Below are 102687 nucleotides of genomic sequence, written 5' to 3' on the forward strand. Positions count from 1 at the left end.
TCTTGGCGCCCAATGTGGGGCCTGAGGGCATTAAGAGATAGAGGTGAAAAAGGAATAACAGTTCCTCGATAACTTTATTTTGTGTGCTGGATATTGGAACCTTGTTAGGCAGCACTATGTGGTCTAGTTTACCCTGGTTTGGGTGGCATGTAGCCGTGGCTATATTCTTCCCCTTTGCAGCTCCTTACTTGAATATGGGTCCTCTGACTAAGGCTACCATTGCTGTTATCCAGCTTGCGTTATGGGTCGAGAAGGTGAGGAATTCATGGGTTTTTAACTTCCTCCGGAATGTGGGCACATGGATAAACAGTTATCACACACTGAGCACATGTTTTTGGGGTTATGTTAACAATGGTACCTTCTGTGAAGAAATGACACCAGGGGAAGTTTTCTCCCAACCCCTCAACCAGTTCTTTGGGCCCACCCCATCAATTTTCGAAGGGTTTAAATTCCCTCTGAATACTAACCAGCTGCTGCTGATAGGCCTACTCTATTTAGCATTCAAGGATAAGTTGAGATTGGCTTGGATATCTACCCGGACACCAGCCCCAGAGACTAGAGATCCTGCCCCAGAACCTGACATGACCCCAGAGAGTAGAGTTCCTACCCCAGAGCCTGATCCTGCCCCAGAGCCTGACACGGCCCCAGACACTAGAGATCCTACCCCAGAGCCAGAGCCTGCCACAGCCCCAGACACTAGAGATCCCGCCCCACAGACTGATACTGCCCAACAGTCCACCTCAGAAATGGACTACCCAAACTGGGTGGGGGTACTGGCAAAAGGGATGCAGGAGATGTGCCAAGAGATGGGTCAGGTGCGCCAGGGGATATGCCAGGAGATGGGTCAGGTGCGCCAGGAGATATGCCAGGAGATGGGCCAGGTGCGCAAGGAGATGTGCCAGGAGATGGGCCAGGTGCGCCAGGAGATATGCCAATTGCTAAGGGAATACACCTCCTCAGCTAGTGAAAAACCCTCTCCCTGCCCCAAAGAGGGTGAGTCCGATGGTGCAGCAGTGGAACCCACGGATGTTACAACCGTCCAGGCTTCAGCTGAACCACAAGGACAACCACAGCTCGAGCAAGGGATCCAACAGCTAAGAGAGGTGGCAATATTAGAGGTACTCTTTGGGAAGGATGGACAGCATGATAATGACCCCGATAAGGTCAGGTGCACAGGACAGATGATGTGGAACCTGGCAAGGCTAGGGCCATCGCAATACACCACCTTCATTGCAACGATTGATGCTGACAATACCCGAGAAACAGTGGGCTCTGTTGCCAACAGGCTCAGGCATTATGACAGCATGATCAATGGCCCGCTGAAAGCTCATGTCTCTGCTGTGGTCCAGGACCTCAAAGAGGAGATGAAGGAGAAGATGGAGGAGATGAGGGAGGAGATGAGGAGGGTCAGTGTGGCACCAGTGCGAGTCACAGGCCCCCAAGTCAGAGCCTGTCGTCCCCCTGCTAGAGAGAGAGGGTACACCCCACGAGCTGAGCTGTGGTTTTTCCTGTGTGAGCATGGGGAAGACATGAGAAGGTGGGATGGGAAACCCACCTCTGCCCTGGCAGCGCGGGTGCGTGAACTCAAGGAGGGAGGCACTAACCGAGGGGGTTCCGCTAAGGTGAAGGTAGCCTCAGCCTCCCGTGACCGAGCTGCCAGGTATCACAGAAGGGAAGATGATATGTTGGATCCCCTTGAAGGTACCTCGAGCATGTACGCCCAGGGAAAGAATGATAACCAGGGCCAGAGGGGCCCTGCCTCTAGCCAGGAAGAGGCACGGGAGAACCGAGTTTTCTGGACGGTGTGGATCCGATGGCCTGGCACATCAGAGCCACAAAAATATGATGCATTGGTTGATACTGGGGCACAGTGTACTTTAATGCCATCGGGACATGTGGGGGCAGAACCTGTATCCATCGCTGGGGTGACCGGGGGATCACAGCAGTTGACCCTTTTGGAAGCTGAGGTGAGCCTGACTGGGAAGGAGTGGCAAAAGCATCCGATTGTGACCGGCCCAGAGGCCCCGTGTATTCTGGGCATAGACTTCCTCCGGAATGGCTACTACAAAGACCCAAAAGGACTCAGGTGGGCATTTGGGATTGCTGCTGTGGAGGCAGAGGGCATTAGGCAATTGAACACCCTGCCTGGACTATCTGAGAATCCTTCTGCAGTTGGGCTCCTGAAAGTGGAAGAGCAACGAGTGCCAATTGCCACCTCGACAGTGCACCGCCGGCAGTATCGGACAAATCGAGATGCTGTGATCCCCATCCACAAGATGATCCGCGAGCTGGAGAGTCAAGGGGTGGTCAACAAGACCCACTCACCCTTCAACAGCCCCATCTGGCCTGTGCGCAAGTCTGACGGGGAATGGAGATTGACTGTGGACTATCGTGCCCTGAATGAAGTGACTCCACCGTTGAGCGCTGCCGTGCCAGACATGTTGGAGCTCCAGTACGAGCTGGAGTCCAAAGCAGCAAAGTGGTACGCCACTATTGACATTGCCAATGCATTCTTCTCCATTCCTCTGGCAGCAGAGTGCAGGCCTCAGTTTGCCTTCACCTGGAGGGGTGTGCAGTACACCTGGAACCGACTGCCCCAGGGGTCGAAGCACAGTCCCACCATCTGTCATGGACTGATCCAGACTGCACTAGAAAAGAGTGAGGCTCCAGAACATCTGCAGTACATTGATGACATCATTGTGTGGGGGAACACCGCAACCGAAGTGTTTGAGAAAGGAGAGAGAATAATTCAAATTCTCCTGCAAGCTGGTTTTGCCATCAAGAAGAGCAAGGTCAAGGGACCTGCCCGAGAGATCCAGTTCCTGGGAGTAAAGTGGCAAGATGGACGACGTCAGATTCCCACTGAGGTCATCAATAAGATCACAGCAATGTCTCCGCCGACCAACAAGAAGGAAACACAAGCTTTCCTAGGTGCTATAGGTTTCTGGAGGATGCACATTCCCGAGTACAGCCAGATCGTAAGTCCTCTCTACCTGGTTACCCGCAAGAAGAATGATTTCCACTGGGGCCCTGAACAGCAGCAAGCCTTTGCCCAGATCAAACAGGAAATTGCTCACGCCGTAGCCCTTGGCCCAGTCAGGACAGGACCAGAGGTGAAGAACGTGCTCTACTCTGCAGCCGGGAACAATGGTCTGTCCTGGAGCCTCTGGCAGAAGGTGCCTGGTGAGACTCGGGGCCGACCACTGGGATTCTGGAGCCGAAGCTACAGAGGGTCTGAAGCCAACTACACTCCCACCGAGAAGGAAATCCTGGCAGCTTATGAAGGAGTCCAAGCTGCCTCAGAAGTAATCGGCACTGAGGCACAACTCCTCCTGGCACCCCGACTACCGGTGCTGGGGTGGATGTTCAAAGGAAAGGTTCCCTCCACGCATCACGCCACCGACGCTACTTGGAGCAAATGGATTGCCCTCATCACGCAGCGCGCCCGAATTGGAAACCCAAGTCGCCCTGGGATCTTGGAAATAATTACAAACTGGCCAGAAGGTGAGACTTTTGGGTTATCTTCTGAAGAAGAAGAGGAGCAGGTGACACGTGCCGAAGAAGCCCCACCATATAACGAGCTACCAGAGAGTGAAAGACAATACGCCCTCTTCACTGATGGTTCCTGCCGAATTGTAGGCGCTAGCCGGAAATGGAAAGCCACTGTATGGAGCCCCACACGACAAGTTGCACAGGCCACTGAAGGAGAAGGTGGATCGAGCCAATTTGCTGAGCTCAAAGCTGTCCAATTAGCTCTGGACATAGCTGAAAGAGAGAAGTGGCCAAAGCTCTACCTCTACACCGATTCATGGATGGTAGCCAATGCTCTGTGGGGTTGGCTGGAAAGGTGGAAGAAGGCAAACTGGCAGCGCAGAGGAAAACCAATCTGGGCTGCTGAAGAGTGGAAAGACATTGCCACTCGGGTAGAGAAGCTATCCGTGAAGGTCCGTCATGTAGATGCTCACATCCCCAAGAGCCGGGCTAATGAAGAACATCGTAACAACAAACAGGTAGATCAGGCTGCGAAAATAGAGGTGTCCCAGATAGACTTGGATTGGCAACATAAAGGAGAACTGTTCCTAGCTCGATGGGCCCATGATGCCTCAGGCCATCAGGGCAGAGATGCCACCTATAAGTGGGCACGAGATCGAGGGGTGGATCTAACCATGGACAGTATCTCCCAGGTGATCCATGACTGTGAGACATGCGCTGCGATCAAGCAGGCCAAGCGGGTGAAGCCTCTGTGGTATGGCGGGCGATGGTCCAAATACAAGTATGGGGAGGCCTGGCAGATTGATTACATCACACTGCCTCAAACCCGCCAAGGCAAGCGCTATGTGCTCACAATGGTAGAAGCCACCACTGGGTGGCTGGAGACCTACCCTGTGCCTCATGCTACTGCCCGGAACACCATCCTGGGCCTGGAAAAGCAAGTCCTTTGGAGGCATGGCACCCCTGAGAGAATCGAGTCTGACAATGGGACTCATTTCAAGAACAGCCTTATCAACACCTGGGCTAGAGAACATGGCATTGAGTGGGTGTACCACATCCCTTACCATGCACCAGCAGCTGGGAAGGTTGAGCGGTGTAATGGACTGCTTAAAACCACCTTGAAGGCACTGGGTGGGGGGACTTTCAAAAACTGGGAGATGCATTTAGCAAGAGCCACCTGGTTAGTTAACACTCGAGGTTCCACCAGCCGAGCAGGCCCTGCCCAATCCGAACCCCTACAAACAACAGATGGAGATAAGGTTCCAGTGGTGCACATGAGAGGTATGCTTGGAAAAACTGTTTGGGTAAAGTCTGCCTTGAGCAAAGACAAACCCATCCGTGGGGTTGTTTTTGCTCAGGGACCAGGTTGCACCTGGTGGGTGATGCAAAAGGATGGAGAGACCCGATGCTTACCTCAAGGGGACCTTGTTTTAGGGTGAACTACCCATGGCTCTGTACTTGTATCAATATCAGCATGTATATTTGTATATAATTTGGGTAATGCATAGATTTATATGGTTTAAAAAAAAAAAAAAAGGGTTAAGTTTCATGTAACATGTTAGTATGGGAAAAAATTCGGGGTGGATAATGTTGGGGTTTTAGTTTAGTCTTAGGTTTTCCTGTTAAAGGAATTTTCTCCCATATGCATGTTGCTAGGGGACAAATAGCTGTACTTAAGAAAGACAAAAAGGGGAGCGGGGCGGGCCTGGCTACTCTTTTGTCTACACCTGGGTGTGGGGACAGTTCGCTCTGAGCGTCCGGAGAGAGAAGCTGCAGAGAAAGGAGCTGCTGCTGCTTTCTTTTTGGCCGTTCTTTCTTCCTGCTGGAAGCAACGCCGGGACCCCAAAAGCCGCTTTTCCCTGCCCTGCTGGAGACCGAGCTGTGGCTGTCCTGCTCCGCTGCTGCTTCGAGTTTTCGCTACGCTGTAGCCCTGCTCACCCTGCCTGCCTGGGCCTCCGTGGTTTTTTCCCATCTGGATACATCTCGTCTGCCACCCGGGATTTGCGTTCGTCCCTGCCATTCCAGCCTGCTGTTCCTGAGAGCCCGGGATCAACTGCCCAGCGGTTTGTGAAGCCTTTGTTCCATCCCTTCCCGGGATCCCAGGGCACCAGAGCCGCGGGTTTCCCGAGCTCGCTCCGGAGCGCCCCCTGCAGCCGCGGGGGAACCATCGCACCTGCCCTGCTCACCGGGAGCCGCCAGCGCCCCTGCCGGCTGCGAGCGGAACTGCACCCGAGGGGAAACAGCCTGACAGCCGAGAAGGCTGGCACTGGGTTTGTGATTGCTGTTACTGCCATAGTTGTTGTTGTTCTGTTTGACTGGTTATATACATATATATATAGAGTAAAGAACTGTTATTCCTATTTCCCACATCTTTGCCTAAAGGCCCTTGATTTCAAAATATAATAACTTGGAGGGAAAAGGGGTTATATCTGCCACTTCAAGGGGGGCCTCTGCCTTCCTTAGCAGACACCTGTCTTTCAAAACCGAGACACAGTGGCCTCTGGGTGCGCCTACGAGCAAACGAAGCAGCAGCACAGTGGCCGAGACTCGGACGCGCGGCCATCCCGGTGTCCGGAGCGCTGTCAGGCAGTGTTGGGATCCTGGGGGCGGTTCTGGTCTCCACAAGTGTGGGATTGCAGCCCCTGCTGATGCCTAGAGAGGCCACCTAAAACCAGAGGCTAGAGCAGAATAAGGGAATAAAGGTAGGTATTTATTTGAAAGGCCTTCAAAGGTACACCCAGGGTAGCCAGAGGCTACTGCCAAGAGGGACCCCAAGATGGACAACAGGTCACGAGTTCTTCACACTTTTGTAAGTTTGGTTCATTTGCGGATGTGCCGGTTTGGCCAAATTTAGAAAGATATCCTCTGAGAGAAGGCACAACCACCCCTCCCCGAACCTGGTTCGGGAAAAAATTAAGTTTTCATCAAAGGAAAGTGAAGGAGATAAAAACTATTGATTTGGCAAACACACGGGAAAAGGAAAATAATGCTAAATAATAAAATCTCTCGCTGTGGAGAAAAAACCTGGGAAAGTGTTAGAGTCCTCCCTTTGGTCTCCTCGGAGCTGGGGCTTGGCCCAGGGCCAGGCCCTCTGTGCTCGGTGGCAAGTCCTCCTGATGTGTTCTGATATTGAAGCAGTCCAGCAGAAAAGGGAGAAAATCCAAAATTCCAGGGAATGAAAAAAAATTCAGCTCTCAGTCTCCCTTTGGAGGAAAAGAAGCTGAAGAACTGGCCAAAAGCTGACCAGGGAAGCAGCAAGCTGGGTGCCTCCTCCCTCCCCTGCTGCAGCTGGGAAAAAGAAAGTCCCTATCTCTGTGTGACCTTGAACAAGCTGCAAACTGCTTTGAAAAAGTTTTGCTCAGTTTTTCCTTCCCCCTCTCAGGCTCAGTTTAGAGGCATAGAAAGGCACAAAGTTAATTTCTAGGCATAGGGCAGGGATACGGGATACACATCACAAAGTCACCCCAAGACATTCCACCCCTTATCCCATATCATTGGCTCAATGCCCAAACGAATATATTTTAACTCTACACACACACATCGATACATATACATATATATATATATATATATATACAGCTATGTACGAACAGTGACAGTGACCCTCAGCAAGCAGGGGTACACAGGCATTTCACACTACAGGTGGTTTTCACCCAACAATCAGATCTCCCTGCGGTACACAATGCGTTGTTCCATCTTTCTGCATTACCCACCATGTGCAACCAGGTCCCTGAGCAAAGACAACCCCACGGATGGGTTGGTCTGTACTCGAGGCAGAATTTATCCACACGGGCTTTCCTAACAGACCTCTGACATGCACTACTGGGGCCTTATCTCCATCTGTTGTACGCAGGGATTCAGATTGGGCTGGACCTGCTCTATTGGTGGAACCTCGGGTGTTAACTAACCAGGTAGCCTTTGCCAGATTCTGTTCCCAATTTTTGAAAGTTCTCCCACCCAGTGCCTTCAAGGTGGTTTTCAACAATCCATGGCACCGTTCCACTTTGCCTGCAGCTGGTGCATGGTAAGGGATGTGGTACACCCACTCAATGCCATGTTCTCTAGCCCAGGTGTTGATAAGGCTGTTCTTAAAATGAGTCCTGTTGTTGGTCTCGATTCTCTCAGGGGTGCCATGCCTCCAAAGGACTTGCTTTTCCAGGCCCAGGATGGTGTTCCGGGCAGTAGCATGAGGCACAGGGTAGGTCTCCAGCCATCCAGTGGTGGCTTCTACCATTGTGAGCACACAGCGCTTGCCTTGGCGGGTTTGAGGCAGTGTGATGTAATCAATCTGCCAGGCCTCCCCATACTTGTATTTGGACCATCGCCCACCGTACCACAGGGGCTTCACCCGCTTGGCCTGCTTGATCGCAGCGCATGTCTCACAATCATGGATCACCTGGGAGATACTGTCCATGGTTAGATCCACCCCTCGATCTCGTGCCCACTTATAGGTGGCATCTCTGCCCTGATGGCCTGAGGCATCATGGGCCCATCGAGCTAGGAACAGTTCTCCTTTATGTTGCCAATCCAAGTCTATCTGGGACACCTCTATCTTTGCAGCCTGATCTACCTGCTTCTGGCTTTGGTGTTCCTCATTAGCCCTACTTGTGGAGACATGATGCCTCAGGTCATCAAGGCAGAGATGCCACCTATAGGTGGGCACGAGATCGAGGGGTGGATCTAACCATGCATAGTATCTGTGATAAAACAAACTGTCTCCCTGTGATCCATGAAAGGCGGCCACCAGAGGCCAAGGCCAGCCAGACCTGTTGGCCTTGGCAGCTTTTGTCTGGCAGCAGTCCTGGGATAGATGGAATTTTGGAGGCCAAATTGCAATTTTGGCCATGGGCAGCTGGGGGAGAAGGATGGTTCTGTTCCACAGGAAGGAAAGCACGGAGCCCAGCGTTCCAGGGCAGGTGAGAAGCAGCTCTCTCCATGCCAAGGTCAGCCGGAGCTGCCAGGCGGCCCCAGGAGCCCAAGGCAGCCAGAGCTGTTCCATGTTCCCTTGGTTCCGTGGGCCCAGCAGTGTCCCAATGGACTCCGTGATTCCATGAGGACCTGCAGGAGCACCATGGTCTCCATGGATCCACGAGGCCCCTCAGAATCACACCGGCCCCTTGGTCCATGGCCCTGGCCCACACGTTCCTTGTCTGTGTCACAGCCCCGGCTTTAGGATGGCCACCAGCCGGGACGTGTCCCAAGGAGGCCGTGCCAGCTTCTGTGGAAGACCCCGAGCCCTTCGCGCGGCGGCTGCGGTGGCAGCCGTGGGGGCTCCTGGTGCTGCCCCGAGCCCGCAGAGCAGGGGAGCGCTTGCTTATGGCTGGAGCCGATGCTAAAGTTCCTGTCGGGCTGCCTTAGACACTTGGGGCAAGGCATTCCTTCCAACCTGGGCCACTTGGAGTGGGCTGGGGACGGCCCCGGGGCAGGTGGCAGCGTGTGCAAGGGCCCTTTGTGACACGGTGCAGCATGGTCACCATGGGATGGAACGGGACAGGGTGTCCCAGGGCCCTTTGTGACACGTGCTGACATAGGGGCTGGCGGCGACGCAGCCACGCCACAGTGCTCGGAGCACGCGACGGGACAGGACGGGACAGAGCGGTGCCGTGAGGAGCCCCCGCACAGCGCACTTGTTCCTTGCCGACCCGGAGCTTTTCCGAAGCGTTATTCCTGCAGGTGACCTCGAGGCCAGACCACAGGACTTGGTGACCTGTGGCCTTCTCGAGGCTTCTCTTTTGCAGGTGCCCTCGAGGGCAGACCGTGGGACTTGGTGCCCCGGAGCTTTTCTGAGGTATCTCCCATCCCTGTGGCCGGTGCCCTCAAGGCCAGACCGTTGGCTTAGCTGACCACAATCCTTGACGAGGAGTCTCCTGTCCTTGTGGCAGGAGCCCTCAGAGACCAGGGTGCAGGACTTGCTGTCCTGTAGCCTTCCTGAGGTTTCTCTGCTGCTGGTGCCTTCAAGGCACAAGCGCAGGACTTGTTCACTCAGAGCTTTCCCAAGGAATCTCTCTTGAAGGTGCCCTCGAGGCCACACTGTGGCATGGCGGGCAGATTCCGTCGCCTGTTCAAAGTGCTCAGGAGGAAAAAAGGCCCTGGAGCTGCCCCAGCACAACAGCCCGAAGAGCTGGAGCAGTTCCAGCCACGGCAGGACGGTGAGTGACAGAGCTGGGCCACAGGGCTGATGGCAGCAGCCAGCTTGGCGCCATCCCATCCCATCCCATCCCATCCCATCCCATCCCATCCCATCCCCGGGGAACAGGCCTATGGATAGGCTGGAAGAGGAGCCAGGCCAGACCCCCCGCAGCAGCCGTGCTCCATCCCCTGGGCATCCCGGGGCTGTCCCTGCCTGGGGAGCGCAGGGCTGGGCTGCGTTCTCCGGCCTCTCCTGCAGCCCCTCAGCTCTGGCTGCGCTCGCTCTTTGCCAGATGCAGCCCTGGACCGGACACAAGAGCAGGACCGTGCCCACGGCCGCTTCCGGAGAACAGTGCAGGTACCTGCAGCCATCCCCACCTGGGCTGGGCCTGCTGTCGCTGCTCAGCCGAGCACCACGCCTGGAGCACCCCTTGGAACATCCCTCTCTTCCCTGTCCTTTGTTCTCCTGCAGATGTTCCGGAAGTTCATGTGCATTCGGCGTGGAAAGACCAGCACCACAGCAACTGAGGGCACAGCTGAGCCTGACTCTGGGCTGACCGAGCTCCAGGCAGAGCCTGATGTCAGCACAGATATCACTGCACCCTCAGAAGACTCTGACAGTCCAATGAATGATCACACAGCGAAGACTGACAGGGCAGTGACTGAGGACATGGCCATCACAAACACTGACACCGGAGAGACTCAGGGCATCCCAAATACTGACACTATGCCCATTCCCACTGGGATTCATGCTCCCAAACTGGATTTTTTTGAAGAGAGTGCTGCTTCTCCTCAGCAGCAGGTAAGCAGCCTGGGGCCAGGGCTGGAGACTCCAAGGATCGTGTGCCCCCTCAAGCCACGGCTGCTGGGCCCCCTCAGCCTTTGAGGCCAGCACAGTGCGGTGGGAAGGGAAGCACTTCTTGGGGGCAGCTGGGGAAGTTGCTCCCTTGGACAGTGCTCCAAGTCTTCCCCATGCCTCCTCCAGGTGCCAGCCATGGTGAGGAACATTCACCAGAGACTCGGGTCCCATGTCACTGTGGATGCCTGGCTGCAAATTGACATTCTGAGGCTGGCTGAAGAGCACCCCGCTGATGTGGTGCTGACCCTCCTGCGCTGTGCCCCATCGTGCGACAGGTACGGGGCCCAGCTGCCTTGAGAGCTCAGGGCTCACCAGCCCTTAGGGCCCATCGCCCTGTGCCGCCTGTCCAATGGGGTCTGCCAGACAGGTGGAGAGCTCCAGGACCCTCGGGCCCCTCTGTTTCCTGAGCCTGCTGCCATGCTCCCTCCCTGCCCCTCAGGGCACCGGGGCTCTGTCACCTGGGCCCCCACAGCTGCACAGGGCATGGTACTGTGACTGAGACGCCCCTGACTCAGAGCTCCGATCCTACAGAGCTGCTACAATGATGTGGAGAATCATAGGATCATTGGGACCAGCAGTGGAGAAGGTGTTGCCAACACTGCTCTGTGTGATGCAGGAATGGCCACTGCATAGCACGTCCACCTCTGATGGGGATGATACAGATGTCTTTGCCCTGGCTGTGAGTTTCTGGAACTGGCCTTTACTCACCCCGAGGTCACATCCTCACCAGCTCTCCATCCTTCCCCCACTGCATCTCCTTGCCTCAGGTGCTGGGCTGAAACCTGCCTGGGCTAGGGCAGGCTCAGGGGGCACCAGGCCCGGTGCTCCCCCTGCGTCTCCCCTCGGGCCCTGCCACATGGACAGCTCGGCACTGAGGGATGTTCCTGAGCTGTCTCGAGCTGCTTCTTTTGCAGGCAACTCTGGCGCTGTGGGTGATTGTCCAGGTGCCCGAGTGCCACGAGGCAATGATCCTTTATTCAGCCCGCCTGTTTGTGACTCTGCTCTTCCAAGTTGTCATCACCACACAGCAGGTGCCAGAGGAAGTTGATCACTTCTGGAGAGCATGCCAGGAGGAACACCGCCTTCCCACCAACCCCAACAGGTCCCAGTCCTCCTGTCCTTCCCATGCCCTCGTGGCCAGCGCCAGTGCCCCCAGTGTGACCTGGGCTTTGCTCTGTGCACAGGTTTGCAGTGCAGGCCATGAAGGCTCTGCTCTGTCGACTGCGCTGTGACAACGAGGTGGTGGCTATGGAGCGCAAGCGTGGCTGGGACACGCTGCTGTGTGCTGACACCCAGCACTATGCAGTGGGTCTGCTGGCCAGGTGAGACCCCCTTCTCCTCACTGCCCCCGGCACTTGTGCCCTGTGCCCGAGGTGCCCCACACAGTCCCTGTGGGGCCTCGTCACCGAGGGATGGCCAAGCGGACTGGAAAAGGCTGGAAGGGGAGGGTGCCCAGAAGGAGCTGCCTCCCAGAGCACCCAGATCCCCTTGCAACGTGGTGGGGAAGACCAGACCTGTGTGAGTCAGTCCTGGGAGAGGTTTGCCCCCTGCCTCAGGGTCTTGGTGCCTTTTTCCCCCTACCAGAGAGATGCGCCAGGTCTTGATCCCCTTCTGCTCCCGCATTGCATTCCACCTGCTCAAACCACTCAGCAGGGAGGAGCCATGCTGGGATCTGCCCTTCCTGGCTTTCCTTGTGGAGGTGAGCCTGACGGCCAGCGCTGCCTCGCTGAGCTGCCTCCCGCCTCTCTGCCCTCTCGTAGCCGCAGCTGCCTGGGACGGTGCCCGCGCCCTGCGCTGCTGCCTGGGCCCAGCCCTGGGCGGTTCCGGGCTCCTGCCGGCCGGCTCCCCTGTCACTGCCCTGTGCCTTTCAGCTCCTCGAGTGCCTGGACTTAAGTAAATATGGTGACAGCATCCTGGAGATCATGTCCAGGTACCTGCTGAGCGAGTGCAGGCAGAGATGTCGCCTGGCACTCAGAGGCCTCGTGGTGCTCAGCAAGGATCCCGCCATGGTGAGAAGGCGGCAGCGGCTGAAGCTGCGCTGGGGAAAGCAGTCACATGGGCTTGGCTGGGCTTCAGGAGCTGAGGCAGCTGCTCCCAGCTCTCCTGCCTCCCGGCTCAGCTGCCCCAGTGCTTCGGGACAGGCCTTTGGCCTCTGGGCCCTGCGGCAGCAGGGTGGGCTTGCAGGGCCAGGGTGGTGTAGGCAGTGCAGCCGTTCATGGCTTCACAGCACAGCCTTGTGTTCCACACAGGCCAGAAGAATGGGCAGCCTGTCTCAACGGCTTGTGGAGCTGCTGGGTGATGCAGATGGAGAGGTGGTCAGGATGTCCCTCTCTGTGTTCATGAATGTGCTGGAGAACAAAGACATCCTGGTATCCAGCACCACTGCCCCGAAACTGGCTGAGGCGCTCTTGCCACTCTTTGAAAATGTAAGGCTCTGTGCCCCCAGCCACTGACACTGGCTGCTGCCCAGACACTTTGTGCCCTGTGGATTTTTAGGCCGTTGCCCACATGGGCTGGAGAAGTTGCTGCTGATGTTTTTTCCTTTACTCCAGGACAACAGCAATGTGCAGATGCTCTCCATTCACCTCTTCTGCAAGGTGATGGAGTTGGTAGTGGACGAGGGAAAAAAGCCCCTTAAGACAATTGTGTGCCAGAGCCTACTCCCACTTTTATTCCACTGCCATGATGAGAACCGGAACGTGGCAGAGGTGAGGACTTGTGGGCTGATGTGTCCTCCTGGGAGGGGGCTCAGCTGCCTCCTGCCCTGGGGCCTCGCAGGCTGCAGCCTTCTCCTGGCCTTGGCACAGGGACGCGGGTCCTGTGCCCTGGGCTGTGGTGCCATCTCCGTGTCTCTGCTGCTCTCCAGGCTTCTCGGGAAACGCTGATTTGTGCGGCCAAGTTCCTGAAGAGGAGAAATCTTGGGCAGCTGGTGAAGAAGGAGCAGCTGTCGAAGTTTGCCGAGTGCCTGGTAAGGACCGCCTGGAAGCCTAAGCTGAGCCTGGAGAAGTCCCCTGCCCCTGGTGCCCAGTGCGTGGGGCTGGCAGCTGTGCTGCACCAGGGGCGCCAGCCTGCGCCCCACACGCTGCTCCCTTCCCCGGGCTCTTCTCCAGGCTCCTGTGGCCCCGAGCCGGGAGCCGATGGAGCCCCGGCCCCGCTGGGCTGTGGCGCGGGGCGGCACCGCGGCTCCCCGGGCAGCAGCCGGCCCTCGGCCCCCTCCAGAGCCCGGCGCCAGCGGCTGCTGGCCGGGCCTCGGGGCCGTGCGGGCAGGGGAGGCCAGGGCTGGGCGCAGAGAGCCCGGCCAAGGGGCTGAGCCCGCGCCAACCCTTCCCTCCTGGCGCTCTCTGCAGCTGGCAGAGGACAGGAGCCGAGCGGCCGAGCGCCTGCACCAGGCGCTGCCGTTCGCGGAGAGCCCGCAGGAGTCCCTGCGAGAGGCGGCCGTCAGGTTCATCGGTGAGCCACGAGCCCGGGGCCCCTCCCCGCCCCGCCGCAGCTCGGCCCCGGCCCCGGCTGCTGCCCCGGCAGCGGGATCCGGGCCCGGGGCCGTGGAGCCCCGCCTGCCCTCGGGGCCGCTGCCGCCCTCTCGCAGCCGTGCCCTCGGGCGTCAGGATGCGGCAAGGGCCCGGGCTGAGCCCTGCCGGGGCAGGAGAGCGGGTGGCCACGGGGCTGGCAGCGCCGCTGCGAGGGAGCTGTGCCGCGGGGCCGTGACCGCCTCTGTGCTCCCAGGGACTGCCAGGGTGTTCTTGAGGGGGCACAAGGAAGAGCTCCAGCTCCTCGGTGAGGGTGAGTGAGGGCAGCGGGCTGGCAGCGGGGGCTGGCGGGGGCGAGCTGCAATGCCTGGCTCGGGAGCTGCAATCCCTGCCCTGGCTGTGGGGGCTTTGCTCCGTGTGTGGACTCGGGGTGACGTGGGCGGAGCACAGAGAGGTTTCAGGGACACGGTGGGGAGGCTCATGGCCAGCACCTTCTGGCTGATCTCCTTGGCCCCTGCTGTCTTCTGGCCATGGCAGGAGCTGGGTGAGATGGCCCTGGCAGGAAGGTCTGCTTGGATTCCTGCAGATCCAGGCTCTGACCGTGGCTCTGTTCCTGTCTCTTCCAGCCCTTCAAGCCCTGAGGAGAGACGACAGCCCTTCCCAGACAAACATCATAGTTCAGGAAATACTCAACGAAAGAGCTGCAGAACTACGTTCATCTGCTGGCCCAGAACCAGTGTCCCTTTAAGACCTCCAGATATCCTGGAAGATGAGACCATCTGGAGACTAGAGTAGAGCAGCTGGAGCTCCAGGCACAGCTGATGCTGGTCACAGCTGAGCCTGTGGAAAGCTCCCATAGCTCCTGCCCTCTCCCTCCCTTTTGACAGCTCCATCCCTCCAGCCCTCAGACCCTGCCCATCCCCTTTTTTCCTCCCAGCTCATCCCTTCGCTTCGCTTCCTATTAATAAACAGTTTGGTTTCTTCACTTGAGCTGCATCTCTGTGGTGCTGAAGCGGCCCAAAACCTGAGCCCTGGGACACACAGGCCCCTCCTGCTGCTCTCTTCCGTGCTTTTACTGCAACCCTGGGGTATATCACCGTGTCCCGCAGCCGTAGGGAGGAGGAGAGAAGCTCCAGCAGGCAGGAATTGTGCAGCAAGATTGATTTATTTAATTATTTTACAAACTCTTTCATAGGCTTTTTTCTTCATAGTCTAATTGGACAAAGGATCAGCCACCCCTTGGGGTGATCGGCTAAAATCCTAAAACATCCATTGTCCAAATATTTTCTCCTGTACTATAAAAAAGACTTTTCAAGGGTGCAGGTGTTTGGTTGTGTACATAACTCTGCTGCCTCTTCTGTGAGAGAGAAAAGTCTCTCACGGGCTTAGAAAATAGCAAGAAAATCCTTGCTAGCAGCATTTTTGTATCCACACCGTGCCATGTTTTGTGCAGAGACACAGAGGAACGAGGGCAGCTCAGGCTGGAAAGGTCCCTGTCCTGAAGGTCCAGTTCCACAACACTGTGGAGTCAGAGGTCTTGCTGAGCACCCTGAAGGCCCTGGATTTTAGAACAGCCAACAGGAGTATGCTCCGGAGGCAGCTGTGAGGGATTCCGTGGCAAGCCTCCACGGAGGGCCAAGGAGCTTGGAATGCTGGAAGTTTTCAAGAGCAGCTTCCTGAAAGCCCAGCAGTGCTGCATCCCTGCACGGGATCAGGAAGAGGGCAGAACCAGAGAGCATCCGGGCTTAACAGTGGCCTCTGGGTGCGCCTACGAGCAAACGAAGCAGCAGCACAGTGGCCGAGACTCGGACGCGCGGCCATCCCGGTGTCCGGAGCGCTGTCAGGCAGTGTTGGGATCCTGGGGGCGGTTCTGGTCTCCACAAGTGTGGGATTGCAGCCCCTGCTGATGCCTAGAGAGGCCACCTAAAACCAGAGGCTAGAGCAGAATAAGGGAATAAAGGTAGGTAGGTATTTGAAAGGCCTTCAAAGGTACACCCAGGGTAGCCAGAGGCTACTGCCAAGAGGGACCCCAAGATGGACAACAGGTCACGAGTTCTTCACACTTTTGTAAGTTTGGTTCATTTGCGGATGTGCCGGTTTGGCCAAATTTAGAAAGATATCCTCTGAGAGAAGGCACAACCACCCCTCCCCGAACCTGGTTCGGGAAAAAATTAAGTTTTCATCAAAGGAAAGTGAAGGAGATAAAAACTATTGATTTGACAAACACACGGGAAAAGGAAAATAATGCTAAATAATAAAATCTCTCGCTGTGGAGAAAAAACCTGGGAAAGTGTTAGAGTCCTCCCTTTGGTCTCCTCGGAGCTGGGGCTTGGCCCAGGGCCAGGCCCTCTGTGCTCGGTGGCAAGTCCTCCTGATGTGTTCTGATATTGAAGCAGTCCAGCAGAAAAGGGAGAAAATCCAAAATTCCAGGGAATGAAAAAAAATTCAGCTCTCAGTCTCCCTTTGGAGAAAAAGAAGCTGAAGAACTGGCCAAAAGCTGACCAGGGAAGCAGCAAGCTGGGTGCCTCCTCCCTCCCCTGCTGCAGCTGGGAAAAAGAAAGTCCCTATCTCTGTGTGACCTTGAACAAGCTGCAAACTGCTTTGAAAAAGTTTTGCTCAGTTTTTCCTTCCCCCTCTCAGGCTCAGTTTAGAGGCATAGAAAGGCACAAAGTTAATTTCTAGGCATAGGGCAGGGATACGGGATACACATCACAAAGTCACCCCAAGACATTCCACCCCTTATCCCATATCATTGGCTCAATGCCCAAACGAATATATTTTAACTCTACACACACACATCGATACATATACATATATATATATATATATATATACAGCTATGTACGAACAGTGACAGTGACCCTCAGCAAGCAGGGGTACACAGGCATTTCACACTACAGGTGGTTTTCACCCAACAATCAGATCTCCCTGCGGTACACAATGCGTTGTTCCATCTTTCTGCATTACCCACCATGTGCAACCAGGTCCCTGAGCAAAGACAACCCCACGGATGGGTTGGTCTGTACTCGAGGCAGAATTTATCCACACGGGCTTTCCTAACAGACCTCTGACATGCACTACTGGGGCCTTATCTCCATCTGTTGTACGCAGGGATTCAGATTGGGCTGGACCTGCTCTATTGGTGGAACCTCGGGTGTTAACTAACCAGGTAGCCTTTGCCAGATTCTGTTCCCAATTTTTGAAAGTTCTCCCACCCAGTGCCTTCAAGGTGGTTTTCAACAATCCATGGCACCGTTCCACTTTGCCTGCAGCTGGTGCATGGTAAGGGATGTGGTACACCCACTCAATGCCATGTTCTCTAGCCCAGGTGTTGATAAGGCTGTTCTTAAAATGAGTCCTGTTGTTGGTCTCGATTCTCTCAGGGGTGCCATGCCTCCAAAGGACTTGCTTTTCCAGGCCCAGGATGGTGTTCCGGGCTGTAGCGTGAGGCACAGGGTAGGTCTCCAGCCACCCAGTGGTGGCTTCTACCATTGTGAGCACACAGCGCTTGCCTTGGCGGGTTTGAGGCAGTGTGATGTAATCAATCTGCCAGGCCTCCCCATACTTGTATTTGGACCATCGCCCACCGTACCACAGGGGCTTCACCCGCTTGGCCTGCTTGATCGCAGCGCATGTCTCACAATCATGGATCACCTGGGAGATACTGTCCATAGTTAGATCCACCCCTCGATCTCGTGCCCACCTATAGGTGGCATCTCTGCCCTGATGGCCTGAGGCATCATGGGCCCATCGAGCTAGGAACAACTCTCCTTTATGTTGCCAATCCAAGTCTATCTGGGACACCTCTATCTTTGCAGCCTGATCTACCTGCTTCTGGCTTTGGTGTTCCTCATTAGCCCTACTTGTGGGGACATGATGCCTCAGGTCATCAAGGCAGAGATGCCACCTATAGGTGGGCACGAGATCGAGGGGTGGATCTAACCATGCATAGTATCTGTGATAAAACAAACTGTCTCCCTGTGATCCATGAAAGGCGGCCACCAGAGGCCAAGGCCAGCCAGACCTGTTGGCCTTGGCAGCTTTTGTCTGGCAGCAATCCTGGGATAGATGGAATTTTGGAGGCCAAATTGCAATTTTGGCCATGGGCAGCTGGGGGAGAAGGATGGTTCTGTTCCACAGGAAGGAAAGCACGGAGCCCCAGCGTTCCAGGGCAGGTGAGAAGCAGCTCTCTCCATGCCAAGGTCAGCCGGAGCTGCCAGGCGGCCCCAGGAGCCCAAGGCAGCCAGAGCTGTTCCATGTTCCCTTGGTTCCGTGGGCCCAGCAGTGTCCCAATGGACTCCGTGATTCCATGAGGACCTGCAGGAGCACCATGGTCTCCATGGATCCACGAGGCCCCTCAGAATCACACCGGCCCCTTGGTCCATGGCCCTGGCCCACACGTTCCTTGTCTGTGTCACAGCCCCGGCTTTAGGATGGCCACCAGCCGGGACGTGTCCCAAGGAGGCCGTGCCAGCTTCTGTGGAAGACCCCGAGCCCTTCGCGCGGCGGCTGCGGTGGCAGCCGTGGGGGCTCTTGGTGCTGCCCCGAGCCCGCAGAGCAGGGGAGCGCTTGCTTATGGCTGGAGCCGATGCTAAAGTTCCTGTCGGGCTGCCTTAGACACTTGGGGCAAGGCATTCCTTCCAACCTGGGCCACTTGGAGTGGGCTGGGGACGGCCCCGGGGCAGGTGGCAGCGTGTGCAAGGGCCCTTTGTGACACGGTGCAGCGTGGTCACCGTGGGGTGGAACGGGACAGGGTGTCCCAGGGCCCTTTGTGACACGTGCTGACATAGGGGCTGGCGGCGACGCGGCCACGCCACAGTGCTCGGAGCACGCGACGGGACAGGACGGGACAGAGCGGTGCCGTGAGGAGCCCCCGCACAGCGCACTCGTTCCTTGCCGACCCGGAGCTTTTCCGAAGCGTTATTCCTGCAGGTGACCTCGAGGCCAGACCACAGGACTTGGTGACCTGTGGCCTTCTCGAGGCTTCTCTTTTGCAGGTGCCCTCGAGGGCAGACCGTGGGACTTGGTGCCCCGGAGCTTTTCCGAGGTATCTCCCATCCCTGTGGCCGGTGCCCTCAAGGCCAGACCGTTGGCTTAGCTGACCACAATCCTTGACGAGGAGTCTCCTGTCCTTGTGGCAGGAGCCCTCAGAGACCAGGGTGCAGGACTTGCTGTCCTGTAGCCTTCCTGAGGTTTCTCTGCTGCTGGTGCCTTCAAGGCACAAGCGCAGGACTTGTTCACTCAGAGCTTTCCCAAGGAATCTCTCTTGAAGGTGCCCTCGAGGCCACACTGTGGCATGGCGGGCAGATTCCGTCGCCTGTTCAAAGTGCTCAGGAGGAAAAAAGGCCCTGGAGCTGCCCCAGCACAACAGCCCGAAGAGCTGGAGCAGTTCCAGCCACGGCAGGACGGTGAGTGACAGAGCTGGGCCACAGGGCTGATGGCAGCAGCCAGCTTGGCGCCATCCCATCCCATCCCATCCCATCCCATCCCATCCCATCCCATCCCATCCCATCCCATCCCATCCCATCCCCGGGGAACAGGCCTATGGATAGGCTGGAAGAGGAGCCAGGCCAGACCCCCCGCAGCAGCCGTGCTCCATCCCCTGGGCATCCCGGGGCTGTCCCTGCCTGGGGAGCGCAGGGCTGGGCTGCGTTCTCCGGCCTCTCCTGCAGCCCCTCAGCTCTGGCTGCGCTCGCTCTTTGCCAGATGCAGCCCTGGACCGGACACAAGAGCAGGACCGTGCCCACGGCCGCTTCCGGAGAACAGTGCAGGTACCTGCAGCCATCCCCACCTGGGCTGGGCCTGCTGTCGCTGCTCAGCCGAGCACCACGCCTGGAGCACCCCTTGGAACATCCCTCTCTTCCCTGTCCTTTGTTCTCCTGCAGATGTTCCGGAAGTTCATGTGCATTCGGCGTGGAAAGACCAGCACCACAGCAACTGAGGGCACAGCTGAGCCTGACTCTGGGCTGACCGAGCTCCAGGCAGAGCCTGATGTCAGCACAGATATCACTGCACCCTCAGAAGACTCTGACAGTCCAATGAATGATCACACAGCGAAGACTGACAGGGCAGTGACTGAGGACATGGCCATCACAAACACTGACACCGGAGAGACTCAGGGCATCCCAAATACTGACACTATGCCCATTCCCACTGGGATTCATGCTCCCAAACTGGATTTTTTTGAAGAGAGTGCTGCTTCTCCTCAGCAGCAGGTAAGCAGCCTGGGGCCAGGGCTGGAGACTCCAAGGATCGTGTGCCCCCTCAAGCCACGGCTGCTGGGCCCCCTCAGCCTTTGAGGCCAGCACAGTGCGGTGGGAAGGGAAGCACTTCTTGGGGGCAGCTGGGGAAGTTGCTCCCTTGGACAGTGCTCCAAGTCTTCCCCATGCCTCCTCCAGGTGCCAGCCATGGTGAGGAACATTCACCAGAGACTCGGGTCCCATGTCACTGTGGATGCCTGGCTGCAAATTGACATTCTGAGGCTGGCTGAAGAGCACCCCGCTGATGTGGTGCTGACCCTCCTGCGCTGTGCCCCATCGTGCGACAGGTACGGGGCCCAGCTGCCTTGAGAGCTCAGGGCTCACCAGCCCTTAGGGCCCATCGCCCTGTGCCGCCTGTCCAATGGGGTCTGCCAGACAGGTGGAGAGCTCCAGGACCCTCGGGCCCCTCTGTTTCCTGAGCCTGCTGCCATGCTCCCTCCCTGCCCCTCAGGGCACCGGGGCTCTGTCACCTGGGCCCCCACAGCTGCACAGGGCATGGTACTGTGACTGAGACGCCCCTGACTCAGAGCTCCGATCCTACAGAGCTGCTACAATGATGTGGAGAATCATAGGATCATTGGGACCAGCAGTGGAGAAGGTGTTGCCAACGCTGCTCTGTGTGATGCAGGAATGGCCACTGCATAGCACGTCCACCTCTGATGGGGATGATACAGATGTCTTTGCCCTGGCTGTGAGTTTCTGGAACTGGCCTTTACTCACCCCGAGGTCACATCCTCACCAGCTCTCCATCCTTCCCCCACTGCATCTCCTTGCCTCAGGTGCTGGGCTGAAACCTGCCTGGGCTAGGGCAGGCTCAGGGGGCACCAGGCCCGGTGCTCCCCCTGCGTCTCCCCTCGGGCCCTGCCACATGGACAGCTCGGCACTGAGGGATGTTCCTGAGCTGTCTCGAGCTGCTTCTTTTGCAGGCAACTCTGGCGCTGTGGGTGATTGTCCAGGTGCCCGAGTGCCACGAGGCAATGATCCTTTATTCAGCCCGCCTGTTTGTGACTCTGCTCTTCCAAGTTGTCATCACCACACAGCAGGTGCCAGAGGAAGTTGATCACTTCTGGAGAGCATGCCAGGAGGAACACCGCCTTCCCACCAACCCCAACAGGTCCCAGTCCTCCTGTCCTTCCCATGCCCTCGTGGCCAGCGCCAGTGCCCCCAGTGTGACCTGGGCTTTGCTCTGTGCACAGGTTTGCAGTGCAGGCCATGAAGGCTCTGCTCTGTCGACTGCGCTGTGACAACGAGGTGGTGGCTATGGAGCGCAAGCGTGGCTGGGACACGCTGCTGTGTGCTGACACCCAGCACTATGCAGTGGGTCTGCTGGCCAGGTGAGACCCCCTTCTCCTCACTGCCCCCGGCACTTGTGCCCTGTGCCCGAGGTGCCCCACACAGTCCCTGTGGGGCCTCGTCACCGAGGGATGGCCAAGCGGACTGGAAAAGGCTGGAAGGGGAGGGTGCCCAGAAGGAGCTGCCTCCCAGAGCACCCAGATCCCCTTGCAACGTGGTGGGGAAGACCAGACCTGTGTGAGTCAGTCCTGGGAGAGGTTTGCCCCCTGCCTCAGGGTCTTGGTGCCTTTTCCCCCCTACCAGAGAGATGCGCCAGGTCTTGATCCCCTTCTGCTCCCGCATTGCATTCCACCTGCTCAAACCACTCAGCAGGGAGGAGCCATGCTGGGATCTGCCCTTCCTGGCTTTCCTTGTGGAGGTGAGCCTGACGGCCAGCGCTGCCTCGCTGAGCTGCCTCCCGCCTCTCTGCCCTCTCGTAGCCGCAGCTGCCTGGGACGGTGCCCGCGCCCTGCGCTGCTGCCTGGGCCCAGCCCTGGGCGGTTCCGGGCTCCTGCCGGCCGGCTCCCCTGTCACTGCCCTGTGCCTTTCAGCTCCTCGAGTGCCTGGACTTAAGTAAATATGGTGACAGCATCCTGGAGATCATGTCCAGGTACCTGCTGAGCGAGTGCAGGCAGAGATGTCGCCTGGCACTCAGAGGCCTCGTGGTGCTCAGCAAGGATCCCGCCATGGTGAGAAGGCGGCAGCGGCTGAAGCTGCGCTGGGGAAAGCAGTCACATGGGCTTGGCTGGGCTTCAGGAGCTGAGGCAGCTGCTCCCAGCTCTCCTGCCTCCCGGCTCAGCTGCCCCAGTGCTTCGGGACAGGCCTTTGGCCTCTGGGCCCTGCGGCAGCAGGGTGGGCTTGCAGGGCCAGGGTGGTGTAGGCAGTGCAGCCGTTCATGGCTTCACAGCACAGCCTTGTGTTCCACACAGGCCAGAAGAATGGGCAGCCTGTCTCAACGGCTTGTGGAGCTGCTGGGTGATGCAGATGGAGAGGTGGTCAGGATGTCCCTCTCTGTGTTCATGAATGTGCTGGAGAACAAAGACATCCTGGTATCCAGCACCACTGCCCCGAAACTGGCTGAGGCGCTCTTGCCACTCTTTGAAAATGTAAGGCTCTGTGCCCCCAGCCACTGACACTGGCTGCTGCCCAGACACTTTGTGCCCTGTGGATTTTTAGGCCGTTGCCCACATGGGCTGGAGAAGTTGCTGCTGATGTTTTTTCCTTTACTCCAGGACAACAGCAATGTGCAGATGCTCTCCATTCACCTCTTCTGCAAGGTGATGGAGTTGGTAGTGGACGAGGGAAAAAAGCCCCTTAAGACAATTGTGTGCCAGAGCCTACTCCCACTTTTATTCCACTGCCATGATGAGAACCGGAACGTGGCAGAGGTGAGGACTTGTGGGCTGATGTGTCCTCCTGGGAGGGGGCTCAGCTGCCTCCTGCCCTGGGGCCTCGCAGGCTGCAGCCTTCTCCTGGCCTTGGCACAGGGACGCGGGTCCTGTGCCCTGGGCTGTGGTGCCATCTCCGTGTCTCTGCTGCTCTCCAGGCTTCTCGGGAAACGCTGATTTGTGCGGCCAAGTTCCTGAAGAGGAGAAATCTTGGGCAGCTGGTGAAGAAGGAGCAGCTGTCGAAGTTTGCCGAGTGCCTGGTAAGGACCGCCTGGAAGCCTAAGCTGAGCCTGGAGAAGTCCCCTGCCCCTGGTGCCCAGTGCGTGGGGCTGGCAGCTGTGCTGCACCAGGGGCGCCAGCCTGCGCCCCACACGCTGCTCCCTTCCCCGGGCTCTTCTCCAGGCTCCTGTGGCCCCGAGCCGGGAGCCGATGGAGCCCCGGCCCCGCTGGGCTGTGGCGCGGGGCGGCACCGCGGCTCCCCGGGCAGCAGCCGGCCCTCGGCCCCCTCCAGAGCCCGGCGCCAGCGGCTGCTGGCCGGGCCTCGGGGCCGTGCGGGCAGGGGAGGCCAGGGCTGGGCGCAGAGAGCCCGGCCAAGGGGCTGAGCCCGCGCCAACCCTTCCCTCCTGGCGCTCTCTGCAGCTGGCAGAGGACAGGAGCCGAGCGGCCGAGCGCCTGCACCAGGCGCTGCCGTTCGCGGAGAGCCCGCAGGAGTCCCTGCGAGAGGCGGCCGTCAGGTTCATCGGTGAGCCACGAGCCCGGGGCCCCTCCCCGCCCCGCCGCAGCTCGGCCCCGGCCCCGGCTGCTGCCCCGGCAGCGGGATCCGGGCCCGGGGCCGTGGAGCCCCGCCTGCCCTCGGGGCCGCTGCCGCCCTCTCGCAGCCGTGCCCTCGGGCGTCAGGATGCGGCAAGGGCCCGGGCTGAGCCCTGCCGGGGCAGGAGAGCGGGTGGCCACGGGGCTGGCAGCGCCGCTGCGAGGGAGCTGTGCCGCGGGGCCGTGACCGCCTCTGTGCTCCCAGGGACTGCCAGGGTGTTCTTGAGGGGGCACAAGGAAGAGCTCCAGCTCCTCGGTGAGGGTGAGTGAGGGCAGCGGGCTGGCAGCGGGGGCTGGCGGGGGCGAGCTGCAATCCCTGCCCTGGCTGTGGGGGCTTTGCTCCGTGTGTGGACTCGGGGTGACGTGGGCAGAGCACAGAGAGGTTTCAGGGACACGGTGGGGAGCTTCATGGCCAGCACATTCTGGCTGATCTCCTTGGCCCCTGCTGTCTTCTGGCCATGGCAGGAGCTGGGTGAGATGGCCCTGGCAGGAAGGTCTGCTTGGATTCCTGCAGATCCAGGCTCTGACCGTGGCTCTGTTCCTGTCTCTTCCAGCCCTTCAAGCCCTGAGGAGAGACGACAGCCCTTCCCAGACAAACATCATAGTTCAGGAAATACTCAACGAAAGAGCTGCAGAACTACGTTCATCTGCTGGCCCAGAACCAGTGTCCCTTTAAGACCTCCAGATATCCTGGAAGATGAGACCATCTGGAGACTAGAGTAGAGCAGCTGGAGCTCCAGGCACAGCTGATGCTGGTCACAGCTGAGCCTGTGGAAAGCTCCCATAGCTCCTGCCCTCTCCCTCCCTTTTGACAGCTCCATCCCTCCAGCCCTCAGACCCTGCCCATCCCCTTTTTTCCTCCCAGCTCATCCCTTCGCTTCGCTTCCTATTAATAAACAGTTTGGTTTCTTCACTTGAGCTGCATCTCTGTGGTGCTGAAGCGGCCCAAAACCTGAGCCCTGGGACACACAGGCCCCTCCTGCCGCTCTCTTCCGTGCTTTTACTGCAACCCTGGGGTATATCACCGTGTCCCGCAGCCGTAGGGAGGAGGAGAGAAGCTCCAGCAGGCAGGAATTGTGCAGCAAGATTGATTTATTTAATTATTTTACAAACTCTTTCATAGGCTTTTTTCTTCATAGTCTAATTGGACAAAGGATCAGCCACCCCTTGGGGTGATCGGCTAAAATCCTAAAACATCCATTGTCCAAATATTTTCTCCTGTACTATAAAAAAGACTTTTCAAGGGTGCAGGTGTTTGGTTGTGTACATAACTCTGCTGCCTCTTCTGTGAGAGAGAAAAGTCTCTCACGGGCTTAGAAAATAGCAAGAAAATCCTTGCTAGCAGCATTTTTGTATCCACACCGTGCCATGTTTTGTGCAGAGACACAGAGGAACGAGGGCAGCTCAGGCTGGAAAGGTCCCTGTCCTGAAGGTCCAGTTCCACAACACTGTGGAGTCAGAGGTCTTGCTGAGCACCCTGAAGGCCCTGGATTTTAGAACAGCCAACAGGAGTATGCTCCGGAGGCAGCTGTGAGGGATTCCGTGGCAAGCCTCCACGGAGGGCCAAGGAGCTTGGAATGCTGGAAGTTTTCAAGAGCAGCTTCCTGAAAGCCCAGCAGTGCTGCATCCCTGCACGGGATCAGGAAGAGGGCAGAACCAGAGAGCATCCGGGCTTAACAGTGGCCTCTGGGTGCGCCTACGAGCAAACGAAGCAGCAGCACAGTGGCCGAGACTCGGACGCGCGGCCATCCCGGTGTCCGGAGCGCTGTCAGGCAGTGTTGGGATCCTGGGGGCGGTTCTGGTCTCCACAAGTGTGGGATTGCAGCCCCTGCTGATGCCTAGAGAGGCCACCTAAAACCAGAGGCTAGAGCAGAATAAGGGAATAAAGGTAGGTATTTATTTGAAAGGCCTTCAAAGGTACACCCAGGGTAGCCAGAGGCTACTGCCAAGAGGGACCCCAAGATGGACAACAGGTCACGAGTTCTTCACACTTTTGTAAGTTTGGTTCATTTGCGGATGTGCCGGTTTGGCCAAATTTAGAAAGATATCCTCTGAGAGAAGGCACAACCACCCCTCCCCGAACCTGGTTCGGGAAAAAATTAAGTTTTCATCAAAGGAAAGTGAAGGAGATAAAAACTATTGATTTGGCAAACACACGGGAAAAGGAAAATAATGCTAAATAATAAAATCTCTCGCTGTGGAGAAAAAACCTGGGAAAGTGTTAGAGTCCTCCCTTTGGTCTCCTCGGAGCTGGGGCTTGGCCCAGGGCCAGGCCCTCTGTGCTCGGTGGCAAGTCCTCCTGATGTGTTCTGATATTGAAGCAGTCCAGCAGAAAAGGGAGAAAATCCAAAATTCCAGGGAATGAAAAAAAATTCAGCTCTCAGTCTCCCTTTGGAGGAAAAGAAGCTGAAGAACTGGCCAAAAGCTGACCAGGGAAGCAGCAAGCTGGGTGCCTCCTCCCTCCCCTGCTGCAGCTGGGAAAAAGAAAGTCCCTATCTCTGTGTGACCTTGAACAAGCTGCAAACTGCTTTGAAAAAGTTTTGCTCAGTTTTTCCTTCCCCCTCTCAGGCTCAGTTTAGAGGCATAGAAAGGCACAAAGTTAATTTCTAGGCATAGGGCAGGGATACGGGATACACATCACAAAGTCACCCCAAGACATTCCACCCCTTATCCCATATCATTGGCTCAATGCCCAAACGAATATATTTTAACTCTACACACACACATCGATACATATACATATATATATATATATATATATACAGCTATGTACGAACAGTGACAGTGACCCTCAGCAAGCAGGGGTACACAGGCATTTCACACTACAGGTGGTTTTCACCCAACAATCAGATCTCCCTGCGGTACACAATGCGTTGTTCCATCTTTCTGCATTACCCACCATGTGCAACCAGGTCCCTGAGCAAAGACAACCCCACGGATGGGTTTGTCTGTACTCGAGGCAGAATTTATCCACACGGGCTTTCCTAACAGACCTCTGACATGCACTACTGGGGCCTTATCTCCATCTGTTGTACGCAGGGATTCAGATTGGGCTGGACCTGCTCTATTGGTGGAACCTCGGGTGTTAACTAACCAGGTAGCCTTTGCCAGATTCTGTTCCCAATTTTTGAAAGTTCTCCCACCCAGTGCCTTCAAGGTGGTTTTCAACAATCCATGGCACCGTTCCACTTTGCCTGCAGCTGGTGCATGGTAAGGGATGTGGTACACCCACTCAATGCCATGTTCTCTAGCCCAGGTGTTGATAAGGCTGTTCTTAAAATGAGTCCTGTTGTTGGTCTCGATTCTCTCAGGGGTGCCATGCCTCCAAAGGACTTGCTTTTCCAGGCCCAGGATGGTGTTCCGGGCAGTAGCATGAGGCACAGGGTAGGTCTCCAGCCATCCAGTGGTGGCTTCTACCATTGTGAGCACACAGCGCTTGCCTTGGCGGGTTTGAGGCAGTGTGATGTAATCAATCTGCCAGGCCTCCCCATACTTGTATTTGGACCATCGCCCACCGTACCACAGGGGCTTCACCCGCTTGGCCTGCTTGATCGCAGCGCATGTCTCACAATCATGGATCACCTGGGAGATACTGTCCATGGTTAGATCCACCCCTCGATCTCGTGCCCACTTATAGGTGGCATCTCTGCCCTGATGGCCTGAGGCATCATGGGCCCATCGAGCTAGGAACAACTCTCCTTTATGTTGCCAATCCAAGTCTATCTGGGACACCTCTATCTTTGCAGCCTGATCTACCTGCTTCTGGCTTTGGTGTTCCTCATTAGCCCTACTTTTGGGGACATGATGCCTCAGGTCATCAAGGCAGAGATGCCACCTATAGGTGGGCACGAGATCGAGGGGTGGATCTAACCATGCATAGTATCTGTGATAAAACAAACTGTCTCCCTGTGATCCATGAAAGGCGGCCACCAGAGGCCAAGGCCAGCCAGACCTGTTGGCCTTGGCAGCTTTTGTCTGGCAGCAATCCTGGGATAGATGGAATTTTGGAGGCCAAATTGCAATTTTGGCCATGGGCAGCTGGGGGAGAAGGATGGTTCTGTTCCACAGGAAGGAAAGCACGGAGCCCCAGCGTTCCAGGGCAGGTGAGAAGCAGCTCTCTCCATGCCAAGGTCAGCCGGAGCTGCCAGGCGGCCCCAGGAGCCCAAGGCAGCCAGAGCTGTTCCATGTTCCCTTGGTTCCGTGGGCCCAGCAGTGTCCCAATGGACTCCGTGATTCCATGAGGACCTGCAGGAGCACCATGGTCTCCATGGATCCACGAGGCCCCTCAGAATCACACCGGCCCCTTGGTCCATGGCCCTGGCCCACACGTTCCTTGTCTGCGTCACAGCCCCGGCTTTAGGATGGCCACCAGCCGGGACGTGTCCCAAGGAGGCCGTGCCAGCTTCTGTGGAAGACCCCGAGCCCTTCGCGCGGCGGCTGCGGTGGCAGCCGTGGGGGCTCCTGGTGCTGCCCCGAGCCCGCAGAGCAGGGGAGCGCTTGCTTATGGCTGGAGCCGATGCTAAAGTTCCTGTCGGGCTGCCTTAGACACTTGGGGCAAGGCATTCCTTCCAACCTGGGCCACTTGGAGTGGGCTGGGGATGGCCCCGGGGCAGGTGGCAGCGTGTGCAAGGGCCCTTTGTGACACGGTGCAGCATGGTCACCGTGGGATGGAACGGGACAGGGTGTCCCAGGGCCCTTTGTGACACGTGCTGACATAGGGGCTGGCGGCGACGCAGCCACGCCACAGTGCTCGGAGCACGCGACGGGACAGGACGGGACAGAGCGGTGCCGTGAGGAGCCCCCGCACAGCGCACTCGTTCCTTGCCGACCCGGAGCTTTTCCGAAGCGTTATTCCTGCAGGTGACCTCGAGGCCAGACCACAGGACTTGGTGACCTGTGGCCTTCTCGAGGCTTCTCTTTTGCAGGTGCCCTCGAGGGCAGACCGTGGGACTTGGTGCCCCGGAGCTTTTCCGAGGTATCTCCCATCCCTGTGGCCGGTGCCCTCAAGGCCAGACCGTTGGCTTAGCTGACCACAATCCTTGACGAGGAGTCTCCTGTCCTTGTGGCAGGAGCCCTCTGAGACCAGGGTGCAGGACTTGCTGTCCTGTAGCCTTCCTGAGGTTTCTCTGCTGCTGGTGCCTTCAAGGCACAAGCGCAGGACTTGTTCACTCAGAGCTTTCCCAAGGAATCTCTCTTGAAGGTGCCCTCGAGGCCACACTGTGGCATGGCGGGCAGATTCCGTCGCCTGTTCAAAGTGCTCAGGAGGAAAAAAGGCCCTGGAGCTGCCCCAGCACAACAGCCCGAAGAGCTGGAGCAGTTCCAGCCACGGCAGGACGGTGAGTGACAGAGCTGGGCCACAGGGCTGATGGCAGCAGCCAGCTTGGCGCCATCCCATCCCATCCCATCCCATCCCATCCCATCCCATCCCATCCCATCCCATCCCATCCCATCCCATCCCCGGGGAACAGGCCTATGGATAGGCTGGAAGAGGAGCCAGGCCAGACCCCCCGCAGCAGCCGTGCTCCATCCCCTGGGCATCCCGGGGCTGTCCCTGCCTGGGGAGCGCAGGGCTGGGCTGCGTTCTCCGGCCTCTCCTGCAGCCCCTCAGCTCTGGCTGCGCTCGCTCTTTGCCAGATGCAGCCCTGGACCGGACACAAGAGCAGGACCGTGCCCACGGCCGCTTCCGGAGAACAGTGCAGGTACCTGCAGCCATCCCCACCTGGGCTGGGCCTGCTGTCGCTGCTCAGCCGAGCACCACGCCTGGAGCACCCCTTGGAACATCCCTCTCTTCCCTGTCCTTTGTTCTCCTGCAGATGTTCCGGAAGTTCATGTGCATTCGGCGTGGAAAGACCAGCACCACAGCAACTGAGGGCACAGCTGAGCCTGACTCTGGGCTGACCGAGCTCCAGGCAGAGCCTGATGTCAGCACAGATATCACTGCACCCTCAGAAGACTCTGACAGTCCAATGAATGATCACACAGCGAAGACTGACAGGGCAGTGACTGAGGACATGGCCATCACAAACACTGACACCGGAGAGACTCAGGGCATCCCAAATACTGACACTATGCCCATTCCCACTGGGATTCATGCTCCCAAACTGGATTTTTTTGAAGAGAGTGCTGCTTCTCCTCAGCAGCAGGTAAGCAGCCTGGGGCCAGGGCTGGAGACTCCAAGGATCGTGTGCCCCCTCAAGCCACGGCTGCTGGGCCCCCTCAGCCTTTGAGGCCAGCACAGTGCGGTGGGAAGGGAAGCACTTCTTGGGGGCAGCTGGGGAAGTTGCTCCCTTGGACAGTGCTCCAAGTCTTCCCCATGCCTCCTCCAGGTGCCAGCCATGGTGAGGAACATTCACCAGAGACTCGGGTCCCATGTCACTGTGGATGCCTGGCTGCAAATTGACATTCTGAGGCTGGCTGAAGAGCACCCCGCTGATGTGGTGCTGACCCTCCTGCGCTGTGCCCCATCGTGCGACAGGTACGGGGCCCAGCTGCCTTGAGAGCTCAGGGCTCACCAGCCCTTAGGGCCCATCGCCCTGTGCCGCCTGTCCAATGGGGTCTGCCAGACAGGTGGAGAGCTCCAGGACCCTCGGGCCCCTCTGTTTCCTGAGCCTGCTGCCATGCTCCCTCCCTGCCCCTCAGGGCACCGGGGCTCTGTCACCTGGGCCCCCACAGCTGCACAGGGCATGGTACTGTGACTGAGACGCCCTTGACTCAGAGCTCCGATCCTACAGAGCTGCTACAATGATGTGGAGAATCATAGGATCATTGGGACCAGCAGTGGAGAAGGTGTTGCCAACGCTGCTCTGTGTGATGCAGGAATGGCCACTGCATAGCACGTCCACCTCTGATGGGGATGATACAGATGTCTTTGCCCTGGCTGTGAGTTTCTGGAACTGGCCTTTACTCACCCCGAGGTCACATCCTCACCAGCTCTCCATCCTTCCCCCACTGCATCTCCTTGCCTCAGGTGCTGGGCTGAAACCTGCCTGGGCTAGGGCAGGCTCAGGGGGCACCAGGCCCGGTGCTCCCCCTGCATCTCCCCTTGGGCCCTGCCACATGGACAGCTCGGCACTGAGGGATGTTCCTGAGCTGTCTCGAGCTGCTTCTTTTGCAGGCAACTCTGGCGCTGTGGGTGATTGTCCAGGTGCCCGAGTGCCACGAGGCAATGATCCTTTATTCAGCCCGCCTGTTTGTGACTCTGCTCTTCCAAGTTGTCATCACCACACAGCAGGTGCCAGAGGAAGTTGATCACTTCTGGAGAGCATGCCAGGAGGAACACCGCCTTCCCACCAACCCCAACAGGTCCCAGTCCTCCTGTCCTTCCCATGCCCTCGTGGCCAGCGCCAGTGCCCCCAGTGTGACCTGGGCTTTGCTCTGTGCACAGGTTTGCAGTGCAGGCCATGAAGGCTCTGCTCTGTCGACTGCGCTGTGACAACGAGGTGGTGGCTATGGAGCGCAAGCGTGGCTGGGACACGCTGCTGTGTGCTGACACCCAGCACTATGCAGTGGGTCTGCTGGCCAGGTGAGACCCCCTTCTCCTCACTGCCCCCGGCACTTGTGCCCTGTGCCCGAGGTGCCCCACACAGTCCCTGTGGGGCCTCGTCACCGAGGGATGGCCAAGCGGACTGGAAAAGGCTGGAAGGGGAGGGTGCCCAGAAGGAGCTGCCTCCCAGAGCACCCAGATCCCCTTGCAACGTGGTGGGGAAGACCAGACCTGTGTGAGTCAGTCCTGGGAGAGGTTTGCCCCCTGCCTCAGGGTCTTGGTGCCTTTTCCCCCCTACCAGAGAGATGCGCCAGGTCTTGATCCCCTTCTGCTCCCGCATTGCATTCCACCTGCTCAAACCACTCAGCAGGGAGGAGCCATGCTGGGATCTGCCCTTCCTGGCTTTCCTTGTGGAGGTGAGCCTGACGGCCAGCGCTGCCTCGCTGAGCTGCCTCCCGCCTCTCTGCCCTCTCGTAGCCGCAGCTGCCTGGGACGGTGCCCGCGCCCTGCGCTGCTGCCTGGGCCCAGCCCTGGGCGGTTCCGGGCTCCTGCCGGCCGGCTCCCCTGTCACTGCCCTGTGCCTTTCAGCTCCTCGAGTGCCTGGACTTAAGTAAATATGGTGACAGCATCCTGGAGATCATGTCCAGGTACCTGCTGAGCGAGTGCAGGCAGAGATGTCGCCTGGCACTCAGAGGCCTCGTGGTGCTCAGCAAGGATCCCGCCATGGTGAGAAGGCGGCAGCGGCTGAAGCTGCGCTGGGGAAAGCAGTCACATGGGCTTGGCTGGGCTTCAGGAGCTGAGGCAGCTGCTCCCAGCTCTCCTGCCTCCCGGCTCAGCTGCCCCAGTGCTTCGGGACAGGCCTTTGGCCTCTGGGCCCTGCGGCAGCAGGGTGGGCTTGCAGGGCCAGGGTGGTGTAGGCAGTGCAGCCGTTCATGGCTTCACAGCACAGCCTTGTGTTCCACACAGGCCAGAAGAATGGGCAGCCTGTCTCAACGGCTTGTGGAGCTGCTGGGTGATGCAGATGGAGAGGTGGTCAGGATGTCCCTCTCTGTGTTCATGAATGTGCTGGAGAACAAAGACATCCTGGTATCCAGCACCACTGCCCCGAAACTGGCTGAGGCGCTCTTGCCACTCTTTGAAAATGTAAGGCTCTGTGCCCCCAGCCACTGACACTGGCTGCTGCCCAGACACTTTGTGCCCTGTGGATTTTTAGGCCGTTGCCCACATGGGCTGGAGAAGTTGCTGCTGATGTTTTTTCCTTTACTCCAGGACAACAGCAATGTGCAGATGCTCTCCATTCACCTCTTCTGCAAGGTGATGGAGTTGGTAGTGGACGAGGGAAAAAAGCCCCTTAAGACAATTGTGTGCCAGAGCCTACTCCCACTTTTATTCCACTGCCATGATGAGAACCGGAACGTGGCAGAGGTGAGGACTTGTGGGCTGATGTGTCCTCCTGGGAGGGGGCTCAGCTGCCTCCTGCCCTGGGGCCTCGCAGGCTGCAGCCTTCTCCTGGCCTTGGCACAGGGACGCGGGTCCTGTGCCCTGGGCTGTGGTGCCATCTCCGTGTCTCTGCTGCTCTCCAGGCTTCTCGGGAAACGCTGATTTGTGCGGCCAAGTTCCTGAAGAGGAGAAATCTTGGGCAGCTGGTGAAGAAGGAGCAGCTGTCGAAGTTTGCCGAGTGCCTGGTAAGGACCGCCTGGAAGCCTAAGCTGAGCCTGGAGAAGTCCCCTGCCCCTGGTGCCCAGTGCGTGGGGCTGGCAGCTGTGCTGCACCAGGGGCGCCAGCCTGCGCCCCACACGCTGCTCCCTTCCCCGGGCTCTTCTCCAGGCTCCTGTGGCCCCGAGCCGGGAGCCGATGGAGCCCCGGCCCCGCTGGGCTGTGGCGCGGGGCGGCACCGCGGCTCCCCGGGCAGCAGCCGGCCCTCGGCCCCCTCCAGAGCCCGGCGCCAGCGGCTGCTGGCCGGGCCTCGGGGCCGTGCGGGCAGGGGAGGCCAGGGCTGGGCGCAGAGAGCCCGGCCAAGGGGCTGAGCCCGCGCCAACCCTTCCCTCCTGGCGCTCTCTGCAGCTGGCAGAGGACAGGAGCCGAGCGGCCGAGCGCCTGCACCAGGCGCTGCCGTTCGCGGAGAGCCCGCAGGAGTCCCTGCGAGAGGCGGCCGTCAGGTTCATCGGTGAGCCACGAGCCCGGGGCCCCTCCCCGCCCCGCCGCAGCTCGGCCCCGGCCCCGGCTGCTGCCCCGGCAGCGGGATCCGGGCCCGGGGCCGTGGAGCCCCGCCTGCCCTCGGGGCCGCTGCCGCCCTCTCGCAGCCGTGCCCTCGGGCGTCAGGATGCGGCAAGGGCCCGGGCTGAGCCCTGCCGGGGCAGGAGAGCGGGTGGCCACGGGGCTGGCAGCGCCGCTGCGAGGGAGCTGTGCCGCGGGGCCGTGACCGCCTCTGTGCTCCCAGGGACTGCCAGGGTGTTCTTGAGGGGGCACAAGGAAGAGCTCCAGCTCCTCGGTGAGGGTGAGTGAGGGCAGCGGGCTGGCAGCGGGGGCTGGCGGGGGCGAGCTGCAATCCCTGCCCTGGCTGTGGGGGCTTTGCTCCGTGTGTGGACTCGGGGTGACGTGGGCGGAGCACAGAGAGGTTTCAGGGACACGGTGGGGAGGCTCATGGCCAGCACCTTCTGGCTGATCTCCTTGGCCCCTGCTGTCTTCTGGCCATGGCAGGAGCTGGGTGAGATGGCCCTGGCAGGAAGGTCTGCTTGGATTCCTGCAGATCCAGGCTCTGACCGTGGCTCTGTTCCTGTCTCTTCCAGCCCTTCAAGCCCTGAGGAGAGACGACAGCCCTTCCCAGACAAACATCATAGTTCAGGAAATACTCAACGAAAGAGCTGCAGAACTACGTTCATCTGCTGGCTCAGAACCAGTGTCCCTTTAAGACCTCCAGATATCCTGGAAGATGAGACCATCTGGAGACTAGAGTAGAGCAGCTGGAGCTCCAGGCACAGCTGATGCTGGTCACAGCTGAGCCTGTGGAAAGCTCCCATAGCTCCTGCCCTCTCCCTCCCTTTTGACAGCTCCATCCCTCCAGCCCTCAGACCCTGCCCATCCCCTTTTTTCCTCCCAGCTCATCCCTTCGCTTCGCTTCCTATTAATAAACAGTTTGGTTTCTTCACTTGAGCTGCATCTCTGTGGTGCTGAAGCGGCCCAAAACCTGAGCCCTGGGACACACAGGCCCCTCCTGCCGCTCTCTTCCATGCTTTTACTGCAACCCTGGGGTATATCACCGTGTCCCGCAGCCGTAGGGAGGAGGAGAGAAGCTCCAGCAGGCAGGAATTGTGCAGCAAGATTGATTTATTTAATTATTTTACAAACTCTTTCATAGGCTTTTTTCTTCATAGTCTAATTGGACAAAGGATCAGCCACCCCTTGGGGTGATCGGCTAAAATCCTAAAACATCCATTGTCCAAATATTTTCTCCTGTACTATAAAAAAGACTTTTCAAGGGTGCAGGTGTTTGGTTGTGTACATAACTCTGCTGCCTCTTCTGTGAGAGAGAAAAGTCTCTCACGGGCTTAGAAAATAGCAAGAAAATCCTTGCTAGCAGCATTTTTGTATCCACACCGTGCCATGTTTTGTGCAGAGACACAGAGGAACGAGGGCAGCTCAGGCTGGAAAGGTCCCTGTCCTGAAGGTCCAGTTCCACAACACTGTGGAGTCAGAGGTCTTGCTGAGCACCCTGAAGGCCCTGGATTTTAGAACAGCCAACAGGAGTATGCTCCGGAGGCAGCTGTGAGGGATTCCGTGGCAAGCCTCCACGGAGGGCCAAGGAGCTTGGAATGCTGGAAGTTTTCAAGAGCAGCTTCCTGAAAGCCCAGCAGTGCTGCATCCCTGCACGGGATCAGGAAGAGGGCAGAACCAGAGAGCATCCGGGCTTAACAGTGGCCTCTGGGTGCGCCTACGAGCAAACGAAGCAGCAGCACAGTGGCCGAGACTCGGACGCGCGGCCATCCCGGTGTCCGGAGCGCTGTCAGGCAGTGTTGGGATCCTGGGGGCGGTTCTGGTCTCCACAAGTGTGGGATTGCAGCCCCTGCTGATGCCTAGAGAGGCCACCTAAAACCAGAGGCTAGAGCAGAATAAGGGAATAAAGGTAGGTATTTATTTGAAAGGCCTTCAAAGGTACACCCAGGGTAGCCAGAGGCTACTGCCAAGAGGGACCCCAAGATGGACAACAGGTCACGAGTTCTTCACACTTTTGTAAGTTTGGTTCATTTGCGGATGTGCCGGTTTGGCCAAATTTAGAAAGATATCCTCTGAGAGAAGGCACAACCACCCCTCCCCAAACCTGGTTCGGGAAAAAATTAAGTTTTCATCAAAGGAAAGTGAAGGAGATAAAAACTATTGATTTGGCAAACACACGGGAAAAGGAAAATAATGCTAAATAATAAAATCTCTCGCTGTGGAGAAAAAACCTGGGAAAGTGTTAGAGTCCTCCCTTTGGTCTCCTCGGAGCTGGGGCTTGGCCCAGGGCCAGGCCCTCTGTGCTCGGTGGCAAGTCCTCCTGATGTGTTCTGATATTGAAGCAGTCCAGCAGAAAAGGGAGAAAATCCAAAATTCCAGGGAATGAAAAAAAATTCAGCTCTCAGTCTCCCTTTGGAGAAAAAGAAGCTGAAGAACTGGCCAAAAGCTGACCAGGGAAGCAGCAAGCTGGGTGCCTCCTCCCTCCCCTGCTGCAGCTGGGAAAAAGAAAGTCCCTATCTCTGTGTGACCTTGAACAAGCTGCAAACTGCTTTGAAAAAGTTTTGCTCAGTTTTTCCTTCCCCCTCTCAGGCTCAGTTTAGAGGCATAGAAAGGCACAAAGTTAATTTCTAGGCATAGGGCAGGGATACGGGATACACATCACAAAGTCACCCCAAGACATTCCACCCCTTGTCCCATATCATTGGCTCAATGCCCAAACGAATATATTTTAACTCTACACACACACATCAATACATATACATATACATATACATATATATATATATATATATATACAGCTATGTACGAACAGTGACAGTGACCCTCAGCAAGCAGGGGTACACAGGCATTTCACACTACAGGTGGTTTTCACCCAACAATCAGATCTCCCTGCGGTACACAATGCGTTGTTCCATCTTTCTGCATTACCCACCATGTGCAACCAGGTCCCTGAGCAAAGACAACCCCACGGATGGGTTTGTCTGTACTCGAGGCAGAATTTATCCACACAGGCTTTCCTAACAGACCTCTGACATGCACTACTGGGGCCTTATCTCCATCTGTTGTATGCAGGGATTCAGATTGGGCTGGACCTGCTCTATTGGTGGAACCTCGGGTGTTAACTAACCAGGTAGCCTTTGCCAGATTCTGTTCCCAATTTTTGAAAGTTCTCCCACCCAGTGCCTTCAAGGTGGTTTTCAACAATCCATGGCACCGTTCCACTTTGCCTGCAGCTGGTGCATGGTAAGGGATGTGGTACACCCACTCAATGCCATGTTCTCTAGCCCAGGTGTTGATAAGGCTGTTCTTAAAATGAGTCCTGTTGTTGGTCTCGATTCTCTCAGGGGTGCCATGCCTCCAAAGGACTTGCTTTTCCAGGCCCAGGATGGTGTTCCGGGCTGTAGCGTGAGGCACAGGGTAGGTCTCCAGCCATCCAGTGGTGGCTTCTACCATTGTGAGCACACAGCGCTTGCCTTGGCAGTGTGATGTAATCAATCTGCCAGGCCTCCCCATACTTGTATTTGGACCATCGCCCACCGTACCACAGGGGCTTCACCTGCTTGGCCTGCTTGATCGCAGCGCATGTCTCACAATCATGGATGACCTGGGAGATACTGTCCATGGTTAGATCCACCCCTCGATCTCGTGCCCACTTATAGGTGGCATCTCTGCCCTGATGGCCTGAGGCATCATGGGCCCATCGAGCTAGGAACAACTCTCCTTTATGTTGCCAATCCAAGTCTATCTGGGACACCTCTATCTTTGCAGCCTGATCTACCTGCTTCTGGCTTTGGTGTTCCTCATTAGCCCTACTTGTGGGGACATGATGCCTCAGGTCATCAAGGCAGAGATGCCACCTATAGGTGGGCACGAGATCAAGGGGTGGATCTAACCATGCATAGTATCTGTGATAAAACAAACTGTCTCCCTGTGATCCATGAAAGGCGGCCACCAGAGGCCAAGGCCAGCCAGACCTGTTGGCCTTGGCAGCTTTTGTCTGGCAGCAATCCTGGGATAGATGGAATTTTGGAGGCCAAATTGCAATTTTGGCCATGGGCAGCTGGGGGAGAAGGATGGTTCTGTTCCACAGGAAGGAAAGCACGGAGCCCCAGCGTTCCAGGGCAGGTGAGAAGCAGCTCTCTCCATGCCAAGGTCAGCCGGAGCTGCCAGGCGGCCCCAGGAGCCCAAGGCAGCCAGAGCTGTTCCATGTTCCCTTGGTTCCGTGGGCCCAGCAGTGTCCCAATGGACTCCGTGATTCCATGAGGACCTGCAGGAGCACCATGGTCTCCATGGATCCACGAGGCCCCTCAGAATCACACCGGCCCCTTGGTCCATGGGGCCCAGCAGTGCCCCAATGATCCCCTTGGATCCAATCCCACAATTACAGGGCTGCCAAGCAAAAATGCAGGAAGGGGAGTAACAGTTCTTTAAGAAGTAAACAAGGCTGAGGGAGGAGAATGAATCCACCAGAAAGCCAAGCCCAGAGCTGTCCTGAAAATCAGCCCTGGCTGGGGTCGGGCTGGGGGAGGCCCCAGCCCCCAGACCCATTTGCTGAGGCCAGGTTTGCACCCCCATCCCCCACCCAAGGGGGCAGAAGGAGTTTTGGGGGTGGGGGGTAACCCCTGCTCAGGGGGAGTGAACACCACCCCCCTTACCCTGACTGGCTCAGGTGTGAAACCCCCACCCCGGGAAGGCCACACACACAGGGGACAGTGTCACACTCGCCCCTCCCCAGGGGAGGTCTCTGTCCCTGTCACTCCCTTGCTCTCCCCCCTTTTCTCTCTCACAGGCTGGGGGGCTTTGCCAAATGGGAGAATCATTTTTCTCTTCCTCCCTGCCACCTTTGGAACAGCTACACAGAGTTTTCCTTCCTTTCAATCATCTGTATTGGGCCAAATTGTCACTTTTCTTTTACAGGAACCTGCAGCAGCTGAGCTGGAGCTGTGCGGGAGCCGCTGGAACTTTGAATTGCCACCATAACTGCTTGTGCTGTCGGTTCATTCATGGTTGGGGTTTGTTTACGTTTTCACCACAAGGGACTTGTGGGAAGAGCAAGCATTGCTCAAAGCATTTTATGTAGAGTTAAGTTTGATTTCTGCCAAGTTTATTTGGTTTGGTGTCAAGGAGATGCTGGGGAGGGGCTTGGTGGGGTTGTCCCTGTCCCTCTCAGCTCAGGGCATTCCTGAGGGGGTGTCCCTGTCCCTCTCAGCCCAGGGGATGCTCGGGGGTCCCTGTCCCCCTCACCCTGGGGGATGCTCAGGTGTTGGGGTCCCTCCCCTGCCATGGAGCCCTGGGAGATGGGCCCTGGGGGGGAGACACAGGGTTTCCCTGCCCCTGGTCAGTCTCATTCCCCGTTGGTTGGTTTGGGTTCCCCGGTGTGGCCAAGGACCCTGGGGTCCCATGACTGGGGAGTTCCTGAGCAGAGCCCTGGCCATGCGGCTGGAGAAATAAACATCTCTCTGAAACATCTACCAAGAATCTGTCCATATATACTTCTTTTCCACGGGACTCCTGGTTTGAAATATGCTTGTTGCAGTAATCCCCTGCTGCAACAAACTGGTGGAGGAATGCGAGCAAGATACCAATCCCTGAGGAAGATTCGTGAGTAAAATAACCACTCTAGACCTCTCTCTTCTCATCTTGGTTTGGATATTCTCTCTGGACTATGGAAGAATCGTGGGAAATGGGGCTCTCTGAGCCACAGAAAGAAAGGTACCTAGAAGTTAAAGGAATCCTTGAACAACAAAACAAAAAAGTTATGGAACCGGGAGATCTAGAACTTTTTTTAACTGGCTTTTCAAAAATTTCTCCTATATTTCTCGAGACTTACTTTTTGATATTGAACCTCCTGGATCTTGTCAGGGGTGTTTTGGGACGAGATCTTGTGGGAGATGAAAGATCAAACAGAACATGTATTAGTGATCGAACCCTTGCGTGGATCCATGGTAGTCAGTGAAGCTATTCAGGAGCATTTATATGGTCCCATTACCCCTAAAGCAAAGGATGGCCATAGTCCCGAGGCCGCGCGGCCGCCATCCATGTGGCACACGCCGGCAGAAGTGCCTGCGCTGGATGCGCCCGGCCTCCTCGGGAGCGTGCGCCTTATCACGGACCCTGTCCCTGTCTCGGGGTCCCCGGCCACGCGGCCGCAAGTGAGGGAGCGATGCTGCAGGCGCCGCGGGTGCCGTGGGCCACGAGCAGCCAGGAACCGGGCATCGGCGTGGAAGCCCGCTCTAAGCACAGGGCTCGGAGAGCCCTGCGGAGGGAGAAGCGGCGGTTTCCACAGCGACACGAGAAGCCGCGCAGCGCAGTGCTGAGCTGAAACGGGGCCGCTCTCAAAGCAGCGTGGAGTTGGCCGAGCAGAACCGCTCACAGGGCACGGGGCCGGCAGTGATGGCAACGCGGGGCCGCGCAGAGCCCAGACACATGCCGGAGCAGAGCCGCTCGGAGGGCGCGGAGCAGCCGCAATGCAGGGGCCCGGCTGAGATGTCGGAGTCGGTGAGGCGGCGGCCACACGGGACCGGCAGCCACGACGAACACGCAAGCACGTGATAGGAGAAGTTATAGCAACGAAAATCACAGGAACTGTGAAATGGTACAATGTAAAAAACAACTATGGATTTATATGTTGATATATGTTGAGATGATACAGGGGAAGATCTATTCATCCATAGAACTGCCATTAAAAGGAATAACCCTAAAAATTACCTGCAAAGTGTAGGAGATGGAGAAGTTGTACAGTTTGATATAGTGCAAGGAAAGAAGGGTTTACAAGCAGCAAATGTTACTGGGCCTGGAGTTATTCCAGTCAAAGGCAGCCGTTATGCACAAAATTATAAACAATATCCATCCCAGCAATTTCCCTACCCACAGCCTACTTCCCCCTTTTACCCAATATGAATTATACCCAATATGAACCCCTTCCTAAGTTTACCCTATCCCCAGTTTATTCCTAATCCATTTTTCACCCCATGGCTTCCCTATACAATTCCATTTCCCTACAATTCCTCTCCGATGCTGAGGGGGGGATGAAAAGGGGGAGGGAAGAAATTAAACCCTCTCCTGCCTCAGTTTCCCCACAAAACATGCCCGGAGACTTCTGTCTCCTTTCTATCAGCCCTAAGATGTTCCACAGAATCTGATTGGACGTTTAAAAACTCAGGAGGGTGGCTTGTTTTGCCTTGAAACAGTTCTTGTTATGTTTATCCAGTTGTTTCCATTCTCCTTTTATTAAAATAAAACGGGTGAGATGTTGGGGTCCCTCCCCTGCCATGGAGCCCTGGGAGAGGGGCCCTGGGTGAGAGACACAGGGTTTCCCTGCCCCTGGTCAGCCTCATTCCCCATTGGTTGGTTTGGGTTCCCTGGTGTGGCCAAGGACCCTCAGGTCCCGTGACTGAGCAGAGCCCCGGCCATGCAGCTGGAGAAATAAAGATCTCTGAAACATCTACCACGAATCTGTCCATATATACTTCGTTTCCACGGGACTCCTGGTTTGAAATATGCTTGTTGCAGTAATCCCCTGCTGCAACACTCAGGGGTCTCCATCCCTCTCGCCCCAGGGAATGCTTGTGCAGGGTGGGGGACCAGGGGCTCTGTGTCCCTCTCACCGCTGAGTGTGCTCGGGGGGTGGGGGGCTCTCCGACCTTCTCACACCTGGGGAGGCCGGGGGGGTCTCTGTCCCTCTCACCCCTGGTGTGACCCCGCCCAAGCATCATCGGGGTGAGAGGGACAGAGACACCCCCAAACCCCCACAAGCATCTCCCAAGAATCCCAAGGGGAGAAGGACAGAGACCCTCACTGGGCACCGAGTGGGGTGAGAGGGACAGAGACAGTCTCCATCCTCCTCTGCCAAACATCACCCTGAACCCAAAATTCCCCCCACATACCAGTAAAATAGTGAGATTTTAGATGTCTCTGATCAATTTCTTTATTTTTACCCAAGTTTGGGGTGTTTTTAAGGGACGAAGATGGATCACAAGAAAATTAGGGCCAAAACAAAAGGACCATCAGCCAGGTGTCTTCCCAAGGTGGATCACAGGGAATGTGGGTCACCAGGGCTCTTCTGGGGGATGGAGTTGGAGCACAGGACAAAGCTCTTGCCACAGTCGGGGCACTCGCAGGGCTTCCCTTACTGGTGGCTCTGTTGGTGTGGGGCCAACTGTGAGCTCCTGGAGAAGCTCTTCCCACACTGGGGACACTCGTAGGGCCTCTCCCCGGTGTGGATGCGCCGGTGGGTGACGAGGGTGGAGTTGTACTTGAAGCCTTTTATGTAGTCAGGGCAGCAGAAGGAGCACTCCTCTGTGTGCTTGCGCTGGTGCCCGAGGAGACTGGAGCTCTTCCCACCCTCAGGACACTCGCAGGGCCTCTCCCCAGTGTGGATCCTCTTGTGGCAGAGCAGGCTGGAGCTCCAGCTGAAGCTCTTCTCACATTTCAAGCACTTCTTGGGCTTCTCTCTGCCATGAAGCTGCTCATGAAGCCCCAGCTCTGAGCCCTGGCTGGATCTGCAGCTGCCTTCCCAGCACAGGGTGGGTCTTTCCTCCTCAGAGCACCCTGGGCTGCATTTGGAGCCCCCCCAGTCACTTCTCAGCCCCTTCCCAGCTCCGGCTGAGTTTAAGCCCTGTGTGCCTCTGTGCTGTGCCCGGGCTGGCTGCAGGCAGTGCCCCAGCCCTGCTGGGCTGTGCCCAGGAGCTGCTCCTGGCCAGAGCTGTCTCTCTGCAGCGCTGCCGCTTGCCAGGAGCTGCCTCTGTGCCAGGAGCCCGGCCCAGCTCAGCAGCACAGACACAGCACAAGGACTGGAATGACCCTCTTGGGGCTTGGTGCTGAGGCCCTGAACATCAGTCCCTGACAGGGACTGGCAGAAACCTCTCAAGGATTCAAGTCAGAACTGAACTTCAAAGTTTCTGGAAGTTTTCACGGGTCCCAGTGAGGGCCACGACTGAGAAAGTGTCCCCAGGCTGCGGTCAGAGCAGAGAACTGGAGGCAGGGATGACAGGGGGGGACAAAGAGAAGCCAAGTCTTGGTGCCCTGGGGCACAGCATCGTCTGTGCCACCAAGGGCTGGGAGGAGACACCTTGTCCTGAGACCCTGGGGCCTCCTGGGCACAGCCCCAGCAAGGCTGGGCACTGTCAGCCCCTTGTCCTGCCCTCAGCATCCCCCCACATCCCAGTGGCCTCAGGGATCTGCTGGAAGGAGTCCCTGGGGAGCCTTGGTCAGGAATGGCCCTGGGGGGCTCCTCAATGCTCCCAGGGACTGCAGGGTTTTCAAAGGACTTTGGCTTTTGCCTGGGAGCCTCTGAGAGCTTTGTGCAATCTTGGCCCCCAATTATCTGCTCTAATGAGCCCCTGGAGATTCTTTGTCAGTAACAACACTCAGTGGGGGTCATTAATGCTTCAGGGTACTCAGGGTTAATTTAACTACTTCTTTTTGACACTGACTCTCTGAGAGGTTTGTGCAATCATGGCCTCCAATTATCTCCAATTACTTTAACGAGTCCCTTGAGAGCTTTGCAGTGACACTCAGTGGGGCTCATTAATGCTCTGAGATACTCAAGGTTTTTAAGGTACTTTGGATTTTCCTTCCCACACTGAGGCTCTGAGAGGTTTTTGGGTAATCCTGCCTTCCAAGTCTCTTCCAAGGAGTCCATGAGGAGCCTGTGTTGGGGATGGACCTCAGTGAGACCCATGAATGCCTCCAGACACTTTGGGTGTTTCCTCTGCCTTTGACTCCTGGAAAGGTTTGTGCAATCTCCTCTCAGGCCCTGAGCTTCCAGGGCTCAGCCCCAAATGCACCACAGGGCTCATTAGGATCAAGCAAGTGCTGACAAACCCTGGCTCTGCCTTGATTTCCCTCTGGCCTGGTGCAGTTCATTAGGAAGGTTTCCTTCTCCAGTTATGGAGAAATATTTCAAAGAGCTTCTAAGAAATACTCATTCCTATTTTAAGGGGTGTATTTTATTGCTGTTCTCTTTAGAGAAGAGGTGATTGCAGCATTCTGTGGCTGATACTGATCACAGGTCTCTCCTCAGGAGGTCTGGCCTGGTCACAGAAGCTGTGCCTTGAGGTCTGACCCAGCGTGGAGAACCCTGCTCCACATTCCCAAGCCTCATCCTGTCTCTCCTCACTCACCTGGGACCTGCTTTGCTCAGAGAACTGGCTGCACTCAGCCAAAGGGGGGGGTTGTTGGGGTTTTTTTGAAGCAATCTGAAACTCCTGAGTTTCCTCATTGAAAACAGACACCCTCCTCCAGTGTGTGCCAAGCCCCAGTGAAAGGGTGAAAATCATTGTACTTGGGCATCCTTGGGCAAGAATAAAATACACTGTAACCAATGTAGAAGCCAGCTGAACACCTTGGCAAGAGATAGGGAACAAAGCTGGCAGGAATGAGGAACAAAGCTGCTGAAAGCAGGGAAGAAACTGCTGAAACAGCTGCCAAGAGACTGCGCATGCCGAGAGGAGAAAGGTGAAGAGTGCAGAGCGAGGAAGACGTTCAGCCTTCATCAAATGGCCACCGAGTCTTCCTGAGCGTGACCACCAGGGAGCCCTGGGCCTGCGCTCCGCGTGTGCTACTGATAATAACGAGTGCTGAGAAATGGTTTGCACAACCACACCTTTTCTAGGGAAAACAGTGAATATGCATGAAATGGAACCACATCTTGTAATCTGCCGTGTGCCTGGGGTGGGTGTTAGGAGGAGCAATCCCCGCACACCCAGCGCGCTGAATAAAGCAAACACCCGCTTCTTGGACTTTGTCTGGGAAGTGTCTCTTGGCCCGGTGTGGGGCGAATCATAGAGCTGCCAGAGGGGCCTTTTTGGCTCAGCTGAGAGCAGTCCTGCTGCAAGGCTGTCCTCGAGCTGCTTGGGCTGCACATGCGCCCAGGGAATGCTCATTGCTTGCAGTCTCAGGCGCTGTGGGTGTGCAGGTGTAACTACTGCAGGAGGGAACAGCTCTGCTGGGGGCAGTTCTCTTTTTCTTGGTGGTTTTTCTGTTTAATGAACGTTCCCTGCCAGCTCTGGGCAGAGCTCTGTACCTGTATGTGCCACTTGTCTGTGGCACTGTGGCTCAGGAGGTGGCCAAGGGGAGCTTGGCGGAGGTGTGGGCAGAGGAATGGCCATCAGGCCAGGCTGGGGGGTCAGCGGCCGGTCAGTTGCGTTGCGTGGCCGCGGCTCTGGAGGCTTGTGTGGGAGCGTGTGCAGGGCTGGAAGGCTGGGGCTGCCGCCGCTGTGTCCCAGAGCCGGGAAGGCCGGGGCTGGCCCGGCCCTGGCCCGGCCCCGCCAGCTCTGCCAGCTGCCGGCGGGGACACAAAGGGCAGCTCCGAGCTGCGGCCGCTGCGCTGCGGCTGCACAAACACAGCGCCCGCAGAGCTCCAGGGCAAGGTGCTGGCCCTGGCTCGGGGCTGGGCCGGGGCCAGCGGCAGAAAATCAACTTGCAGCTTGGGCCCCGCAGCAGGGAGGAGCAGCAATTGCTGGCTGAGAGAGACTCTTGCCAAGGGCCTGTGGGGCCGGGCCCCAGGGAACGGCTTCCCGCTGCCCGAGGGCAGGCTGAGATGGGATGTGGGGCAGCAATGGTTCCCTGGCAGGGCGCTCAGGGCCTGGCACAGGCTGGCCCGAGAAGCTGCGGCTGCCCCTGCATCCCTACAAGTGTCCCAGGCCGGCTCGGCCATTGGGGCTTCCTGCCCACGAGGGCTGGGCTGGGCTGGGCTGGGCTGGGGCTGCTGAGGGCGGGATGGGCTCTGCCTGAGCCAGCTGAAGGCTGGGCATGATGAGGCCGGGGGGACCCCGTTCCTCAGTGGGTTCTGGGGTATCCCCCATTCCTGAAGGGATTGCAGGCTATGTCCTGTTCCTGAGGCAGTTTTGGGGTCCCCCCAATGCTTTGGGAGGGGTTGTGAGAGGGGACCTCTGGTACTTGGAAGGGGGAGCTATTGTCAGGGAGCCGGGGAGTCCACTTTGGGAAGGATGCTGCTGTTTCTGGAAATGTTGAGAGGTTCTGAATGGGCTGTGGGGCCCTGGCTCTCATTTTGGGCCTTGAGGTGAGCCCATGGGCACAGCAAGGGCTGAGGAGAGGTTCCAAGCTCCCATTTGGGATGGAGGGATTGAGCGGGTGCCTCCAATCAACTCAATGCCAGCCCCAATGTGTCGATGGCAGCCCCAAATGGCTCGATCCATCAGCCCCAAGGCCCGGCTGTGGGGAGTCAGGAAGCACAGAAGGGGAATTGGTGTCCAGGAAGGGTGGGATGGGATGGGATGGGATGGGATGGGATGGGATGGGATGGGATGGGATGGGATGGGATGGGTGGAGGTGGCATCACGGGGGAAGGAAGGAATTCGGAAGGAATTCGGAAGGAATTCGGAAGGAATTCGGAAGGAAGGAATTCGGAAGGCAGGAAGGAATTCGGAAGGATTTCGGAAGGAATTCCGAAGGAAGGAAGGAATTCGGAAGGAAAGAAAGGAAGGAAGGAATTCGGAAGGAATTCGGAAGGAATTTGGAAAGGAAGGAAGGAAGGAAGGAAGGAAGGAAGGAAGGAAGGAAGGAAGGAAGGAAGGAATTTGGAAGGAATTTGGAAGGAATTTGGAAGGAATTCGGAAGGAATTCGGAAGGAAGGAAGGAAGGAATTCGGGAGGAAGGAATTCAGAAGGAAGGAAGGAAGGAAGGAAGGAAGGAAGGAAGGAAGGAAGGAAGGAATTCGGAAGGAATTCGGAATTCGGAAGGAAGGAAGGAAGGAAGGAAGGAAGGAAGGAAGGAAGGAAGGAAGGAAGGAAGGAAGGAAGGAAGGAAGGAAGGAAGGAAGGAAGGAAGGAAGGAAGGAAGGAATTCGGAAAGAAGGAAGGCAGGAATTCGGAAGGAAGGAAGGAATTCGGAAGGATTTCGGAAGGAATTCGGAAGGAAGGAAGGAATTCGGAAGGAAGGAAGGAATTCGGAAGGAAGGAATTCGGAAGGAATTCGGAAGGAATTCGGAAGGAAGGAAGGAAGGAAGGAATTCGGAAAGAAGGAATTCGGAAGGAAGGAAGGAATTCGGAAGGAATTCGGAAGGAATTCGGAAGGAATTCGGAAGGAAGGAATTCGGAAGGAAGGAAGGAATTCGGAAGGAAGGAAGGAAGGAAGGAAGGAAGGAAGGAAGGAAGGAAGGAAGGAAAGAAGGAAGAAGAAACAATAAAATCACTAAAAAATGAAGGAAGGAAGCGAGCAAAAAGATAATAAAAATGAAAGAAAGAAAGAATGGAAGAAAATCAAAAGACACATATGAACTATAAAATGAAACTGAATGAAAAAGAAGAGAAATAGAAAGAAAGCAAGGCTAAATAACATGAAACCAAGAAGAAAATAAAAGAAAAAGAAAAAAAAAAGGAAGGAAGGAAGAAACAATGAAAAAGAAAAAAAAAAAAGACAGAAAGACACAAGGAAAAATAAAAGAGAAAAAGAAAGAAAGAAGAAAGACAGAAAGCAACAAAAAACAGAAAAAAGGGAGAAAAAAGATTTTAAAATGATGAAAGAAGGAAAAAAGGATTCAATAACATGAAGCAAACAAGAGAACGGAAAAAGAAGTGAACAAGACAACAAGAAAGAAAGACTCAATAACGTGATACCAAGAAAAAATTTGAAAATAAGGAGGAAAGAAGAAAACAACAAGAAAAAAAAAGAATTGAAAGAAAAAAACATAAAGAATGAAGTAAGCAAGCAAAAAACGATAATAAAAAGGAAAGAAAGGGAGAAAATCAAAAAACAGAAATCAACAAAATAAAAAAAAAGGGAAGAAAAAAGACTAGAAGAAAGAAAGAAAGAAAGACTAAATAACATGAAACCAACAAGAATATATCAGGAAAAGAAAAAAAAAAGAAAGAAAGAGGAATGAAATAAGGAAGAAAAAAAAAGAATAATAAAGAAAGATGAAAAAAAAAAGAATGAAAAAGAGCGCAAAAAAAGAAAGAAAGAAGAAAGCAACCAAAAAACAAAAAAAAGGAAAAAAAGGAAAAAGAAAGATTAAAAAAATGAAGAAGAAAGAAAGATTCAGTAATGTGAATCAACAGGAAAAAGGAACAAAGAAAGAAAAATGGACACAAGCGAGAAAGAAAAAAAAGAACAGAAAGAATGGCACAAGGAAAAAAAGTAAAAAAAGGAAGAAAGAAAAAAAAAGAAAGAAAGAAGAAAGAACGCAACAAAATCAAAAAAAGGAAAAGAAAGAAAAAAGATTTAAAAATGAAGAAGGAAAGAAAGAAAACTGAAAGAAATCAACGCAAAAATGAACAAAGCAAGGAAATATAAAAGATAAAAAAACCACTCAATTACGTGAAACCAAGAAGAAAAATGAAAAAAAAGAAAGAAAGAAGAAAGCAGCAAGAAACAATAAAAAAAAACAAGAAAGAGAAAACATTCAAAAATGAAGAAAGAAAGACAAAAGCAAAAAGAAAAGAAAAATGAAAGAAAGAAAGGAGGGAAAAAAGAGACTAAAAACATGAAACCAACAAGAAAATAAATTTTAAGAAAAGTCAAAAAAAGAAGAAAGAAAGAAACAAGGAAGAAAGTAAATGACAGAAAGAAAGACACGAGAAAAAATAAAAGTACAAGAGAAACAAAGAAAGCAAAAAATTAAAGACAAAAGACAGCAACAACAACAAAAGAAAAAAGGTTAAAATATGAAGAAGGAAAAAAAAAAGAAGGAAAGAAAATGAAAAGAAAGCAACAAGAAAATTTAAAAAGTGAAGAAAAAGAAGAAAGACTAAGTAACGTGAAACAAGAAAAACTTGTTAAAAAGAGGAAAGAAATCATCAAAAAAGAAAGAAAAAAGAAAAAAAAGAAAGAAGAAAGAGAGAAGAAAGACAAAAAGCAACAAAAAATAGGAAAAAGAAAGAAAAAAGATGAAAGAATGAAGAAAGAAAGAAAGCTAAAAGAAATCAAGATGAAAATGAAACCCTTGTGCCCCTACGGGACCTTGTGCAGCCAAGGAGAGCATTGTGAGAGTGCGGGGCCATGGAACCAAGGGACCATTGGGACCTTGTGGGGCCTCCTGGACTCAAGGGACCATTGCCACACTGGGGGGCCTCATGGAATGAAGGGTCCATGGTGCCACTGCAGAGCCAAGGACACCATGGTTACACTGCGGGGCCCATGGAACCAAGGCACCATTGGGACACCCCGTGGCCTCATCCTCTGGAATTCCAACAGCTCTGAGGGATGGCAGCACCTGCAGGCAGCACGGAAGGATTCTGGGGAGAGCCTTTGATCCCTGCTCCAAAGGAAATCAGAGAAAGAGCCCTGGTCAGATCAAGGCACATTTTCCTTTTTCATTTTTCCTTTTTCCTTTTCCTTTTTCCTTTTTCCTTTTCCTTTTCCTTTTCCTTTTCCTTTTCCTTTTCCTTTTCCTTTTTCCTTTTTCCTTTTCCTTTTCCTTTTCCTTTTCCTTTTCCCTTTCCCTTTCCCTTTCCCTTTTCCCTTTCCCTTTTCCCTTTCCCTTTTCCCTTTCCCTTTCCCTTTCCCTTTCCTTTCCTGGTGTAAACTGTTGACCTGCCTGTAAAGTGCAGCAAAAGCTTTGCAGGGTTTGGTTCAAGGTCCCCAAGGTTGGAACAGGGAAGTGTTCGAGTCCCTTCTAAGAGAAGGGTTGCAGTCTTTGTGCCATGACTGCCTGGGATCCATGGAACAAGTGTGTTCTGGCAGACTCGGGGACCTCGAGAGCAATCCCATGCAGGAGCCAGCACTGGCCCTGCACCCTGGTGGGAGCAGCGTGGTACGGATGGGAAACGGGCAGCTGGGTGTGCAGTGGGAACCTCAAGCCAGGTCATGGAAGGCCAGGCTTTAGCTCTGAACACAGCAGCACAAAGAGCAGAATGAATGACCTTTCCTAGAAATCACTGAAGGACAAAGGGTGACCATATGGACTGATTTGAACTATGGGTTTGGAATAATACGCGCCCAGGGAGCCACATGGAAGGAAAGGGCACAGAGGTCTCCAGTGAGTACAAAAAGAAATCAGTCACCTACTGCAGAGTGTGCCAAAGCCAAAAGAAGTGGCCCTGATGCCCTTGTAAAGCCCATGGGTTTGGAGACTCCCCAGGTAATCCAGGGAATCCATTGGCTGACCAAACAGCTCAAGAGGGGGCTGAGAAAGCTCTCCTTGCACTGATACCTAGCAAAAACTGGAATGTTCTGCAACAAAACCCAGATTCCAGTGATCAGGACAGGCAGTCAGCCCCAGCAGCAGCAGCTACGGAAAATCCCAGCAGGTGATTGGTAAGCCTGTGTGGGCAGGTAATTGTAGCTCCACAATTAATGTAGAACGGAACTAAAACATCAGCAAACACATGAGGAAATGGAGAATATGGTAGCCCGTTTACAAAGGCATCTAGTAAGCACAAAAATGGCAAAAAATGATAGATCAGTTGTTGAGAAAGATGGGATTGGTTTTGAAGGAAGAAGGCTGCCTCCAGGGCTCGTTAAATGGGAATCACCAGGTGATTTTAGCCAACTGATTTTGCAGAAGTGCCCAGGCAGAAGGGGGACTGGCACATTTTGGCATTGGTGGATACTTTTTCTGGATGGCCAGAAGCTTTCCCATGTGGCACCAACACGACAAGGGAAGGCTCAGAAGTTTTGCTGAAATGAATATTTCATAGCACTGGGAGTAACTCTTGTAAGCCTTAAAAGGTGCATGGTTCTCAACAGATCATTGGGGCTGGACTCGCCTGTACATCCTTTCCAACCAGGAGATGCGGTGTGCATCAGAACCTGGAATTTTGGAACAATCCAGCCAAAGTGGAAGGGACCATCTCAAGTCCTCCTGGTAACCTACCCTGCACTCAGGGTAGAAGGAATCAAACTCGGGGTTCATCACATGTGGGTAAAACCAGCGAGCACACATTAAACACAGCAGAAACAAGACTGACTGACACCGTGGAGTTTGGGGTTTTGACATAAATCCTATTGTTTTAGGTATTGAATATGATTTTCAAAGGGGATACTATTTATTGGATCTAGATGAAGATGATCAATAATTGTGTATCTATATTAATAATAGAAATGATGTTCCTGACTTCTGGGAAGGGAAATGCGGTTTTCAAAGTCAGTGCAAGACGTTGGCAGATGACAGAATGTAACCCCTGTAACAGCTTGTTTGCCAACACCAACCTCTGCAGAAAATCCAGTTCCATGGGGAGCTGCAGTCAGCAATTTGACAAAAATCTGGGGACACGTGTGGGAAGGAAATAGCACCCAGGGCACCTGGACAGGGATGGAAGGAGAATATTCCTTACCATGGACACATCAGAACAATACTGCTGAGAATTGTAACATTTCCAACCCGGATCTGGAAATTACCTCAGGAAATATTTATCATCTGACAGATTGCACTGATACCCCCTGGGGCTGTCAAATTCCAGCAGTATGGAATCGCCCTCAGACAGGACACTGGGAATGTTTCCAGCCAGTTCAGGGGTGTCTGGGCTGGGAAGGGAGCCCAGGCCTCCCACAGGACCCCTTAGAGGTGGATATAAAATATCCTGATTTAACAAGGTCAAGGCCAAAGGATCCCAGGACAAAGGAAAAGTGGGATTGCCCTGGGACAGACACTTGAGCTGTTTGGAATGCTGAGGTCCAGCGGCTCCTGGCTGTGGCCCAGGCTCTGAGGCTGGGCTGCGTTTGTAGAAATGATTCTGCCTTTCTCAGGGACACCTGGGCTGAGCCAACAAACAACGAACCTTGGAGAGGCACAGAGTGTCAGCAGGACACGGTCAGATCCTTAGGAGCCCCAGGATGGGTGAGAAGTGATGGAATTTGGAGCACACGTTTGCCCCTGGGAGAATCAGGAGCACCATGGACACTGGGGGTATGAATGTTCCGTCCCTCGTGCAAGGAGTCACCACTGGGAACCCGACTGTGGGGAAAGGTTAAAGGGGATGGAATTGGAAACATCCCAGTGCGGGATGTGAACTACAGCGGGATGGATTTTAGAATCCATCACTGCTCCGCAAAGATCTGCCTTTAGGAACAGACCAGCCACACACCATTGGGCTCTGCAGATGGAAACTTTAGTGAATGCAGCTCCTTTGGGGTTTGCTGAAATAAAGGAACAACTGCCAGCCACAGCTAAAATGACCTTCCAGAGCAGATTGGCTTTAGCCCTATTGCTGCTACATGGACAGGGAGTATGTGGATTCTTGAACTGAAACAGCAACACTTGTTGTGTGCACATTCCAAATGTGATGCTGGATTGGATGATTGGGTAGAGAGGATAAAATCGGCTGCTGCATCCAGCAGGGAATTAAGGGGAGGGTTAGACAGTAACTGGTTGGATAAAATATTTAGAGGGCTTGGATTTTCCCTGACTGATGGTTGGCCTCACTTTTGCAAAGTCTAACTGGGATCACAGCAATACTTGTGCTTATGACACTTGCTTTGAGCTGTGTAAAGAACATGGTTGTGAAAGCAGCTGAGGAACTCGTGGGATGAGAGTAAAGGAGCAGAGTGAGGCTTAGGAAGGCTTGAAGGGAAGAGAAGCTTCACAACCCTCCAAGGGGGGGAGATTTGCCAGATGAAAAACCGTTTGCACCTGCTGGGTTCATACAATGCTTCTTCTCCAAAAGCCACTGGCCATGGAACCACACAAGGCTGATTCTGTAGGCAGCAACCAGCCCAGGTGTGCCAACTTTCACCAGTGCACCGGGCAGTCAGGGCTGGCTTTGGGGTCAGCGACCACCAGGGACCCCCAAAGAGACCCCCGGGGCAGAAGAACGGATGTGCAAAGGGGTGGGGGAAATATGCAATGATTTTGGGGCAATGATGATCGTGTGTGTGTTTCTTGTGGGACAATCTGGGAATGTGTCTGTGAAACACAGTCTGCAAACAGGAACATTCCTGAACTCGGCACACACGACTTTGGGAGGGGCTCTCCCCTCGTGCATCCGGCCCAATAAAGAATGCTGCTGCTTCGTGCTGCGCTGGTGCTGAGGAGGTTTTGTTTCACTGAAGTTTTGGTAACACCTCTGTGCCTGTGTCACAGACCCACAGAGCAGCTGTGATGTCAGAAAGGGGCTGTGTGACATCACAGAGTAGACTGCGACCTCACAGGGTGGCTGGATGACATTATAGAGTCAGCTGTGACATCACAGAGCAGCTGTGTGGTATCACAGAGAGGACTGTGACATCACAGATGGGTGCTGTGACATCACAGAGTGCCTATGACATCACAGAGTGAGCTGTGACATTGCAGATAAGGCTGTGATATCACAGGGCAGAGGTCTGACATCATAGAGTGGATTATGACATCACTGAGTGGCTGTGTGACATCACAGCATGGCTGTGTGACATCCCAGGGGGTTGGATGCCATGGCAACCCTCATCAGTTCCAGTTCCCTTGGAAACCCCCCCAGGACCCATTGCTGCAGTCAGGCTCCGTGGCCACTTGCCCGCAGAGCTGTGGCTGCCCTCGGCTGCCATGGCAGCCCTCAGGACAGAGCAGTGCCGGGGCTGGTGCCAGCTACAATTGCAGTGACACTCGCTGATGCCCTCAGGTGCCACGGCAGAGGCCACAGGGACCCGTTCCTCACTTTGGTGCCACGGACACCAACGCTTGGCCCCGCTGCCATGGGCATTGGCACGCTCACCTGCACTCAGGGCCCGTGGCCGGGCACTGCTGCCATGGACACGGGCACGGAGCCCTGGGCCACAGGCGGCTGCCGTGGCCACCAGCCCAAGGTCCCGTGGCCAGGGCCAGGGGCATGGAAAGGAACCCGTGGAGCCGTGGTGATGGTGGGTGGCCATGGGGTGCTGCTGTGGGCTGGGGCAGAGGGAATTTCCTTGCCAGGCCTTTCTCTGGGGCTGTGTTTGGCTCTGTGCTGAGCACAGCACTGCTCACACTGAGATGGTTTTGTTCTTGCTCAGCTTGCACAGAGCCAAGGCCTTTCCTGCCCCTCGTCCGGCCACGCTGGGGAGGGGCTGGGGGAGCGGGGGAGCTTGGCAGGGGTCACAGCCAGGACAGCTGACCCCAACTGACCCCAGGCATATCCCAGACCACAGGACATCATGGCCAGTGTATAAAGTGGGGGGAACAAGGAGGAAGGGGGGACATTCCGAGTGAGGGTTTTTGTCTTCCCAGGTAACACTCAGGCAGGACAGGGCCCTGTTTTGCTGGTGGGCAGGGTCAGCATCAAAGACACAGACACCAACTGAAGGAATTGTGTAAATTATAAAATGCAAATCTGCAAAAAGTCACAAAAGCATAAACTCAGCAAAGCACATAATCATTAGCAAAGAATCACAGCAGGAGCAGCTCAGCAATGCCCCCAATCATCAGTGCCAAAGATTGCCTGCAGTGATTAACCAAGATCCAGCCCCAGTTCCCCTCAGACTTTACCATCACCCAGAGCCACCCATCAGCTGGGGGAAGCTGTCCCAGCCAGGGACTGGAGAGCCACTCCCGGACACTGGGAATTCCTGCAGCTGCCTCCAGCCACAGCTGAGGCTCCAACCCCGCTGGGAGAGGGCCCAGCTTTGACAGTGCTGGACAAACAAACTGACAGCACTTCCAGTGCGGGAACATCTGCTTTCATCCTCCTCTTGGCTTCCTCCTAAGCCTGCCCAGGGCTCAAGGAGGAGCCAAGGGAGCTGACTTTGACCATACAGCCCCAAACAAGGCCAGATGTGTCCTTGTCCGGTTTCTAAAAACAGAAAGGTAAATCTGTGTTTCACCAATGCACAGGTACATAGAACATATTGTTAATAGTACTTTGTACTTTAATGAGTTAATGAGTGGGATACAAATACAACATTTGGTTGGAAGGTTCATCAGGAGGTCAGCTTTGGCCCAGGGCCTGTTGTTCAGGCCTCAGTCAGGCCTGGTCTTCAGGCCTTGGAACTTCACTCAGTGCTTTGACCTAGAGATGAACTGCAACCTTCATAACAATTCTTCTAATAATGGAGTCTTAGATTTAGCTATTAGGCATAAAGGCATCACCTCTTGTTCTCCAATTAAGTGCTGCTCAAGGTCATCACTCAGAGCTATAATTCACATTCCTTTTAAAACATGCCTCATTAGTTCCTATTCTCTGTTATTTATCAAATCCCCCTTTTTTCGTGAGACTGTGTCTCTTTTTGGACAAGTCTCAGTGCTCCATTTCCCAGCACAAAGTGTCACAACAGCTCTAACATGGAATCATAACACACCAAGTGCTCACACTGCAGTGATGACAGTGACTGCCACAAATGCATTTCGCAGCAGCCTCCAGTTTGGCAGCCACGAAGCCAATCCCAGCAAGGAGAATTTTCTTCTTTCTGCCACTCTTCTACTGCTCTTTCCATCGAGGTGATTCTTGACTGTTGGACTTCAAACCCATCACTGATAACAGTGGAGCATTCCTGTCCTAGAATAGCCCAGGCTCCTCCTTGGCCAGCAAGCAGATAATGCAAGGCCATGCGGGTCTGCAGAGCCCCCGTTTGTGTTTGTTGGAGCTCACAGGATGTGCTGTTGGATATTTTAACAGTATCATTTGCTGCTTCTTCTAATAATCGATTTAGCTCGTTAATGTGAACTCCACAGGACGAGGCAGCGCATGTGGGGCACAGGGTGAACCAGAATCTTTGGCTTTCTGAAACCCAAGGCACTCTTTGGGTGGAAAATGCTCTCAACATCAAACTCTTCCTTGCAGTTGTTGCTGAAGCAGCCTAAAGGGAGGCATCACTCTTTTTCCTCAGTCTCATTCGGGTTAGGAACAATAATTCCATTGTCCATGGAGCTGGCACCGTTTTAATTGCAGAATAATGCCCCCAAGGTCCTTTGCTGTTCAGCTTTACCACGGTGTCGGGGGTAACAAGGCTTGGTGGGGTCCTTTCCCCTTCGGCTGGAGAGGTGCCGGGTCCCAGTCCCTGAGGGGCACCCAGGCTCCTGGCTGGAATCCGTGTGGAAGTTACTCAGTGTCACATCAGCCTTCACACGGAGCCCCGTGGATCAGAGCATTTTCCACAGGGGCCGTGGGGGCAAACAGGGAGATTGGGTCTGGCAGGATCTGTAAAACAATACCCTGTAACATCTCCTTGTTCTCACACAGAACACTTGGCTGCAGGGACACATTCCCATCGTTCTGCCCAGGCTGCAGGATTCAAACAGTGCTGTCTTTCCCCAGAGCTGTTCCTTCAGCTGCCTCGGGAGGGCCATTGAGCCTCTGGACCCACACTCGGGCTCCATTATTAGGACTGCTGGATCCAAACCCTTTATCTCCACCAACAGTGGTCATTTGAGGTGGATCTCCTTTTTTCACAATTGTTTATAAAACTGCAATATCAATAATTGTGCTGGCCTGTCATGGAGTTAAATAATCCAATCTTGTTCATTATCATTTAACAGAATTACTTTGATTTCTCCTTGATAATCTGCATCAATTCCTCCTCCCATGACATGAACGCTTTGCAGGGCCAAGCTCCAGCGAGCAGTTATCAAACCAAAGTGTCCTGGAGGAATCTGAATTCCTATTCCTGCATTGATAACTCTCACTTGCTTCTGATTTATCCCAATTAATCCTAATGCAGGAAGGCCCAGCCCTGCAGCCTCTGGGGTGGCCCTGTCAGGGCCCATCGCACCCAGAACGATTTCCCAGGAAGTCCAAGTCCCCCTGTCCATGGGTGGATTTGCAGACTGGGTGCAGCCGGGCACACCCGGGGGTTTCCATTTCCCCAGCAGGCCCATTGTTAAGGCTATGGAGCACATCTGGGAGATGGGTTCTCCATCAGGACGGGTTCCCATCTCCTCATTTTTTCAGCTGCTCTTTTAACAACCCCTTCATCTGCTCAACCAATTCCTGCAGCTTGTGGATAATCTGGGATATGAAAAACCCAGCAGTCTTCATCACTGTCTTTTTCACAGGAACAGACAAAGCATTCCAGATCACAGTATCAGCAAACCCTGTCTTGGGGTGACCTTATGATGTGTATCCCATATTGCTGCTTATGCCCAGAAATTAATTTTTGTGCTTTTCTGTGCCTCTAAACTGAGCCTCAGAGGGGGAAGGAAAAACTGAGCAAAACTTTTTCAAAGCAGTTTGCGGCTTGTTCAAGGTCAAGTAGAGATAGTGACTTTCCCCCCCCAGCTGCGGCAGGGGAGCAAGGAAGCACCCGGCTTGCTGCTTTCCAGTCAGCTTTTGGCCAGTTGTTTTTCAGTTTCTTGTTCTCCGGAGAGAAACTGAGAGTTGGATTTTGCTTTTCCTTCTCTGGAATTCCGGATTTTCTCCCTTTTCTACTGGACTGCTTTCAACCTCAGAGCACATCGGGAGGGCTTTCCATCGGGCACAGAGGGCCTGGCCCTGGGCCAAGCCCCAGCTCCGAGGAGACCAAAGGGAGGACTCTAACACTTTCCCAGGTTTTTCCTCCACAGCAAAACATTCTATTATTTAGCCTTATTTTCCTTTTCCCATGTGTTTGGTAAATGAATAGTTTTATCTCCTTCACTTTCCTTCGAGGAAAATTTATTTTTTCCCGAATCTGGGGGGGGGAAGGGGTTTGTACCTTCTCTCAGAGGTATATTTCTAAATTTGGCCAAACCGGAACAAATTTAGTGGCGCCCAACTGTGTGGCTCGAAGGAAAGTGAAAAAAAAAACAAACCCTGTGCTAATTACATTTTGGTTTGAATTTACTTATTCTGTGTTGGAGTAAAGTAATCACCATGTTGGTTGAGTTCATAATGTCTCTCTGCCTTGATGTACTCATGTCTTTCTGGTCCTTAGGCTTCATTGAGGTACTGATTTTTTTTTGGTCCCTAGGGTTGTTTGCCTATCCACAACTTGCTCCAATCTTGTCCCTGATATGTAAATTTTACAGAGCAGGGAGACGAATCAGGATTTCTATCTTCTTGTGCTCGGTGATAATGATTTATAAGAAGTTGACAGAGGTACAGGCAGCTGTTCGAAGTGTGTATGATAAGTGGTTTCTCCTTCCTAACCCCAGTCCTAGCTTCGGTAGCCTGTTTTGGGAATTTATTAGTAATTGTACCCAGATTGTTAGAGGAGGAGGAGATGGGGTTTCCCTTCCCTTTAAATTTGATAGGTCATCTTTTGAGAATGTTCAGTTTCCCCTGGATGTTAAAGAGACCACCCTCCTGGTATTTAATCTGGTAAGCTTCCTCTATGTGCTCTGTATGTCTCGCAGCTTGTCTAGAATAAGAGCTCAGATTTCCAGGGTGACTGCTGAGACACCTGACCCAGAGGTGGAACATCCTGAGTGGTGTGGGGAATGGGAGGATATAGGCCAAATCTTGAAGAAATTCTCTGACTCAATGGTTTGCAAGTTTCCCCCTGAACAAGTTCAGAAACCAGCTGAGGTGGCAAAATATCTGAAAGAGAAATACAATGACAATTCCAATGAGAACAAACTCCTTGCAATATGTTGGACTTTGGCATATGCCTATCGCACATTGCAGCAGGTAATGGTAGAGAGGCAGGAAGATCAATCAGCAAAGCCTGCAGATACCCCAGTCACTCCGACTGCAGCCACACCAGAAAGCAAGCCCAAACCAGATGGAGAGTCTAAGCCACTGACAGTGGCTCCTGTCACAAGGAAAAAGCACACAACCAAAACTGATCATCCAGTGAAAGATGAGGATAATGCAGGGGAAGGAACCTCAAAAGATGCAGAGGAAGGAACCTCAAAACCACCAACGGACTCAGGCACAGAAACCATTACTGAGTCCATGTCCATAAAGGACCTTCACAGCCTAAGAAAGGATTACACCCGACGGTCTGATGAATCCATAATAAGTTGGATGGTCCGTATTTGGGATGCGGCAGGTGATGATGGGATGCTGGACGGTGCTGAAGTGAGGCATTTGGGATCCCTGTCACATGATCCAGTGATCGACCAAGTGATGATAAGGGAGGCTGACTCTACCAGTCTTTGGAGGCGGGTTTTGACAGGCGTGGCTGAAAGATATATGTGCGGAGATGATCTCTACATGCAGCAAACGCCGTGGAAGACCATAGAACAAGGGATCCAGCGCCTGAGAGAACTAGGGGTGGTAGAGGTTATCTTCGCAAATGACCCAGGATTGAGGAGTCCAGACCAGGCCAGAGTTATTCCATACATGTGGCGAAAACTCATACAGCTTGGGCCACCAGAATACGCTTCTGCTTTAGCAATAATGAAACCGGACTACGGTGCAAATGAGACCGTGCAGGATATGGCAGTGAAGCTCTGAGCATATGCAGACTCTGTGCATGGCCCAACACATGTAAGAATTGCAGCTGTGGAAACACGTATGCAGAAAATGGAAGATAAGATGGAAAGGAATCACCAGGAGATTAAAGAGTGCCTTCTCCGCGGACGTTCCCCAGAGAGAAGGTACATCCCACGAAGTGAGCTGTGGAATTTCCTGTGTGACAGTGGGGAAAACATGAGGAAGTGGGGTGGACAACCCACTTCTGCTCTGGCAGCACGAGTGAGTGAATTGAAGGAGCGCAAGTCTCAGAAAGGAGGATCTACCAAAAAGGAAGTAGCTCCAGTTGCCTGTAGCCAAACTGCTGGAAATGATGGAAAAGACGATGGCATGTCCAATTCCCATGAAGGAACCTCTAAGATACAGGCCCAGGGAAAGAAGGATAACCAGGCATAGAGGGGCCCTGCCTCTAGCCAGGTAGAGGTCAGGGAAAACCGTGTTTTTTGGACTATGTGGATTCGTTGGCCTGGTACATCAGAACCACAAAAATATGATGCCTTGGTTGACACTGGTGCGCAGTGTACAATAATTCCATCGCAGCATGTGGGGGTAGAATCTGTTTCTATTTCTGGTGGAACAGGTGGATCACAAGATTTGACCTTGGTGGAAGCTGAGGTGAACCTGACTGGAAATGAGTGGAAGAGACATCTCATTGTGACTGGCCCAGAGGCCCCATGCATTTTGGGCATAGACTTCCTCCGGAACGGGTATTTTAGAGACCCAAAGGGACTCAGGTGGGCTTTTGGAATAGCTGCTGTGGAGACAGAGGGCATTAAGCAATTGGACACTTTGCCTGGGCTATCAGAGAACCCGTCTGCAGTCGGCCTTCTGAAGGTGGAAGAACAAAGAGTACCAATTGCTACCTCGACAGTGCATCGCCGGCAGTACCGGACAACTCGAGACGCTGTGATTCCCATCCACAAGATGATCCATGAGCTGGAGAGCCAAGGGGTGGTCAGCAAGACCCACTCACCCTTCAACAGCCCCATTTGGCCTGTGCGCAAATCTGAAGGAGAATGGAGATTGACTGTGCACTATCGTGCCCTGAATGAAGTGACTCCACCACTGAGCGCTGCTGTGCCGGACATGTTGGAGCTCCAGTACGAGCTGGAGTCCAAAGCAGAGAAGTGGTATGCCACTATTGACATTGCCAATGCATTTTTCTCCATTCCTCTGGCAGCAGAGTGCAGGCCCCAGTTTGCTTTCACCTGGAGGGGCGTGCAGTACACCTGGAACTGACTGCCCCAGGGGTGGAAGCACAGTCCCACCATCTGCCATGGACTGATCCAGACTGCACTAGAAAAGGGTGAGGCCCCAGAACATTTGCAGTACATTGATGACATCATTGTGTGGGGGAACACCGCAACAGAAGTGTTTGAGAAAGGAGAGAAAGTTATCCGGATTCTCCTGGAAGCTGGTTTCGCCATTAAGAAGAGCAAAGTCAAGGGACGTGCCTGAGAGATCCAGTTCCTGGGAGTGAAATGGCAAGATGGACGGCGTCAGATTCCCACTGAGGTCATCAATAAGATCACAGCGATGTCTCCACCAACCAACAAGAAGGAAACACAAGCTTTCCTAGGTGCCATAGGCTTTTGGAGGATGCATATTCCTGAGTACAGCCAGATTGTGAGTCCTCTTTACCTGGTTACCCACAAGAAGAACGATTTCCACTGGGGCCCTGAACAGCAACAAGCTTTTGCCCAGATCAAGCAGGAAATTGCTCACGCCGTAGCCCTTGGCCCAGTCAGGACAGGACCAGAGTGAAGAACGTGCTCTACTCTGCTGCCGGGAGCCATGGCCTGTCCTGGAGCCTTTGGCAGAAGATGTCTGGTGAGACTCGAGGTCGACCACTGGGATTTTGGAGCTGAAGCTACAGAGGATCTGAAGCCAACTACACCCCAACAGAGAAGGAAATCTTGGCAGCCTATGAAGGAATCCAAGCCGCCTCTGAGGTAATTGGCACAGAGGCACAGCTCCTCCTGGCACCCCGACTACCAGTGCTGGGGTGGATGTTCAAAGCAGAGGTTCCCTCTACCCACCACGCCACCAATGCCACATGGAGCAAATGGATTGCTCTCATCACACAGCGCGCCCGTATCGGAAAACTGAATCGCCCTGGGATTTTGGAAATAATTACAAACTGGCCTGAAGGTGAAAACTTTGGTCTCACTGATGAAGAAGAACAAGTGATACGTGCTGAAGAAGCTCCACCGTACAGCCAGCTGCCATCAGAAGACACACGCTACGCTCTTTTCACCGACGGTTCTTGTCGCATCGTAGGGATGAAACGAAAGTGGAAAGCAGCCGTATGGAGTCCCACACGACGGGTTGCAGAAGCTACTGAAGGAGAAGGTGGATCAAGCCAACTCGCTGAACTCAAAGCTGTTCAACTAGCCCTGGACATTGCTGAAAGAGAGAAGTGGCCAAAGCTCTACCTCTACACTGATTCATGGATGGTAGCCAATGCTCTGTGGGGATGGTTAGAAAAGTGGGAAAAAGCGAATTGGCAGCATAGGGGAAAACCAATCTGGGCTGCTGAAGAGTGGAAAAACATCTCTGCCCGAGTAAGAAAGCTGGTTGTGAAAGTCCGCCATGTAGATGCCCATATCCCCAAGAGTAGGGCTAATGAAGAACACCAAAACAACAAGCAGGTAGATCAGGCTGCAAAGATAGAAGTGTCCCAGATAGACTTGGACTGGAAACACAAGGGAGAGTTGTTCCTAGCTCGATTGCCCCATGATGCCTCAGGCCATCAGGGCAGAGATGCCACCTATAAGTGGGCACGAGATCGAGGGGTGGATCTAACCATGGACAGTATCTCCCAGGTCATCCATGATTGTGAGACATGCGCTGCGATCAAGCAGGCCAAACGGGTGAAGCCCCTGTGGTACGGTGGGCGATGGTCCAAATACAAGTATGGGGAGGCCTGGCAGATTGATTACATCACACTGCCTCAAACCCGCCAAGGCAAGCGCTGTGTGCTCACAATGGTAGAAGCCACCACTGGATGGCTGGAGACCTACCCTGTGCCTCACGCTACTGCCCGGAACACCATCCTGGGCCTGGAAAAGCAAGTCCTTTGGAGGCATGGCACCCCTGAGAGAATCGAGACCAACAACAGGACTCATTTTAAGAACAGCCTTATCAACACCTGGGCTAGAGAACATGGCATTGAGTGGGTGTACCACATCCCTTACCATGCACCAGCTGCAGGCAAAGTGGAACGGTGCCATGGATTGTTGAAAACCACCTTGAAGGCACTGGGTGGGGGAACTTTCAAAAATTGGGAACAGAATCTGGCAAAGGCCACCTGGTTAGTTAACACCCGAGGTTCCACCAATAGAGCAGGTCCAGCCCAATCTGAATCCCTGCATACAACAGATGGAGATAAGGCCCCAGTAGTGCATGTCAGAGGTCTGTTAGGAAAGCCTGTGTGGATAAATTCTGCCTCGAGTACAGACAAACCCATCCGTGGGGTTGTCTTTGCTCAGGGACCTGGTTGCACATGGTGGGTAATGCAGAAAGATGGAACAACGCATTGTGTACCGCAGGGAGATTTGATTGTTGGGTGAAAACCACCTGTAGTGTGAAATGCCTGTGTACCCCTGCTTGCTGAGGGTCACTGTCACTGTTCGTACATAGCTGTATATATATATATATATATATATATATATATGTATGTATTAATGTGTGTGTAGAATTAGAATATATTAGTTTGGGCATTGAGTCAACAATATGAGATAAGGGGTGGAATGTCTTGGGGTGACCTTATGATGTGTATCCCATATTGCTGCTTATGCCCAGAAATTAATTTTTGTGCTTTTCTGTGCCTCTAAACTGAGCCTCAGAGGGGGAAGGAAAAACTGAGCAAAACTTTTTCAAAGCAGTTTGCGGCTTGTTCAAGGTCAAGTAGAGATAGTGACTTTCCCCCCCCAGCTGCGGCAGGGGAGCAAGGAAGCACCCGGCTTGCTGCTTTCCAGTCAGCTTTTGGCCAGTTGTTTTTCAGTTTCTTGTTCTCCGGAGAGAAACTGAGAGTTGGATTTTGCTTTTCCTTCCCTGGAATTCCGGATTTTCTCCCTTTTCTACTGGACTGCTTTCAACCTCAGAGCACATCGGGAGGGCTTTCCATCGGGCACAGAGGGCCTGGCCCTGGGCCAAGCCCCAGCTCCGAGGAGACCAAAGGGAGGACTCTAACACTTTCCCAGGTTTTTCCTCCACAGCAAAACATTCTATTATTATTTAGCCTTATTTTCCTTTTCCCGTGTGTTTGGTAAATAAATAGTTTTATCTCCTTCACTTTCCTTCGAGGAAAATTTATTTTTTCCCGAACCTGGCGGGGGGGAAGGGGTTTGTACCTTCTCTCAGAGGTATATTTCTAAATTTGGCCAAACCGGAACAAACAGCCAATTCCATCCCTTCCTCCTTTATGCGTTGTGTGCAATCTCACAAAATTTACCAGTGACCTTTGGGTCCTGGCCAATCATTTTCTGGAGGGTATTTAGTGTGACATCCCTGAGCAGCCATAGCTAAAGAATTTGTATTGTCAGCACTATTTCACATTATTATTTATTATCTATACAATATAAATATTATTTTATATATATAATATGATATTATTACTGGTTAACTTGCACAAAGACATTTGAGCTCAAGATTAAAAACTTCTTCTATTGCTCCATGTGGGAGCGTTCCAACAACAATTGTTCCTTCTGTTGGTGCTGTTTCCAATATGCTGTTAACAAAATCCATCCTCCTCTTCCCAAACCCACAAGCTCTTTTCCTTTTTCCACATCCAATTTTTGGATGCATTTTAAGACATCCAGCGCTTCAGCTCCTTTTAACCGACTGCCCCACTGCTCTCACGGTGCTCCGACCTCAGCCCACTCCAGAGCCAGCGAACTCCAGGGAAGCTCTTCCCATCCAGGATTTCAGACAGGACTGATTCCTTACATTTACATTTAAAAAGTGACATTTTGGTGTGATCCGGCCAGACTACACCAATTTTGTTGTACCAGTGGGCAGGGCCAGCACCAAAGACACAGACACCAACTGAAGGAACTGTGTCATTTGCTACAGCTCAAAGCAGCAAAGAATCACAGCAGGAGCAGCTCAGCAATGCCCCCAATCATCAGTGCCAAAGATTGCCTGCAGTGATTAACCAAGATCCAGCCCCAGTTCCCCTCAGACTTTACCATCACCCAGAGCCACCCATCAGCTGGGGGAAGCTGTCCCAGCCAAGGACTGGAGAGCCACTCCCGGACACTGGGAATTCCTGCAGCTGCCTCCAGCCACAGCTGAGGCTCCAACCCCGCTGGGAGAGGGCCCAGCTTTGACAGTGCTGGACAAACAAACTGACAGCACTTCCAGTGCGGGAACATCTGCTTTCATCCTCCTCTTGGCTTCCTCCTAAGCCTGCCAGGGCTCAAGGAGGAGCCAAGGGAGCTGACTTTGACCATACAGCCCCAAACAAGGCCAGATGTGGGATTTCATGGCCTTGTCCGGCTTCTAAACACAGAAAGGTCAATACATGTTTCACTAATGAGTGGATACATCTATCACAGTGCTAATGATCATGCAAATTTCGGTAATGAGCAGATACAAAGATAACCTTTGGTTGGAAGGTTCATCCAGAGGTCACCTTTGGCTCAGGGCCTCTTGTTCAGGCCTCAGTCAGGCCTCTTGTCCAGGCCTTGGCACTTCAGGGATGTGGTTTAGTGCTGGGCTTGACAGTGATGGGTTAATGGTTGGACTCGATGAGCTCCGAGGTCTTTTCCAACAGGAAGGATTCTCTAATTCCAGGATTCAGCCAGGTCCATGGCACCAGCATGACTTTGCCCCAAAGTCTCCTCTTGCTCAGCTCTTGTGGCCTAAGGCTTCAGCTCCTTCAGCTCCTGGTGCTCAGCTGCTCATGCTGAACGAGACGACTTGGAGAGAAGAATACAGCTCATCCAATTCCTTCTGGGACACGGAGAGGGGAGGCTGTGAAAACAGGAGCATTGTTTGCTGTGGCCTCCTCTGTGCCCTTCACGCCTTTCAGCGCTTTGAAACAGCCAAGAGCTTTCTCCAAGAGTGCAATGAAGCAGCTGTTCCTGCTCCCAGTCTGTGCCCTTGACTGCTTTTGTCCCTCTTGCTGTGCCCTCTGTGCCCCCGGGGCTCGGTGGCTGCTGCCCAGGGCTGTGGCACTGGCACAGCTCCAGTGCTCGAGACCCTCCTTTCTCTGCCCTTGGAGCTGCCTGCTCACAGCAGCCTTTTCCATCTGCAAGCTCCACATGGACAGGGAGTGCCCACCTCTGCTCCTTGCACACCCTCCAGGAGCCCAGGGCTGCCATCTCCACTCCCTGCTGGCACTGAGGGCTCCCAGGTGCCCCAGGCTGCTGTGACACCGCTGCCAACGGGAGGGAACAGCGGCAGCGGCTGTGCTGAAAGTCAGCTCCATTTGCTGCTGCTGCTGCTGCTGCTGCTGCTGCTGCTGCTGCTGCTGCTGCTGCTGCTGTGGGGGTCACTTGTCCAGCCCTGCCCCAGAGTCAGGGATCAGATCCAGGCCCCGCTGCTGCTCCCTCGGGATCAGGCACAGTTTGGGTGTTGCTGTCAGTGCCAGCAGGAGCGGGCGCTGGAGCAGCGGGTGCTGACAGTGCCCCAAGCCCCGGGGCCCGAGGGCTCCCTGGGCTGCGGGGCTGGCAGGGAGCTGCCCCTTGTTCTCCCTGTGCCTCACGCAAAGCTGGGCCGCTCACAAGTGGGGCGGCACAGCAAACAGGGAGCCTGTGAGTCTCTGCCAGCCCTGTCTGCTCAGAGATTGGGCCTTGGAGCTGCAGGGGGACAAAGGCAGCTGCTTCTGCTCCCTCTGCGTGTCCCCGTATTCAGCAGTGCTGCTCCATCACTCTGTGCACAGCACCAGGGAAAAGCCTCAGCCCTGCAGGGTCAGGAGCTGCCAGGCTCTGCCCGAGCAGCTCAGCCAGCAGGAAGGAAGCTGCTCCAAACGGGAACCAGAAGTAAAGGATACTCCTTTTTTAGGACATGTTTTCTGTTTAAAATAATGGGGAAAAAATAAATACACAATTAAAAAAAAAACAAAGATAAAATCAAACCCCAAATGTGTAGTGGAAAATCTTCTGTAACTCTGGATTAAGAGATCTTTTTACAAGGAGAGCTGAGGTATTTATTTTGCAAATGTACTGATGGTGTGGATCCATCTAACTGAGCTCTTCAGCCTTTTTTAAAGATTATGAGGTTTGTTTCCAATACTGTTAATTTAAATTGTGGCTGAAGCAACAGGAAATTGAAATATGGATTGAGCATGAGTTGTGTCTTGAGTATAAAACTATTGAAGTTTGTAACATGGACCTAAAATCTTGCAAATAGAGATTATCAATCCCAGTGGGATGTGTGACAGCAGCTTTTCCTGGAGGATGTGCAGCATCCCAGAGACTTCAGCAGTGTGGCTGTGGGTGCTTGGAGCTTTGTCCGGTGCCCCTCCAGGATGTCCTGAAACAGGACCTCACTGGCCACCAGCCCAGGTCACCCTCTGCCACTGCACATCCTTGGACTTTGTGTCCCCACAAGCAGACACAAAGTGTTTCTGCTGCTCCCCCTTTGCACAAATCCACACAGAGCTGGGATTTTTCCAAGTCTCGTGTCTCCCTTGTGCCATATTCCTAAAGAACCAGCAGCCCCTCCCGATGAATACGACGAGTTCCATGGATGCTTGTCAGCTCCACTGCCTGCCTAGAAATCTGGAAACTGCTTCTAAATGCTGCTCCCTTCAGCTCTTGGGCACCGACTGACACAGAGCTGGGAAAAAACATCCCCTGGCCGCCAGCTTACAAGGGGAGTTATGCCAAAGTTAGAGCTCTGTGGGAAATCTCTATCCATGCTTATCCTTTTAATCCATCTGTGCACATAGGGGCTGCACATAGATGTGTCTGGTATCTGAAGGAAGGAGTGCACAAGCACCGGGACTGACACTTTCCCTCTCCGTGTGCGTTGCAGAGCCACGGGTACACAGACGTGATGGAAACCCTCGCACAGCCAGAGCCTTCTGTCCCTGCAGAATGGAGCGCGGCGGGTGGGGGCGGTTGGTGGGCAGCGAGTCCTGGAGAGCAGGCGAGATCCGGCTCCACAGCTGCCAGGCCTCGCTAAGGCTTAATGCCGCCTCCTCGGCAACAGGAAAGGCCTTCAGCCTCGTCCCTGCCCAGAGGAGCAGCACTGGCCTGGCTGCACAGCTCGTTTTCCCCACAGGTCGCAGGAGATGAGATCACAATGCTTGCAAACACCGACTGCGAGCCACAGCTCTGGGTGCTCACCATGAACCTCAGCTCTGCGAGCGCTGTCTGCCCCAGGCTCCAGGGGATGCAGTGGGAGCCCGGCTGGGCTCTGCCCTGGGACCATCCTCCAGGGACAGCTGCACACAGGGAGCATTTGGTTGCCACAAAGAGCCAGGCCATGGCTGCAGGGAGCTGCTCCAGGTGCGGCCTGCACTGCTGTGTGCTGCGCTCTGGGGCTGCTGCTCCCCACAGAGGGGACTGCACTGGGGTGCCAGAGGAGACAAAGGAGCTTCAGCTTAAGCCTGACTGGGCTGGGTGGCTGGGCTGGGAAGAGTGGCGAGGGTCAAGGGCATTCACAGAGCTCATCCTGCTCTGTGAAGAATGAGGAAAAGGGAGTGGGAAGCCAGCAGTGAGCAGAGCTGAGGCCTGGAGAGCAGCTCTGAATGACACCCAAATCTCACCAGACCTCTGAGACATTGCTGTTCTTCAGCCAGTGACAACATGAGTCCCTAAACCTGGGGCTCACTCTTCCTCGTGGCCAGGGGCATCAAGGAAGGCTACAGTGCAATGGGCACTGCGGTGAGCTGGGAACTCACTGGGGGAAAGAGGGAGCACTTGTGGAGCAAAAGGCAGGTGGGGGAGAGAACTGTTCAGAGAAGGGCTGAGCTTCAGCTTGAGCAAGATGAAAAATGTCATTTGGGCTCATCTCAGACTGATTTCATTTCAGAAGTTACTGAACAAGTTTGTTATTGGGGGGTGTCATATTCTCCCCTGGAGGTGCACGCTCTGCAAACTTGAGCTGCACTGCCGAGCTGCTCAAGCACGTCTCTGCTGCAGGTCACGGCGTTTCTTCTTTGGCTTCTCGTGGCCCCGGGGCTGAGCCGCAGCAGAGCCCTGGCGGAGCCCAGAGCAGCCTCAGCATGCACAGAGCCGGGCTGCAAGGAGACAAAGCAGAAAGCGCCCGTCAGCTGAAGGCTCCCGTCCCCCTTGTCCCAGCCGCCCGCGGTGCCCAGGCCGTGCTGGCCGTGCTCAGAGCGCTGCCCAAAGCTGCCCAGCATTGCTGCCTCTGGCAGGAGAGCAGGAGGGCAGGACACGTGCCCAGCCTGCAGCCGGCCGTGGCACAGCCACCTCCTCAGCAGCTGCCCAGAGCGGGATGCTGCTGCGCTCGCTGCTGTCTCCCAAAAGCTCTTATCCCAGCCGTGCCAAGAGGACGGGCACCCACCGCACGCCTCCCGCCGCCAGAAGAAAAGCTGCTCCCAAACGCTGTCCTCAGCCTTCTCCAAGGGCACGTCTCACCCACGCTGCAGCTGCTCCCAAGCACTTCGCCATCCGGACCAGACAGCACCTAGAACGCTTCCTTTGGAAAAACAAACCATAAATCAATGAAAAGAGATTACAGACAAAAAGGGGAAACAAGGAAAAAGGTAAAAAATCTTCTCTCTGCTGGGGCCTTGAGGAAAGCCCAAGCCCGCCATGCGAGGGAAAAACCCACCCACAGGCCAGGGCAGCCCACGCTTTCTCCCTTCCCCCTGCCCTGCCCCCAAAAGTCATGCTGAGCCCAGAGCGAACAAGGGCAGTGGAACAGCCCAAGCCCTTCCTTGCCTGCAGAGCAAAGCAGCCCATGCACAGCTTCTGGTGTCCAACCTCTGCTCCCACCACGGGGCTTTGTTTGTGTCGGGCTGCCAGCCCCAGCCCCAGCCCCAGCCCCAGCACGGGGCACGGTGGGTGCTGGGGCTGTTGGAAGGGTCAGGAGCAGACTCCCAGTTCAAAACCCACCCAGCCCATTCCCCCAGCCCTGCCAAAAAGCAGCTTGGCAGCCGACTGAAGAATTGGTTGCATCTGCCCCAGCAAAGAGGGGAACCTTTGCTTCCCGGCCAGGCTGTGCAATGCACAAATCTGGGAGCAACCCCCCGCGTGTGGACTCATCTGCAAATTCGCTGTGGAGCCTGGCTTTGGAGAAGGTGCCACAATTGAAGTCCATCATCTTCAGCTTGCCAGGTGGAGGAAGAGCTTGTCATCCTTGATGTCACCCTCCATGTCTCCAGCAGCAGCAGCCGCACCTGGCACAGCTTCTCCAGGGGCTCCTTCTTTCCTGGCGCTGGAGCAGGCTGTCAGTGCTCTGCCCAGGGCCCCGGCTGTCGCCTGAAGCAGGACAAGCAAAAGCAGCTGGCATGGGGGCCACCAGTGCTGGGAAGAGCAGCTCAGCTCCAGCAGCAGGGCTGCGCGTGCCCAGCTGAGGAGCCCTGCGCAGCGATTCAGGCAGGACAAAAACTCTGCCTTTCTTTGCTGCTTCTTGCCAAGGCACGTGTGCAGCTGGAACTTACCGGCTCCCTGGCTCAAAGCGTGCGTGTGGCTCTCTCCCTTCTCTTATGGCATGTGAATATCCTGCATCCAAGGATCACAGGACAGGTCTTCTAATGAGGGCCTTTCCGAGGAGAGCACGGATAAACACCGTCGGATGAGATCCTGGCGCTCTGCGCAGAGAAAGCAGAAAGCACCAGTCAGTTGCAGAAGGCTCCTGTCCACTTTGCCCCGCTCTTGCCATGGCCAGGCCGTGCTGCGTGTGCTCAGGGCTGTGCCTAAACTTTGCCATCAATTCTTTCTTTTGGAGGAGAGCAGGACATTGCCACCTCCTCAGCAGCTGCCAGGGTGGGATGCTCCTGAGCCCACTGCTGTCTCCCAGCACTGCTATTCCCCCCGTGCTGCAGAGACGAGGATCCACCTGGAGAGAGCTGTCGTGGGAGCGAGAGCCGGCCCCAGGTGCTGTTCCAGCCCCTCCTAAAAGGGTGCTCCCCGCAGACCATCTGGTGCAGCACGATGCCCAGGGACCAGACGGTCGCTGCCTCGCCGTGGTACCAGCCGAGGTGCGTCCATTCCGGGGGGCTGTAGGACGGTGTTCCTATGGAATAGAGATGGAGTTCTTCAGGGGGACGCTGCCTGCTCCCAGAGCCTCGCCCCAGCATCCCTGGGCATGCGGGGGCCGCACCAGCGGCACGCGGCGTGACCCGCTGCCCTCTCGCCAGCACCTGGGGCTTGTGTACAAACTGGGGGTTGGAAAAGAAGCCGCTGGTGTCGCAAGAGGGCAGCGGAAGCCCTGGCAAGGCCCGAGCATTCCATGCAAAGGAAAAACCCACTTGGTGCTGGGGAAAAACCACGCTTTCATCCTCCCTGCTTGCACTGCCCCAGAAACCATTCTTAAGCCAAGGCAAGCACGGGCAGCAGAGCAGTCCGAGCCCTGTCTCGCCTGCACACCAAACGGGCTGGAGCACAGGTTCTGGCCCCCACTCTCTGCTACCCCCACCCACGGGTGTTTCTGTGGCGCTGGCTGCCCCAGCCCCAGCGCCAGTCCTGGGCAGAGTGGCTGGCAAAGGCTGCCAGCAGGGCTGGAAGATGGCCCCTCAGCCAGCGCCACTCAAAAGCAGCTCGGCTGAAGACTCCGGCTGCCATGACTGGCAGCAAAAGGGAGAATCCCCCTGCCACAGCCGGCTTGGGCTGGGAGATGTTGGGCCATGAGATGCCTCTACCAGGAGCCTCCCCCTGCGTGGGCTCACCTGCAAAGCTGGTGTAGGCTGCGGCTTGCAGGTAGGTGCCACAGCCAAAGTCGATGAGTTTGGCCTGCCCGGTGGCCAGGTCAAGCAGGATGTTCTCCGGTTTGATGTCCCGGTGCAGGACCCCGCAGCTGGTGCAGTGCCGCACGGCCTCCAGCACCTGGCGGAACAGGTGCCGCGCCACCTCCTCGCACAGGAAGCCCCGTGCCCGAATGAAGTGAAGGAGGTCCTGAGACCGCTCCGGGCGCTCCAGCACCATCACCACGTTGCTGGGGAGCTCCAGCCACTCGTGGAGCTGGACGATGCCGGGGAAGCCAGCGGACACCTTGTCCAGCAGCACGATCTCCAGTGGTGCTCGGGTGCCGTCGGGCTGTGGGAGGAGCACGATGCCGTCAGCGGGGCCGATGCCGTGCCGGGGCTCGGCAAGCCCTCAGCCAGCCGGGGACGCTCTGCGCGCTCCGCTGGCCCCACGGCCGCTCTCCCTCGAGGCGTTCTGGCGGCTTCCACCCTGCCGGGCCTCGGCTCATCCCCGCCCGTCGCGCCCCGGCTTCTCCCGCTGCCCCTCGCTCACTCACCAGCTGGCCCCAATGGTGGATGCGGTTCCGTGGCACCCGTTTGATGGCCACCTGCAAGGCAAGGGGAGCAGCGGGCTGAGCTCGCCGCCCGCCGTGCCGAGCCCCACGCTCCTTCTCCTCCTCCTTTGCCCCCCGCCTCCTGCGCCCGCCGCCGGCCCCGCCACTCACCGGGGCGCCGTCCGAGAGCCGCGTCGCCGCCAAGACGCTGCCGAAGCCGCCGCGCCCCAGCAGCGAACCCAGCCGGTACCGCTCCTTCAGGCCCTGCTGCGCCTTCCGTGCCGGCGAGACGCGGCCGTCAGCGCTCGGCCCGGGGCCAGGAACGGCCCCCGAGCGCCGCTCAACCGCCCCGGGCCGGCCATCCCCACATGTTGGCTCTTTTGAAGCGGACACCGGCGGCTCGAGGCCGGCGGCCGCGCTCAAGAGCGGCGGAGCTCGGAGCGGGGAAGACGCTGCGGAGGCGGCGGGAGCGGCCGCGCCGCCTGTGTCCCCGGCGGGCCCCGGGAGGAGCCGAGGCCGGGGCCGGGGCCGGGGTCGGGGTGGGGGTCGGGGTCGGGCCAGCCGGAGCCAGGGGCTGGCGATGGTGCCCAGGAGCCAGGCACTGATGCCCGCCCAGCAGCGCCACAGCCAGGAGGGCGAGAGCCGGGCGGGGGCGGGACCGCGGCGGGACGCCCGGGGGCGGGGAGGGGGCAGCCCCGCCCGGGGCCGGGGGCGGGCCGGCGGCATGGCCCGGCCCGGCAGGGGGAGGGGGAGGCCGCGGGAGGGGGGGGTTGGGGAACGAAAGGGAGAGCGGGAGAGGGTGCGAGACACTGGGAGAGGGAGAGGAGGAGCAGGAGAAGGGACGCAGAGGGTTCGTGGACTCGCTGCTCTTCTGCTGCTCTTGTGCTGCTGCTGCTGCTGCCGCTGCCGCTGAAGCGCTGGGAGCGTTTGTCCGCGTGTCCGTGTGTCCGATGTCCGTGTGTCCGTTGCCCTCCGCGCGCCCCACGGCCGAGCCCCGCGCGCCCCGGGGCAGCACGGGCCGCTCCGCTCCGGGGCCGAGGCGGAGTCCCGGAGCATCTCTTCCTCCCGCAGCCACACCAAACCCGCTCGGCCATTGGGAGCATTTTTGCACACGTTTCCCTTTGAAGGGCTCCTCTCTACCCCCATTTCCAAGGAGTCTCCCTGGGGTTTTGGCACCTGCAGCGACAGGGCAGCGATTGGGCTTCAAACTGCAAGAAAGACATGGAGGGGCTGGAGCGCGTCCAGAGATGGGAATGGAGCTGGGGAAGGGTCTGGAGGACTTCTGAGGGGCAACTGAGGGATCTGAGGGGGCTGAGCCTGGAGGAAAGGAGGCTCAGGGGGGACCTGGCTCTCTCCAAGTCCCTGACAGGAGGGGGCAGCCAGGAGGGCTGGGGCTCTGCTGCCAAGGGAAAGGACGAGAGGAAATGGCCTCGGGGGAACCTTTGGGGTGGATGGTGGGGAAATTCTCATCCTCCGTGTCTCGACAAAGGGGGAGGGGGGGAGGGGTGGGGCACGACCTGGGGACACAGGGGCTGGGGACACGGGAAAGGGAACGGGAAGCCAAAGCCCCGCTGAGCGCTGGCGCTGGGCTGGCACAGGGTTAGCGGGCAGCAGTGCCCCTTTAACTCCATGACAGGCCAGCACAATTATTGATATTGCAGTTTTATAAACAATTGTGAAAAAAGGAGATCCACCTCAAATGACCACTGTTGGTGGAGATAAAGGGTTTGGATCCAGCAGTCCTAATAATGGAGCCCGAGTGTGGGTCCAGAGGCTCAATGACCCTCCCGAGGCAGCTGAAGGAACAGCTCTGGGGAAAGACAGCACTGTTTGAATCCTGCAGCCTGGGCAGAACGATGGGAATGTGTCCCTGCAGCCAAGTGTTCTGTGTGAGAACAAGGAGATGTTACAGGGTATTGTTTTACAGATCCTGCCAGACCCAATCTCCCTGTTTGCCCCCACGGCCCCTGTGGAAAATGCTCTGATCCACGGGGCTCCGTGTGAAGGCTGATGTGACACTGAGTGACTTCCACACGGATTCCAGCCAGGAGCCCGGGTGCCCCTCAGGGACTGGGACCCGGCACCTCTCCAGCCGAAGGGGAAAGGACCCCACCAAGCCTTGTTACCCCCGACACCGCGGTAAAGCTGAACAGCAAAGGACCTTGGGGGCATTATTCTGCAATTAAAACGGTGCCAGCTCCATGGACAATGGAATTATTGTTCCTAACCTGAATGAGACTGAGGAAAAATATTGATGCCTCCCTTTAGGCTGCTTCAGCAACAACTGCAAGGAAGAGTTTGATGTTAAGAGAGCATTTTCCACCCAAAGAGTGCCTTGGATTTCAGAAAGCCAAAGATTCTGGTTCACCCTGTGCCCCACATGCGCTGCCTCGTCCTGTGGAGTTCACATTAACAAGCTAAATCGATTATTAGAAGAAGCAGCAAATGATACTGTTAAAATATCCAACAGCACATCCTGTGAGCTCCAACAAACACAAACGGGGGCTCTGCAGACCCGCATGGCCTTGCATTATCTGCCTGCTGGCCAAGGAGGAGCCTGGGCTATTCTAGGACAGGAATGCTGCACTGTTATCAGTGATGGGTTTGAAGTCCAACAGTCAAGAATCACCTCGATGGAAAGAGCAGTAGAAGAGTGGCAGAAAGAAGAAAATTCTCCTTGCTGGGATTGGCTTTGGGGCTGCCAAACTGGAGGCTGCTGCGAAATGCATTTGTGGCAGTCACTGTCATCACTGCAGTGTGAGCACTTGGTGTGTTATGATTCCATGTTAGAGCTGTTGTGACACTTTGTGCTGGGAAATGGAGCACTGAGATTTGTCCAAAAAGAGACACAGTCTCACGAAAAAAGGGGGATTTGATAAATAACAGAGAATAGGAACTAATGAGGCATGTTTTAAAAGGAATGTGAATTATAGCTCTGAGTGATGACCTTGAGCAGCACTTAATTGGAGAACAAGAGGTGATGCCTTTATGCCTAATAGCTAAATCTAAGACTCCATTATTAGAAGAATTGTTATGAAGGTTGCAGTTCATCTCTAGGTCAAAGCACTGAGTGAAGTTCCAAGGCCTGAAGACCAGGCCTGACTGAGGCCTGAACAACAGGCCCTGGGCCAAAGCTGACCTCCTGATGAACCTTCCAACCAAATGTTGTATTTGTATCCCACTCATTAACTCATTAAAGTACAAAGTACTATTAACAATATGTTCTATGTACCTGTGCATTGGTGAAACACAGATTTACCTTTCTGTTTTTAGAAACCGGACAAGGACACATCTGGCCTTGTTTGGGGCTGTATGGTCAAAGTCAGCTCCCTTGGCTCCTCCTTGAGCCCTGGCCAGGCTTAGGAGGAAGCCAAGAGGAGGATGAAAGCAGATGTTCCCGCACTGGAAGTGCTGTCAGTTTGTTTGTCCAGCACTGTCAAAGCTGGGCCCTCTCCCAGCGGGGTTGGAGCCTCAGCTGTGGCTGGAGGCAGCTGCAGGAATTCCCAGTGTCCGGGAGTGGCTCTCCAGTCCTTGGCTGGGACAGCTTCCCCCAGCTGATGGGTGGCTCTGGGTGATGGTAAAGTCTGAGGGGAACTGGGGCTGGATCTTGGTTAATCACTGCAGGCAATCTTTGGCACTGATGATTGGGGGCATTGCTGAGCTGCTCCTGCTGTGATTCTTTGCTAATGATTATGTGCTTTGCTGAGTTTATGCTTTTGTGACTTTTTGCAGATTTGCAATCTATAAATTACACAATTCCTTCAGTTGGTGTCTGTGTCTTTGGTGCTGACCCTGCCCTCCAGCAAAACAGGGCCCTGTCCTGCCTGAGTGTTACCTGGGAAGACAAAAACCCTCACTCAGAATGTCCCCCCTTCCTCCTTGTTCCCCTCACTTTATACACTGGCCATGATGTCCTGTGGTCTGGGATATGCCTGGGGTCAGTTGGGGTCAGCTGTCCTGGCTGTGACCCCTGCCAGGCTCCCCCGCTCCCCCAGCCCCTCCCCAGCGTGGCCGGACGAGGGGCAGGAAAGGCCTTGGCTCTGTGCAAGCTGAGCAAGAACAAAACCATCTCAGTGTGAGCAACGCTGTGCTCAGCACAGAGCCAAACACAGCCCCAGAGAAAGGCCTGGCAAGGAAATTCCCTCTGCCCCAGCCCGCAGCAGCACCCCATGGCCACCCACCATCACCACGGCTCCACGGGTTCCTTTCCATGCCCCCGGCCCTGGCCACGGGACCTTGGGCTGGTGGCCACGGCAGCCGCCTGTGGCCCAGGGCTCCGTGCCCGTGTCCATGGCAGCAGTGCCCGGCCACGGGCCCTGAGTGCAGGTGAGCGTGCCAATGCCCATGGCAGCGGGGCCAAGCGTTGGTGTCCGTGGCACCAAAGTGAGGAACGGGTCCCTGTGGCCTCTGCCGTGGCACCTGAGGGCATCAGCGAGTGTCACTGCAATTGTAGCTGGCACCAGCCCCGGCACTGCTCTGTCCTGAGGGCTGCCATGGCAGCCGAGGGCAGCCACAGCTCTGCGGGCAAGTGGCCACGGAGCCTGACTGCAGCAATGGGTCCTGGGGGGGTTTCCAAGGGAACTGGAACTGATGAGGGTTGCCATGGCATCCAACCCCCTGGGATGTCACACAGCCATGCTGTGATGTCACACAGCCACTCAGTGATGTCATAATCCACTCTATGATGTCAGACCTCTGCCCTGTGATATCACAGCCTTATCTGCAATGTCACAGCTCACTCTGTGATGTCATAGGCACTCTGTGATGTCACAGCACCCATCTGTGATGTCACAGTCCTCTCTGTGATACCACACAGCTGCTCTGTGATGTCACAGCTGACTCTATAATGTCATCCAGCCACCCTGTGAGGTCGCAGTCTACTCTGTGATGTCACACAGCCCCTTTCTGACATCACAGCTGCTCTGTGGGTCTGTGACACAGGCACAGAGGTGTTACCAAAACTTCAGTGAAACAAAATCTCCTCAGCACCAGCGCAGCACGAAGCAGCAGCATTCTTTATTGGGCCGGATGCACGAGGGGAGAGCCCCTCCCAAAGTCGTGTGTGCCGAGTTCAGGAATGTTCCTGTTTGCAGACTGTGTTTCACAGACACATTCCCAGATTGTCCCACAAGAAACACACACACGATCATCATTGCCCCAATATCATTGCATATTTCCCCCACCCCTTTGCACATCCGTTCTTCTGCCCCGGGGGTCTCTTTGGGGGTCCCTGGTGGTCGCTGACCCCAAAGCCAGCCCTGACTGCCCGGTGCACTGGTGAAAGTTGGCACACCTGGGCTGGTTGCTGCCTACAGAATCAGCCTTGTGTGGTTCCATGGCCAGTGGCTTTTGGAGAAGAAGCATTGTATGAACCCAGCAGGTGCAAACGGTTTTTCATCTGGCAAATCTCCCCCCCTTGGAGGGTTGTGAAGCTTCTCTTCCCTTCAAGCCTTCGTAAGCCTCACTCTGCTCCTTTACTCTCATCCCACGAGTTCCTCAGCTGCTTTCACAACCATGTTCTTTACACAGCTCAAAGCAAGTGTCATAAGCACAAGTATTGCTGTGATCCCAGTTAGACTTTGCAAAAGTGAGGCCAACCATCAGTCAGGGAAAATCCAAGCCCTCTAAATATTTTATCCAACCAGTTACTGTCTAACCCTCCCCTTAATTCCCTGCTGGATGCAGCAACCGATTTTATCCTCTCTACCCAATCATCCAATCCAGCATCACATTTGGAATGTGCACACAACAAGTGTTGCTGTTTCAGTTCAAGAATCCACATACTCCCTGTCCATGTAGCAGCAATAGGGCTAAAGCCAATCTGCTCTGGAAGGTCATTTTAGCTGTGGCTGGCAGTTGTTCCTTTATTTCAGCAAACCCCAAAGGAGCTGCATTCACTAAAGTTTCCATCTGCAGAGCCCAATGGTGTGTGGCTGGTCTGTTCCTAAAGGCAGATCTTTGCGGAGCAGTGATGGATTCTAAAATCCATCCCGCTGTAGTTCACATCCCGCACTGGGATGTTTCCAATTCCATCCCCTTTAACCTTTCCCCACAGTCGGGTTCCCAGTGGTGACTCCTTGCACGAGGGACGGAACATTCATACCCCCAGTGTCCATGGTGCTCCTGATTCTCCCAGGGGCAAACGTGTGCTCCAAATTCCATCACTTCTCACCCATCCTGGGGCTCCTAAGGATCTGACCGTGTCCTGCTGACACTCTGTGCCTCTCCAAGGTTCGTTGTTTGTTGGCTCAGCCCAGGTGTCCCTGAGAAAGGCAGAATCATTTCTACAAACGCAGCCCAGCCTCAGAGCCTGGGCCACAGCCAGGAGCCGCTGGACCTCAGCATTCCAAACAGCTCAAGTGTCTGTCCCAGGGCAATCCCACTTTTCCTTTGTCCTGGGATCCTTTGGCCTTGACCTTGTTAAATCAGGATATTTTATATCCACCTCTAAGGGGTCCTGTGGGAGGCCTGGGCTCCCTTCCCAGCCCAGACACCCCTGAACTGGCTGGAAACATTCCCAGTGTCCTGTCTGAGGGCGATTCCATACTGCTGGAATTTGACAGCCCCAGGGGGTATCAGTGCAATCTGTCAGATGATAAATATTTCCTGAGGTAATTTCCAGATCCGGGTTGGAAATGTTACAATTCTCAGCAGTATTGTTCTGATGTGTCCATGGTAAGGAATATTCTCCTTCCATCCCTGTCCAGGTGCCCTGGGTGCTATTTCCTTCCCACACGTGTCCCCAGATTTTTGTCAAATTGCTGACTGCAGCTCCCCATGGAACTGGATTTTCTGCAGAGGTTGGTGTTGGCAAACAAGCTGTTACAGGGGTTACATTCTGTCATCTGCCAACGTCTTGCACTGACTTTGAAAACCGCATTTCCCTTCCCAGAAGTCAGGAACATCATTTCTATTATTAATATAGATACACAATTATTGATCATCTTCATCTAGATCCAATAAATAGTATCCCCTTTGAAAATCATATTCAATACCTAAAACAATAGGATTTATGTCAAAACCCCAAACTCCACGGTGTCAGTCAGTCTTGTTTCTGCTGTGTTTAATGTGTGCTCGCTGGTTTTACCCACATGTGATGAACCCCGAGTTTGATTCCTTCTACCCTGAGTGCAGGGTAGGTTACCAGGAGGACTTGAGATGGTCCCTTCCACTTTGGCTGGATTGTTCCAAAATTCCAGGTTCTGATGCACACCGCATCTCCTGGTTGGAAAGGATGTACAGGCGAGTCCAGCCCCAATGATCTGTTGAGAACCATGCACCTTTTAAGGCTTACAAGAGTTACTCCCAGTGCTATGAAATATTCATTTCAGCAAAACTTCTGAGCCTTCCCTTGTCGTGTTGGTGCCACATGGGAAAGCTTCTGGCCATCCAGAAAAAGGATCCACCAATGCCAAAATGTGCCAGTCCCCCTTCTGCCTGGGCACTTCTGCAAAATCAGTTGGCTAAAATCACCTGGTGATTCCCATTTAACGAGCCCTGGAGGCAGCCTTCTTCCTTCAAAACCAATCCCATCTTTCTCAACAACTGATCTATCATTTTTTGCCATTTTTGTGCTTACTAGATGCCTTTGTAAACGGGCTACCATATTCTCCATTTCCTCATGTGTTTGCTGATGTTTTAGTTCTGTTCTACATTAATTGTGGAGCTACAATTACCTGCCCACACAGGCTTACCAATCACCTGCTGGGATTTTCCGTAGCTGCTGCTGCTGGGGCTGACTGCCTGTCCTGATCACTGGAATCTGGGTTTTGTTGCAGAACATTCCAGTTTTTGCTAGGTATCAGTGCAAGGAGAGCTTTCTCAGCCCCCTCTTGAGCTGTTTGGTCAGCCAATGGATTCCCTGGATTACCTGGGGAGTCTCCAAACCCATGGGCTTTACAAGGGCAGCAGGGCCACTTCTTTTGGCTTTGGCACACTCTGCAGTAGGTGACTGATTTCTTTTTGTACTCACTGGAGACCTCTGTGCCCTTTCCTTCCATGTGGCTCCCTGGGCGCGTATTATTCCAAACCCATAGTTCAAATCAGTCCATATGGTCACCCTTTGTCCTTCAGTGATTTCTAGGAAAGGTCATTCATTCTGCTCTTTGTGCTGCTGTGTTCAGAGCTAAAGCCTGGCCTTCCATGACCTGGCTTGAGGTTCCCACTGCACACCCAGCTGCCCGTTTCCCATCCGTACCACGCTGCTCCCACCAGGGTGCAGGGCCAGTGCTGGCTCCTGCATGGGATTGCTCTCGAGGTCCCCGAGTCTGCCAGAACACACTTGTTCCATGGATCCCAGGCAGTCATGGCACAAAGACTGCAACCCTTCTCTTAGAAGGGACTCGAACACTTCCCTGTTCCAACCTTGGGGACCTTGAACCAAACCCTGCAAAGCTTTTGCTGCACTTTACAGGCAGGTCAACAGTTTACACCAGGAAAGGAAAGGGAAAGGGAAAGGGAAAGGGAAAAGGGAAAGGGAAAAGGGAAAGGGAAAAGGGAAAGGGAAAGGGAAAGGGAAAAGGAAAAGGAAAAGGAAAAGGAAAAGGAAAAAGGAAAAAGGAAAAGGAAAAGGAAAAGGAAAAGGAAAAGGAAAAGGAAAAAGGAAAAAGGAAAAGGAAAAAGGAAAAATGAAAAAGGAAAATGTGCCTTGATCTGACCAGGGCTCTTTCTCTGATTTCCTTTGGAGCAGGGATCAAAGGCTCTCCCCAGAATCCTTCCGTGCTGCCTGCAGGTGCTGCCATCCCTCAGAGCTGTTGGAATTCCAGAGGATGAGGCCACGGGGTGTCCCAATGGTTCCTTGGTTCCATGGGCCCTGCAGTGTAACCATGGTGTCCTTGGCTCTGCAGTGGCACCATGGACCCTTCATTCCATGAGGCCCCCCAGTGTGGCAATGGTCCCTTGAGTCCAGGAGGCCCCACAAGGTCCCAATGGTCCCTTGGTTCCATGGCCCCGCACTCTCACAATGCTCTCCTTGGCTGCACAAGGTCCCGCAGTGGCACAAGGGTTTCATTTTCATCTTGATTTCTTTTAGCTTTCTTTCTTTCTTCATTCTTTCATCTTTTTTCTTTCTTTTTCCTATTTTTTGTTGCTTTTTGTCTTTCTTCTCTCTTTCTTCTTTCTTTTTTTTCTTTTTTCTTTCTTTTTTGATGATTTCTTTCCTCTTTTTAACAAGTTTTTCTTGTTTCACGTTACTTAGTCTTTCTTCTTTTTCTTCACTTTTTAAATTTTCTTGTTGCTTTCTTTTCATTTTCTTTCCTTCTTTTTTTTTTCCTTCTTCATATTTTAACCTTTTTTCTTTTGTTGTTGTTGCTGTCTTTTGTCTTTAATTTTTTGCTTTCTTTGTTTCTCTTGTACTTTTATTTTTTCTCGTGTCTTTCTTTCTGTCATTTACTTTCTTCCTTGTTTCTTTCTTTCTTCTTTTTTTGACTTTTCTTAAAATTTATTTTCTTGTTGGTTTCATGTTTTTAGTCTCTTTTTTCCCTCCTTTCTTTCTTTCATTTTTCTTTTCTTTTTGCTTTTGTCTTTCTTTCTTCATTTTTGAATGTTTTCTCTTTCTTGTTTTTTTTTATTGTTTCTTGCTGCTTTCTTCTTTCTTTCTTTTTTTTCATTTTTCTTCTTGGTTTCACGTAATTGAGTGGTTTTTTTATCTTTTATATTTCCTTGCTTTGTTCATTTTTGCGTTGATTTCTTTCAGTTTTCTTTCTTTCCTTCTTCATTTTTAAATCTTTTTTCTTTCTTTTCCTTTTTTTGATTTTGTTGCGTTCTTTCTTCTTTCTTTCTTTTTTTTTCTTTCTTCCTTTTTTTACTTTTTTTCCTTGTGCCATTCTTTCTGTTCTTTTTTTTCTTTCTCGCTTGTGTCCATTTTTCTTTCTTTGTTCCTTTTTCCTGTTGATTCACATTACTGAATCTTTCTTTCTTCTTCATTTTTTTAATCTTTCTTTTTCCTTTTTTTCCTTTTTTTTTGTTTTTTGGTTGCTTTCTTCTTTCTTTCTTTTTTTGCGCTCTTTTTCATTCTTTTTTTTTTCATCTTTCTTTATTATTCTTTTTTTTTCTTCCTTATTTCATTCTTCTTTCTTTCTTTTTTTTTTCTTTTCCTGATATATTCTTGTTGGTTTCATGTTATTTAGTCTTTCTTTCTTTCTTTCTTCTAGTCTTTTTTCTTCCCTTTTTTTTTATTTTGTTGATTTCTGTTTTTTGATTTTCTCCCTTTCTTTCCTTTTTATTATCGTTTTTTGCTTGCTTACTTCATTCTTTATGTTTTTTTCTTTCAATTCTTTTTTTTTCTTGTTGTTTTCTTCTTTCCTCCTTATTTTCAAATTTTTTCTTGGTATCACGTTATTGAGTCTTTCTTTCTTGTTGTCTTGTTCACTTCTTTTTCCGTTCTCTTGTTTGCTTCATGTTATTGAATCCTTTTTTCCTTCTTTCATCATTTTAAAATCTTTTTTCTCCCTTTTTTCTGTTTTTTGTTGCTTTCTGTCTTTCTTCTTTCTTTCTTTTTCTCTTTTATTTTTCCTTGTGTCTTTCTGTCTTTTTTTTTTTTCTTTTTCATTGTTTCTTCCTTCCTTCCTTTTTTTTTTCTTTTTCTTTTATTTTCTTCTTGGTTTCATGTTATTTAGCCTTGCTTTCTTTCTATTTCTCTTCTTTTTCATTCAGTTTCATTTTATAGTTCATATGTGTCTTTTGATTTTCTTCCATTCTTTCTTTCTTTCATTTTTATTATCTTTTTGCTCGCTTCCTTCCTTCATTTTTTAGTGATTTTATTGTTTCTTCTTCCTTCTTTCCTTCCTTCCTTCCTTCCTTCCTTCCTTCCTTCCTTCCTTCCTTCCTTCCGAATTCCTTCCTTCCGAATTCCTTCCGAATTCCTTCGGAATTCCTTCGGAATTCCTTCCGAATTCCTTCCGAATTCCTTCCTTCCTTCCGAATTCCTTCTTTCCGAATTCCTTCCTTCCTTCCTTCCTTCCGAATTCCTTCCGAATTCCTTCCGAATTCCTTCCTTCCGAATTCCTTCCTTCCTTCCGAATTCCTTCCTTCCTTCCGAATTCCTTCCGAAATCCTTCCGAATTCCTTCCTTCCTTCCGAATTCCTGCCTTCCTTCTTTCCGAATTCCTTCCTTCCTTCCTTCCTTCCTTCCTTCCTTCCTTCCTTCCTTCCTTCCGAATTCCTTCCTTCCTTCCTTCCTTCCTTCCTTCCTTCCTTCCTTCCTTCCTTCCTTCCTTCCTTCCTTCCTTCCTTCCTTCCGAATTCCTTCCGAATTCCTTCCGAATTCCTTCCTTCCTTCCTTCCTTCCTTCCTTCCTTCCTTCCTTCTGAATTCCTTCCTTCCGAATTCCTTCCTTCCTTCCTTCCGAATTCCTTCCGAATTCCTTCCAAATTCCTTCCAAATTCCTTCCAAATTCCTTCCTTCCTTCCTTCCTTCCTTCCTTCCTTCCTTCCTTCCTTCCTTCCTTCCTTCCTTCCTTCCTTTCCAAATTCCTTCCGAATTCCTTCCGAATTCCTTCCTTCCTTTCTTTCCTTCCGAATTCCTTCCTTCCTTCGGAATTCCTTCCGAAATCCTTCCGAATTCCTTCCTGCCTTCCGAATTCCTTCCTTCCGAATTCCTTCCGAATTCCTTCCGAATTCCTTCCGAATTCCTTCCTTCCCCCGTGATGCCACCTCCACCCATCCCATCCCATCCCATCCCATCCCATCCCATCCCATCCCATCCCATCCCATCCCATCCCATCCCACCCTTCCTGGACACCAATTCCCCTTCTGTGCTTCCTGACTCCCCACAGCCGGGCCTTGGGGCTGATGGATCGAGCCATTTGGGGCTGCCATCGACACATTGGGGCTGGCATTGAGTTGATTGGAGGCACCCGCTCAATCCCTCCATCCCAAATGGGAGCTTGGAACCTCTCCTCAGCCCTTGCTGTGCCCATGGGCTCACCTCAAGGCCCAAAATGAGAGCCAGGGCCCCACAGCCCATTCAGAACCTCTCAACATTTCCAGAAACAGCAGCATCCTTCCCAAAGTGGACTCCCCGGCTCCCTGACAATAGCTCCCCCTTCCAAGTACCAGAGGTCCCCTCTCACAACCCCTCCCAAAGCATTGGGGGGACCCCAAAACTGCCTCAGGAACAGGACATAGCCTGCAATCCCTTCAGGAATGGGGGATACCCCAGAACCCACTGAGGAACGGGGTCCCCCCGGCCTCATCATGCCCAGCCTTCAGCTGGCTCAGGCAGAGCCCATCCCGCCCTCAGCAGCCCCAGCCCAGCCCAGCCCAGCCCTCCTGGGCAGGAAGCCCCAATGGCCGAGCCGGCCTGGGACACTTGCAGGGATGCGGGGGCAGCCGCAGCTTCTGGGGCCAGCCTGTGCCAGGCCCTGAGCGCCCTGCCAGGGAACCATTGCTGCCCCACATCCCATCTCAGCCTGCCCTCGGGCAGCGGGAAGCCGTTCCCTGGGGCCCGGCCCCACAGGCCCTTGGCAAGAGTCTCTCTCAGCCAGCAATTGCTGCTCCTCCCTGCTGCGGGGCCCAAGCTGCAAGTTGATTTTCTGCCGCTGGCCCCGGCCCAGCCCCGAGCCAGGGCCAGCACCTTGCCCTGGAGCTCTGCGGGCGCTGTGTTTGTGCAGCCGCAGCGCAGCGGCCGCAGCTCGGAGCTGCCCTTTGTGTCCCCGCCGGCAGCTGGCAGAGCTGGCGGGGCCGGGCCAGGGCCGGGCCAGCCCCGGCCTTCCCGGCTCTGGGACACAGCGGCGGCAGCCCCAGCCTTCCAGCCCTGCACACGCTCCCACACAAGCCTCCAGAGCCGCGGCCACGCAACGCAACTGACCGGCCGCTGACCCCCCAGCCTGGCCTGATGGCCATTCCTCTGCCCACACCTCCGCCAAGCTCCCCTTGGCCACCTCCTGAGCCACAGTGCCACAGACAAGTGGCACATACAGGTACAGAGCTCTGCCCAGAGCTGGCAGGGAACGTTCATTAAACAGAAAAACCACCAAGAAAAAGAGAACTGCCCCCAGCAGAGCTGTTCCCTCCTGCAGTAGTTACACCTGCACACCCACAGCGCCTGAGACTGCAAGCAATGAGCATTCCCTGGGCGCATGTGCAGCCCAAGCAGCTCGAGGACAGCCTTGCAGCAGGACTGCTCTCAGCTGAGCCAAAAAGGCCCCTCTGGCAGCTCTATGATTCGCCCCACACCGGGCCAAGAGACACTTCCCAGACAAAGTCCAAGAAGCGGGTGTTTGCTTTATTCAGCGCGCTGGGTGTGCGGGGATTGCTCCTCCTAACACCCACCCCAGGCACACGGCAGATTACAAGATGTGGTTCCATTTCATGCATATTCACTGTTTTCCCTAGAAAAGGTGTGGTTGTGCAAACCATTTCTCAGCACTCGTTATTATCAGTAGCACACGCGGAGCGCAGGCCCAGGGCTCCCTGGTGGTCACGCTCAGGAAGACTCGGTGGCCATTTGATGAAGGCTGAACGTCTTCCTCGCTCTGCACTCTTCACCTTTCTCCTCTCGGCATGCGCAGTCTCTTGGCAGCTGTTTCAGCAGTTTCTTCCCTGCTTTCAGCAGCTTTGTTCCTCATTCCTGCCAGCTTTGTTCCCTATCTCTTGCCAAGGTGTTCAGCTGGCTTCTACATTGGTTACAGTGTATTTTATTCTTGCCCAAGGATGCCCAAGTACAATGATTTTCACCCTTTCACTGGGGCTTGGCACACACTGGAGGAGGGTGTCTGTTTTCAATGAGGAAACTCAGGAGTTTCAGATTGCTTCAAAAAAACCCCAACAACCCCCCCCTTTGGCTGAGTGCAGCCAGTTCTCTGAGCAAAGCAGGTCCCAGGTGAGTGAGGAGAGACAGGATGAGGCTTGGGAATGTGGAGCAGGGTTCTCCACGCTGGGTCAGACCTCAAGGCACAGCTTCTGTGACCAGGCCAGACCTCCTGAGGAGAGACCTGTGATCAGTATCAGCCACAGAATGCTGCAATCACCTCTTCTCTAAAGAGAACAGCAATAAAATACACCCCTTAAAATAGGAATGAGTATTTCTTAGAAGCTCTTTGAAATATTTCTCCATAACTGGAGAAGGAAACCTTCCTAATGAACTGCACCAGGCCAGAGGGAAATCAAGGCAGAGCCAGGGTTTGTCAGCACTTGCTTGATCCTAATGAGCCCTGTGGTGCATTTGGGGCTGAGCCCTGGAAGCTCAGGGCCTGAGAGGAGATTGCACAAACCTTTCCAGGAGTCAAAGGCAGAGGAAACACCCAAAGTGTCTGGAGGCATTCATGGGTCTCACTGAGGTCCATCCCCAACACAGGCTCCTCATGGACTCCTTGGAAGAGACTTGGAAGGCAGGATTACCCAAAAACCTCTCAGAGCCTCAGTGTGGGAAGGAAAATCCAAAGTACCTTAAAAACCTTGAGTATCTCAGAGCATTAATGAGCCCCACTGAGTGTCACTGCAAAGCTCTCAAGGGACTCGTTAAAGTAATTGGAGATAATTGGAGGCCATGATTGCACAAACCTCTCAGAGAGTCAGTGTCAAAAAGAAGTAGTTAAATTAACCCTGAGTACCCTGAAGCATTAATGACCCCCACTGAGTGTTGTTACTGACAAAGAATCTCCAGGGGCTCATTAGAGCAGATAATTGGGGGCCAAGATTGCACAAAGCTCTCAGAGGCTCCCAGGCAAAAGCCAAAGTCCTTTGAAAACCCTGCAGTCCCTGGGAGCATTGAGGAGCCCCCCAGGGCCATTCCTGACCAAGGCTCCCCAGGGACTCCTTCCAGCAGATCCCTGAGGCCACTGGGATGTGGGGGGATGCTGAGGGCAGGACAAGGGGCTGACAGTGCCCAGCCTTGCTGGGGCTGTGCCCAGGAGGCCCCAGGGTCTCAGGACAAGGTGTCTCCTCCCAGCCCTTGGTGGCACAGACGATGCTGTGCCCCAGGGCACCAAGACTTGGCTTCTCTTTGTCCCCCCCTGTCATCCCTGCCTCCAGTTCTCTGCTCTGACCGCAGCCTGGGGACACTTTCTCAGTCGTGGCCCTCACTGGGACCCGTGAAAACTTCCAGAAACTTTGAAGTTCAGTTCTGACTTGAATCCTTGAGAGGTTTCTGCCAGTCCCTGTCAGGGACTGATGTTCAGGGCCTCAGCACCAAGCCCCAAGAGGGTCATTCCAGTCCTTGTGCTGTGTCTGTGCTGCTGAGCTGGGCCGGGCTCCTGGCACAGAGGCAGCTCCTGGCAAGCGGCAGCGCTGCAGAGAGACAGCTCTGGCCAGGAGCAGCTCCTGGGCACAGCCCAGCAGGGCTGGGGCACTGCCTGCAGCCAGCCCGGGCACAGCACAGAGGCACACAGGGCTTAAACTCAGCCGGGGCTGGGAAGGGGCTGAGAAGTGACTGGGGGGGCTCCAAATGCAGCCCAGGGTGCTCTGAGGAGGAAAGACCCACCCTGTGCTGGGAAGGCAGCTGCAGATCCAGCCAGGGCTCAGAGCTGGGGCTTCATGAGCAGCTTCATGGCAGAGAGAAGCCCAAGAAGTGCTTGAAATGTGAGAAGAGCTTCAGCTGGAGCTCCAGCCTGCTCTGCCACAAGAGGATCCACACTGGGGAGAGGCCCTGCGAGTGTCCTGAGGGTGGGAAGAGCTCCAGTCTCCTCGGGCACCAGCGCAAGCACACAGAGGAGTGCTCCTTCTGCTGCCCTGACTACATAAAAGGCTTCAAGTACAACTCCACCCTCGTCACCCACCGGCGCATCCACACCGGGGAGAGGCCCTACGAGTGTCCCCAGTGTGGGAAGAGCTTCTCCAGGAGCTCACAGTTGGCCCCACACCAACAGAGCCACCAGTAAGGGAAGCCCTGCGAGTGCCCCGACTGTGGCAAGAGCTTTGTCCTGTGCTCCAACTCCATCCCCCAGAAGAGCCCTGGTGACCCACATTCCCTGTGATCCACCTTGGGAAGACACCTGGCTGATGGTCCTTTTGTTTTGGCCCTAATTTTCTTGTGATCCATCTTCGTCCCTTAAAAACACCCCAAACTTGGGTAAAAATAAAGAAATTGATCAGAGACATCTAAAATCTCACTATTTTACTGGTATGTGGGGGGAATTTTGGGTTCAGGGTGATGTTTGGCAGAGGAGGATGGAGACTGTCTCTGTCCCTCTCACCCCACTCGGTGCCCAGTGAGGGTCTCTGTCCTTCTCCCCTTGGGATTCTTGGGAGATGCTTGTGGGGGTTTGGGGGTGTCTCTGTCCCTCTCACCCCGATGATGCTTGGGCGGGGTCACACCAGGGGTGAGAGGGACAGAGACCCCCCCGGCCTCCCCAGGTGTGAGAAGGTCGGAGAGCCCCCCACCCCCCGAGCACACTCAGCGGTGAGAGGGACACAGAGCCCCTGGTCCCCCACCCTGCACAAGCATTCCCTGGGGCGAGAGGGATGGAGACCCCTGAGTGTTGCAGCAGGGGATTACTGCAACAAGCATATTTCAAACCAGGAGTCCCGTGGAAACGAAGTATATATGGACAGATTCGTGGTAGATGTTTCAGAGATCTTTATTTCTCCAGCTGCATGGCCGGGGCTCTGCTCAGTCACGGGACCTGAGGGTCCTTGGCCACACCAGGGAACCCAAACCAACCAATGGGGAATGAGGCTGACCAGGGGCAGGGAAACCCTGTGTCTCTCACCCAGGGCCCCTCTCCCAGGGCTCCATGGCAGGGGAGGGACCCCAACATCTCACCCGTTTTATTTTAATAAAAGGAGAATGGAAACAACTGGATAAACATAACAAGAACTGTTTCAAGGCAAAACAAGCCACCCTCCTGAGTTTTTAAACGTCCAATCAGATTCTGTGGAACATCTTAGGGCTGATAGAAAGGAGACAGAAGTCTCCGGGCATGTTTTGTGGGGAAACTGAGGCAGGAGAGGGTTTAATTTCTTCCCTCCCCCTTTTCATCCCCCCCTCAGCATCGGAGAGGAATTGTAGGGAAATGGAATTGTATAGGGAAGCCATGGGGTGAAAAATGGATTAGGAATAAACTGGGGATAGGGTAAACTTAGGAAGGGGTTCATATTGGGTATAATTCATATTGGGTAAAAGGGGGAAGTAGGCTGTGGGTAGGGAAATTGCTGGGATGGATATTGTTTATAATTTTGTGCATAACGGCTGCCTTTGACTGGAATAACTCCAGGCCCAGTAACATTTGCTGCTTGTAAACCCTTCTTTCCTTGCACTATATCAAACTGTACAACTTCTCCATCTCCTACACTTTGCAGGTAATTTTTAGGGTTATTCCTTTTAATGGCAGTTCTATGGATGAATAGATCTTCCCCTGTATCATCTCAACATATATCAACATATAAATCCATAGTTGTTTTTTACATTGTACCATTTCACAGTTCCTGTGATTTTCGTTGCTATAACTTCTCCTATCACGTGCTTGCGTGTTCGTCGTGGCTGCCGGTCCCGTGTGGCCGCCGCCTCACCGACTCCGACATCTCAGCCGGGCCCCTGCATTGCGGCTGCTCCGCGCCCTCCGAGCGGCTCTGCTCCGGCATGTGTCTGGGCTCTGCGCGGCCCCGCGTTGCCATCACTGCCGGCCCCGTGCCCTGTGAGCGGTTCTGCTCGGCCAACTCCACGCTGCTTTGAGAGCGGCCCCGTTTCAGCTCAGCACTGCGCTGCGCGGCTTCTCGTGTCGCTGTGGAAACCGCCGCTTCTCCCTCCGCAGGGCTCTCCGAGCCCTGTGCTTAGAGCGGGCTTCCACGCCGATGCCCGGTTCCTGGCTGCTCGTGGCCCACGGCACCCGCGGCGCCTGCAGCATCGCTCCCTCACTTGCGGCCGCGTGGCCGGGGACCCCGAGACAGGGACAGGGTCCGTGATAAGGCGCACGCTCCCGAGGAGGCCGGGCGCATCCAGCGCAGGCACTTCTGCCGGCGTGTGCCACATGGATGGCGGCCGCGCGGCCTCGGGACTATGGCCATCCTTTGCTTTAGGGGTAATGGGACCATATAAATGCTCCTGAATAGCTTCACTGACTACCATGGATCCACGCAAGGGTTCGATCACTAATACATGTTCTGTTTGATCTTTCATCTCCCACAAGATCTCGTCCCAAAACACCCCTGACAAGATCCAGGAGGTTCAATATCAAAAAGTAAGTCTCGAGAAATATAGGAGAAATTTTTGAAAAGCCAGTTAAAAAAAGTTCTAGATCTCCCGGTTCCATAACTTTTTTGTTTTGTTGTTCAAGGATTCCTTTAACTTCTAGGTACCTTTCTTTCTGTGGCTCAGAGAGCCCCATTTCCCACGATTCTTCCATAGTCCAGAGAGAATATCCAAACCAAGATGAGAAGAGAGAGGTCTAGAGTGGTTATTTTACTCACGAATCTTCCTCAGGGATTGGTATCTTGCTCGCATTCCTCCACCAGTTTGTTGCAGCAGGGGATTACTGCAACAAGCATATTTCAAACCAGGAGTCCCGTGGAAAAGAAGTATATATGGACAGATTCTTGGTAGATGTTTCAGAGAGATGTTTATTTCTCCAGCCGCATGGCCAGGGCTCTGCTCAGGAACTCCCCAGTCATGGGACCCCAGGGTCCTTGGCCACACCGGGGAACCCAAACCAACCAACGGGGAATGAGACTGACCAGGGGCAGGGAAACCCTGTGTCTCCCCCCCAGGGCCCATCTCCCAGGGCTCCATGGCAGGGGAGGGACCCCAACACCTGAGCATCCCCCAGGGCGAGGGGGACAGGGACCCCCGAGCATCCCCTGGGCTGAGAGGGACAGGGACACCCCCTCAGGAATGCCCTGAGCTGAGAGGGACAGGGACAACCCCACCAAGCCCCTCCCCAGCATCTCCTTGACACCAAACCAAATAAACTTGGCAGAAATCAAACTTAACTCTACATAAAATGCTTTGAGCAATGCTTGCTCTTCCCACAAGTCCCTTGTGGTGAAAACGTAAACAAACCCCAACCATGAATGAACCGACAGCACAAGCAGTTATGGTGGCAATTCAAAGTTCCAGCGGCTCCCGCACAGCTCCAGCTCAGCTGCTGCAGGTTCCTGTAAAAGAAAAGTGACAATTTGGCCCAATACAGATGATTGAAAGGAAGGAAAACTCTGTGTAGCTGTTCCAAAGGTGGCAGGGAGGAAGAGAAAAATGATTCTCCCATTTGGCAAAGCCCCCCAGCCTGTGAGAGAGAAAAGGGGGGAGAGCAAGGGAGTGACAGGGACAGAGACCTCCCCTGGGGAGGGGCGAGTGTGACACTGTCCCCTGTGTGTGTGGCCTTCCCGGGGTGGGGGTTTCACACCTGAGCCAGTCAGGGTAAGGGGGGTGGTGTTCACTCCCCCTGAGCAGGGGTTACCCCCCACCCCCAAAACTCCTTCTGCCCCCTTGGGTGGGGGATGGGGGTGCAAACCTGGCCTCAGCAAATGGGTCTGGGGGCTGGGGCCTCCCCCAGCCCGACCCCAGCCAGGGCTGATTTTCAGGACAGCTCTGGGCTTGGCTTTCTGGTGGATTCATTCTCCTCCCTCAGCCTTGTTTACTTCTTAAAGAACTGTTACTCCCTTTCCTGCATTTTTGCTTGGCAGCCCTGTAATTGTGGGATTGGATCCAAGGGGATCATTGGGGCACTGCTGGGCCCCATGGACCAAGGGGCCGGTGTGATTCTGAGGGGCCTCGTGGATCCATGGAGACCATGGTGCTCCTGCAGGTCCTCATGGAATCACGGAGTCCATTGGGACACTGCTGGGCCCACGGAACCAAGGGAACATGGAACAGCTCTGGCTGCCTTGGGCTCCTGGGGCCGCCTGGCAGCTCCGGCTGACCTTGGCATGGAGAGAGCTGCTTCTCACCTGCCCTGGAACGCTGGGGCTCCGTGCTTTCCTTCCTGTGGAACAGAACCATCCTTCTCCCCCAGCTGCCCATGGCCAAAATTGCAATTTGGCCTCCAAAATTCCATCTATCCCAGGACTGCTGCCAGACAAAAGCTGCCAAGGCCAACAGGTCTGGCTGGCCTTGGCCTCTGGTGGCCGCCTTTCATGGATCACAGGGAGACAGTTTGTTTTATCAGATACTATGCATGGTTAGATCCACCCCTCGATCTCGTGCCCACCTATAGGTGGCATCTCTGCCTTGATGACCTGAGGCATCATGTCCCCACAAGTAGGGCTAATGAGGAACACCAAAGCCAGAAGCAGGTAGATCAGGCTGCAAAGATAGAGGTGTCCCAGATAGACTTGGATTGGCAACATAAAGGAGAGTTGTTCCTAGCTCGATGGGCCCATGATGCCTCAGGCCATCAGGGCAGAGATGCCACCTATAAGTGGGCACGAGATCGAGGGGTGGATCTAACCATGGACAGTATCTCCCAGGTGATCCATGATTGTGAGACATGCGCTGCGATCAAGCAGGCCAAGCGGGTGAAGCCCCTGTGGTACGGTGGGCGATGGTCCAAATACAAGTATGGGGAGGCCTGGCAGATTGATTACATCACACTGCCTCAAACCCGCCAAGGCAAGCGCTGTGTGCTCACAATGGTAGAAGCCACCACTGGATGGCTGGAGACCTACCCTGTGCCTCATGCTACTGCCCGGAACACCATCCTGGGCCTGGAAAAGCAAGTCCTTTGGAGGCATGGCACCCCTGAGAGAATCGAGACCAACAACAGGACTCATTTTAAGAACAGCCTTATCAACACCTGGGCTAGAGAACATGGCATTGAGTGGGTGTACCACATCCCTTACCATGCACCAGCTGCAGGCAAAGTGGAACGGTGCCATGGATTGTTGAAAACCACCTTGAAGGCACTGGGTGGGAGAACTTTCAAAAATTGGGAACAGAATCTGGCAAAGGCTACCTGGTTAGTTAACACCCGAGGTTCCACCAATAGAGCAGGTCCAGCCCAGTCTGAATCCCTGCATACAACAGATGGAGATAAGGCCCCAGTAGTGCATGTCAGAGGTCTGTTAGGAAAGACTGTGTGGATAAATTCTGCCTCGAGTACAGACCAACCCATCCGTGGGGTTGTCTTTGCTCAGGGACCTGGTTGCACATGGTGGGTAATGCAGAAAGATGGAACAACGCATTGTGTACCGCAGGGAGATCTGATTGTTGGGTGAAAACCACCTGTAGTGTGAAATGCCTGTGTACCCCTGCTTGCTGAGGGTCACTGTCACTGTTCGTACATAGCTGTATATATATATATATATATATATATATGTATATGTATCGATGTGTGTGTGTAGAGTTAAATTATATTCGTTTGGGCATTGAGCCAATGATATGGGATAAGGGGTGGAATGTCTTGGGGTGACTTTGTGATGTGTATCCCGTATCCCTGCCCTATGCCTAGAAATTAACTTTGTGCCTTTCTATGCCTCTAAACTGAGCCTGAGAGGGGGAAGGAAAAACTGAGCAAAACTTTTTCAAAGCAGTTTGCAGCTTGTTCAAGGTCACACAGAGATAGGGACTTTCTTTTTCCCAGCTGCAGCAGGGGAGGGAGGAGGCACTCAGCTTGCTGCTTCCCTGGTCAGCTTTTGGCCAGTTCTTCAGCTTCTTTTTCTCCAAAGGGAGACTGAGAGCTGAATTTTTTTTCATTCCCTGGAATTTTGGATTTTCTCCCTTTTCTGCTGGACTGCTTCAATATCAGAACACATCAGGAGGACTTGCCACCGAGCACAGAGGGCCTGGCCCTGGGCCAAGCCCCAGCTCCGAGGAGACCAAAGGGAGGACTCTAACACTTTCCCAGGTTTTTTCTCCACAGCGAGAGATTTTATTATTTAGCATTATTTTCCTTTTCCCGTGTGTTTGTCAAATCAATAGTTTTTATCTCCTTCACTTTCCTTTGATGAAAACTTAATTTTTTCCCGAACCAGGTTCGGGGAGGGGTGGTTGTGCCTTCTCTCAGAGGATATCTTTCTAAATTTGGCCAAACCGGCACATCCGCAAATGAACCAAACTTACAAAAGTGTGAAGAACTCGTGACCTGTTGTCCATCTTGGGGTCCCTCTTGGCAGTAGCCTCTGGCTACCCTGGGTGTACCTTTGAAGGCCTTTCAAATACCTACCTACCTTTATTCCCTTATTCTGCTCTAGCCTCTGGTTTTAGGTGGCCTCTCTAGGCATCAGCAGGGGCTGCAATCCCACACTTGTGGAGACCAGAACCGCCCCCAGGATCCCAACACTGCCTGACAGCGCTCCGGACACCGGGATGGCCGCGCGTCCGAGTCTCGGCCACTGTGCTGCTGCTTCGTTTGCTCGTAGGCGCACCCAGAGGCCACTGTTAAGCCCGGATGCTCTCTGGTTCTGCCCTCTTCCTGATCCCGTGCAGGGATGCAGCACTGCTGGGCTTTCAGGAAGCTGCTCTTGAAAACTTCCAGCATTCCAAGCTCCTTGGCCCTCCGTGGAGGCTTGCCACGGAATCCCTCACAGCTGCCTCCGGAGCATACTCCTGTTGGCTGTTCTAAAATCCAGGGCCTTCAGGGTGCTCAGCAAGACCTCTGACTCCACAGTGTTGTGGAACTGGACCTTCAGGACAGGGACCTTTCCAGCCTGAGCTGCCCTCGTTCCTCTGTGTCTCTGCACAAAACATGGCACGGTGTGGATACAAAAATGCTGCTAGCAAGGATTTTCTTGCTATTTTCTAAGCCCGTGAGAGACTTTTCTCTCTCACAGAAGAGGCAGCAGAGTTATGTACACAACCAAACACCTGCACCCTTGAAAAGTCTTTTTTATAGTACAGTAGAAAATATTTGGACAATGGATGTTTTAGGATTTTAGCCGATCACCCCAAGGGGTGGCTGATCCTTTGTCCAATTAGACTATGAAGAAAAAAGCCTATGAAAGAGTTTGTAAAATAATTAAATAAATCAATCTTGCTGCACAATTCCTGCCTGCTGGAGCTTCTCTCCTCCTCCCTACGGCTGCGGGACACGGTGATATACCCCAGGGTTGCAGTAAAAGCACGGAAGAGAGCAGCAGGAGGGGCCTGTGTGTCCCAGGGCTCAGGTTTTGGGCCGCTTCAGCACCACAGAGATGCAGCTCAAGTGAAGAAACCAAACTGTTTATTAATAGGAAGCGAAGCGAAGGGATGAGCTGGGAGGAAAAAAGGGGATGGGCAGGGTCTGAGGGCTGGAGGGATGGAGCTGTCAAAAGGGAGGGAGAGGGCAGGAGCTATGGGAGCTTTCCACAGGCTCAGCTGTGACCAGCATCAGCTGTGCCTGGAGCTCCAGCTGCTCTACTCTAGTCTCCAGATGGTCTCATCTTCCAGGATATCTGGAGGTCTTAAAGGGACACTGGTTCTGGGCCAGCAGATGAACGTAGTTCTGCAGCTCTTTCGTTGAGTATTTCCTGAACTATGATGTTTGTCTGGGAAGGGCTGTCGTCTCTCCTCAGGGCTTGAAGGGCTGGAAGAGACAGGAACAGAGCCACGGTCAGAGCCTGGATCTGCAGGAATCCAAGCAGACCTTCCTGCCAGGGCCATCTCACCCAGCTCCTGCCACGGCCAGAAGACAGCAGGGGCCAAGGAGATCAGCCAGAAGGTGCTGGCCATGAGCCTCCCCACCGTGTCCCTGAAACCTCTCTGTGCTCCGCCCACGTCACCCCGAGTCCACACACGGAGCAAAGCCCCCACAGCCAGGGCAGGGATTGCAGCTCCCGAGCCAGGCATTGCAGCTCGCCCCCGCCAGCCCCCGCTGCCAGCCCGCTGCCCTCACTCACCCTCACCGAGGAGCTGGAGCTCTTCCTTGTGCCCCCTCAAGAACACCCTGGCAGTCCCTGGGAGCACAGAGGCGGTCACGGCCCCGCGGCACAGCTCCCTCGCAGCGGCGCTGCCAGCCCCGTGGCCACCCGCTCTCCTGCCCCGGCAGGGCTCAGCCCGGGCCCTTGCCGCATCCTGACGCCCGAGGGCACGGCTGCGAGAGGGCGGCAGCGGCCCCGAGGGCAGGCGGGGCTCCACGGCCCCGGGCCCGGATCCCGCTGCCGGGGCAGCAGCCGGGGCCGGGGCCGAGCTGCGGCGGGGCGGGGAGGGGCCCCGGGCTCGTGGCTCACCGATGAACCTGACGGCCGCCTCTCGCAGGGACTCCTGCGGGCTCTCCGCGAACGGCAGCGCCTGGTGCAGGCGCTCGGCCGCTCGGCTCCTGTCCTCTGCCAGCTGCAGAGAGCGCCAGGAGGGAAGGGTTGGCGCGGGCTCAGCCCCTTGGCCGGGCTCTCTGCGCCCAGCCCTGGCCTCCCCTGCCCGCACGGCCCCGAGGCCCGGCCAGCAGCCGCTGGCGCCGGGCTCTGGAGGGGGCCGAGGGCCGGCTGCTGCCCGGGGAGCCGCGGTGCCGCCCCGCGCCACAGCCCAGCGGGGCCGGGGCTCCATCGGCTCCCGGCTCGGGGCCACAGGAGCCTGGAGAAGAGCCCGGGGAAGGGAGCAGCGTGTGGGGCGCAGGCTGGCGCCCCTGGTGCAGCACAGCTGCCAGCCCCACGCACTGGGCACCAGGGGCAGGGGACTTCTCCAGGCTCAGCTTAGGCTTCCAGGCGGTCCTTACCAGGCACTCGGCAAACTTCGACAGCTGCTCCTTCTTCACCAGCTGCCCAAGATTTCTCCTCTTCAGGAACTTGGCCGCACAAATCAGCGTTTCCCGAGAAGCCTGGAGAGCAGCAGAGACACGGAGATGGCACCACAGCCCAGGGCACAGGACCCGCGTCCCTGTGCCAAGGCCAGGAGAAGGCTGCAGCCTGCGAGGCCCCAGGGCAGGAGGCAGCTGAGCCCCCTCCCAGGAGGACACATCAGCCCACAAGTCCTCACCTCTGCCACGTTCCGGTTCTCATCATGGCAGTGGAATAAAAGTGGGAGTAGGCTCTGGCACACAATTGTCTTAAGGGGCTTTTTTCCCTCGTCCACTACCAACTCCATCACCTTGCAGAAGAGGTGAATGGAGAGCATCTGCACATTGCTGTTGTCCTGGAGTAAAGGAAAAAACATCAGCAGCAACTTCTCCAGCCCATGTGGGCAACGGCCTAAAAATCCACAGGGCACAAAGTGTCTGGGCAGCAGCCAGTGTCAGTGGCTGGGGGCACAGAGCCTTACATTTTCAAAGAGTGGCAAGAGCGCCTCAGCCAGTTTCGGGGCAGTGGTGCTGGATACCAGGATGTCTTTGTTCTCCAGCACATTCATGAACACAGAGAGGGACATCCTGACCACCTCTCCATCTGCATCACCCAGCAGCTCCACAAGCCGTTGAGACAGGCTGCCCATTCTTCTGGCCTGTGTGGAACACAAGGCTGTGCTGTGAAGCCATGAACGGCTGCACTGCCTACACCACCCTGGCCCTGCAAGCCCACCCTGCTGCCGCAGGGCCCAGAGGCCAAAGGCCTGTCCCGAAGCACTGGGGCAGCTGAGCCGGGAGGCAGGAGAGCTGGGAGCAGCTGCCTCAGCTCCTGAAGCCCAGCCAAGCCCATGTGACTGCTTTCCCCAGCGCAGCTTCAGCCGCTGCCGCCTTCTCACCATGGCGGGATCCTTGCTGAGCACCACGAGGCCTCTGAGTGCCAGGCGACATCTCTGCCTGCACTCGCTCAGCAGGTACCTGGACATGATCTCCAGGATGCTGTCACCATATTTACTTAAGTCCAGGCACTCGAGGAGCTGAAAGGCACAGGGCAGTGACAGGGGAGCCGGCCGGCAGGAGCCCGGAACCGCCCAGGGCTGGGCCCAGGCAGCAGCGCAGGGCGCGGGCACCGTCCCAGGCAGCTGCGGCTACGAGAGGGCAGAGAGGCGGGAGGCAGCTCAGCGAGGCAGCGCTGGCCGTCAGGCTCACCTCCACAAGGAAAGCCAGGAAGGGCAGATCCCAGCATGGCTCCTCCCTGCTGAGTGGTTTGAGCAGGTGGAATGCAATGCGGGAGCAGAAGGGGATCAAGACCTGGCGCATCTCTCTGGTAGGGGGAAAAAGGCACCAAGACCCTGAGGCAGGGGGCAAACCTCTCCCAGGACTGACTCACACAGGTCTGGTCTTCCCCACCACGTTGCAAGGGGATCTGGGTGCTCTGGGAGGCAGCTCCTTCTGGGCACCCTCCCCTTCCAGCCTTTTCCAGTCCGCTTGGCCATCCCTCGGTGACGAGGCCCCACAGGGACTGTGTGGGGCACCTCGGGCACAGGGCACAAGTGCCGGGGGCAGTGAGGAGAAGGGGGTCTCACCTGGCCAGCAGACCCACTGCATAGTGCTGGGTGTCAGCACACAGCAGCGTGTCCCAGCCACGCTTGCGCTCCATAGCCACCACCTCGTTGTCACAGCGCAGTCGACAGAGCAGAGCCTTCATGGCCTGCACTGCAAACCTGTGCACAGAGCAAAGCCCAGGTCACACTGGGAGCACTGGCGCTGGCCACGAGGGCATGGGAAGGACAGGAGGACTGGGACCTGTTGGGGTTGGTGGGAAGGCGGTGTTCCTCCCGGCATGCTCTCCAGAAGTGATCAACTTCCTCTGGCACCTGCTGTGTGGTGATGACAACTTGGAAGAGCAGAGTCACAAACAGGCGGGCTGAATAAAGGATCATTGCCTCGTGGCACTCGGGCACCTGGACAATCACCCACAGCGCCAGAGTTGCCTGCAAAAGAAGCAGCTCGAGACAGCTCAGGAGCATCCCTCAGTGCCGAGCTGTCCGTGTGGCAGGGCCCGAGGGGAGACGCAGGGGGAGCACCGGGCCTGGTGCCCCCTGAGCCTGCCCTAGCCCAGGTTTCAGCCCAGCACCTGAGGCAAGGAGATGCAGTGGGGGAAGGATGGAGAGCTGGTGAGGATGTGACCTCGGGGTGAGTAAAGGCCAGTTCCAGAAACTCACAGCCAGGGCAAAGACATCTGTATCATCCCCATCAGAGGTGGACGTGCTATGCAGTGGCCATTCCTGCATCACAGAGAGCAGCGTTGGCAACACCTTCTCCACTGCTGGTCCCAATGATCCTATGATTCTCCACATCATTGTAGCAGCTCTGTAGGATCGGAGCTCTGAGTCAGGGGCGTCTCAGTCACAGTACCACGCCCTGTGCAGCTGTGGGGGCCCAGGTGACAGAGCCCCGGTGCCCTGAGGGGCAGGGAGGGAGCATGGCAGCAGGCTCAGGAAACAGAGGGGCCCGAGGGTCCTGGAGCTCTCCACCTGTCTGGCAGACCCCATTGGACAGGCGGCACAGGGCGATGGGCCCTAAGGGCTGGTGAGCCCTGAGCTCTCAAGGCAGCTGGGCCCCGTACCTGTCGCACGATGGGGCACAGCGCAGGAGGGTCAGCACCACATCAGCGGGGTGCTCTTCAGCCAGCCTCAGAATGTCAATTTGCAGCCAGGCATCCACAGTGACATGGGACCCGAGTCTCTGGTGAATGTTCCTCACCATGGCTGGCACCTGGAGGAGGCATGGGGAAGACTTGGAGCACTGTCCAAGGGAGCAACTTCCCCAGCTGCCCCCAAGAAGTGCTTCCCTTCCCACCGCACTGTGCTGGCCTCAAAGGCTGAGGGGGCCCAGCAGCCGTGGCTTGAGGGGGCACACGATCCTTGGAGTCTCCAGCCCTGGCCCCAGGCTGCTTACCTGCTGCTGAGGAGAAGCAGCACTCTCTTCAAAAAAATCCAGTTTGGGAGCATGAATCCCAGTGGGAATGGGCATAGTGTCAGTATTTGGGATGCCCTGAGTCTCTCCGGTGTCAGTGTTTGTGATGGCCATGTCCTCAGTCACTGCCCTGTCAGTCTTCGCTGTGTGATCATTCATTGGACTGTCAGAGTCTTCTGAGGGTGCAGTGATATCTGTGCTGACATCAGGCTCTGCCTGGAGCTCGGTCAGCCCAGAGTCAGGCTCAGCTGTGCCCTCAGTTGCTGTGGTGCTGGTCTTTCCACGCCGAATGCACATGAACTTCCGGAACATCTGCAGGAGAACAAAGGACAGAGAAGAGAGGGATGTTCCAAGGGGTGCTCCAGGCGTGGTGCTCGGCTGAGCAGCGACAGCAGGCCCAGCCCAGGTGGGGATGGCTGCAGGTACCTGCACTGTTCTCCGGAAGCGGCCGTGGGCACGGTCCTGCTCTTGTGTCCGGTCCAGGGCTGCATCTGGCAAAGAGCGAGCGCAGCCAGAGCTGAGGGGCTGCAGGAGAGGCCGGAGAACGCAGCCCAGCCCTGCGCTCCCCAGGCAGGGACAGCCCCGGGATGCCCAGGGGATGGAGCACGGCTGCTGCGGGGGGTCTGGCCTGGCTCCTCTTCCAGCCTATCCATAGGCCTGTTCCCCGGGGATGGGATGGGATGGGATGGGATGGGATGGGATGGGATGGGATGGGATGGGATAGGATGGGATGGGATGGGATGGGATGGGATGGCGCCAAGCTGGCTGCTGCCATCAGCCCTGTGGCCCAGCTCTGTCACTCACCGTCCTGCCGTGGCTGGAACTGCTCCAGCTCTTCGGGCTGTTGTGCTGGGGCAGCTCCAGGGCCTTTTTTCCTCCTGAGCACTTTGAACAGGCGACGGAATCTGCCCGCCATGCCACAGTGTGGCCTCGAGGGCACCTTCAAGAGAGATTCCTTGGGAAAGCTCTGAGTGAACAAGTCCTGCGCTTGTGCCTTGAAGGCACCAGCAGCAGAGAAACCTCAGGAAGGCTACAGGACAGCAAGTCCTGCACCCTGGTCTCTGAGGGCTCCTGCCACAAGGACAGGAGACTCCTCGTCAAGGATTGTGGTCAGCTAAGCCAACGGTCTGGCCTTGAGGGCACCGGCCACAGGGATGGGAGATACCTCGGAAAAGCTCCGGGGCACCAAGTCCCACGGTCTGCCCTCGAGGGCACCTGCAAAAGAGAAGCCTCGAGAAGGCCACAGGTCACCAAGTCCTGTGGTCTGGCCTCGAGGTCACCTGCAGGAATAACGCTTCGGAAAAGCTCCGGGTCGGCAAGGAACGAGTGCGCTGTGCGGGGGCTCCTCACGGCACCGCTCTGTCCCGTCCTGTCCCGTCGCGTGCTCCGAGCACTGTGGCGTGGCTGCGTCGCCGCCAGCCCCTATGTCAGCACGTGTCACAAAGGGCCCTGGGACACCCTGTCCCGTTCCATCCCACGGTGACCATGCTGCACCGTGTCACAAAGGGCCCTTGCACACGCTGCCACCTGCCCCGGGGCCGTCCCCAGCCCACTCCAAGTGGCCCAGGTTGGAAGGAATGCCTTGCCCCAAGTGTCTAAGGCAGCCCGACAGGAACTTTAGCATCGGCTCCAGCCATAAGCAAGCGCTCCCCTGCTCTGCGGGCTCGGGGCAGCACCAGGAGCCCCCACGGCTGCCACCGCAGCCGCCGCGCGAAGGGCTCGGGGTCTTCCACAGAAGCTGGCACGGCCTCCTTGGGACACGTCCCGGCTGGTGGCCATCCTAAAGCCGGGGCTGTGACACAGACAAGGAACGTGTGGGCCAGGGCCATGGAACAAGGGGCCGGTGTGATTCTGAGGGGCCTCGTGGATCCATGGAGACCATGGTGCTCCTGCAGGTCCTCATGGAATCACGGAGTCTATTGGGACACTGCTGGGCCCACGGAACCAAGGGAACATGGAACAGCTCTGGCTGCCTTGGGCTCCTGGGGCCGCCTGGCAGCTCCGGCTGACCTTGGCATGGAGAGAGCTGCTTCTCACCTGCCCTGGAACGCTGGGGCTCCGTGCTTTCCTTCCTGTGGAACAGAACCATCCTTCTCCCCCAGCTGCCCATGGCCAAAATTGCAATTTGGCCTCCAAAATTCCATCTATCCCAGGACTGCTGCCAGACAAAAGCTGCCAAGGCCAACAGGTCTGGCTGGCCTTGGCCTCTGGTGGCCGCCTTTCATGGATCACAGGGAGACAGTTTGTTTTATCACAGATACTATGCATGGTTAGATCCACCCCTCGATCTCGTGCCCACCTATAGGTGGCATCTCTGCCTTGATGACCTGAGGCATCATGTCCCCACAAGTAGGGCTAATGAGGAACACCAAAGCCAGAAGCAGGTAGATCAGGCTGCAAAGATAGAGGTGTCCCAGATAGACTTGGATTGGCAACATAAAGGAGAGTTGTTCCTAGCTCGATGGGCCCATGATGCCTCAGGCCATCAGGGCAGAGATGCCACCTATAAGTGGGCACGAGATCGAGGGGTGGATCTAACCATGGACAGTATCTCCCAGGTGATCCATGATTGTGAGACATGCGCTGCGATCAAGCAGGCCAAGCGGGTGAAGCCCCTGTGGTACGGTGGGCGATGGTCCAAATACAAGTATGGGGAGGCCTGGCAGATTGATTACATCACACTGCCTCAAACCCGCCAAGGCAAGCGCTGTGTGCTCACAATGGTAGAAGCCACCACTGGATGGCTGGAGACCTACCCTGTGCCTCATGCTACTGCCCGGAACACCATCCTGGGCCTGGAAAAGCAAGTCCTTTGGAGGCATGGCACCCCTGAGAGAATCGAGACCAACAACAGGACTCATTTTAAGAACAGCCTTATCAACACCTGGGCTAGAGAACATGGCATTGAGTGGGTGTACCACATCCCTTACCATGCACCAGCTGCAGGCAAAGTGGAACGGTGCCATGGATTGTTGAAAACCACCTTGAAGGCACTGGGTGGGAGAACTTTCAAAAATTGGGAACAGAATCTGGCAAAGGCTACCTGGTTAGTTAACACCCGAGGTTCCACCAATAGAGCAGGTCCAGCCCAGTCTGAATCCCTGCATACAACAGATGGAGATAAGGCCCCAGTAGTGCATGTCAGAGGTCTGTTAGGAAAGCCCGTGTGGATAAATTCTGCCTCGAGTACAGACAAACCCATCCGTGGGGTTGTCTTTGCTCAGGGACCTGGTTGCACATGGTGGGTAATGCAGAAAGATGGAACAACGCATTGTGTACCGCAGGGAGATCTGATTGTTGGGTGAAAACCACCTGTAGTGTGAAATGCCTGTGTACCCCTGCTTGCTGAGGGTCACTGTCACTGTTCGTACATAGCTGTATATATATATATATATATATATATGTATATGTATCGATGTGTGTGTGTAGAGTTAAATTATATTCGTTTGGGCATTGAGCCAATGATATGGGATAAGGGGTGGAATGTCTTGGGGTGACTTTGTGATGTGTATCCCGTATCCCTGCCCTATGCCTAGAAATTAACTTTGTGCCTTTCTGTGCCTCTAAACTGAGCCTGAGAGGGGGAAGGAAAAACTGAGCAAAACTTTTTCAAAGCAGTTTGCAGCTTGTTCAAGGTCACACAGAGATAGGGACTTTCTTTTTCCCAGCTGCAGCAGGGGAGGGAGGAGGCACCCAGCTTGCTGCTTCCCTGGTCAGCTTTTGGCCAGTTCTTCAGCTTCTTTTTCTCCAAAGGGAGACTGAGAGCTGAATTTTTTTTCATTCCCTGGAATTTTGGATTTTCTCCCTTTTCTGCTGGACTGCTTCAATATCAGAACACATCAGGAGGACTTGCCACCGAGCACAGAGGGCCTGGCCCTGGGCCAAGCCCCAGCTCCGAGGAGACCAAAGGGAGGACTCTAACACTTTCCCAGGTTTTTTCTCCACAGCGAGAGATTTTATTATTTAGCATTATTTTCCTTTTCCCGTGTGTTTGTCAAATCAATAGTTTTTATCTCCTTCACTTTCCTTTGATGAAAACTTAATTTTTTCCCGAACCAGGTTCGGGGAGGGGTGGTTGTGCCTTCTCTCAGAGGATATCTTTCTAAATTTGGCCAAACCGGCACATCCGCAAATGAACCAAACTTACAAAAGTGTGAAG

The 102687-nt window shown here is 54.7% G+C and overlaps 9 protein-coding genes and 1 long non-coding RNA gene across 10 annotated transcripts; 6 read left to right on the plus strand and 4 right to left on the minus strand.

Moving 5' to 3' along the window:
- Nucleotides 1–9428: 9428 nt before the first annotated feature.
- Nucleotides 9429–10777, plus strand: LOC125319055. Its single transcript, XM_048290002.1, has 4 exons — nt 9429–9641; nt 9915–9979; nt 10094–10423; nt 10607–10777. The coding sequence occupies exons 1-4, from the start codon at nt 9530–9532 to the stop codon at nt 10775–10777; spliced, it is 678 nt and encodes a 225-aa protein (XP_048145959.1). The 5' UTR covers nt 9429–9529.
- A 903-nt stretch (nt 10778–11680) lies between these two features.
- LOC125319056 lies at nt 11681–14695 on the plus strand. Its single transcript, XM_048290003.1, has 9 exons — nt 11681–11802; nt 12065–12179; nt 12352–12489; nt 12730–12906; nt 13033–13188; nt 13347–13448; nt 13828–13930; nt 14204–14260; nt 14574–14695. Exons 1-9 carry the CDS (start codon nt 11681–11683, stop codon nt 14693–14695), a joined length of 1092 nt encoding a protein of 363 aa, XP_048145960.1.
- Nucleotides 14696–19142: 4447 nt separating this feature from the next.
- Nucleotides 19143–20516, plus strand: LOC125319057. The gene is made up of 4 exons (XM_048290004.1): nt 19143–19355; nt 19654–19718; nt 19833–20162; nt 20346–20516. Exons 1-4 carry the CDS (start codon nt 19244–19246, stop codon nt 20514–20516), a joined length of 678 nt encoding a protein of 225 aa, XP_048145961.1. The 5' UTR covers nt 19143–19243.
- Nucleotides 20517–21419: 903 nt separating this feature from the next.
- On the plus strand, nt 21420–24413 carry LOC125319058. The gene is made up of 9 exons (XM_048290005.1): nt 21420–21541; nt 21804–21918; nt 22091–22228; nt 22469–22645; nt 22772–22927; nt 23086–23187; nt 23567–23669; nt 23943–23999; nt 24292–24413. Exons 1-9 carry the CDS (start codon nt 21420–21422, stop codon nt 24411–24413), a joined length of 1092 nt encoding a protein of 363 aa, XP_048145962.1.
- Nucleotides 24414–28449: 4036 nt separating this feature from the next.
- LOC125319059 lies at nt 28450–30234 on the plus strand. The gene is made up of 4 exons (XM_048290006.1): nt 28450–29073; nt 29372–29436; nt 29551–29880; nt 30064–30234. Exons 1-4 carry the CDS (start codon nt 28962–28964, stop codon nt 30232–30234), a joined length of 678 nt encoding a protein of 225 aa, XP_048145963.1. The 5' UTR covers nt 28450–28961.
- A 949-nt stretch (nt 30235–31183) lies between these two features.
- On the plus strand, nt 31184–34399 carry LOC125319007. Its single transcript, XM_048289971.1, has 9 exons — nt 31184–31259; nt 31522–31636; nt 31809–31946; nt 32187–32363; nt 32490–32645; nt 32804–32905; nt 33285–33387; nt 33661–33717; nt 34010–34399. The coding sequence occupies exons 1-9, from the start codon at nt 31186–31188 to the stop codon at nt 34129–34131; spliced, it is 1044 nt and encodes a 347-aa protein (XP_048145928.1). The 5' UTR covers nt 31184–31185; the 3' UTR covers nt 34132–34399.
- Nucleotides 34400–56101: 21702 nt separating this feature from the next.
- On the minus strand, nt 56102–63999 carry LOC125318997. Its single transcript, XR_007200560.1, has 3 exons — nt 63010–63999; nt 59506–59507; nt 56102–56314 (listed from the first exon to the last, which is right to left on the minus strand). It is a non-coding gene; the product is annotated as an uncharacterized LOC125318997 (long non-coding RNA).
- Nucleotides 64000–69452: 5453 nt separating this feature from the next.
- Nucleotides 69453–88512, minus strand: LOC125319060 (serine/threonine-protein kinase pim-1-like). Its single transcript, XM_048290008.1, has 6 exons — nt 88391–88512; nt 71165–71594; nt 70997–71047; nt 70425–70791; nt 69596–69772; nt 69453–69475 (listed from the first exon to the last, which is right to left on the minus strand). The coding sequence occupies exons 1-6, from the start codon at nt 88510–88512 to the stop codon at nt 69453–69455; spliced, it is 1170 nt and encodes a 389-aa protein (XP_048145965.1).
- A 5462-nt stretch (nt 88513–93974) lies between these two features.
- Nucleotides 93975–97290, minus strand: LOC125319087. The gene is made up of 9 exons (XM_048290032.1): nt 97136–97290; nt 96759–96873; nt 96449–96586; nt 96032–96208; nt 95750–95905; nt 95490–95591; nt 95008–95110; nt 94678–94734; nt 93975–94364 (listed from the first exon to the last, which is right to left on the minus strand). Exons 1-9 carry the CDS (start codon nt 97255–97257, stop codon nt 94243–94245), a joined length of 1092 nt encoding a protein of 363 aa, XP_048145989.1. The 5' UTR covers nt 97258–97290; the 3' UTR covers nt 93975–94242.
- Nucleotides 97291–97521: 231 nt separating this feature from the next.
- On the minus strand, nt 97522–99545 carry LOC125319061. Its single transcript, XM_048290009.1, has 5 exons — nt 99333–99545; nt 98955–99019; nt 98511–98840; nt 98179–98327; nt 97522–97543 (listed from the first exon to the last, which is right to left on the minus strand). Exons 1-5 carry the CDS (start codon nt 99442–99444, stop codon nt 97522–97524), a joined length of 678 nt encoding a protein of 225 aa, XP_048145966.1. The 5' UTR covers nt 99445–99545.
- Nucleotides 99546–102687: the final 3142 nt, after the last annotated feature.

The sequence above is a fragment of the Corvus hawaiiensis genome, chromosome 35, assembly GCF_020740725.1.
Source record: "Corvus hawaiiensis isolate bCorHaw1 chromosome 35, bCorHaw1.pri.cur, whole genome shotgun sequence".
Lineage (NCBI taxonomy): Eukaryota > Metazoa > Chordata > Aves > Passeriformes > Corvidae > Corvus > Corvus hawaiiensis.

What these genes read in the sequence shown, in the direction of transcription:
- LOC125319055 (XM_048290002.1), top strand. Translation starts at nt 9,530, where the DNA reads ATGGCGGGCAGATTCCGTCGCCTGTTCAAAGTGCTCAGGAGGAAAAAA. An exon ending in GCTTCCGGAGAACAGTGCAG is followed by an intron (nt 9,980 to 10,093) that starts GTACCTGCAGCC and finishes GTTCTCCTGCAG; the next exon opens with ATGTTCCGGAAGTTCATGTG. An exon ending in CTGCTTCTCCTCAGCAGCAG is followed by an intron (nt 10,424 to 10,606) that starts GTAAGCAGCCTG and finishes TGCCTCCTCCAG; the next exon opens with GTGCCAGCCATGGTGAGGAA.
- LOC125319087 (XM_048290032.1), bottom strand. Translation starts at nt 97,257, where the DNA reads ATGAAGGCTCTGCTCTGTCGACTGCGCTGTGACAACGAGGTGGTGGCT. An exon ending in TCTTGCCACTCTTTGAAAAT is followed by an intron (nt 95,906 to 96,031) that starts GTAAGGCTCTGT and finishes CCTTTACTCCAG; the next exon opens with GACAACAGCAATGTGCAGAT. An exon ending in GCTCCAGCTCCTCGGTGAGG is followed by an intron (nt 94,365 to 94,677) that starts GTGAGTGAGGGC and finishes TGTCTCTTCCAG; the next exon opens with CCCTTCAAGCCCTGAGGAGA.
- LOC125319060 (XM_048290008.1), bottom strand. Translation starts at nt 88,512, where the DNA reads ATGCCGGAGCAGAGCCGCTCGGAGGGCGCGGAGCAGCCGCAATGCAGG. An exon ending in CACGACGAACACGCAAGCAC is followed by an intron (nt 71,595 to 88,390) that starts GTGATAGGAGAA and finishes GGCGGGCATCAG; the next exon opens with TGCCTGGCTCCTGGGCACCA. An exon ending in CCCACGACAGCTCTCTCCAG is followed by an intron (nt 69,476 to 69,595) that starts GTGGATCCTCGT and finishes CTCCTCCAAAAG; the next exon opens with AAAGAATTGATGGCAAAGTT.
- LOC125319059 (XM_048290006.1), top strand. Translation starts at nt 28,962, where the DNA reads ATGGCGGGCAGATTCCGTCGCCTGTTCAAAGTGCTCAGGAGGAAAAAA. An exon ending in GTTCCAGCCACGGCAGGACG is followed by an intron (nt 29,074 to 29,371) that starts GTGAGTGACAGA and finishes GCTCTTTGCCAG; the next exon opens with ATGCAGCCCTGGACCGGACA. An exon ending in GCTTCCGGAGAACAGTGCAG is followed by an intron (nt 29,437 to 29,550) that starts GTACCTGCAGCC and finishes GTTCTCCTGCAG; the next exon opens with ATGTTCCGGAAGTTCATGTG.
- LOC125319056 (XM_048290003.1), top strand. Translation starts at nt 11,681, where the DNA reads ATGAAGGCTCTGCTCTGTCGACTGCGCTGTGACAACGAGGTGGTGGCT. An exon ending in TCAGCAAGGATCCCGCCATG is followed by an intron (nt 12,490 to 12,729) that starts GTGAGAAGGCGG and finishes TGTTCCACACAG; the next exon opens with GCCAGAAGAATGGGCAGCCT. An exon ending in TCTTGCCACTCTTTGAAAAT is followed by an intron (nt 12,907 to 13,032) that starts GTAAGGCTCTGT and finishes CCTTTACTCCAG; the next exon opens with GACAACAGCAATGTGCAGAT.
- LOC125319061 (XM_048290009.1), bottom strand. Translation starts at nt 99,444, where the DNA reads ATGGCGGGCAGATTCCGTCGCCTGTTCAAAGTGCTCAGGAGGAAAAAA. An exon ending in CTGCTTCTCCTCAGCAGCAG is followed by an intron (nt 98,328 to 98,510) that starts GTAAGCAGCCTG and finishes TGCCTCCTCCAG; the next exon opens with GTGCCAGCCATGGTGAGGAA. An exon ending in TGTGCCCCATCGTGCGACAG is followed by an intron (nt 97,544 to 98,178) that starts GTACGGGGCCCA and finishes CTTCTTTTGCAG; the next exon opens with GCAACTCTGGCGCTGTGGGT.
- LOC125319057 (XM_048290004.1), top strand. Translation starts at nt 19,244, where the DNA reads ATGGCGGGCAGATTCCGTCGCCTGTTCAAAGTGCTCAGGAGGAAAAAA. An exon ending in GCTTCCGGAGAACAGTGCAG is followed by an intron (nt 19,719 to 19,832) that starts GTACCTGCAGCC and finishes GTTCTCCTGCAG; the next exon opens with ATGTTCCGGAAGTTCATGTG. An exon ending in CTGCTTCTCCTCAGCAGCAG is followed by an intron (nt 20,163 to 20,345) that starts GTAAGCAGCCTG and finishes TGCCTCCTCCAG; the next exon opens with GTGCCAGCCATGGTGAGGAA.
- LOC125319007 (XM_048289971.1), top strand. Translation starts at nt 31,186, where the DNA reads ATGGAGCGCAAGCGTGGCTGGGACACGCTGCTGTGTGCTGACACCCAG. An exon ending in TCAGCAAGGATCCCGCCATG is followed by an intron (nt 31,947 to 32,186) that starts GTGAGAAGGCGG and finishes TGTTCCACACAG; the next exon opens with GCCAGAAGAATGGGCAGCCT. An exon ending in GGCGGCCGTCAGGTTCATCG is followed by an intron (nt 33,388 to 33,660) that starts GTGAGCCACGAG and finishes CTGTGCTCCCAG; the next exon opens with GGACTGCCAGGGTGTTCTTG.
- LOC125319058 (XM_048290005.1), top strand. Translation starts at nt 21,420, where the DNA reads ATGAAGGCTCTGCTCTGTCGACTGCGCTGTGACAACGAGGTGGTGGCT. An exon ending in TCCTGGCTTTCCTTGTGGAG is followed by an intron (nt 21,919 to 22,090) that starts GTGAGCCTGACG and finishes TGTGCCTTTCAG; the next exon opens with CTCCTCGAGTGCCTGGACTT. An exon ending in GGCGGCCGTCAGGTTCATCG is followed by an intron (nt 23,670 to 23,942) that starts GTGAGCCACGAG and finishes CTGTGCTCCCAG; the next exon opens with GGACTGCCAGGGTGTTCTTG.